At 47.6% G+C, this 140893-nt stretch overlaps 6 protein-coding genes, 1 long non-coding RNA gene and 1 pseudogene across 33 annotated transcripts; 3 read left to right on the top strand and 5 right to left on the bottom strand.

The window, feature by feature from the left end:
* Positions 1-9016: 9016 nt before the first annotated feature.
* On the bottom strand, positions 9017-15170 carry LOC101109657 (hypoxanthine-guanine phosphoribosyltransferase-like). 5 transcript variants are annotated; one of them, XR_009596620.1, is made up of 2 exons: positions 11563-15170; positions 9017-10157 (listed from the first exon to the last, which is right to left on the bottom strand). XR_009596620.1 is itself a non-coding variant. In XM_042246781.2 (2 exons), exon 2 carries the CDS (start codon positions 9935-9937, stop codon positions 9281-9283), a length of 657 nt encoding a protein of 218 aa, XP_042102715.1. In that variant the 5' UTR covers positions 9938-10157; positions 14893-15170; the 3' UTR covers positions 9017-9280. The 5 variants fall into 5 exon arrangements, 4 of the variants coding, with proteins under 4 accessions (XP_042102715.1, XP_042102713.1, XP_042102724.1 ...); XM_042246781.2 differs by having other exon boundaries at positions 14893-15170; XM_042246779.2 differs by having other exon boundaries at positions 14941-15170.
* On the top strand, positions 14957-18939 carry C1H1orf210 (chromosome 1 C1orf210 homolog). 17 transcript variants are annotated; one of them, XM_042246823.1, is made up of 5 exons: positions 14957-15187; positions 16472-16548; positions 17203-17377; positions 17716-17829; positions 17969-18939. In XM_042246823.1, exons 4-5 carry the CDS (start codon positions 17811-17813, stop codon positions 18283-18285), a joined length of 336 nt encoding a protein of 111 aa, XP_042102757.1. In that variant the 5' UTR covers positions 14957-15187; positions 16472-16548; positions 17203-17377; positions 17716-17810; the 3' UTR covers positions 18286-18939. The 17 variants fall into 17 exon arrangements, with proteins under 17 accessions (XP_042102757.1, XP_042102773.1, XP_042102771.1 ...); XM_042246839.1 differs by lacking the exon at positions 17203-17377 and adding an exon at positions 16716-16746; XM_042246837.1 differs by lacking the exon at positions 17203-17377 and adding an exon at positions 16651-16746.
* Positions 18940-28500: 9561 nt separating this feature from the next.
* Positions 28501-31705, bottom strand: TMEM125 (transmembrane protein 125). The gene is made up of 3 exons (XM_012116468.4): positions 31655-31705; positions 30204-30353; positions 28501-29961 (listed from the first exon to the last, which is right to left on the bottom strand). The coding sequence occupies exon 3, from the start codon at positions 29817-29819 to the stop codon at positions 29160-29162; it is 660 nt and encodes a 219-aa protein (XP_011971858.2). The 5' UTR covers positions 29820-29961; positions 30204-30353; positions 31655-31705; the 3' UTR covers positions 28501-29159.
* On the top strand, positions 31023-70830 carry LOC121819116 (uncharacterized). Of its 4 annotated transcripts, none has more exons than XR_006059319.2 (4): positions 31023-31101; positions 31299-31437; positions 34154-34211; positions 51859-53343. It is a non-coding gene; the product is annotated as an uncharacterized LOC121819116 (long non-coding RNA). The 4 variants fall into 4 exon arrangements; XR_009596707.1 differs by having other exon boundaries at positions 32603-34211; XR_009596701.1 differs by lacking the exon at positions 51859-53343 and adding an exon at positions 64923-70830 and having other exon boundaries at positions 31299-34211.
* On the bottom strand, positions 44227-111317 carry CFAP57 (cilia and flagella associated protein 57). 4 transcript variants are annotated; one of them, XM_004003513.5, is made up of 23 exons: positions 111203-111317; positions 110808-110979; positions 107548-107864; positions 105231-105517; positions 102852-103059; positions 99385-99537; positions 95329-95468; positions 93261-93426; positions 92425-92538; positions 86012-86224; positions 84264-84437; positions 81478-81639; positions 77306-77461; positions 76120-76213; positions 75325-75515; positions 71412-71585; positions 67719-67877; positions 64797-64940; positions 57680-57796; positions 56006-56140; positions 55780-55923; positions 49309-49438; positions 44227-44589 (listed from the first exon to the last, which is right to left on the bottom strand). In XM_004003513.5, exons 2-23 carry the CDS (start codon positions 110962-110964, stop codon positions 44378-44380), a joined length of 3747 nt encoding a protein of 1248 aa, XP_004003562.2. In that variant the 5' UTR covers positions 110965-110979; positions 111203-111317; the 3' UTR covers positions 44227-44377. The 4 variants fall into 4 exon arrangements, with proteins under 4 accessions (XP_004003562.2, XP_060255511.1, XP_011972224.2 ...); XM_060399528.1 differs by having other exon boundaries at positions 111288-111317; XM_012116834.4 differs by lacking the exon at positions 86012-86224.
* A 32-nt stretch (positions 111318-111349) lies between these two features.
* Positions 111350-118166, top strand: EBNA1BP2 (EBNA1 binding protein 2). Its single transcript, XM_027968652.3, has 9 exons — positions 111350-111596; positions 111680-111763; positions 111967-112136; positions 112735-112858; positions 114414-114503; positions 115480-115555; positions 115782-115875; positions 117689-117851; positions 117989-118166. Exons 1-9 carry the CDS (start codon positions 111531-111533, stop codon positions 118037-118039), a joined length of 918 nt encoding a protein of 305 aa, XP_027824453.1. The 5' UTR covers positions 111350-111530; the 3' UTR covers positions 118040-118166.
* Positions 118167-123832: 5666 nt separating this feature from the next.
* Positions 123833-132175, bottom strand: CFAP144 (cilia and flagella associated protein 144). The gene is made up of 4 exons (XM_004001870.6): positions 131980-132175; positions 129039-129098; positions 125220-125323; positions 123833-124024 (listed from the first exon to the last, which is right to left on the bottom strand). Exons 1-4 carry the CDS (start codon positions 132110-132112, stop codon positions 123914-123916), a joined length of 408 nt encoding a protein of 135 aa, XP_004001919.1. The 5' UTR covers positions 132113-132175; the 3' UTR covers positions 123833-123913.
* On the bottom strand, positions 127299-129029 carry LOC114114523 (high mobility group protein B3-like; annotated as a pseudogene).
* Positions 132176-140893: the final 8718 nt, after the last annotated feature.

Genomic DNA, 140893 nt, shown 5'->3' with positions numbered 1-140893 from the left:
ACTTTCATCAAGAGGCTTTTTAGTTCCTCTTCACTTTCTGCCATAAGGGTGACATCATCTGCATATCTGAGGTTATTGATGTTTCTCCTGGCAATCTTGATTCCAGCTTGTGTTTCTTCCAGTCCAGCGTTTCTCATGATGTACTCTACATACAAGTTAAATAAGCAGGGTGACAATATGTAGCCTTGACATACTCCTTTTCCTATTTGGAACAAGTCTGTTGTTCCATGTCCAGTTCTAACTGTTAACTAAGCTTTAAAAATCTGCAGACCTTAAAACATTAATCAAATTTACTAAATATAAAAGAACCTGAAAAGCAAAAGTAAGACAAATGTCAAAAATATTTTAAACTCATTATTACAGATTAGAAATCAATAAAGACATATAAAATATATAAATGGGCAGAGATTATGAAAAAGATAACATGTTAACACACAATTTCATGATTATGAAAGTTTATAGAGAAGTAAATACAAATGGCTTTTTAACTTATGAGGGCATGCTCAACCTCATTCATAGTAAGAGTAATACAAAATAAAACTCTCCCTAAATACTATTTTCTTCAGCACTCAGCTTTCTTTATGGCCCAACTCTCACATCCATACATAACTACTGGAAAAACCATAGCCTTGACTAGACGGACCTTAGTTGGCAAAGTAATGTCTCTGCTTTTGAATATACTATATAGGTTGGTCATAACTTTTCTTCCAAGGAGTAAGCATCTTTTAATTTCATGGCTTCAGTCACCATCTGCAGTGATTTTGGAGCCCCCCAAAATAAAGTCATCCACTGTTTCCCCATCTATTTGGCATGAAGTGATGGGACTGGATGCCATGATCTTCATTTTTCTGAATGTTGAGCTTTAAGCCACCTTTTTCACTCTCCTCTTTCACTTTCATCAAGAGGCTCTTTAGTTCCTCTTCATTTTCTGCCATGAGGGTGGTGTCATCAGCATATCTGAGGTTATTGATATTTCTCCTGGCAATCTTGATTCCAGCTTGTGCTTCATCCACCCCAGAGTTTCTCAAGATGTACTCTGCATATAAGTTAAATAAGCAGGGTGACAATATACACCCTTGACATACTCCTTTCCCTATTTGGAACCAGTCTGTTGTTCTACGTCCAGTTCTAACTGTTGCTTCCTGACCTGCATACAGGTTTCTCAAGAGGCAGGTCAGGTGGTCTGCTGTTCCCGTCTCTTTCAGAATTTTCCACAGTTTATTGTGATCCACACAGTCAAAGGCTTTGGCATAGTCAATAAAGCAGAAATAGATGTTTTTCTGGAACTCTCTTGCTTTTTCCATGATCCAGTGGATGTTGGCAATTTGATCTCTGGTTTCTCTGCCTTTTCTAAATCCAGCTTGAACATCTGGAAGTTCAGGGTTCACGTATTGTTGAAGCCTGGCTTGGAGAATTTTGAGCATTACTTTGTTAGTGTGACATGAATACAATTGTGCGGTAGTTTGAGCATTCTTTGGCATTGCCTTTCTTTGGGATTGGGCTGAAAACTGACCTTTTCCAGTCCTGTGGCCACTGCTGAGTTTTCCAAATTTGCTGGCATATTGAGTGCAGCATTTTCACAGCATCATCTTTCAGGATTTGGCATAGCTCAACTGGAATTCCATCACCTCCACTAGCTTTGTTTGTAGTGATGTTTCCTAAGGTCCACTTGACTTCACATTTCAGGATGTCTGGCTCTAGATGAGTGATGACACCATTGTGATTATCTTGGTCGCGAAGATCTTTTTTGTACAGTTCTTCTGTGTATTCTTGCCATGTCTTCTTAATATCTTCTGCTTCTGTTAGGTCCCTGCCATTTCTGTCCTTTATTGAGCCCTTTATCTTTGCATGAAATGTTCCCTTAGTATCTCTAATTTTCTTGAAGAGATCTCTAGTCTTTCCCATTCTATTGTTTTCCTCTATTTCTTTGCACTGATCACTGAGGAAGGCTTTCTTATCTCTCTTTGCTATTCTTTGGAACTCTGCATTCAGATGGGTATATCTTTCCTTTTCTCCTTTGCTTTTTGCTTCTCTTCTTTTCACAGCCATTTGTAAGGCCTCCTCAGACAGCCATTTTGCTTTTTCGCTTTTCTTTTTCTTGAGGATGGTCTTGATCCCTGTTTCCTGTACAATGTCCATAACTCATCGGGCACTCTATCAGATCTAATCCTTTAAATCTATTTGTCACTTCCACTGTATAATCATAGGGATTTGATTTAGGTCATACCTGAATGGTCTAGTGGTTTTCCTTACTTTCTTCGATTTAAGTCTGAATTTGGCAATAAGGACTTCATGATGCTTTTGAACTGTGGGGTTGGAGAAGACTCTTGAGAGTCCCTTGGACTGCAAGGAGATCCAACCAGAAAAAAGATCAGTCCTGGGTGTTCATTGGAAAGACTGATGTTGAAGCTGAAACTCCAGTACTTTGGCCACCTGATGCGAAGAGCTGACTCATTGGAAAAGACCCTGATGCTGGGAAAGATTGAAGGCAGGAGGAGAAGGGGACGACAGAGGATGAGATGGTTGGATAGCATCACCGACTCAATGGACATGAGTTTGGGTAAACTCTGGGAGTTGGTGATGGACAGGGAGGCCTGGTGTGCCACAGTCCATGGGGTTGCAAAGAGTTGGTCATGACTGAGTGACTGAAATGAACTGAACTACTATTTTCACCCATTATTTGGCAAAAAAAAAAAAAAATCCACAAATTGTACAACACACATTCTTGATGGAATTGTGGAGAAACAGGTATGCTCACATATAATGCATGTTAGTCTAACTCCCATGAAAGGCAATTTGGGAATATTTTCAAATTCACAAAAACATTTATTCTTTGACTCCCATTCTTGGGAATTTATCCTGTAGATAAACCTGCACAGCATAAAATGTTTCATTGCAGCGCTGTATCTTATGGTAGAAGATTGGAAATAACCCAAGTATCAATCAACACAGGACTGATTACATAAATTTTGATGTAACCACATAAGGGAATACTGTGCAGCTGTAAAAATGATTGGAGAAAATCTCTAAGTCTATATATTGATTTTAAAAAGCTCTTTAAGACACTCTCATTAATAAGTGAAAGAAGCATGATGCAAAACAGTACGCTGGCTTTTGCTTAAGAAAGGAGAAAGTAAGAATATATATTGTTAGCACTTGTATTTGTATAAAGAAACTAAAAAGATACAACAGGAATTCGTACAAGTATGTTATTACTTGGGGTGAGAAGAATAAGGCAGAAAGGAATGGGGCACTGAGAGTGAGAACTTTCACTGTATATCTTTTTTTCTGTTCTCTGACTCATACTCTCTCTTTGAGAATAAAATAAAATAAGTTTGAAATAATGGTAATTCAGCTCCTCATATTTATTTCCTTGGTTTAAAAAAGGCAAGTGAAGACTTCCCTGGTAGCCCAGTGGATAAGAATCCACCTGCCAGTGCAGGGGACATGGGTTCAGTCCCTGGTCCAGGAAGATTCCACAGGCCACGGAGCAACTGAGGCCGTGGGCCACAACTGCGGAGCCAGCCCTCTAGGGCCCATGTGCTGCAACTACAGAAGCCCGTTTGCCTGGAGCCTGTACTCCGCAACAAGAGAGGCTACTGCAGTGAGAAGCCTGTGCACTGCAACGAAGCGTAGGACCCCGCTTGCCACAACTAGAGAAAGCCCTCACAAAACAAGGAAGACCCAGTGCCGCCAAAAATAAAAGCAATTATTTTTTAAAGGCAAGGGATTTCCCAGTGGTTAAGAATCTGCCTTCCAATGCAGGGGACGCAGGTTTGTTCCCTGGTTGTGGATCTAAGATCCCACGTGCCAGTGGGAGGTAAGGCCATGCGTGGCAAAACTGAGCCTGAGCAATACTGCAACAAGAGAAACACCCCCCAACTTCCGCCCGCCCCTGCACTGCAGCAAAGCCCCAGCACAGTCAAAAAGAAAAAAAGGCAAAAAACATCCTACTACCCCTGAGAGAGGGCGTCCCAGGTTGCTCAGTGGGAAAGAATTCACCTGGCAATGCAAGAGATGCAAAGAGACTTGGGTTCAATCCCTGAGTCAGGAAGATCTCTTGGAGTAAGAAATGGCAACCCATCCCAGTACTCTTGACTGGAGAATTCCATGGACGGAGGAGCCAGGCGGGCTACAATCCATGGGGTCACCAAGAGTCAGACGCGACTGAGCATACACACCTCCGTGAGAGAACTCGGGAGCATGAATGTCTGGTTGTGGTATTAAGTACCGCTTTGGAGGGAGTACTCAGCTGCAAATCAGCCAAAACACCGTTTTCTTGATTGTTCTTTTGTTTTACGAAAGTTAAGTCCCGTTGTCTGTGGTCACCCTGCTGGGTCTGGGTTCACCTTTATCCAAGCGATCCTCGCATTTAGAGGAACAGAGAAACTAGACTGTCCAAGCTGCATCAGTCTTCCTTGACAAGCGGCTCAGATGGTGAACTGAGTTGTGCCCCTTCCATGGTCTTCCATGATCTCAGCTTGCAGGTAAATATTTGTGGAAACACTTGACAGGCTCTTTTGAAAATGCCCATGGATTTGATTTAATATTTTATGTAGACAAGTTCCACTGTCTTCTTGCAGAAATGGTGGCAGAGTTGAGACCCATCTGGGTGAAACTGTTATGTAAATGATGTACACACACACACACACACACACACACAATTGCTTGAGAAATTTAGGGATGGATCAACAGAGGGAAGAGAATGAATCTCTTCAGTTTGCCTCTCAAAATTGATTCTTTGCCATCTAAGCTACCAGGGAAACCCTTGTCAAAATACCAAGGTCATCTAAATAAGGGTGCTAAATTGGTACTTTTTTCTGAGTAACAGAGACAGACTTCTCCCAAGGAAACCTGTCAGACAAGGGAGGATAACCTGAGTGTCCCTGCAATTATTTTTCAAAATAAACAGAGCACTCCATCTTTGCTTCTTGGATTAAAGTCAAACTATTATATATAAACTGTGTCAAGTCAGTATGCGAGGCTGAATGCTGCTTTGTTTTCCTCATTGATTTGAAAGGAAATGGGTAGTTCCAATATGCGTCCCCCCCCCACATTCCTATGTTCTCTTAAAGCATGCCCTTGTGTCTTGGCTTCTAGAATATTCTGAAAAATATTTCAGATATTTCTTTGTTGTGTGCAACCCCGAATGCTGGTGTCTATCTATTCCATAAATGCTTTAACTCTCTCTTCTATTCATCACAATTGCTTTTTGAAGCAGCAAGTAAACTGGTGCCCAACCAACATTATGAAATTTCCTTTTTTTGAAATAAGTAACACATTAATCCAATTCCCAAGTCCTGTCTTTGCTTGAAAATGACTTACCAGTAAATCATTCTTCATGCTAATCAGTAAAGAAAAAAAAGAAAGTAATTATTGTAAGTTTTTTTTTTTTTAGGTAAATAATTGGTAACAATGGTAATTTCACTTAGCTTCTGCAGCAACTAAAGTCGTACTGTTAATTCAAAACCAGTTTTTGCTATTCTTCCAGGAAATAACTTTAGTGAGCGGAAGTTTGTCAGCAAATGCTTTTAGGACAGGCTGGGGCTAGGTTCCTGAAGTTAGCAAGTAAGGGAGCGTGTGTGTTTGCACTCTGGGCTGAAAAGACGTGCCAGGTGTTTGTGACAAGCTGTGCTGAGGACTGTAGATTACTTGGAATCCATTGTCTTCTTTTCCTTGTTGGGAAAAAGAAACCTTCTGAAAACAAGCCCTTATTTAAAGGAAGCCCCAGTTAATCCAACAGGCTTGAATGAAGCCCCTTTTATACAAACTGCTTGACAAAGGCCATTTGGCCCTGAGGAACCCTGGGAGAACAGAAGCTGGAATCAACACCCCATACAGGGTTCAAACAGTTCAAAGCTCAGGACCTTCTTAAAGCATATCTGACCTTGGTTAGAACAAAATTTATCTAGTACTGCAAGCAGAGGTCTTATGTAGAACAGCAACAAGCCTCCATTAGAGTGACAAATGATTATTGTATTATTTACAAGTGCCAGGAAAATACACTGACACCTCCCCATCAGCTCCTTACCTCTTGATGCTGCTGCTGCTGCTAAGTCGCTTCAGTCGTGTCTGACTCTGTGCGACCCCATAGATGGCAGCCCACCAGGCTCCCCCGTCCCTGGGATTCTCCAGGCGAGAACACTGGAGTGGGTTGCCATTTCCTTCTCCAATGCATGAAAGTGAAAAGTGAAAGTGAAGTCGCTCAGTCGTATCCGACCCTCAGTGACCCCATGGACTGCAGCCTACCAGGATCCTCCGTCCATGGGATTTTCCAGGCAAGAGTACTGGAGTGGGGTGCCATTGCCTTCTCCCCTTACCTCTTGAATCAGGTTTAATTATAATTACCCCCATTTAACAGGTGAAGAAACTGAGGCTTCCTAAGAGTGTCATGTGGTGGAGCTCAGCTCTGACCCCAGACAATTTGATCTAGAACCAGAGAGCTTAACTCTGGATCAGGTCTGCTAAATGGTCCCATCCAGATGGCAAGCACGGTAAAAGTAAGTCTCTGCCAGCATTTACAGGGAGGTGGCTACCATCTGCATGCATCATCCCCAAAGTCTTAAAAATGATCTTAAAAGTCAACCCTTATGTACTCAGAAGGGCCTCGTAGGTGGCGCTAGAGGTGAAGAACTTGACTGCACTGCAGGAGACACAAGAGATGCAGGTTCTATCCTCAGTCAGGAAGATCCTCTGGAGGAAGGCATGGCAACCCACTCCAGTATTCTTGCCTGGAGAATCCCATGGAATGAGGAGCCTGGCAGGCTATAGTCCATAGGGTCACAAAGGGTTGGACACAATTGAAATGACTTGGCACTCACACACGCATGTACTCAGAAAGCATTAGAGGTTTTACTCCAGAAAAATAATTTGTCTCCTCTGTGCTGTGTCACGATTGAGTAGGGGCCCTTTAAAAGGCAAGCGTGACCGGCAGAGCTGGGCAGGCACGAATTTTCAGGGCATCTTGCCTTTAAGGTACACCAGGTCCTTACTTCATCTCCACTCTGAAATCCTAGAACCACTGGCTTGGGACACAAATGACTCATTGTCCTTGGCCTCAAACAACAGCAAGGCTACTTAGAATACAGAGCACATTTCATGGGAGAAAGCTGCCACCACCGGCCACAGTCACACTTTCCTGCAGGATCCACAGCCTGGCTGAAGCATTCGGACAGCTTCCTGGCTGTTCAATCTCACTTCGAATGTTATTTGAGAATAAGGAGTAGTGACGACACAGCCCATTCATTCACCATGTCACAGGGACATCCCCTGCTCTTTTAAACCCTTTCCCCCTGAAGACATGTTGGTGCTCCATCCTTGCTCCCACCCTGAGGAAGGGACCCTTGTTCTGCTGTGAGTGCAACAGTAGGCAGGAGTGGGCTTCATGCCATCGTGGGAAGCATTGCCTTTCCCCAGGCATGAGTGCTGTCGACCACCAGAGGATTTCTCCTTGGGGATGCCCCAACAATCCCGGGGGCTCGGATAGGACCAGCTCTCCTCCTTTCCAGCCCCCAGGAGAAAGTGAGAATGTGGAAGAGATGACTATTCCTATTGCGAGGAGCCCACAGAGGCGGGGCTGGGAGGCGCAGCCTGTGGGGTCACTCTGTCCAGCTCTCCTGTCCCCTCTGGCCACTTGCCTGGATGTGTCATCCCTCAGGAGAGGGAATGGTCATCCTCTGGCAGGTCTACTGAGTTTTCTTCTTCCCAATCCAGTTACTTGAGAGACAGCTGATCACAGGGGACCCCAGACTCCTGCCTCAGTGTTCTGGACACCTGTGATGTCTAATTATAAATCCAGCCTGGCAAGGTGGAGCTGGTGGCTCGGGAAGAAGCTGTCCTGTGAACCTGGATGTTAGCTGTGGCAACCATCTGAGGCAATTACACTGGAGTTTCATGGTGGTGTGGTTGGGATAGAGGAGGTTTAGTAAGCTCTTGCTCTGGGCTTTGCAGAACACCATGGCCCCAGATAGGCTGGTCCGCCTTGAGGAAGTGGGGAAAGCCAAGAAGCTGTGATCTCCGAGTGTTGCTGGGATGCACCACTGGGGACACATCCTTTGACCTTACTTCACTGATGACTGGAGCAGAGAGCTCAGTCCCTGCTGGGACCACTTCAGGGACGCTCTGAATGCTGGGGCAAGTCCAGGAAGTCAGCCCTGGCTGAGCAGGAATGGGGAGGGGCCAGCCTCCAGGGAAGATGGGGGTTGAATGAAGGAGGAAGGGTGAAGAGAGGGGCCTCCACCCCCTCTGGGATGCTGGGTGTGACTGGGAGCAGGAAATGGGCAGTCACCCTCCAGAGGCTTACGAAGAAGAAGAGGTCCTCTGCCTAGTCAAAGGCGGTACCTGTTTATAATAGAATAGAGGTTCCTGCACGCTCTATGTTAATACCAGCCCTTCACCCCAAGAGAGCAAGTGAGCTCCCCGAATTCTGACCATTCGGTCATTTGACAAGTTTCTATTGAGCACTTCTTACCTGTCAGGCCTGTGAGCATATTTGTGACTGGGTGTGCCTATGCATTTTCTTGCTTTCATCATCCTCATCATCCTTTTATTTGTTAAAGAGACAGCTTCTAGTTTAAGGATTTTTATATTGAAGAATTCAAAAAGTGGTAGGTTTTTGGAACTTATTGATTTGTATTTAAAAGGAACTATTGGTTATTAACTGGCTATACTCCAATGCAAAAGAAAAAGTTTAAAATTTGGAAAAAAAAATAAAAGGAACTGTTGACAAAGATTCACTGGAAAGAATCTGAACAAGTGGGAAAATGCAGTTAGTACTACTAAAATAATTTCAGGATGTATGGTTTATCTGACATAATGATACCTCTCAGAGCTGTCACTGGTCTGAAACTGACTGCTTCTTACTTTTCTAAACACACAGTGGTACAATGAACAATGTTCTATCACTTCTGTTCTTTCCCAAACATGTAGAAGTTAAAATACCAATTCAAAAACTAATAAATTCTTTTCTTTAAATGTTTCTTACAGATACAACTTCAATATTTTCATTCCATAGTGGTACAGTTTAAGAGACTTTTTATTCATGAGTCAAACAACAAGTTACCCAAAGGGAAATGATAGTTTACAGGCTCCTAGTGCAAATAAAGAGTTCAGGAATGCAGTAACTAATAGTTCTAAAATACGAAATAGATAAAATTCTTAGACGATACATGCAATAATAAACTCTACTAAGCAGCTGGTCACAGAACTAGAACATTTGACAATTTTACTGGTGATATCAATGGGACACTAGCTGTTTCCAAATTCAACTTGAACTCTCATCTTAGGCTTTGTATTTTGCTTTTCCAGTTTCACTAATGACACAAACATGATTCAAATCCCTGAAGTGTTCATTGTAGTCAAGGGCATATCCCACAACAAACTTGTCTGGAATTTCAAACCCAACAAAGTCCGGCCTATAGCCAACACTTCGAGGGGTCCTTTTCACAAGCAAGCTGGCAACCTTGACCATCTTTGGATTATGCCGCCTGACCAGGGAAAGCAAGGCTTGCATTGTTTTACCAGTGTCAATGATATCTTCAACAATCAAGACATTCTTTCCAGTCAAAGTTGAGAGATCATCCCCACCAATCACTTTTATGTCGCCTGTTGACTGGTCATTACAGTAGCTCTTCATTCTGATAAAATCTACAGTCATAGGAATGGACCTGTCACTATTTCTGTTCAGTACTTTGATGTAATCCAGTAGGTCTGCAAAGAACTTATAGCCCCCCTTCAGCACACAGAGCGCCACGATGTGATGGCCTCCCATCACCTGCATCACATCTCGAGCAAGCCGTTCGGTTCTGTCCATAATTAGCCCATGAGGGATAAACACCTTTTCCAGATCCTCTGCATAATGACTAGGTATACAAAATAAATCCAGGTCATAACCTGGTTCATCATCATTAATCACGATGCTGGAGCTGCAGGTCGCCATGATGGAGCTGGTTGGTGTGCGGGCTGACAGCAATCTAGACTTTCATCGGTTTCTTAAAGGGGATGCAACTATCCCCAGGCTAAGAGTCCTGGGTCTGCCACAGAGAGGAGCTGGGTGAGATGGAGGAGGAAGTAGTTGTGGGCTGGGTACCAGGACACCAGGTTCTTTCACCTGCTCAGCATCCGTTCCCGGTTCTTCTAACAGCAGCACTTTGAGTCACCTTTGGAAAATATAAGAAAATCCTTGAAAAGCAGTGGCTGCTGACTGTCACTCCCAGTGACTATGAGAAATTGAACACCTTGATCATAAAGGTTACTCATAGGAGCGGTTGGGATGTATCTGGAAATGTGTTGGACCTAGAGGCAAAAGACCTAGGTTCAATCATGCCTCTGCCATTTACTCATTGAACTGTAGCACATAATCATTTGACCTCTGATTCAGGAGTTAATGACTTCCCTGGTGGCTCAGACGGTAAAGCGTCTGTCTACAATGTGGGAGACCCGGGTTCAAGCACTGGGTTGGGACGATCCCCTGGAGAAGGAAATGGCAATCCACTCCAGTACTATTGCCTGGAAAATCCCATGGACAGAGGAGCCTGGTAGGCTACAGTCTATGGGGTCACAGAGTCGGACATGACTGAGCGATGTCACTTTCACTTTTTAGGAGTTAATATGTAGGCAATAGTAAAACCACCATCAGTCTGTAGATCCTATCTCAGGACCACTCCATGGTTCATGTCCTAGGAGTTGTCGGTCTCAAGAACGGTAACTTCCACTTCCATATGCTATCATCTGCCCGCTACTTTCCATTTTTTCACCTTACTACTCTAGCCAGTAATCACTGCTAAAATCTATCAATTCTGCCGCTTTTTCAGAGTCCCTCCCACCTCCTCAACTCTGTCCACACTTCCCTTTTTACCTGGCCCCATCTCAGGCCTTGTCTACAGCTCAGTCCCCTTTATCAGACTTGCCTGGTGTATCTCCCAACTCTGATTAAGTTGCAGGCTCCATCTTCTTTCCACCTGCACTTTTGAGGGGCTAGAAAACAAAACACTCAGCCATCCTTACTGATCTCACTAGAAGTTCATGCTGCTCACTGCTGCCTGGCAAGCCTGCCACATGTAGTTCTCTCTCCAAAGCCCCAGGATGATAAACTCACGTCTTCTCTCCTCAAACCTCAGCACCCCTTCCCAACTCTCAGCTGAGGACACTGCTTCTTATTTCTCTGGAAAAGCAGAAGCCATGGGAAGAAAACCTCCTGACTCCCATCATTCACCTGACACTCCGCCTTCCTTTGCTCCTGCCCAAGGTCAGCCCTTTACCTGCCACTCAAGTCCCACACCCCTTGATTCTAGATGGATGTCCCCCCACCCACCGACTGTCTCTTCTCTCTTCCTTCTGCATCATCATTTTCCTCCCTCTCCTGGATTATTCTGACCAGCATACGCACATGGTCTAAAAGCTCCTAGCCGTGAAAAAAGTCTTGAAAAAATCCTTCCACACCTGCTCTCCTGTCTGCCCCATTTCTCTGCTCCTTTTATAGAAAATTCCTTGAAGGAGTTGTCCCTACGTCCTCTGTTCCCATGCCCAGGCATGGATCCAGCTGGGCATTTGTCCCTGACTTACCAGTGAAACTGTGCTTGTCAAGGTCACCAGTGCCTCCACACGGCCAAGTTCAATGTCAGTTTTCAGTTCACATTCATCTCAGTGGACCTATTCTCAGCATTTGCTGTAGCTGGTCGAGCTCTTTCTTGCCTTTGAAACACTTTCTTCTCTGACCTCCAGGACACCTCTCTCCCACCATGCTGGCCACTCCCCTGTCCCTTTGCCTACTTCTCTGCTCCTTCACCTCTGCTCCCTGAGGGCTCCAGGGCTCAGCCCTCAGCCCTCTTTTCACTCTGCACATCTCTAAGGGGTCTTACCTAGATGACCAGCTTTTTTAAAAAAGTCTGCTTTTTGCTGGTTCCCCAATTTATATTTCTAGCCCCTACCTTCTGCTGCCTTTAGGCTAGTTTATCTACTGCCTACTTAGTATGTTACTTGGATGAATCATGGGCATCTCACAAGTCACATCTTGAAAACTGAGGTCCAGATTGCCCTCCCAAATCTGTCTCCTCCAGAGTGTCCCCACAACTACAACCGTTGCTCAGGTCAACGGTTTGGAGCTATCCTTGCTCCCTTTCTTTTTCTCAACTCTCATATCCAATCAGCAAATTGTGTTGGCTTCACCCTCAAAATACATCCAGAATCTAGCACTCTTCTCCATTTCTATCTAACTACCTCAATGCCACATTCCCTTCTTCTGGGTGATAGCCACGGCTCTCTAACTGGCCTACCTACCTCTGCCTTGGCCTCCTCTCCTCCATTCTTCACATAGAAGCTGAAGAAAGTCAGTCCCTGGGTCCTCAAACTCTGATCATCAACGGCTCCCCATCTCCCAGAGGGAAGGACCTGGCGCAGCGTCACGGCTTCTCCCATCTCCCCTTACTTAATGGACTCCATTAGCCCGCCTTCTATCTGTTTCTTGAACAAGCTAGTCCTGCTTTTGCTTCGTTCTGGCTGTTCCCTTTTTCTGGAATGTTCTTCCCCCAGATATAGGCATGACTGCTGTCTCTCTCTTATACAGATCTCAGCTCAAACACCTCCCCTTCAGTCAACCTCCCTTTTCTGACCATCTAATATAAAATAGGAGCCCCTTCCACAGCTCCATCACTCGAAGCTATCTTACTTTCTTCATAGCACTAACCATTATCTGAAATGATCACATTCGTGTTCTTACTTGTGTATTGTCTATCTTCACTACCAGAATGAGCGCTGTATGGCAGCAGGAACCCTCCCCGGTAGCTAGCACAGAGCCGACCACACGGCTGCCAGGGCTGCCACGGAAGGTTGTAAAGGTTGTTCCCTGCACCAAAGCTTCTGGCTGAGAGGCTGGTAGGTGCTGATATCCAGCCGGCTCTCTGCTCTCCATGCTGTGGGGGCGTTTAGCAGGTTGCCTTCTGCTATTTTACAGTGCTTGCCTATGGGCTGGCTGTGGCTCTGTGCTGGGCATTTAGGAAATATTCATTGAATAAATGGCTGACTGATGGATGGGCAGACTTATTTGTTTTCTTCTGTGGGACTTCATGGAAATTACCTTCTTATGGCCTCATTTTATTCATCTGTTAAGAGGGTAATTAACATCAGTTTCATAGTACAGTCAGGAGGATTAAATAAAGCAGTTCATTAAAAAGCTGGCACTTTTAATGATTGCACTGGTAGGACATATCCAGGAGAGGCAGATCCATAGAGACAGAGAAGATCAGAGGTTGCTGGAAGCTAGGGATCGGGAAACGAAGTGTGATTATTTAACAAGCAGGGGGAATTCTCTTGGTGTGATGAAAAGGTTTTAGAACCACACTGAGTGATGGTTGCCCAACATTCTGAATGTACTAAAAGCCGCTGAATTGTGTGCTGAAATGGATGAATAGAGTGATGTTTGTTGTTGTTGTTATGTGAACTAAGTTATGCTATGTGAATACCTCAATGAAAACAACAACATCAAAACCATATGTACCATATGCTGGGGCAGTATCCAGCATGTGGTAGGTGTTCAATGAATATCTTTTGAATCCTATGAAATTTCCCTGCTTCAAAATCAACCAAAACTTCTGAACCCTCCTTGGATCTTCACTGCCTCATCCAGGATAATGTTCACTTTCCTCTCATTTGTTTATTTCAGGGGTACATACTGTTGTCATTTTAGATATTAGGGATTTGAAGGGGAACAAGACAGACACAGACCCTATCCTCAGAGTTTATAGACTCACAGGGGACTCTGCCAAGTAAAGAGAAAATCACAATACTGTGTGGTCAGGGCCCTGAGGGAGAAGGGTCAGGGTCCTCTAGGGGCACAGAGTGGGGAGGAGGAACCTAGGCTAGGGTACATCTAGATCAAGAGGATCTCACCTAGGACCTACATGATGGGAGGCCTGGGAGGAACAGTCAGCCAGGTGGGAGGTGGATATTTTGGGGGAGAGGATGAAGGCTGGAGGAAAGCAGGGGGTCCCAGGAACAGCACATGCAAAGCCTGGGAGATGAACACATGGTGAGTTACAGGAATGGAAAATAGTTCGGCATGACTGCAGCAGAGAACATGAGGTATGGGTGGGAGAGTGAGGAATGGGCCACTGGCAGTAGGACTTCAGACTCCGTGCCAGGATCTTCAACGTCCTGCACGAACTGGCCATCCGCTTTCCAGCCGCATTTCTAATCGTGCCCTATTCACAAACCCAGGCCACAGCCCTTGCTCCCTCTCTGCCCTGTGGGTCCCTTGAACTGCTATGCCCGCATCACTTAGCTCAGGGAACCCTTCCTCCCTTAGTTATTTACTGAGAGCCTGCCGTGTGTCAGGTGCTGGGAACCTAGAGACTGTCAAACTTGTTCCAACCTGGGAGAGCTCCCCAACTAGTCTAGTTGGGGAGGGAGCAGAGGAAGAAATGATTATGAAATAATGACGGAAATGCTCTGATAGACGGAGCTCTGGGCATAGAGGAGGCGGGGCTTTCCTGGTGGAGGCGGGGCCTGTCAAGGTAGGGGCGGGGCTTGCTAGGGTAGACTGGGAAGGTGACTCCCTGAGGGTCTGAAAGGACGAGGAGGTACACTAAGCCTGGGGAGCCTAGCTTTGTGGGGGTCACAGAACCCTTGAGATTCAGATAGAGGCTTGTACCCTCTGCCCAGGTAAACACGCAAACACAGGATAAACCCCCAGGGCACATCACATTCCCAAAAGGCCTCTAAACTCACACTCTCCATCGACTTCCACATCCGCCTCCACACACACACGCGCGCACACACACACACACACACGCACGCACAAACGCTTACATCTACTTTTGCAGGCAGTTTTGATTGTGCTTGGTCCCTCTGGCTTTGCCTGGAGAATGCCCACCCCTCTCCCCTTTGGTTCTGGCTCACCGCCTTCACAGGCCTGCAGAGCACCCTCTTCAACTCTGGACTTTGTACCTGTCACCGGAAATTCACTTGTTTATCAGGGCCGCCAGCTTGAGCGCCGCCGGCTGAAGACTGTCCCGTCTCTGGATCTCAGCTGCACCAACCCCCAACCCGCTCAGCACTGGGGGTAGGGGTGAGACCTGTGCCTGAAGGTTCTCCCCAAAAGCTTGGGAAGATGTAGAATTAGTCCTCCCTGTTGGCGGCGTTGCCCTCCACTCTCACCCGCGCCTCAGGCCCCGCCTGCCCGCAGCGTCCCCAGGTGAGTCATGCGACAGCTCGGGCCCGCCCACCTGGCCTGGTAACCGGAAGCTCCTCTGCGGACTGGGCACAGTTCCTACAGGTGGGGAGCAAATGGGAAGGCACTGGGGGGCCTGGACGGGGAAGTCACAGATCCCTGAAGGTTCCCGGGAGCAGGAGTGTGTGTTTGTCGGTGGAAGAAATGTGACCAGAAGGGGTGGGGTGATAGCCTGAGGGTGTGTGTGTGTGTGTGTGTGTGTGTGTGTGTGTGTGTGTGTGTGTGTGTGTCCCTGGGGACAGGGCAGGAAGGAAAGGAATAGGAGTAAAATCTTAGAAACATCAGATTGAATTTAACTCATTTCAGTTTTTTTTTTTTAATGTTTAATTGCAGGCTAATTCCTTTTCAGTGTTGTGCTGGTTTCTGCCATAATCAACATGAATTAGCCATATTTGTGCATATGTTCCCTCCCTCTTGAACAACTCATTTCAACTGAACAAGACATTTTTTTTTGAGAACCCAAGGCTTAGTATGGGGCCCAGATAGGCACACAGTGGACTTTTGCTGGTGAATGGATGAGTGAATGATTTACTTCTCCTTTCTAATGACTCCCCCACTCCACCCCCTATATCCACTCATCTCACAAACATGCAGTGAACCGCTGACTGCTGAGCTCTCTCTGCCTACGGCAGGGAGCGCATTTGCCAGCCTAGTCCCTGCCTAGGGAGCTGCCAGTGAATTCTGACTGGTGGCCGAGTGGGCAGGGCAGTGAGGGGGTGATGAGGCGGGTCTCGGTACAACCTCACAGGCAGGTATGGTCTGATTTGGCCTTGAGGGATGAGGGACTCGAAAAACTGAGGAGGGAGTGGCTGAGAAACAAGAGTGCAAGCAGGACGTGTGTGTGTGTGTGTGTGTGTGTGTGTGTATGTGTGTGTGTGTGTGTAGCATGGGGAGGGAATTGAGGGCCGTGTGCTTGAAGGATCTGCACGAAGCCCTAGGGGCCTAGGGAGCTCGCGCAGGACTTTTAAGGTGGAGGGTAATGGGGTCAGATTTGGTCCATAGGCCCATCACTGACGTGGATGAGAGGTAAGGAGAGATCTCAGTTAGGAGGTTATTGCGAGTTGAGGAACAAAATGAAGGTGGCTCGAACTGGGGCAGAGGAGGGGTGTCAGCATTCTAGGGCTACTGAGAGGAAGAACTCATGGGGCCCGGTGGCAGTGCGGTGGTGTTGAGGAGGAAGGCGTCGTTAAGGTATCGATACTAAAGACGATGGCCGAGTGCTCCCTAAACCAGGTGCTTCTCTCCTAGGTGCTTTTCTGCCTGGACACTCCTCCCAGGGCCTCTTCTGATTCAGATACCTCCAGCCCCAGCTCCTCGTCCTCCAGGTACTTCTCTAACCCAGATGCTCTTCCCCTAACTCCTCCCCTAGCTGCCCCCCCACCCCACCGACCCCAGACATTCCTTTGGCCCAGATGCTCTCTCTCCAGGTATCCTGAGCCTAGCTGATCTTGCTCCAGATAGTCCCTTACTTCAGATGCTCTTTCTCCTCTAGACCTTTCCCAGCCCTAGAGAGTCTCAGCCAGGTAATTTCCTGATCCAGTTGATTTACATTTGGCTACTCCTCCAAAACAACTCCCCGCCCCCTGGGGCAGAGGTGACTGAACAAGGAATGTGCCTGAGGGGCTGAGGGTAGAGGCCTGAGTGGGGACACAGGGCTCCTGACTCCAGAGCAGAGGCCAGGGCCGTTCTGGCAGTATCTGGAGCCTCCTATCCTGGATGGGGACCGGCACCATCCTCCGTTGTGGTCTCCGCTTTGCCCATTAGCTTCAAGGAATTGCTGTTGTCCATCCTCTAGAAGGTGAGACTGCTTCTGCCCCACCTCCCACCCTCAGCTTAGAGCAGGGGAGCCGCCTGGGCTCTGGGCCCTGGCATCTGAGACCTGGGTTCAAGCCCTGGGACTTTGGCTGAGTTAGTTCACCTTTCTGGGCTGCAGTGTCCTCACCTGTAGAGTGGGGATAATGTTTATACTCACATTACAGGGTGAATCATAAGTTGTGCTCAGTAAGTTCCACCACTGAGCTGTGTTTCCAGCCACTTCCTGGTGTTCCCTTACAAACAGCCCATGTGCATGGCTCAGCCTGTTTTGCTCCTGTGGATAGCTAGTTACGGCCAGTTGTCCAGTCTCCAGAGTCTGCGCAGTGCCCTCCTGTGGCTGTGAGTGTGGCCTGGAATGAGTGCCTGACTGGTGGCCGAATGGGCAGGGGAGTGAAGAGGGTGATGAGGGGGGTCCTGGGACAACCTCACAGGCAGGTATGGTCTGATTTGGCCTTGAGGGATGAGGGAGTCGAAAAACTGAGGAGGGAGTGGCTGGGAAACAAGAGTGCAAGGCAGGACGTGTGTGTGTGTGTGTGTGTGTGTGTGTGTGTGTGTGTGTAGCATGGGGGGTGGAATTGAGGGCCGTGTGCTGAATTGCAAAGCCTTGAAGGATCTGCACGAAGCCCTAGGGGCCTAGGGAGCCGTCCCTGACCCCCATCTGCGTGTGTATATTCCAGGACTCTGTCCCAGGGCTGCCTGGCGTCAGGGGTCTCCTTAGAACCAGGGCTCTTCTGGCAGAGGCTGAGGCTCACCAGTGTCTTCTGGCCCCGCCATGAGTGAGGCAAACCAAAGTGAGTGACAGTGGGAGGGAGACTGAGGAGGGGGTTGGGTTCTCCTTAGATTGTGGGGAGGACCTTGCACTCATGTCTCTCAGTTTCCCCTGGGAGCCGATCCTGGGCCCCAGCCATAACACTGTCCCTTTCTCTGCAGCCATCGCGGGGCCCTCCGAGGTCCCCACAGCATCTGCCCCTGAACTGGGCAGTGGGATCCGGGCATGGTTTGTGCTGGTAGGGGTCGTCCTGGGGGCCGTGGTCCTCTCTCTCCTCATCGCGCTTGCTGCCAAATGCCATCTCTGCCGCAAATACCGTGCCAGCTACCAGCACCGCCCACTGCCTGAAACAGGGAAGGGAGCTCACCCTGAGGTGGGCGAAGATGAGGATGATGATGGCTTCATTGAGGACAATTACATTCAGCCTGGGTTTGGTGGGCCGGAGACAGGGGCAAGCAGGGACCACTTCTCCCTCTGAGTCTTCATCTTTGGACTACCCCACCCCCCATCCCTACGCTTGACAGCTTAAGGAGAGCAGATATTTTATGGAAACCACAAGCCTCAGGGACTTGGTAGTTAGGGCTTAAGGGCTGACCAGGGGTGGAGTAATCCTCCCTTACTCAACTCTAGTCACAAAAGTGATCATGACCCTCTTTTACTCAATGACTCTCAATGGCTCCCTCCTGTTCTCAGAATAAAGCTTACCAAGGGTCTGACTTTGAAATCATGCCTCTGTTGGCCTTTGGTTACCCTTCTTGACTGTTCCTTCTTTACTTCCTGCTTAGCTAATTCTTTGTTATTCCTCCCTCTCCTACCGTGCTGTTTCTCCCTGGACCTTTGCTCACACTCCTCTTTTGCCTCGATGCCTTTCTTTTCTCCCAAGTCCTCTCTGACAGTGATGAAAATCACCGGCCAGTAGACCCCAGGTGGCCTGCCTACCTGCCAGCATTTAAGATGTGACCTGATGATGGCATTTTAGCAGGGGAAATTCAATGTGCCAAATTTCTTACTGAGATTTTTTTCCTATCAATAAAATGGAAATCTAAATAGCTCTATTATGTTTTTCACAGATATTAATACATCTGTTTTCATTTTAATTAAAAATAAAGTCTCTCATTTTTATTTTCCTGAACTGATGCTTGTGCATAAAAATGTCCCTTGTCACTGAAAGCTATTACAGTGCTCAGACATCCCCTCCTTTGGACACCTGAGAGTTGCTACCTCCCATAACACCTGTGAGTTTCTCTAGTGATCTCTTACCATGTTTAATTTTCATCTTTGTTACAGTTTGCACTTACCCTGACTGGGCCAGACTGTGTATTCTCTGAGGCCATAGTCTGCACCTCGTTCTGTGTACTCAGAGTCTCGTACATAGCAGATGCTCAATAAATATTTATTGACTTTGTTGAATTATCGTGAGCCTAGGGGTGAGTGGATGAGAGATGATGGAGTGGAGTTGAGTGTGGAACCTTGATGGAGAGGAGAAAGACAGGGTCATAATTGCTAGTGGGGAGTCTGGGGAAAGGGAGACAGTTTCAAGATAGCAGAGGCTGAGTTAAGTGTCTTTTGGTTGCAAGCAATGGAAAGGAGTTTGGGGGGTGAATTAAAGGGGGATAGCTAACTCAGAAGGGCAGGAAGCAGGTGGTCCCAGCTGCCTGAGGTCGGGCATGGGACCTCTAGTGCTCTGTCATTTATGGGCACTTATGAGGTTCTATTGGAGAAGGCGATGGCACCTCACTCCAGTACTCTTGCCTGGAAAACCCCATGGGTAGAGGAGCCTGGTAGGCTGTAGTCCATGCGGTCTCGAAGAGTTGGACACGACTGAGCGACTTCACCTTCACTTTTCACTTTCATGCATTGGAGAAGGAAATGGCAACCCACTCCAGTGTTCTTGCCTGGAGAATCCCAGGGATGGGGGAGCCTGTTGGGCTGCCCTCTATGGGGTCGCACAGAGTCGGATACAACTGAAGCGACTTAGCAGCAGCAGCAGCATGAGGTTCTATGCCTGGGACTCCCAAACTCTTGATTCTGGGTTTCAAGTACCCAGTTGATAGAATTTGATTGGCCCAGCTTGGGACAAGTATCTACTCCTGGTCTGATCAGCTCCGGTCAATGGGAGCAGGCTCCTGTAGTCCTCTTGTGATTTGAGAAGCCCACCCATTTGTTCCAATTCAGCCCCAGCCAAGCAGGGGGAAATTGGGAACCAGGCAGCTGCCCAGTTGTATCCACCACATGCAGTGTTAGCCTTTGAGGAAAGAGCCAGGGGAGGAAAAAGGTGAGGGCTGCCTAATGTGTGGGATGCTCAAGGAAAAGGCCAGATGTCAAGGATGGCTGCGGTGTAGGGTTGAGGGTGCCCATGCCAGGGGTGAAGCTGAAGAGGGGATGCTGTGCAGGGATGGACGGAAGGGGAGAGACCAAGATGTGACTGAAGTGTGGCACAGGGAACAGAGATCCCAGGGACGTTTTAGAACGGGGACGAGGCGGGGGGATCGGGACATGGTTGACAGGACTTTTGGCCACTGGACACGTGGAGTAGGGAGTCAGTGAAGCCGCCCTGGTTTCTGACGGACTGGCTGGGCACTTGAGGAAGAGCAGGTGTTCGGGGAGCAAGGATTCAATGCTGGACATGGGATTTCCAGCGGGTAGCTGCCCGGGGCAGCTGCATTCACGGAGTGAAGTCAGGTTGGTCTGTAGATGTGGCCTTGGGAATCCTGACAATAGGATCTCTGAGGCCCTCGGGGGTGAATCTGTTCACCAGGGCGGGGCTGGCATAGAGGAGGCCCTGAGGACAGAGCAGGGAAACCCTGACCTCTAAGGGTCTGTCTGCAGAGGAGGAGGAGACAGGAGAGATTGGGGAGGAGCCAGGGAGGAGGGGAGCCCACCCTATTCATTGTTCCTCAGCCCCCAGACCCTCGAAGGTGGGGAAGGCCCTGTGTGGGAGACAGAAACACCGGCTGCCCCAGCCTGAGACCCCGGAGAGGATGCTGAGTAGCAGAGCGTGTCCTGGCCTCCAGGGGAGGAGCCAGTTGGTCTCTCCTCTGCCCCTCATACATTCCCAGGGCCCACCCGGAGGGGCTGCCCTGGCTTGCACTTCTGGGCCAGGAAGCAGCTCAGTTTCTCAGGGCCTTGATTGAACCTCTGAGAAATGTGGGCAGAGGTGAGCACCCAACCCCAGATCAGAAGTTTGGAGAAGGCAATGGCAACCCATTCCAGTATTGTTGCCTGGAGAACCCCATGGACAGAGGAGCCTGACTGCTATAGTCCATGGGGTCACAAAGAGTTGGACACGACTGAAGTGACCTGACACACACATTTCTGAGCCTGGCACCAAGAAGGGTTGATAGGGGAGGCTTCCCCTCAGAACCTGCTGTTCAGTTCAGTTTAGTTCAGTTCAGTTGCTCAGTTGTGTCCGACTCTTTGCAACCCCCTGGACTGCAGCAAAACAGGCTTCCCTGTCCATCACCAACTCCCGGAGTTTACTCAAACTCATGTCCATGGAATTGGTGATGCCATCCAACCATCTCATCCTCTGTTGTCCCCTTCTCCTCCCACCTTCAATCTTTCCCAGCATCAGGGTCTTTTCAAATGAGTCAGCTCTTTGCATCAGGTGGCCAAATTTTTGGAGTTTCAGCTTCAACATCAGTCCTTCCAATGAACACCCAGGACTGATTTCCTTTAGAATGGACTGGTTGGATCTCCTTGCAGTCCAAGGGACTCTCAAGAGTCTTCTCCAACACCACAGTTCAAAGCATCAATTCTTTGGTGCTCAGCTTTCTTTATAGTCCAACTCTCACACCCATACATGACCACTGGAAAAACCACAAACTATCACACAATGGCACTCATCTCACACGCTAATAAAGTAATGCTCAAAAGTCTCCAAGCCAGGCTTCAACAGCACGTGAACCGTGAACTTCCAGATGTTCAAGCTGGATTTAGAAAAGGCAGAGGAACCAGAGGTCAAATTGCCAACATTTGTTGGATCATCGAAAAAGCAAAGGAGTTCCAGAACCTGCTGTGGGTGGTGGGAAATCTGGACCTAGAGAGCGGCCCTGCTGGATTTCCCGGAGGGATGGTTCCCAGCAGGCTTGCATGCCTGGCCCCAGGCATGAAGAGGAAACACCATTCTGTTCCACAGATTCAAGGGCACGGGGATGCGGGAACTGCTGGGAGGCCTGGGACTCAGCCAGGCTTCTCTCTGGTCTGCCCTCCTGTGGCTTCAGACCCCGATCCCAGCCCACCTCTGCCCTTCGCGTGCAACCTGTCCTCATCCCTCAGTAGCTGTCACTACCTTCTCTCCCCTGCGAGCGCCAACCCACACCTGACTGCAAAGGATAGCCCAACTTCTTGGCAGCTTCATCCTTCTGTCCCCAGAGCAAGGCCACAACCCTTGTCCTTGTGTGGAGGCCAAAAACAGGGGTCACACAAGCCAGGGATGTGAAGTTGAAGAAGGCTGGCAGAGCAACCAACTGAGTTGAGAGTACAGAGTGTGTGAGTCACTCAGTCGTGTCGGACTCTTTGCCACCCCAGGTTTGTAGCCCGACAGGCTTCTCTGTCCATGGAGTTCTCCAGGCAAGAATACTGGAGTGGATTGCCATTCCCTTCTCCAGGGGATCTTCCTGACCCAGGGACCGAACCCTGGTCTCCTACATCGCAGGCAGATTCTTTGCCATCTGAGCCACCAGGAAGACCTGGATTCAAGTCCCAGCTCTGCCGTTTACCTGCTGTGTGACCTTGGGCAAGTTACTTACCCCCTCAGTGCTCCAACTTCTTCTCAGTAAAATAGCGATCCTAGCAGCACTTGCCTCACATGGTTTTAGAAGGCTTAAATGAGTGACGTGTAAAGTAGAACAGAGCAAGCATCTGCAAGCATTAGCCGTATCTGTAGGGGCACCACCAGGGCAATCTATCCCCACGACAGATCATCGGTCTTAATTCTGAAGAAGGAGCTTGCCATGACTCCTTCCTCCTCACTCACTCTAGACTGGGATTTGAACATGTCTGTTTTCCAGGACTCAGGTCAGAAGATCCAGTTCAGAGCAGCGAAAGACTAGAAGTAGATGTTCTGATGCTCTCTCGGTAAATGTCACATTGCACTTAAAGATACACGGGTTGTTTTCAAATACCTTTTGCTATTGATTTCTGACATAATTCCACAGTGATAAAGAGAACAGACTCGGTACAATTTCAGTACCTTTAGACCATGAAATATTTGTGACTTGCTTTACATCCCTGGATATATTCCAGTGTCTCTTGGTTTATAGTCTATGGAAACCTGAATAGAATCTGTATCCTGCTGTTTTAATTGCATTGAATTGGTTCACAGTGCTTTTCATGCATCCTTCTACTTTTCTGTCCATTCATTCTATTAATTTTTGAGAGTTTGATATTGAAACTGCAACTAAACATCTTAATTTACCCACTTAAAAAATAATTCTAATATATAGTAGAACTGTATGTAATTTTGTTCTGTATTTTCTGTTTCCTGTAAATGTGTTATCACACTGTCATAATTAAAGGAGAAGGCAATGGCAACCCACTCCAGTACTCTTGCCTGGAAAGTCCCATGGATGGAGGAGCCTGGTGGGCTGCCATCCATGGGGTTGCACAGAGTTGGACACGACTGAAGTGACTTAGCAGCAGCAGCAGCATAATTAAAAGGAAAAAAAGGGGGTGAAAAGTTCTGATGCTGTAGGATATAATGATAGCAACAATAATAACACTGATGTGTAAGCACTTCCTTATAACAGCCCTGCTGGACAGGCAGCCCATTTGGTAGACTGAGAAACTGAGGCTCAAACAGGTTAACTACAACTTGCCTGCTTCACTGAGCAATAACACTATTATCTCACCTCTAAGTCATGATCAAACAGACCCAGAGAAAGAATCTCCTGATAGTTGAATTTGCCCCCATCCTTCCTGGGTTGGCACCCCTTGCCCATGTGAATCAGGGCCAAGAAGTTCCAGGTTTGGGAGAGCAGTCTGGGAGGGTAAAAATGGTGTGTCCCCTCCCTGACTGGGGAGGGGACCAGAGCAGGCCGTTCTCTGCTGTGCCCAGGGCAGGTCCTGCGCAACAGTCCAGGAGGCAGACTGGTCAGTTTGCAAACACTGAGCTTGTGTTGGTCCCCTGGTCCCTTGAGGAAGCTCCTCAAGGGGAGCCTGAGGTCTCCTGTGGGGTGTGACTGGATATGATGGAAGGACCACTTGAACTAGAACAGATTTGGAGTTTTCTGGAACATATTCTTCTAGGATCCAGGCATCCAGGAGACCCAGAAGGAACATGGGGCAAGCCTCTCTCTCTCTTCATCTTGCCTGCTTCCAGTGGGAGCTTTTAGGAGCTGACCACTCTATGCTGTCTTTATCAGCTCCCCTTGTCCCTGACACCTGTTTAGATTACAGGGTCTTTGTGTTAACCTCTCTCTTGCCAATGCCTGCCCCATCATGTCACCACTGCATACTCCAGGTGACACTCCAACCTGAGGCCTGCATCTTAACCTCTGCAAGCTGTTGAAGAACCTTCCCTCCCACCCCCTCACTGCCACCGGCACTGCCCAGTCCATGCTTCTGTTCCTGCCCGTTCTCCAGCTTCCCATGGGCTCTCAAAGCCTCCGTTTTCCAGCCTCCCTCAGGCTTTCAAAGTCTCCATTCTCCAACATTCTCCAGGCTCTCAAAGCCTCTGGCAACCTTGCTGTTTCCTTGTTCATTTTCCCTAAAAGTTCTTTAAAATGGCCTCAATCTGCCTGCGATGCAGGAGACCTGGGTTTGATTCCTGGGTTGGGAAGATCCCCTGGAGAAGGAAATGGCCACCCACTCCAGTATTCTTGCCTGGAGAATCCCATGGGCAGAGGAGTGTGGCAGGCTACAGGCCATGGGGTCACAAGAGTTGGACATGACTTAGCAACTAAACCACCATCATGACTGCCTCACAGAGAGAATGGGTGTTGGTCAGTTTCCAGTTATAAAATTCTCAAACTTACCTGTGTCCACATTCTTCCTTCACTCCTATCAAAATAGCATCGTGAGCCCAATCACTCCACTGTGGGCTCCAGTCACTCCACTGTGGGCTCTGATCCACTCTCCCCACCTTCCCGCTCAGGGACTTAAAGACCTACTTCTTCTCTATCAATGTGGACCCATCACATCTGTCTGGTCCTAAAGAAGCTCCTCCAGGTAGATAGTCAAAAAGACCTGTGAGTCCTACCTTCTGAGCATCCATAGAACCTATCCTATAAGACTGTCCCAGCAGACACCTCCTTGTCCAAGCCCCATCATCTGGAGATGGCATCAATCTACCACTGGAGTCTCGGCCTCCACCCAGCTGATACCATCCTTCCCATGTTATAGTTGGGTGTATAGATGATGACTTCCACTCCCTTTGGAACAAGTCCTCTGTGAGCAGAGGCAGAGGCTTTCTCTGCCTCCATTTTTGCCTCTTCCAATGAATTCTAAAATACAATTTCAGCCAGGCCATTGTTTTCCTTACAGTCCATCACTGATTTCCTCTTGACCTCAAGAAACTGTGCTACCTGCTAAGGAGACTCTAAAGCCAGGGAGGGGCTCAGGACTCCCCTCAGGTATGCCCTTGCCTCTTGCCCGCTAATGCTCCATGTTTCCATCATGCACAATCTCTGTGGTTCCTCAAAGGACCAGTTCTCTCATCTCTGGGTACTTCTGCCCTTTCTTCTTTCTGGGATTCTCTTCCCAACCTCCCTAGCTTGGCCAGCTGCTTCTCATCCCTCAGGAGCTAGCTGAGATGGCACTTCTGGGGCTGTTTAGTCATTTTTTCTTACTCTTTTTATCCTTAGACCAATCTGGGCTTCAGAGGGCAGCCAGGTGAGTCCCCAGTCCCATTCTGGTCAGGGTACCACCCTAATTAAAACCTTCCCAGGTTTCTCAGTGTCCTGAGGACAAAATCCAAATTCCTCAGCTTGGCTGACAAGACCATTTGACAGACAGGAGTTAAGAAGCAGCAGTTTCATGGGAGCAAGGTGGAGGTTTCCTGCCCCATGACTCTCATTTTCTCATGATGAGGGAGGCCGAGTTGTCTGCAGAGAGCAGTGTTGGGGGCTGCAAGGAGAATGACGCTGGGGTGTGAAGGGAGTGGCAGGAACTTGAGGGCCATGTGGGAGCAGGAGCTGGCCTGGGAAACAGGGTAATTTGTTTCAGACCAGGCTGGGATCAGTGATGGGGAATCACGGTGACACCGGGCTGCCTGGCTCTTCAGATTTCTCTAGTAGCCACTTGCTGTGAGTGTTCATCCACAGAGGGGATTTTTGCTGGGAGGGAGGGACCAAAGGTCAGGTAGCTAAGTTGTTGAGGAGTCTGTCAAGGAGTGGGTGAGAGGATGAGTCACAGAATCTTAACCAGATGGAACGAGAAGACAGAATGGACTGCTTTAAGAGAGAGGGAGAGAGCAGAGGTGGTCAGTGGAGAACTGGTGGTGATGGAAACCAAGATGCGGTTTAGTGAGATGCTCTGAGCACACAAGCTGGAAGCGGGAGGTTGTGGGGCTGGCTTTAGCGAATGAGTAAGGATCAGCATTTTCACCATGCCTGGGCCTCCGCCCAGCTGTTACCGTCCTTCCCGTGTTATAGTTGGGTGTATAGATGATAACTTCCACTGCCCTTTGAAATAGGTCCTCTGTGGGCAGGAACCATGCTCCTCGTGTAGCGTCCTTCCCAGGAGAGTCTGATGCGGCCTGACCTACAGGAACTGCTCATCCAGACACTTTCATATGTAACTCTCTCCCCTCCCAATTTTCTGTTTCTGTTTCCCTTTAGTTTCTTGAAAGTAAATTTGTGAAAGAATCTAATCTCGTCTCAGCTGAAAAAAACCCAGGATGTAACCCCCGTTTTACAGGATGGAGAGGCATTCGGTGGTTCTCTGATGGGCCAGGAGTTGGGTGAGAGTGAGAACTCCCTCTTGGGAGCCCTGGAAGAATGAGTTACCGGGGCAGATGGTGTGGGGCCTCAGGAGGGAAAGACTCAGGGCCAACAGCAGACAGTGGTATAACCTCCCACCCTTCCCAGTTCTAGGAGGGTCTCAGTGAGCTGAGCCTTTAGTCCACACATCCATACCCTACTACGTGCCGGGCCAGTGTGGGGGGCTAGGAACACATGGGTGAGCAGGACACAGACCCTGCCAGAAGGAGATCACTGTCTGGTTAAGGGGATGGATTCATAGAGAAAGAACTGCAGGCTGGTGTCTACAATGGAAGGTTTGGTCACAGCAAAGGGGTAATTTACTAGTGTAGGGGGAGAGGGTCAGGAAAGATTCCGCAAGAACATGGCTTCTTAGGGCACAAGGTCTTGAAAAGTGCCACAGCAGAGGAAGGGAGCCATGAAGCCTGGGAAAAGGGACAGAATATGTTGGGGTCACCCTGACGCTGCACCACGGCTGGCTCATGGGTGCGTTGAGGAGGGGGAGGCCAGTCCTGCTGGGGAGTCTGCACGTTAGCCTGCAAAACCAGGGGGGACCTTGGCACCTGAGGTCTTTAACTGGATGCTGGGTGAAGGGTGAGATCGGGAGTTAGTTCAAGGTAGAGAGGAGAGGGGCTCACATTTGAATATGTGGAGTCTGAGATGCCCACGGAATTCCTGGTGCTCCTCAACTTTCCTATTCTCTCTGCTCACGTTGTTCCCTGTCGTGGCTGGCAACACCCTTCCCCTCATCTATCAGCTCAGCGTTTTCTCCAGGAAACTGCCTTGATGTTGGCAGCTGAAAGTGATTTTCCTGTCAGAGCCTCTGTAGCTCCACATTTAACGCCTCTTAGGCAGCACATCTGGAAAAGGCAATGGCAACCCACTCCAGTACTCTTGCCTGGCAAATCCCATGGATGGAGGAGCCTGGTAGGCTGCAGTCCATGGGGTGGCTGAGTCGGACACGACTAAGCGACTTCATTCTCGCTTTTTCACTTTCCTGTGTTGGAGAAGGAAATGGCAACCCACTCCAGTGTTCTTGCCTGGAGAATCCCAGGGACGGGGGAGCCTTGTGGGCTGCTGTCTACGGGGTCACACAGAGTCAGACACGACTGAAGTGACTTAGCAGCAGCAACAGCAGCAGGCAGCATGTCTGCCCGGCTTCCCCGCCGCTCCTGGTTTCCTCAGTGGGGTATCCCACGCTCTTCACCTTGTGAAGCAGGAAGCGATGAAACAATAACTCACGCCACGAGTGTCCCTGCACCCACAGAGGGAGAGCCCTTTCAGGGCTGACCTTAAGCAGGAAGAGACTCTTATGCCCCAGTGGGCATCCAACACTCCTCCCATGCCTGGGAACCCAGAGGCAGGCCAGCCGTTGCTGCGATTACACAGACCAGGATGTTCTGGTTTCAGAGGTGGGGTTGGGAGCTGCAACCTCTGGAGAAACCAGCCAATAAAACCTAAATACTCAGGCTTCATGTGGAACCAGCACCTAAGCAGATGAGGACTCATCAGCCTCCCCACCCACATCGCCTTCTCCCTGGGACCAGAGGCCCACCACCTTCCTGAGGGCGAGCAGCCCCTCAGCCTTCCCCACTCCAGCTTCCTAGTACCTATGAGGAGAAGCCACAGGCCCAGCTGAGGACACCTTCAGGGTACCTCTGTTAGCCTCAGAGAGGCACACAGTGTTCCTTTTGGGAGGGATGGCTGTGCGGGATGGGGCAGGGCCAGGGGAAGGGACGGTCTCTAAGGGAGATGCTTGAAGACAATACTAGTAATAGCAGCCACCACTTTTATTGCACACCTGCCATGGGCCTGGCCCTTCCACACATCATGTCATTTGATCCTAACAATTGATGGCCATGACTGTTTCTCTTAAGAGACTGGGGCTCAGAGAGGTTAAGCCACTTGCCCAAGGCCTTCAGCTTGCGAGTGGTGGAGGGGGCACTGCCGCCCCGGCCTGTCATGCCAGAGCCCGTGTTCTGTCCACTTTGCGGCCAGTCTCCTTGATGAAGAGGGCTCACTTGGCAGTCTCTGGGGGTGGGCAGCAGCCTCTCCTGGGCAAACAGGTGATGGGTGTTACAGGCAGAGCTGGCTCTCAGAGGTGTTGGGAACAGGGGCCAAGAATCTTCAGGGATCTCAGACCCTTCTCTGCCGAGAGGCTCGGGACACCGACAGGCAGACCCCGACAACTCCATGAGCTCCAAGGAGAAGTAGCCCTCTCCTCGGGATGTGACGTGTGGGTGCATGCCGGCTCCTCATCACAGATCAGCCACACAGTCCCTCAGTGGGCTGGGCAGTCCTGGGGATACACCCGCTGTCACTATCCCCTCAGTATGCGTGTGCACACACGCTTGCACACACACTCACTCACGCTCAGGCACGGTTCTGTGGAGGCTGAGGGCAGTTCGGGGGACAGAGGGCCTGGGCTCGGTCAGATGAGGCTGGCGATACTGGACGTGGTCTCGTGACGCTGACCGGCGGACAGCTGTCCTGAGATGCTGAAGACGCTGCCATTGCCCCTGCGGTCACTGCGGGTGGTGGGGGCAGCCGTGCGGGTTGGGGGACAGTGTCCACTCACAGCCACTTGGTAGAGCAGCAGGCCCAGCAGCAGGAGCGCCCCAGAGGCAGCCAGGGTGATGCCCACGGACAGCATGGCAGCCAGCGGCCTGGCCGGGGCGGGGCCGGCAGCCAGGCCGGCCAGCGTCAGGCCGGTGACCAGCAGCACCAGGCCGCTGAGCAGTACCACCAGGGCGTCCGCACCTCCTCCGCTGCGCAGCAGGGCCACGTGGTGAGGCTGGCGGATGCAGTTCATGTCCTGCACGGCCGAGCTCATCAGCTGCTTAACCAGGACCAGCAGGGCCAGCAGGCAGAGCGCCGTGCCCACTGCCAGGCGCCACTCCCCCGAGCGGCTGCTGGTGGAGGACAGCAGGGCCACGCCGCCCGCCCCACAGCCCGCCACGAGGCCCACGGCCACGGCGAAGCAGAGCGCCGAGCGCCGCGGCTGCTGGGACCACCACAGCTCCACCTGCTCCGCCAGCACATCAGGGGGCAGCCCCCGGCCCCGCGGGGCCTGAGCCTCTCCTTCAGACATGGCTGATCTGGCACGAGTGAGGGCGGAGGGCAGCGTCAGGGGGCAGAGGTGCAGGTCATGGCCTGGAGCCTCCACCACCTGCGTGGCAGCTAGAGGCCCAGAGTCTCATTCCTCGCATGGTCCAGGGTCTGGTCACCATCACCTGCCAGGGAAGAATCACACTTGCTATCTCCCCAGCCCACCTTCCCCTCATGGTCTCTCCTGGGAGTCTTGGGGATGCTCCCGTGTCCCCTGGGAATCTTCCCGTGTCCCCTGCAATCCTCCCGGGCACCCAAGTCCCTCCCTAGCACTTTCCCTTGGGAATGCCTCTCCAGAAAGCCTAGGAGAGCTCCTCCACCCAAAGCACCCCCAGCCCTCTAGGGAACCCGCTGCCCAACCCCTGACCTCTCTGGCTCTTGCTGTCTCAGTTGCCTGTCCCATGCCGGCTGGCCGATGGAGCTGGTGTCACGGTGGATGATGGGACTGGATGAAGACTGGCAGATAAAGCCTCATTCAGGATCTGACTCACATGGCCTCAGCTGTCACCGCTGGCTCCTGGGGGGAGGGTTATGGGGAGGGAGGGGGCTTATGATTTAACCCTTCTGGAACCAGCAGCCTGATCCTGCATCTTCTCTATCGGGGCTGTGGCTCCTTCTCTGTGAGTTAGAATCTGACCCTGTAACCTCCTCCTTCCCCTTGAGGTCCCATCCAATCTCATAGCCACAGCTATTGGCTCCCGAATCCCACTCTCTGCCAAACCCAGATCTCCCTCCCAAGCTCCAGACCTGTAAGGTGGTAGTCACTTTGATGTCCCGTAGGCACCTCTGACACAGCAGGTCCCAACCCGAGCTCGTCATCTTACCCTGAGCCTGCTCCTCCTTTGCGCTCCCCCCCGGGTACATCCTGGGGTCGCCACCTCTGAACTTTTCCATCTCAGCCCTGCCCTCATCCCCCTGCTCCTGCACTTCAGCTTCTGTCCCCCCACAACGCCCTCACTGCTCTTCCTGCCTCCCCCACGCTTCTCCTCTCACCGCCCCCCACGCCACAATTTCTCTAACGTGGTACAAAGGGAACGCAGGCTCTGGCCTGGTCCCCCAGCTGCAGTCCCTCCACCATGGGTGTGTGGGCGAGGGATCTTGCAGTGGTTCCTCATCGAACACGTCCTCCAGAGGCCAGTCAGAGTGACTCCCACAGGGCAAAGTACAGCCTTCCAGGCCCTGCCACAAGGAGCCCCAGTTTACAGCAGGGGTGCTGCTGTGATGAGTGCTGGGCTGTGGGTTAGTCAGAGAGGGGCCTGCAGGAGGTAAGAGAAGCCCCCATGAGCTCACCTCTTGGAGCTCAGGCTCCTAATCTGAAAAGTGAGGCCAATAACCTTTATCTGGGGGGAGGGGGCATTAAAAATCTCCAGGTCAGAATTTCAGTGGGAATTCTAGGGCCTGTAAAGATGCCCAGAGTGTGCTTTCTGAATAAAAGAACCCAGCATTCTTTCATCCAATTCAGGATGAAGACTCCTGCTTTATGTGGAGGACGCAGGCCCTAGGTCATTCTGCAAACGTGACTTCATGACTGTACGTGGGTTATACCCCTGTTGAGGTATCTGTTGTCCCAATCCCTCAGCAGGGGCTACCTGGCACATGAGGTAGGAGGGGCAGCTGCAGATGCCCCCAAGGGAGGTGGGGGAGGGGCTGAGGAGGGGCCCTGGAATCAGTCCCAGCTTCCCCAGGTCTGTGACTTCACCGGGCTGAAACTGTTTGCACAGGTGTGCTGGGACTGCAGACCTGAGGTTGGGGGTTCTCAAGGGAAGAGCCAGTGGGAGAAGGTGGGCTGGCAGGGGTAGGGGATCATGGGGCACTCACAAGAAGCCTGGAGTTGTTGGATCCGATCCCGAGCGGTCAGGGCGGGCAGGTGGGGCGTTCCAGCTCCGTTTCCGGGGAGGCGCTTCACCTGCCTAACCTGCACCTAGGTGAGCTGAGGAGGGGGAGGGGGAGGAGGATCAACAGGTGTTTCCAAGGCAGAGCCTGAGCCGATTGGCTGACGTGGCACTGCTCCTTCTGCTGGGCTGAGGCATTCCAGGGAAGGGAGGGGCTTCTGTTTGCTGCTGTTAGGGCTCGAACACAATTCCTAGATCTGGACAGCAAGAGGAATGCTGTCCATCTGCCCCAGAGCCTGGACCTGAGCCCATCCCCCAGCTCCACCCTCTGTTTAGCTTTAACTCCAGCCTGCAACCCAACCCCAAAACCCAGCTGCAGTTTTAAACACTACCTAGAACTCCTAGATCTAACTGAGGCCCCTACCTCACATCTCAGCCCCAACTCTGAATCTCAAATCCCAATCCTAACCTCAGCCCCATTTCCAAATCCAATTCCAGTCCCAGCCCCAAATGCCAACCCCAGATCTGACTTGAAACCTCAGCTCCAAATTCTGGAATGAGGTCTTGGACTGCAACCTCATCCTCGGCCCCAAACTTGCCCCATTTCTGAATGTAACGCCCAAATTCTAACTCCAAACTCAAATCCTGCCTCTGCCCCAAATTCCAAAACCAGCTGTCCCACGAACCCAGCCCCACCACTTCCTTGTCACTTTCCCCTAGGCAGGAGCCCCCCAAGACCCTTGCCCACTTTCCTTCTAAGCCTCAAGGGCCTGACCAAGGTAGGTTTGCCCCACGTCTTGGTCTCACTGAGGAGGCAGGGTTTGAGTGGACAGGGAGACATGGGTAATGGCTCTTCAGGTAGAAAGCAAGGGTTCCCTTGCTTAAAACACTTGCAGAAAAAACACTTGGGGATAAATGCCTTTCTCCTTCACAGGCTCACAAAACCCATCAACACTGGCCAGTCATTTTCCTCTGGCCCCTGCCTTGCAGCCAGAATGACTTTCTTTCAGTTATGCATGCTCTGCATTGCTCTGCCCTTCTGCTTGGTTTTTGAACTCAAGAGTTCCCCCTCCCTGGGATATTTACAACATCCTCAACCTCACTCTGACCAACTTGAATTCTTCAGCTGAGATGTCACCTCCTCCAGGAAGCTCTCCTTGACCTCCAGGCAGGTTCAGGTGCCCCTCTGGGGTGCCCATGGTCCTGGGGCTTCCCCTACCACTGCTCTTACTAAATGTACCAAGAGTGCCCTTATTTACTAACCTGTCACCCCTCACTAGAAAAGATCCTGATGCTGGGAAAGACAGAAGGCAGGAGGAGAAGGGGATGACAGAGGGTGAGATGGCTGGATGGCATCACTGACTTAATGGACATGAGTTTGAGCAAGCCCTGAGAAATGGTGAAGGACAGGGAAGCCTGGCGTGCTGCAGTCCATGGGGTCACAGAGTCGGACACGCCTGAGTGACTGAACAACAGTAATACCCCTCAATAGACGAGAGGTTCCCAGCGCATAAGGGTTTAGTGCCTGTTTTGCTAACCATGGTGACCTCAGCAGCCAGCACTGTGCCTGGCATCTGGGAAGAAATCAATAAACACTTGCTGCGTGAATCAATGTGCGAACTGTCGGATGTGGGGTTTTTACGCAGGGAGCTTGTGAGATGAAGCTGGAAAGACAAGTCTGGCTCAGGTGGCACAGGGCCTTGAATGCCCTGGTGAGGCATTTGGACTTACTTGAGGTACTCAAGGCGGGTTCTGAAGTATAACAAGAACTTTGGCAGGGCTCTGCTTCTGATGGGCGAATCTGGCACCACACACCACACAATGGGTGAGGGGGGATGGTTGGAAGTGGCTCTAGACTGGATTGAACCCCCTGTAATACCTCCTGCTGTCTCTTCCTTCTGGTGTGTATGAAACACACAAGAAAGACAAAATCAACATTTTCTTTCCGTCATCAGCTCACAAAGTCATTATGCCGGACCCGTCCATTGCTTTGTCTGTAGAAATCATTGGGGCCTGGTCATAACTATAGAGCAGCATCGTCCAGTAGAAATATAACACAAGCCACATATGTGATTTAGAATTATCTAGTAACCACGTGAAAAAAGTAAAAAGAAACAGGTGAAATGAACACATTAAAAATTTTTATTGAAGCCCCAGATATTTTCATTTTACTATACAAGTGATTGAGCTATTCTGATCTTTTATTTTGTCTGTGTATTTTATACTTATAGTGCATCTCAGCTCAGACTAGTCATCTGTCTAAAGCTTTCCAGGTATGGCTTGCAGATATTTTACTGGATGGCTTCCCTTCAAGGAAAAAGGGGAAGAGGCAGGCTGGACCTTGGGACAAACATGTGGTTTTACTACTTTGCAAAACATTACGGAGTTTCCTGCCCTGGGGCAGGCATGGAGCAAGGGCCTGGCAGGGCTCAGTGGCTGTGTATTCCCCTTGTTCCTCCGACATTCCTTTTCTTCCTGGTTCCAGGGAGGGGCCAGTTCCAGCCAGACCCATGGTCCAGCTGTCCTGAATAGAGCTAGACAGGGTAAGTCACGAGATTCGCCCCCTGCCCAACGCACCCACCCCCCCTCGCCCTCGCCCCCGCTTCCTCTGGGGATTTGAAGGGAATTTTTCTGGGTGGAGGGAGCAAAGCCTAAAAGCTTCTTCAGTTTAAACATTGATCAGGTGACACTCTGTTCTCATTATGGGTCTATCGAATAACTTGGAGTTAAGGTGGATAGGCAGGCTCCTCGCAGGGCTGTTGAACTCTGTCCCCAAAGCAGAGGCCGCTGGGACAGCTCAGATGGGTGGTACTGCAGGCATGGGGAGGAGGCGACAGTGGGCAGAGAGGGCAAGGTGTAGATCCCAACTGATCCCTTAGCCGGTGGGAGGGCCCAGGAGAAGGGAGGGGCCCTGCAGCCCCGCCTCCCTGCTTGGGCCAAGTTCCCACCTCAGACTGTTCTCCACCCAGTAAGCTGCAGTGACACTGTTAGGGTTCGAGCAGATAATGTCACTGGTCCTCCTCCAATGTCACTCCTCCAATGGCCTATCTTACCCAGAGAAATAGCCAGAGTCCTTCCACCATCTCTAACGCCTTCTCTGACTTCATCCCCTGCTGTCTCTCTTCTGCTTGTGCTTGCTCAGAGCCTTTGCACTGACTGTTCCCTCTGCCTGGAACACTTTCCTCCTTTGGGCTCCCTCCCTCACCTTCCTTCAGGAAGGTGCCCAAATGCCCCTTCTCAGGGAGCTTTCCCCCGCTATCCTGTCTAACAGCACAGCCTTCCCACCTGGGGACTGTTGTACTCAGGGAAGCAAGAGAGAGAAGGAGAAATATTATATGACACCCTTTAAATGGGGAATCTAAAAAGAAGTGATACAAATAACTTATTTACAAAACAGATACAGACTCACAGACTTAGAGGAGGAACTTATGGTTGCCAGGGGAAAAAGATGGAGGGAAGGGATAGAGAGGGAGTTGTGAACCTTATGAACAGTTACATTTAAAGTGGATGGTCAACAAGGACCTACTATATAGCCCAGGGACCTCTGTTCAATGTCAGATGGCAGCCAGGATGGGAGGGGAGTTTGGGGGAGGATGGACACATGTACACGTTTGGTTGAGTCCCTTTGCCGTCCACTTGAAACTATCATAACATCATTAGTTGGCTACATTCCAATACAAAATTAAAAAGTAAAAAAAAAGAAAAGAAAATCACAGCCTTTCACATACTTCCTATCTCCCTGCCCTTAGTTCTCTGATTTCCTTTATTCTCTCACGTTTCTCCTTAGCTTTTTGCTGTCTAATATGCCATATATTCTTCTTATCTGTCTGGAATATTGTCTGTCTACCCCACTAGAAGATAAGTTTCACGAAGCGAGAGATTTGTGTAGAGAGATCCTGGCCCCTAGAACAGGCCTGGCACATAATAGGTGTTTAGGAAACACATGGACAGTAGAGAAAATTCTGGTTTCGAAATTAGATTGACCTTGAAGGTCCCAGTCCCAGCTCTAGCTGTGGAACCTTAGAAACACGGCTTAACCTCTGTGTGTCCCAGTCTCTTCATTTGCAAGACTGCAACGCGCGGACAAACGTTTGCTGTTTCCCTTCTCTGGATCAGGGATTGTGCAGGTGCCGGAGCCAGCAGTGAGCAGATGCAGTCCCGTCCCTGTGACCCTGAAAGGCGGCGGGGGGACAAAGGGCTTAAAGCACAGGTGCAGCAGTAGGCCTTCGATGGCTCCATCCCCTCCGCCCCTTCTCCAGATTCCATGCCTGACAGTTGCCCAGATAGACATTATTGGGGTATCTACCCTGCTCACAATGACCAACTTCACTCTGGGAATGAAGCCCAGTAACCAGGATTCCATTCTGTGACCCAGCACTATGGGCACAGTTGATTGGATAGAAGTGAACTCCAGACTCAAGCTGTGTGTGTGTGCTAAGTCGCTTCAGTTGTGTCCAGTTCTTTGTGACCCTATGGACATTTGCGACCCCATGGACTGTATCCTGCCAGGCTCCTCTGTCCATGGGATCCTCCAGGCAAGGACACTGGAGTGGGTTGCCAGTCCTCCTCCAGGGGATCTTCCCGGCCCAGGGACCGAACGCTAGTCTCTTGTGTCTCCTGCACTGGCAGGTGGGTTCTTCACCATTAGTGCCACCTGGGAAACCAAACAGTCTCCTTTGGCAATTTGAGGTCAGACTAGAGACTCCATGTCAGCCTCATGGCATGTACTCACGGGATGCTAAGGGTTCCCTTCTGCCAGCTGAACTGGCAATAGGAGGCTGGTCTGCAGAGAGCCGAGAATAAGAGAGGGGGTGATTTTAGCCAATAAGAGAGGGGGTGACTTGGCTAAAATCTAAGACTAAAGGTCTTAGTTTAAGTCCTTCTCAAGACCTGATTGTATCTCAGCCCTGAGATTCCATGACACACCCCCAGGGCTAGACAATAAAATCTCCTTTTTTGCTTAAACTGGCTAGAGTTGGTTTCTATTTTTTTGTGAACAAAGAAGTGCACCCAGAAGTTCTCTGTTCAGAACTATAATCTCGTGGTCCCAATTTTACTACGTTTAATACATTAGGGCATACATTTTAATACATTAGCAATACTAGTCTACACTTGCTACCCCTGCCAAATCCCACCATGTGACGTATACTAGATGAGCAATAAATACAGATTCCTTTACGCGACTGGTCATCATAGGTGATCAAGAATGCGAGCCCTTCCTACTGCCTGGGACACAGCACATTTCCTTCCTTGAGAATCTGCTCCCCAGTTTTGCTCAGCTGTGGGCAGTCTGATGGCATCTCAGACATGCCCTGAGCATAAGCAGGCCCCAGAACCTCCAAGGCCTAGGGAAGCTCACCCCAACAGAGCTCAGGGAGAATGAGCCCCAGAACCCTTGGGGTTCATTCATGTTCAACCCTGACATGCCTGCTCTCTCACCTCTCACTCCAGATCCTGAACAGTGAATGCTTGGGGTCCAAGCTGAACATGCAGATATTCCCAGGCTCCCCAGTCCCCCTTCCACACCTGCTGCGACCTGCTGGTTGGTAATGGCTTGTTACACTTTGTAAGAAACAGTGGAGAGTCTGTGCCTCCTCTCTTTGGATCTGAGTGGGTCTTTGGACACTGACCACTTTGATCAACAACACAGAAGAAGTTATAATATTGCCAGATTCCAAGCCCAGGACTAAAAAGAAATAAAATGTACATTTCTTAGGTGTTGAAACCAGCCTCCATTCTGAGAAGGTCAACACATTTCAGCGTAGAGGTCCTTGAGTTTCCCAAACGAGCATGGGGCTGATAGACAATATAGTAAGTCCGCTACATGCCAACCATCAAGTTGTAAACTTTCAAAGGTGCAAACGTGCATCTTGTTTCAGCAAGGAACCAGAACCTGTGCCATCAACGTCACACGTGAGTGAAAGTGCAGTTTGCCCTCTGTCTCCTGTTGCTGACCCTCCTTCAGCTTTACTATCACCCGCCTCCTCTCCCTCCTCCAGTCATAACTCTTCTTGCCTATTGACTCAGTGCCAGCCTCTGTATGCCAGCTGTACTACTGTACTTTTCAAGGTATTGTATTTTCAGTTCAGTTCAGTCACTCAGTCATGTCTGACTCTTTGCAACCCCATGTACTGCAGCATGTCAGGCCTCCCTATCCATTACCAACTCCCAGAGTTTACCCAAACTCATGTCCGCTGAGTCGGTGATGCCATCCAACCATCTCATCCTCTGTCGTTCCCTTCTCTCCCACCTCCAATCTTTCCCAGCATTGGGGTCTTTTCAAATGAGTCAGGTCTTCACATCAGGTAGCCAAAGTATTGGAGTTTCAGCTTCAACATCAGTCCTTCCAATGAACATTCAGGACTGATCTCCTTTAGGATGGACTGGTTGGATCTCCTTGTAGTCCAAGGGACTCTCAAGAGTCTTCTCCAACACCACAGTTCAAAAGCATCAATGCTTCGGCGCCCAGCCTTCTTCACAGTCCAACTCTCACATCTATACATGACCACTGGAAAAACCATAGCCTTGACTAGATGGACCTTTGTTGGCAAAGGAATGTCTCTGCTTTTTAATATGCTGTCTAGGTAGCTCATAGCTTTTCTTCCAAGGATCGAGCGTCTTTTAATTTCATGGCTGCAGTCACCATCTGCAGTGATTTTGGAGCCCCTAAAATGAAGTCAGCCACTGTTTCCACTGTTTCCCCATCTATTTGCCATGAAGTGATAGGACCGGATACCATGCTCTTAATTTTCTGAATGTTGAGCTTTAAGCCAACTTTTTCATTCTCCTCTTTCACTTTCATCAAGAGGCTCTTTCTTCTTCATTTTCTGCCATAAGGGTGGTCTGCATATCTGAGGTTATTGATATTTCTCCCAGCAATCTTGATTCCAGCTTGTGCTTCTTCCAGCCTAGCGTTTCTCATGATGTACTCTGCATATAAGTTAAATAAGCAGGGTGACAATATATAGCCTTGATGTACTCCTTTTCCTATTTGGAACCAGTCTGTTGTTCCATGTCCAGTTCTAACTGTTGCTTCCTGACCTGCATACAGATTTCTCAAGAGGCAGCTCAGGTGGTCTGGTATTCCCACCTCTTGAAGAATTTTCCACAGTTTATTGTGATCCACACAGTCAAAGGCTTTGGCATAGTCAATAAAGCAGAAATAGATGTTTTTCTGGAACTCTCTTGCTTTTTCCATGATCCAGCAGATGCTGGCAATTTGATCTCTGGTTCCTCTGCCTTTTCTAAAACCAGCTTGAACATCTGGAATTTCACAGTTCATGTATTGTTGAAGCCTGGCTTGGAGAATTTTGAGCATTACTTTGCTAGTGTGTGAGATGAGTGCAATTGTGTGGTAGTTTGTGCATTCTTTGGCATTGTCTTTCTTAGGGATTGGAATGAAAACTGAATTGTTCCAGTCCTGTGGCCACTGCTGAGTTTTCCAAATTTGGTGGCATATTGAGTGCAGCACTTTCACAGCATCGTCTTTTAGGATTTGAAATAGTTCAACTGGAATTCCATCACTTCCACTATTGTAGATTAAGAATGTTTATTTTTAATTTTTTTCTGTATTATTTGTGTGAAAACTATTATAAACCTATTAAAGTAGAGTACTAGGTAGTTGATTGTGTTAGTTGGATACCTAGGCTAACTTTGTAGGACTTACAAACAAATCGGACTTATGAACCCGCTCTCAGAATGGAACTTGTTAATATGTTGGGGACTTATTATACAAACTTGCCAGCCATGTAAGTGAGCCATCTTCCAGCCTTAGTCACCTTCCCTAGCTGATACCACTTAGAGCAGAGATAAGATATCAAGGGAAGTCCTTCTTGAACTTCTGACCCATAAAGTGATAAACAAAATAAAGCTGTTGCTTTAAGCAGCAAAGTTTTGGTGTAGCTTTAGATATAACAATAAATAACCAAAACAATTGATGATCCAGAATTTTCTAAATAAGGTGAGGGAATTTCATTCTCGCAAAGGAAGGGACCGTTGAAAAGAGGAAAAAAAAAAATCAGACTAGAAAACTATTTTGGCTTAAAACCAGTCACTACTCTCAAATACCTGCAAATATTTTATAGTACTTGCTATGAAATATTGATGATATTTATTAATAATTGATAGGCAATAATGATTATAAATATCTAATATAATGCAACTTTTATGATTTTGGGAGTAATAATTTTAGAATATTTAATCCTACATTATAAGAGACAAATACAAATAATTTAAATCTCATTCTTGTAAATCTGTTAAAAATTAAACACGGCAAGTAATAAACTGAAGCAATAAACTATGATTATTTGCATTACTAAGATGAATCTTAATAGAAAGGCAAAATAATAAATATTATCTTTGAGGGAAAGTGGGAGGTTAAATTCAGCAAATCCTCATATTTTCCTACAGAGAAACCTTTTAGAAAACAGGTTTTTAATCACCAAAAATAAATGTATTCCTTGAGTGGGAAATATGTAGGAGGTCAGCTATTCCTTAATCACATTGGTCTTTTAATTTTGAGAATAACAACAGGGATTCTGAGAAGCCCATCCTTTCCCTTTGTTCTAAAGCAACATTTAGTTTCTTTGATGACTCCATCCTTAATGGCAATCTTCCTCTCTCTGACTCTGGAAGAGTGACCCTCAGGTTTTTCCATTTTTCTCAAATATGTTTTTCTAGCAACTCCATGTTGCTGAAATATTTTTATGCCTCTAGGGTTGCATTTCCATTAATTGTCATATGTTTGTATGTCTTCTCACAAGACCAGGTTCAATGAATATAGAAGTTCCTATGAATGCTGCTGCGTGTCTCTTGCCCCATCCCCATGCTGCCTGAGACTCTAATAAAACCTAATGTTAACTTGCAAAACAAGCAAACAAAGCAGTAGGGAGAGGCAGACCCTGATGCACGCACTCCTACAGAGCAGTGTCTTCAGTGTTGGGAGAACAGGATGGCAAGGGTGTCTCGGCTGAGCAGCTCACCCTGTCTGGCCACCACTGATGCCAAGACTCCAGATGAAGGGGAAGAGAACCGAAGGATGTCTGGGATCCAGAAGAGGGTAGCCCCCAAAGGCACAGCTATCACACCAGCTTTGAGTGGATCCCCCATAGCCTGTAAGCAGAAGAACAAAGGCAGAGTCCATATGCTAATGCCTAGGCACGTGGGTGACCAGCAGAGGTGACTGCCAGGCCCATTCCACCAGTGAGAGGTCAACCGGCTCAAGGGAGCCTGTGAAGGAGAAGGTGGCACCAGCGGGGTGGGAACCTCCCCATGGAGTCAGCTTAGGCAAAGTGAAGGGAAGCCTCATCAGCAGCAGCCACTCAGCAATGCCACCTAACCAATGCCACCCAACAGTCTGGTAGAGAAACACGGAGGACAGAACATGGAGATGCTGGAAACAACGTCTGCCAACAGATGAAAGGATAAAGAAGATGTGGTGTGTATATACACACAACAGAATACTGCTCGGTCATAAAAAAGAATGGAATAATGCACTTTGCAGCAACACAGATGGAGCTAGAGGTTATCATACTAAGTGAAGTGTTTCAGGCAGAGAAAGACAAGAATCATATGATATCATTTATAGGTGGAATATCAAATAGGACACAAATGAACTCATTTACCAAATAGAAGTAGACTCACAGGCATAGAAAACAAACTTATGGTTACCAAAGGGGAAAGAGGATGGGGGAGGAATACATTAGGAGTTTGAGACTGGTTGATGTGAGCTGTAATGAGGTCCTACTGTATAGCACAGGAAACTATATTCAATACCCTGTAATAAACTATAACGGAAAAGAAGAAGAAGAAGAATATGTATATATATATATGGCTTCCCAGGTGGTGCTAGTGGTAAAGAACATACCTGCCAATGCAGGAGACTTAAGAGATGTGGGTTTGACCCCTGGGTCGGGAATATCCCCTGGAGGAGGGCATGGCAACCCACTCCAGTATTCTCGCCTGGAGAATCCCATGGACAGAGGAGCCTGGCGGGCTATGGTCCATGGGGTTGCAAAGAGTCGGACATGACTGAAGTGACTTGGTGTGCACACACACATGTACAGCTTAATCATTATGCTATACAGTGGAAACTAACACAACACTTTAAATCAACTATACGTCGATCAGAGAACAACACGGAGACGTAAACAAGATTGTCCCGTTGGTCCCAGATTTGCCAGCAGGAAGCTGTGCTCACCCCTGTGCAGCTGAGAAAGTGCCCTGCTGACTTGGTGGCTGAGGTGCCAGGCTCTGCCTGTGTGTGGGGCTTTCCCTCGGCCTGGGATTTCCTCACCTCGTCCTTCCCCAGTGGACCACAGCCAGCCATGGGCTTAGGTGAGTTTAGCGACAGAGTCACCAAGTTTAGCGACTTCTGCGTTAGATGCTGTGGGCCTCAAACTCTGTAACCTCCACCACCTGGCCCAGTGTTCCAGTCCCGGATTAAGAGCACAGGATGTGGATGCCACTGGGCAAACCAGGCTGTGATCCTGACCCCATGCCAGCTACTTTAGCCATCCTTGGTTTCTTCATCAGTAACATAAGACCCATCTTGTAGGTGAAATGTGACGTCTTCATTCTAAGCCATTTTTAAGGTGAAAAATTCCAGTGAATTTCCTTCTGGCCTTGAGAAGAGCCCCAGTTACCCCTGCAGGGCCCTTCTCCCTCCTGCTTTGCTTGGATAACTCCTTCTAGTTCTCAAGTCAAAAGCACTCTCTTCTCTGAATGTCCGTGGTCACGACCTTGGTCCCAGCGGCTGTCCCCTCGTGTGTGGTTGGCCACGGAGCCCTCCTAATGGCCCCTGCCACCGCAGATGGGTCCCTTAGCCAATGCTCTGCTCTGGAATGAACTCTGAAAACAGACAGCCCCTGCCTCATGAAATGGAGAGCCTGGGAAGAGGCAGCATCACACCGAAGGGATATGTCATCGGGAGGGCCAGGGGGCTTCCCTAGTGGCGCAGATGATCGAGAGTCTGTCCGCAATGCAGGAGACTGGGGTTGGATCCCTGGGACAGGAGGACCCCCTGGAGAAGCGCATGGCAACGCACTCCAGTATTCTTGCCTGGAGAATCCCATGGACAGAGGAGCCTGGCGGGCTACAGTCCAAGGGTTCACAAAGACGACACGACTGAGCGACTGACACTTTGCTCACTTTCACTAGCAGGGAGGACGATGAAGCGGGGGAGGAAGGGATCAGGGAAGGTGTTTCGCAGGTGGCGACATTTCAGCTATGACCTGATGATTGAGGAGAGGTTCACTGAGTGAGGGGTAGAGGCGACAGCGTATCAGCAGAGCAAACAGTATGTGGAAAGACCCAGAGGCAAGAAAGAGTTTGGCAGGAACTGAAAGGAGGCCTGTTTGGCAAAGCTTGGGAAGCAGTGGGGACTGACTCTCAGTGGCTCAGCAGCGGCCTCTGGATGGTCCCCTACCTGTAACGTGTCTTCATGTTCCCACACCATCTGGCCCTGCTGACCTCCCTAACCTCATTCTGAGTCAGTTTCTTCTGAAGAGGGTAAAGCTAGTTTGGGATGGAGAAGTCTGAGTTCCCAGAAGAGCTCATCTACTCGGCATGATAATGTTCTGGGCCTGGTCTCCCTGTGGGCAGGGGACATTGCTGGGTGAACCCTGGTCTGGAGGGAATAAGCTGGCCCCTGCAAAATGGTGTGGGCTGGGGCTGGGGGTGGGGAGTCGCTCAGGAGAGAGGGATCCACGTAGACTTTGCTTCGGGGCCTCTGCTCTGCACCTCCTTTTGTTGTTCTCAACCTTTGGGAGAGCCTCGGCAAGCTTCACAGCTCTGTCTCAGCTCTTACTTGGAAAACTAACTCAAGAGCAGTGCCCAGAGTTGGGGTAAAGCAGATTGGGAAAGATGGGGAGATGCTTTGGAGATGCCAGGTTTAAGACAACCAGTGGGGCAGCAGAGACTGGGGGCTTAATATTTGTTATTTGGGTATTAGAAGGGTGTCTGACCTCTGCAGGTGGGAGAAGACAGGACACCTGGGTTCTTAGCGCATAAAAACCCACCTTTCCTGGTGCGTGTGGCTGGACCAGCCAGTATAGGGTCTTGGGGGAAAGGCACCCCCTAGAAATGCAGGAGCCGGGCAGGGCCCTGCAGATTGAGGATGACAAGTGTAAAGAGGCATGGGGAGTAAGAGAAGGGAGGCCAGAGCTCTGCGTATAGTCCTACCACCAGGGTCTGCAGGTGCTGGAAGATGTTGGGGAGCGCTACCAACGGCGCCGTGTTCCTGAAGCTACTCTCACTTTCACACAGATGTGAAAATCCTCAGAAAAGCTCGCTGGGTTTCATAAGTGAGAAGAAAACGTAGGGTTTGTCTGACCCTGATGCAGCTGGCAGAGGAAAAAGCAGGTTAGAAGTAACAGATAGCCCTGCCCTTGAGGCCTGGTGCGGGGAGGGGCATGGGATCTCTGCAGGGGCGGGCAGCCAGGTGCCTGGACAGGGGTTGGCAGCGGCGGCTTTGGGTGAGCAGAAACCCCCTGGGCCTCAGGGTCCCTCCTTCCCTTCCCCGCTCCCCGGCTCCGCGGCTAAGCGGAGAGTTGGACGTGGTTGTGGGCCAACACCTTTATTCCGCCTGTGTCCCAGGTTCCCCAGGGCCTGGGGGAGAGGCTCGTGTGGTCTGGGTTGCAGCCCAGAGTCAGTCCAGGACAGGCGCATGGCGCACCTTCTGGAGAGGCCGGAGACGTCTCACCAGAGGGTGTCATTTGGTCTGGGCCTTTAAATCCGCTTCTCTGCTGAGGGATGGCAGCTGCATCCCGGCCAGGGGGTGGAAGCCGGGGACCTGCTCTTGCTCCTGGATCTGGTCTCTCAGGCGCTGGATCTCCAGGCGCTGCATCTCGATGATTCGCCCAGTTTCTTCCTGCACATTCAGCCTCACGGTGGGAGGGACACTGGGCAAGTCCTCGCCGGACACTGCAGGGGACAGGGCAGGGTTAGGATTGGGAGGTCTGTTCCCGGACTGCTGCCAAGGTTTTCGGAAGCGGCTTATCCTTCCTTCCCCCACCAGCCCCGACCCCCACTCCTGTACACGTTCATTGAGCACCTACTATGGGGTAGACACTCCATCCCAGACACTAGGAATAAAGAGAGGAGCCATTGCACCGTCTAGCAGTGGAGAAGTAAAGGGGCACGCTTTGGAGTGATACGGCAAATGCAGAGCCTGACCTCAGCCCGGCCCCTCTTCTGACCCCCCCAGTCTGCCTGCCCTGAGGTCCCTCCATGCACACTGTGCATACCCCCCCCCCCGCCCCGGAGAGAGGGTGCCGCTCTCCTTGTTGACGCAGCTTGGCCTGGAAGCTGCCTGTCCTCACGTAAACCTGCTCCTGGAGATGCCTCCTGCTGTGGTCTCTCACGCATGTTCCCTGAGGATGTCCCCGGAGACTCTCAGCCCTCCTCCTGCCTCTGTGCTGCCATCCTCCTGAGCAATGCGGGTGTCCATGGCTCATCCCACTGACGGCCTCACAAGGTCCAACTCTCGGCATTAATGTGCTTGGCCTGCCCACCAGCTTTGTACCTTCCCTTCCCTCGTCACGTCCAGGGTGTTTCACCCCAGTGCTCCACTCTCCTCTTCTTCGGCTGAATTTAGAGCTCACCTTCTTGGACAGCTCCATGTTTCACCCACCAAATGGCCTCCTCTTAGATTCACTCCCTTTTCTGTCCAGTTAGCCCCACGGTGAGTTTCTTCTGTCATCATGGCAGCAACTCCGGTATTCCAGATGCCTTGTTGCTCTGCTCCCAGGTACCCTGCCTAGCCCAACCCCGAGATAACCCGACCATCCAGGGTCTCCAAGTTCACACCTGGCCTGCTGCACACTACCAGTGAAAGTAACACATGAGATTCGAATTCTTGGTTTCCAGAAGACGGACTTTATGTACATCAGCAAACTCTCATACCCCACAGTGGCACTCAGGAACTTCAATCCCTACTCCAACTCCTTTCTCCCACTTAGAAAGAAAATTGTGATAAAGTCTATGCAACATCACATTTACCCTCTTAACCATTTTTAAGCGTACTGTTTAGTAGTATTAAGTACATCCAAACTGTTGTGCAACCAGTCTCCAAAATTCTTCTCATCTTGAAAAACTCAAACCTCATACCCATTATATAGCTCCGCGACTTCCTAGCCTGCAGCCTCGGCAGCCACCATTCTGCTTTCTGTCTTTCTGAATCTGACGACCCTAGGTACCTCAGATCAGTGGAATCTTATGGTACTTGTTCTTTAGTGTCTGGCTTAGCATAATGTCCTCAGCTTTATCTATGTTACATGTCAGAATTCCTTCCTTCTGAAGGCTGAATAATATTTCATTGCATTCTGTACCACATTTTAGGGCGTCCCCAGTGGCTTAGCAGTAAAGAATCTGCCTGCAGTGTAGGAGCCACAGGAGACTCTCGGGTTCGATCCCTGGGTTGGGAAGATCCCCTGGGGGAGGGCATGGCAACCCACTCCAGTATTCTTGCCTGGAGAATCCCATGGACAGAGGAGCCTGGTGGGCTACAGTCCAAAGTGTTGCACTGAGTCGGACACGACTGAAGCGACTTAGCATGCACCCACCACGTCTTATTTATCCATTCATCTACTGATGGAAACTTGCGCTGCTTCCACCTTTTGGCAGTGAATACCACCACTGTGAACATGACCCTGCTTTCACTTCTTTTGGGTATAAACCCAGAAGTGCAATTTCTGCTTCATATGGTAGTTCTATTTTTAATTTTCCGAGGAAAACACCGTATTATTTTCCATGCTGGCTGTACTGCTTTATGCTCAGATCAGGAGTACACCAGTGTTTCCATTTCTCTAGATCCTTGTCAATACTTCGTCTTTTCCAGGGTTTTTTGTTTGTTTTGTTCTTTCTTTTCGGTTTGGTTTGGTTGATAATAGCCATCCAAATGAGTGTGAGGCAGTATCTCACTGTGGCTTTGATTTCATTTCCCTAACTGTTAGTGATACTGAGCATTTTTCATGCGCTTGTTGGCCATCTGTGTATCTTGTTTGGGAAAAAAAAAAGTGTCTGTTTAAGTCCTTTGCCCATTTTTCAGTCAGGTGGTTTTCTTTTTTTGAGTTGTAGGAGTTCTTTATATATCCTGGACATTGACCCCTTATTAGCCTTATGGTTTGTAAATGTTTTCTCTCATGCCATAGGTTGCCTATTCACTCTGTTGACTGTGTCCTTTGATACCCAGGAGTTTTAAATTTTGACAGTCTCATTTATTATATTTTTTTCTTTTGTTGCCTGTGCTTTTGGCATCATATCCAAGAAATTATTGTCAAATCCACCCTCTCCTCTGCTCTTAATGAATGACTTTGCCACCTTCTTCACTGAGAAACTATGTCTCCAGCTCCCGTACCACAGTCAAGCTTCTCTCTCTCAGTGAGAGAGGGGTCTCTTTCCTATCCACTGCCGACCCCTTCCCTGGAGGAAAAGAACAGATGCTGACGGCCAAGGAAGAGAGAGATTGCTGACCAAAGAGGAAGTGGTCAGCAGTGGTCAGCAGTGGCCAGCGGGAAGCCTTGCCTTGGGCCTCTAAGTGGTCTGATGGGGCCAGCACTCAGCATTCATCCTTTCCAGGTGAAGTCGGGCTCCTTCTCTTTCTGCCTTTGCTCCTTCTGTCTTCTCTTCTGCTGCGGCTCCTAGGTTCTTGATCTTTCTAGGCTCTTGATTTCTTCTAGACTCTTGACCTTTTATCCCCCCTGTGTTACTCAGTGTTCCTGGTAACCATTTCCTCAGTCAAGCCCTGGAGCCCTGGGGAGAGTAGCAACCCTGGGAAGGTACCGCACACAAAGGCCTATCAGCCTATCCACCTTCTTGGGCCTGCATCACTTGCCTTTGCCTACTTTAAAACTATTAATAAATGAACTGGTTAATTTTAAACAGCTTGGGAATGTGTATTTGGGGCTAACTTGTTTTGGTGGCCCCGTGTTCAAAATCAGAAGCCAGCCTTCTTCCGTTCAAGGCAGACAATTGGTAATACCTGTCTTCAACTAGTAGAGATGAAATCTCCCTTGAGTAAAGCTCTATGAAACAAGTGACATGATGTTTGATTAAAGGGTGGAAGTAACTGGGTTGGGGCTGGAGAGACCCAGGAAGCAAAAGTGATAGGAGTTGATACTTGTTTGAGGTGGGGAATGGATTTGCAGAAATTTGTTAGACTTTTCTCTCAATTTCTGTCTATGTCTGACAGTTTCCACTGTATTGGGTTGGCCAAAATTTTGTTAAGACTTTTCTGAAGCGCTTGTGGAAAAACCTAAAAAAAACTTTTTGGCCAACCCAGCAGCAATGAGAAGAACCTGGCTGTATCATACAGCATCCTGAGGAGGTCTCAAGCGGTTATTTGCTAGACTGCTCGGGCATATTTGAAATATTTTTTAAAAGAGAAGTTTTGCAATTGTTCACAGACGCATCTATGCATCCCTTCTAAGGGATGGGTTCACCTCCAAGAAGTCAGGCTCTCAGCCATGTTGACACATGTGGTAGTCTCATGTCAGTTCTTCAGAGCTGATACTGTTCTTCTGGTTCTACTCACAGAGTCGACCCTCTCAACTTCTCTTCAACTTGAACAAAAATGGCATGTGAGACATGTCTATATATGTATCATACATACGGGCTTCCCTGGTGGCTCAGTGGTAAAGAATCTGCCTGCAATGCAGGAGCTGTGGGAGATGTAGGTTCGATCCCTGGGTAGGGAAGATTCCCCAGAGCAGGGCATGGCAACCCACTCCAGTATTTTTGTCTGGAGAATCCCATGGACAGAGGAGCCTGGCAGGCTACACAGTCCATAGGCTCACAAAGAGTCAGACACGACTGAAGTGACTTAGCATGCACACACGATTTTATATATATTATAAGGCTCATGTATTATATATAAGGCTTATGTATTATATATAAGGCTTATGTATTATATATAATACATAAGTTTCTCATAGAATTTAGTACCAGAGAAAAGTTTGCTTCTCCAGAAAAAATGTCCTTTCTCCATATAAGAGCTATATACACTATTGTATTTTTCCCCTTTTTGTCTTGGCTATCAGAAATTCAGAGGAACTTTATAACTGCAATAACTAACTTATTTAACATTTCTAGGGTCATTCTTCCCACTCTCCCTTTAAATAGTTTCTGGTCCTTCTTTTTGCCCGTATTTTTGTTGTACAGGTCCACAATCCCTTACCCACAATTGTAAAATGCTAAAAACTTAAACAATGGAAAGCATTTAAGACTCATGAACTTGAGTGTGAATATTCATATGTTTCTCTACAGAAAGACTAATATGTTTGATTTTTCAGGGCACTGCCCCAGACTCCTCTAGGGATGTTATGTGATGTATAGTACATATGTATAGTCTATAGTATAGTTATGTAACGTATAGTATATATAGTATATCCTGAATTCTGAAACCTTAGCTAACCCCAAGGATTTTGGATTTGCGAGTGTTTGAATGTGGTAGGGTCCTCACAAAGCCTTTGGGGAGCAGGCGTGTGGCATGGAGAGGTGCTCAGGAGGCTGTGGGGTGGGTGTGACCTGATGCAGGAGGAAGCTTGGGAGAGGCAGCTTTGGAAGCCAAGAGGAGACCTGTTTGTGGCTGCCTCTGTCCCCTGGATCCCAGTGCCTATCCTTCTTGGCCACTGGTGACATTACCTGTCTCTGAAACCTCTGGTCGAAGTTTCTTGGTCAGTTTCAGAGCTGCTTCAAGGTCATAGACTTGGGAGCGGGTGAACTTCAGCTCTCTGCGGAGTTCATTAATCTCCTTGATCAGGGAGACATTTTCCTATAGAAAAGGAGGAGGAGAGAGTGAGTATAGATGGATAAGTGATCAGTGGGCACAGGACTCCCCTGGCCTGGGGCTGAGGGTGTAGGGAGAAGGTCAGGGTTGGTCCTGGATCTAGATTACATCTCTGGTTCCTCTGGTGGCATGAGTCTTTATTCTGGCTCATGGATTGGTCTCTTGAGGTATCAGCTGACTCACCTTCAGGTGGACTCGGGCAATGTAAGATACAGACGGTATGCACCATTCCCATCCATCCAGGCTCTTCCCATCAGTAGCAACAACAATGATTTTCATGGATTTAACACACTGAAGTTTCATAATAACCCTCTGCATAGATTCTGTTACGACCACAGAATGCCGAAAAAACCGAGGTGATATAACTTACCCAAACTATACAGAGAGAGGTGATATAACTTACCCAAACTATACAGATAACGTGCGGCAGAGCCAGGATCCTGACCCAGTTTGGCCCCAGAGCTCAGAGCTCTTCGGTGCTGTACTCCACTTTGCTTTTTTCCATTCGTTACTTGAAGAGCTTGGGGTCTGGTGAGGGGTCTGGGCACACTTTAGTGAGGTGGCCACCTTGCTGGGATGGAGGAGTAGGACGCAGAGCAAAGGCATTTAGCACTGCCTGAGTGACCAGGATGGATTCCTAGGAACTGAGCTGAACTGACACAGCAAACACTAGCCAAATCGACCTGAGATGGACCAGTTCCAGAAACACGCTGTGCTTCAGCTTGGGATTCCATCTTCAGAGTGGCGAGTGGGGAGTCTGAGCCCAGAGGACAGGGTGATCCTGAGCCAGTGGGATAAGCCTTCTCTGTTAGGAGGATGTGAACTGCAGACACCCTGGCAGGCCTTCCCTCCAGCGCCTCTTCATCTAAGCAGGTCAGATCTGCCTTCAGAGTTATAGTATATCACTTAATTTCACTATTCCTCATTTAAAAAAAGAGTTCTCCCTCTTGGATGAAATGCCCAATTATTGCCACTCCTTTGTTCTCTCAGGCTCAGCTTTGTGCCTATTTTTTGATAAAGTCAGCAGGTTTTCTCCTCATTTTTAACCCCTTTAAACAGCCCAAACCTTGGAGATACATAGCCCACATTTTCTTTCCAGATACTCTGTTTCCTCCCTGCTGACTTTATATCATGACATAATGAATTAAATATGTATTCATTGGATTCTAAGACCTTGGACTCTGCCTGACCCGTAAGAGGTTCTTAATAAATGTTTGTGGAAGGGATAAGCAAATGAATAACTAATGCAAGATGCCAAGTTGAAAAAGATGAATGTTCCTAATGGGGAAATTAGAAATCAAGGGGTAAAGTCAGGGGAGACCAGATAGAAAGGAGTCTTCAGAGAGCCCCAGGGAACCCCTGGGGACACCAGCCTGCTCAGGGGCTCTCTCCACACTTCTTCTTAGTTGATGTCACTCAGTTTCACATCCTCTGCCTCATTCAATAAAGTAATAGTTGTCAGAATAAAGATCAGAGACTAACAGTGCCATTTCCACAGTTCTCTTCAGGAACATTTTAAGGTACTTCTTCCTAGGCAATCTCTATTCATCATGTCACTCAACCCTGTTGACTTTGCATCTGAACTGAATTTAGTGTTCATTCATCACCAGCTCTCAGCATCTCTCCTCTGCAACTGTGGTGGCCCCACGTGGAGCCCCTGCCATTCCCTCCACCCTGACAACCTTGTCGCCATGACTGGGACCTCTGGCTGCAACCTTTTGATATACGCATTTCTGACCCCACTGCCATCCCTGGACAGCTCTATGAGACTGGCCTCCTAGACGGGTCTCCAGAACATGGCTCGGTCCTCACTAGAGCATCACTGAGGCCCAGGACTCAGCGCAACCTGATTCCTCTGCTCTGTTCATTCATTCATAAAAATGGGAAGCCTATTAGGTGCTTATTATGCCAGACGAGGGGGTCCAGTGTGGATCCAGTGTAGAGAAGTGAGTGGGGGGGTCACCAGTGTAAGGAAGCCTCCTTGTGGAGGCAGAGGGCAGGGAAGAGTGTTTCAGGCCCAGAGCTAAGAGGGAGCAAGCACTGAGCCTCCCAATTCTTTATGAGCTGAGCCACGAGGGAAGCCCAAGAATACTGGAGTGGGTAGCATATCCCTTCTCCAGCGGATCTTCCTGACCCAGGAATCAGACTGGGGTCTCCTGCATTGCAGGTGGATTCTTTGCCAACTGAGTTATCAGGGAAGCCCTTGATGATGATAACAACAAGATAATAACTTCACGGCTGACTAGATTCCTGCACCATATCAGATACTTTGCATACACGACATCATTTGATCTATACAACCACCTTACGAGGAAGTTGTGATGAGATTCAGTTTCAGAAGAGGAATCCAAGGCTGTGCATGGAGGGCAGAGCTGGGATTCAGATTTGGTTGTGTCTGCCCACAGGTGCCTACCAGACTCTGCTTTCTCACCATTGATGTACATCACCTCCGGCCACACTTCACACAGGATGATGGCCAAGGAAGCTCGGAAAAGTACAAGTGGGGCTGCCTTAGATAAAAGTACCAGACGGCTTTCTGGGGTGGCCCATGCTCTGAGGAGTCCAGAGGTCACGCTGAGGTCAACTGTATATGCCTTGAATAGTTTTGTGAAATTACAACGTGAATGCAACAGATTTCCTGAGCCTTCTGTTCCGGATCCCTCCTTGGTCAGGATGGTCTACAAAAACTCTTCTAATCCTTCAGAGCTACCCCCCCTCCCCCACTGCCCACAGCTCCTCTGGCAGGGAAAATCTAACCCTGATCCCCTGAGCACCAGGACTTGGGCTATGTGAAAGAGACACACTCAGGGATGCCAAGGTCTGTTTAGATAGAAAGCCTTCTGAACGAAGAGGCTATGCCAAGCTGTCCAGGACTGCCTTCGGTTGAGGACAACGCCAGAAAGCTCCAGATGGGAATGACATTGAACTCCAGACTCCCAGGAAGAAGGGCATGGAGAGGAAATGCCTAGAGCACCCCCTACTGGCCTACCTTGGGTTGACATCTTTAAGAATACAGCAGCGTCTGGTTAGCGCGCAAAAAGTAGGCAACAGATTTATTCCAGAAACTTGGGAGCCCCGCGTCCAGCGGTGTCCTTCCTGAGCCCACAGCTGGTGGGGTCGCCAATTGCCTAAATGCACAAGTGAACCATCTCTTTGTTTCTCTTTCAGCCTTCCTCTCACATCCAGCCTGACATTTCTATGTATCATCTCTACTCTGAAATGTCTTCTGACATCACAACCTTCCCTCCCAAGGCCTGGCATCTCTCTTTAACATGAGAATCATCTTCTAACGGGTTTTCCTGCCACATGCCTTTCCCTACCGGTCTTTCCCTTCTGCCCATAGCGGTAACATTTCCAGAACAGATAACACCCCTACCTACTTAAGAAAACTTGGGTGGCACCAGCTTATAAGATAAACTGCATGCTTCTTGGTGTGACACAAAAAGCCCCTTCAATGTGACCCTAAGCTACCTACCATTCCAGCAGGCCCTTCCTCCTTGCCCCCATGCTCTGCGATAAAGTTAGGTCAGAGGATTCCAGGGTCCCCAAACACCCCAAAGGTCTCACTCTTCTCTGACTGTTTTCAGGTTGTATCCTTGGCCTGGAAGGTTCTTCCTCCGTTGCTCCTTGACCCCCTCTACTCACCATTCAAGGCCTAGCTCAAATGCCACGGCCCCTAGCTGAAGCCCGCCTCTCCAGTGCACTGGCCAGACTACATGCCTGGTGTGGAGGAGTGATTGCTTGTGTCGGCCTCCACTCCCCTAGGGGAGCCCCATGAGAGTAGGCAAGTCTTCACATTCATCTGGCAACCCTCCACGGTCAGCTTGTAGCTTGGCATGTGAGAAGCTCGCAAAATATGTATCCTGAATGAATAAAGTATGTGTCCTAGATATTTGTATTCTATTGCAAATCCTATTTTCATATCTGCAAGCATGCATGAGAATAAGTGACAAGCGCTCCTGTCTGAACATACAGATGAAACACTGACTTCATTCTCTGTGTCTTCTAACAAGTTTCTCTCAGATGCCATATCTGCCCCAGCCTTCCTCGGCTCTTTGAGACTTAAGTGCCAGGGCCTTGGTTCCTGTAGACGAGTTCCTTACAAATATGTATCAAGGCAGCGGGTGCCCCAGGCCACCAGCTGGGAGGTCTGGAATTGGCTGCCTCCAGCTCACAGGTACCCCCAGTCCATGCTGTGATGGACTTCTAGGCTCTCCTACTGGATTTTGCCTTGGTTTTGGAGTATGTCTTTTGCTCAGGAGAAGTGAAGGAAAACTGCCTTTTTAGAACCCCTGTTTTGTACTGGGCCAGTACCTGATGCTTTAGATTAGTTAGCTCATTCAATCCTCACAGTCACTGGCTGAGGGTGGCATCATCTCCTCTTTGTACAGATAGGAAGGTGGCTCCTGGAGAATTTGAAGAGTCGTCTCCCCTCCCCCGAACCTGCCAGCAAGAGTGGCTAGCAGGAGGATAAACTGGCTCTGAACTGAGACAGGCTATGCTTCACTACCCCAATACCTTGCCTGGCCCTTAAGATCAAAGAAGGAAACAATTTTTATCATCTAGAATAGAGGTTTTCAAAGTTTCTTTTACGTCTTCCAAACAAAATCCTACACAGAGCCCACTGAAATAAGCAAGGAGTCTTTCTGGTGGAGGGGATGGATCCAGAGCCCTGCATCCTGACCCCCCTCTTGCCCCCTCCGGTTGTCTGCGGCACTTTGATGCAGCATGCAGGTTTATGATGCTCTCCAGGGAGCTCCTTGTTGACGGCTTCTCTGCCTGCCATCAGAGTCCCCTGCTTGGGTCCCCTCTGCTTCTGCTCCCCAGACTCTCACCCTGGCTCAGCAGGGGTGGGCAGGCAGTCCCTGGGGAATGGGGGAGCCAAAGGGGGACCTTCTGCTAGCCCTGCGCAGCCTCCTGCTGATGCTCTTACTCTTATCTATCCTGTGGTCTCCGCCCTCTTTCCTTTTCCTTCTTCTCCTGGGATTGATACTTGCTTTGGGGGCCTGGTTGGCACAGAGAGAGGAACCTAGCCCCTGGTGGACCCCTTAGGCCTGTGCTCTGGCGGTAAATCACAGATGAGTTCAGCAGTGTCACGAGCTGACAACCTCTCCTGTAGTCACCCTGGTCCCCCTGCCCTGCATGCTGCATTGCGGCGTCCACGGGGGCTGTCCATGCTAGGGAACACTCAAGACCCCTAGCAACGGCTCCGTGTATCAGCTGCTGCGAAGAGTCCCATCCATTGGGTCCGCTCCCATCTCTGGGCCTCTGGCTGCTGTCAGGACTCAGGAGCTGGGCCATGGGCAGGGGCTGGTTGGAAGGTGGCATGAGGCCCAGCATGCCTGGGTCTGGCCTAGACTGCACTGTGCTCTTCCCAGCTGTGTTTGGAACTAATTTATTTTAGTCTAATTGCAGCTCATCCCCATTCCGGTACTTACATTACAGCATTAAAGAAATACACATGTTAAAAGATATGTGTCTTATAAACGTAATTCTGATGTTTTCTCTTACTATTAATTCACATTAACTGCCTCAGATGATACTGATACCCAGATAGAAACTGGCAGCAAATCCTGCCTGGCAGTCCTGATAGTGTACTTCAGTGGAAGCGGTAGTAATAGGGTAAGGCTCTCTGAAAAGCTCGAGGAAGGGTCCTGGGAGGCCTCATTAAATCAGGGGGAGGACAGCCCTTAGGGTTGGTGTGGTTGGCTCCGGACCCAAGAGAAGAGCTGGGACCTGAGGCATCAGAAAAGCCAGAGGAGGTGGGAGGCGACAGGCACGCTCCCGGGAGAGGACAAAAGATTTGGCCGTGCTCCCGGGAGAGGACTTGGCCAGCAGGGACATATGATATGGGTAGCAGACTAAAAACAGCCAAACAGAAGAAGGTGAAGCAAGAGCTGGAAACAGAAAAGAGGAGACGGAAGGGAGCGACTCGGAGAGCCAAAGTCACGTGGACGCAGGTCCAGAGGAAATGGGGGTCAAGGAGAGGCCTGAGGCAGGTGCAGGAGTGCTCTGCACGAAGACGAGGGGGTGGAAGAAAGAAACAGGTGCCTGGTGAAGAGAGATGGGGCAGAGACGAATGGGCCTTGAAGTGCAGGAGTGGGCACGGAAATGCTGAGAAAGCCTCCTTAGGTGGGGCTCTGGGCTATAGTCACCGCCAGGATGAGCTCTGGGAGGTCAGAGGAGACGAGTCAAAGAAGGAAGTTTGGAGAAAGCTAGTGGCTCCCTCGGACGTTGGGGGAGTCCTGAGGACAGTGGGCTTGGAGGGGCCCTTGGCAGACTTTTTCATCTCCGATGGCTTGGTCTCCAAGGGTGTGTGTGGGTACCTGCATGATGCGGACGTAATCTGCGCGGTGCAGCTCGCTCTCCTTGACCACCTTCTTCTTGAGAGTGGCCAGGTTCCTCTCCAGGTGTTCCCGCTGACGGGCGTACTCCTGCTGCAGGTCTGAGTTCAGCCCCGCGATCTCTACCTGGCAGGGCAGAAGGGGTGAGCCACGAGGGAGGGGAGAGCCCAGAGGACAGGGGCGAGCGGGAGTGGGAGGCAGAGCTCACCATATCTGCCCGCTGCACGTACTTCTCAAAGAGAGCGCGGACCTTCTCCTTCAGCTGCCGCGGTTCCTGGATGTAGGCCACGCAGTTGTGGAGGTCCGTCTTGAACCGTTTGACCAGCGCCTCCAAGTCCCGCTCCTGTGAGCAGAGGCATTTACTTCTGGCCCTGCAGGGACTCTCCAGGGACAGGGGCTGCAGCCTCGTGGCTGCCTAAAGGGACAAGAAACACCTCATCTGGGACTCATCACTGACTGCCAGGGGCCACATGGGGCCCAGAGATCAGGAGGGGCATACAGGCCCGCAGGGGAGGCACTGAACCTCCATGCCCCTGGCCTGAATAGTTTCGCATCTTTAAGACGCTGCACACACGGATTTCTTTATTGGCTCCGGATTTCTTCCAGGACCACAGGCCTTATAAGACTAAAGGAGATGCCACTGGCCACCTACTCCTTTCAGCGCCAGGATGGAGAGCACTGATTCCCTTTTGTGGATCCCAGGCGGGGGCCTCCTTGGCCCCCTGGGAGCTCATCCAGTGTTTCTCCTTCCTGAGGGCTGCTATGAATGAGTGGGTAGGGGAGATAATGACAAAATTGGGCAGAAAGGTTCATCTGTAAACTTGGGCTCTTCCACCACAGTCTCTCAGGTATCCACCCATCGTCCCCCACCCTTGACCTAGAGAGCCTCTTCTCTCTCTTTGCTCCTAACAGCCCATTTAATCATGCTCCACAATTTTCTACCTTGCACGGTTAATTATTATGCACGTATCATAAATCACCTGTTAACCTCTTCAGTTTGGAAAGGGCAAGATCTGTGTCAATTCACATTGATAGCTCTGCAGCTTCTAGTATTATTTAGTCCAGAGTCAAGGCTTGATGTGGGAGATGGAAAAGTTCAATCTGATTCTACCAACACTATGAGGTGCTCTATGCCAGGGGGTGAAAATGAAGTGAAAGTGAAGTTGCTCAGTCGTGTCCGACTCTTTGCGACCCTATGGACTGTAGTCTACCAGCTTCCACCGTCCATGGGATTTTCCAGGCAAGAATACTGGAATGGGTTGCCATTTCCTTCTCCAGGAGATCTTCCCGACCCAGGGATTGAACCCAGGTCTCCCGCATTGTAAGCAGACGCTTTACCGTCTGAGCCACCAGGGAGTGGGGGTGCAGCCAAGTCCTGGCCCAGGACCAGAAGACAGGGTTTCCAGCACTGGCTTCTATGTGCTAAATAGCTACGGGTTCTGGATGAAGTTTCTAATCTCATAATCTCTCTGACCTTGCTTTCCTTGTTTATTACATAGAGAGACCAGAACAGGTGACCTCTGAGGTCCCTTGAGCTTGCACTGTTTTGGTAGTCAAGCCTTAACCACCTACTACAGAGGACCTCTCTGAGCATGCTCCTTCCCAGGATGCACAAGCCAGTGTTGTAAGCATCCTTATAACACTGCCTTCCACCTCCTTGATTGCTCTACCCAAAGTCATTTTATAGTCTCAGATGGATTCAGTCACATAAATTTACATGAGCCTCAAATAGGCCAGGGTTGTGAGCAAGTAAAGAATGTGAGTTAAAATGGGAATGTATCTTAGCGATGGGCTGGCTCTGTCTCTTGGAAGCCAGCTGCCCATTGCAGACAGGTGCCAGCTCTTGCATCCAAGAGCTGCCAGACACTGAAAATCCTCATACCTTCTGTCTCTCTCTGCGCATCTCCTGATCAGTGGCTCTTAATTTCTGCCACAGTTCTGTGATGTTCAGCTCTAGTTGTGTGTTCTGTTTATGGAAACGCTCCAGTTCAGCTTCCATCTATAGACAGCAGTGGAGAAAGAGTCAAGAATAAGAAAGTAAGCCACAGAAGACATACAGATGGCCAACGAGCATGGGAAAAGATGTTCAACATCACTAATTGTTCAGTTCAGTTCAGTCGCTCAGTCGTGTCCAGCTCTTTGCGACTCCATGAATTGCAGCACGCCAGGCCTCCCTGTCCATCATCAACTCCCGGAGTTCACCCAAACTCTTGTCCTTCGAGTCAGTGATGCCATCCAGCCATCTCATCCTCTGTCGTCCCCTTCTCCTCCTGCCCCCAATCCCTCCCAGCATCAGAGTCTTTTCCAATGAGTCAACTCTTCGCATGAAGTGGCCAAAGTATTGGAGTTTCAGCTTTAGCATCAGTCCTTCCAAAGAACACCCAGAACTGATCACTAATTGTTAGGGAAATGCAAATCAAAACCACAATTAGATATCACCTCATGCCTGTTAGAATGCCTATTATCCAAAAGGCAAGAAACTATAAGGATTAACAAAGACATGGAGAAAAGGAACTTCTTATGCATTACTCATTGGAGTGTAAGTTGGTGCAGCCTCAATGCCACACAATATGGGGATCCCTCAAAAATTAAGAATAGAAGTATGGACAGAAGGCCCAGCTATCCTACTTCTGGGTACTCATCCAAAAAATACCAAAACAGCAATTAGAAAAGATATGCACGCCTATGTAGCATTATTTATAACAGCCAAGATATGGAAGCAATCTAAGTGTTCATCAACAGCTGAATGGATAAAGAAGATATATATATAATATATATATACACATACATACACACACATATATATATACACGCACACAATGGAATACTATTCAGCCATAAAAAGAATGAAAATTTGCCATTTACAATAACATGGATGGACCTTTAGGGTATTATGCTAAGTGAAATAAGTCTGACAGAGGAAGACAAATACTGTATGAGTTCATTCATCTTTGGAATATAAAAGACATGGACGCAACTTAAATGCCTATTGACAGATGAACGGATAAAGAAGTGGTACATATATATAACAGAGTATTAGCATAAAAAAGAATGAAATGATGTCATTTGCAGCAACATGGATGGACATAGAGATTATTATGTTAAGTGAAGTAAGTCAAATACAAATACCATATGGTATCGCTTATATGTGGAATCTAAAAAAAATGATGCAATGAACTCACTTATAAAACAGAAATAGACTCACAGACATAAACAACTTATGGTTACCAGAGGGGATATTAAGGGTTGGGGGGGATAAATTAGGAGTTTGGGCTTAACACATAAACACCACTATATATAAAGTAGGTAAACAAGTATGTATTGTGTAGCACAGGCAATTATACGCAGTATCTTATACTGTGCTGAGCTCAGTCATGGCCAATTCTTTGTGGCGCTATGGACTGTAGCCCACCAGGCTTCACTGGCCATGGGATCTTCCAGGCAAGAATACTGGAGTGGGTAGCCTATCCCTTCTCCAGAGGATCTTCCCAACTCAGGGATCGAACCCAGGTCTTCCACATGGCAGGCAGATTCTTTACCATCTGAGCCACCAGGGAAGCCTAAGAATACTGGAGTGGGTAGCCTATCCCTTCTCCAGAGGATTTTCCTGACCCAGGAATTGAACCAGGGTTTCTTGCATTGCAGGTAGATTACCAGCTGAGCTACCAGGAAAACCCATATATGTGTGTGTGTGTGTGTGTGTATACACACACACACACACACACACACACACATATATAGATACACACACACACACATATATATATCACTGAATGACTTAAGTATTCACTTGAAACTAATAGAACATTGTTAATTAACTATACTTCAATTGAAAAAAGCAAAAAACAAAGTAAATGGACACGCCAAGCACAAGATACAGAAAGCAGAGTAGTGGTTACCAGAGGGGGAAGGACAGGGGGAGGGCAACATGAATAAAGGGGAGCAACTGTGTGCTGATGGGTGGAAACCAACTCTGCGTGCTGTAGCGCATACTGAAGTAGAGACATAGTGTTGTAACATGAAACTTACATGCCATTACAAACCAATGGTGCCTCCACGAGGAAAGTAAGAGAATGAAAATTATGTTTGAGAACTGAAGTCTTTCAGTGGGAGTATTTCCCCTAATACCAGGGCACCTCCCTTCTAGTTCCCCCTTTGGAACAAACCTTTCCTTTTATTCCTGGCCATCCTCGAAGCCCCCGAGCCCCTTGGCTGATATGGTAGCCCAGATCACGTGTTTCTATAGCCAGGCCCTGAATTTTTTCCCCTTAGTGTCTCTGTTCCTTCAACCTTCTTTTCTTGAATTCCTCATAAATTGATGACTCCTGACTACTGGAACCTGGAGCCTGAGGCAAGGTTCTGTGGACAAGCCTCTTCCTTGTCTACTCTGTGAAGTTGTGTGAGTGAATCTTGACTCTTTGGGGCCACAAGTCAGCAGGGCCGACTGTAAAGCAGAAAGTTTTGACGGGACCAGCATGTAGGCGTCCCCAGTCTAAAGCATCAAACAGGAAAGAGGAGGCTGAGAAGGGACCTTTGCCTCATCATTCTGTTGAAAAGTTCTTGAAAAGTTCAACTCAAGACTGTCTTATTTTCAAAAGAAAAAGAAGCTATCCGCGTGCTTCTGAAAGACTATTCACTGTTGCGTTGCTATTAAGCAAAGACTGGTGAGTGACAATCAGACCTTCTAATTAGGAGGAGACCAGCTGTAGGTGAGCGCTTCACGGATTTAATTCCTGCCAAAAGCAAAGGAGTGCAGTCTGATTGACAGGCCAAATCTGGTGGACGTGAGCATTCCTGTCAGAGAAGGAAATGGCAACCCACTCCAGTATTCTTGCCTGGAGAATCCTGTGGACAGAGGAGCCTGGAGGGCTGCTGTCCATAGGGTTGCACAGAGTCGGACACGACTGAAGCAACTTAGCAGCAGCAGCAGCATTCCTGTTATTAGAGAGGTTTGCTGACTATTATTTTTGGAGGGGGGAGGTTGAGGGAGTTTACAGGGTCTTTTCATGACTGGATGGAGGAGCCCCTTTACTCTAACCCAGGCCCTTTGGTCAGATTTCAAGCTCCCCAGTCATGTTCTAGAGTACCAGCAAGCCCTAAGGAGCCACATCCTGGACAGGGAGGGGCAACGTTTAGAAGAATGTCAGCCTAATTACTGGAAGCATTTTGTATGGACAGAGGAGCCCTTTGACCCAATGCCTGGCATAAAGGTGGCACTCAGTAAATATTCATGTGAATGAATGAATGCATTGCAGATGTAGAAGGGCAAAGGGGAGCCAAGGGAGGGAGGCCTGAAACAACCTGCTTCTGGAAGAAGAATGATAAGATAAACATGCAATGTTTGCAGAGCTCTGTGGAGCCGCCTCGTAGAGGACACACAGCAAGTGTGGTTATTCGCACAGCTAACCAAAGAATGTATCTGTTAGAAAGGACTGGCCAGCTGTCAAAGGCATACGGACCTGATTGAGAGGCAGTTTCTGTCTTCAAGAAGCCCTGGGTCTAGGGCGATTAGCAGGAAGTCAATGAGAAGTTCAGGTGGAACAGGATAAACATCGTCCGCGGTGAGGATAGAAAGAGCCCTGTGCGTGCACAGCGGAGGGTTGGGGGTGGCCCCCAGGGAAGGGATGCTCAGTCGGGTTTTGTAGGAGGAATAGGGTTTAGAGGGCAAGTTGGGAAGGAGAATGTCAGGCAGGGAGAACAGCCGTGCACAGAAAGGACCAGAAGTGTGGGAGTCTGGTGCCTCTCTGTAGGCTGTGAGTGGTTCAGCCACCCTTGGACCTTGGAAGGGGTGCATGTGGGGAAGGGGGAGAGGGGGCTGGACAGATCAGCTGAGCTGGGTCATCCAGGACTCTAGGGCTGAGGCTCGAATGGTGAGAGGCTCAGACTCTATCTTGGCCAGAAGTTTAAATTGGTCAGAAGCGTGGCCTTTATCCTGAGAGTTCAGGGAGCCGCTGACAGGTCTCACCCAAGGTGTGGCATGAGCTGACGTGCACCTTAGAAGGTCTGATGGTGACAGCAAGACTGGAACCAGGCAGCCAGTCAGGAGGCCGCCACTGTGGCCCAGGCGAGAGGATGCTGCCCCAGACCAAGGAGATGGCCACTGCAGGAGCGAAAGGGGACACTTCCTGGTGGGCCAGTGGTTAAGAATCTGCCCTGCAATGCAAGGGACATGCGTTCAATCCCTAGTCAAGGAACTAAGATCCCACGTGCCTCGGGGCAACTAAGCCCATATGCTGCAACTACTGAGCCTACACCCTGCACCTGAGACCCGACGTAACTAAATAGGTAATACTTTTTAAAAAGAGAGAGAGAAAGGGGCTTCTCCAAGGTCTATCTGAATGCCTGTAGCTGGCTGTGCCTCTTTCTCTACAATCTTAAAGTCAGCAATGGCAGATTAGGTTAGAAAGGAAGTGATATGAGCAAAGCCTCAAACCACACTGAGAAAAAAAGAATCTAGTTCACAGAAAAATTGTGAAATATGTTAAATTTGAGTCACCGGCTGGACAGCCAGGAGACTAGCCGGTATAGCGGAGCAAGCGTCCTGCTCCTGGTGGGGGAATTTCCATCTCCTTGTCATGTGTTACTCATCCAGTTCAGAGATTCTCAATGGGGTGGGGCGCTGGGGAGAGGCAGCTTGCCTCTGCAGGGGACACGTGGCAAAACATCTAGAGACATTTTTGGTGTCACATTGCGGGGGGGGGGGGGGGTGGGTTGCTACTGGTATCTAGCTGCTAAATATCCTACAAGGCACAGGATAGCCCCCCTCCCCCCCCAACAAAGACTTATCCACCCCAGAGTGTAAAAAAAACCCTGCACTAGATGAAGAGATAAAAACGTATGAAGGAAAATAAGGTTCTGGAAACTCCTGCCCTAGGAAGGAGATAGTCATGACTCATCAAAGAGAAGCTGGAAAAGCATTTGGGGTGGAGAGGGGCTAGTATTCCCCTTCCATGCACAGGTCTCACCTCTACAAAGGCACCAAGGACTTGCAGCTTCCTTCTTGTAGGGAAAGGAACTTCCAGGGAGGGATGCAGCAGGTGGGCCAAAGGTGTCTGACCCCCAGATGGAAGCCCCTGGGTCATGGGCCCCTGGGGAAGGAACTGGGCCCAGACAGCAGCCCTGGCTGAGACTGGCACCTGCAGTGGGGCTGGAGGGGTCCTGTTTGACTCATTCCCAAAGTGAGGGGGGCATATTACCTGCTGAGGATCAAAGTCATGGTTGGTCCAGGTACTGAAGGGAAAGTGAATAATCTTTCAGGTGTGTGGCAGTGGAAGACGACAACCTGAAATGCACTTAGCAAATGTCAGATGAAGTGGGGGGAGAAGGGAGGCAGTGATGGTCTGGGGCCTGCGGCACATTGACCTTCCAGGCAGGTGGGGCCCCTGCTCCTTCTTATCCGCTCAGGCTGCCATTCTTGGGCCCTGAGGTCATCCAAGAGTGGCAGGAGGCCACCAGGAAGCTGCTCTGTGGCCAGCTGGGAACACTCTTCCTTATCCCAGAGGCCAGGGAGAAAGTCATCACCACAAGGACAAGTCCTCTGCGGATGCATCTGCCCTGGACCGATCGCACCATCTGGCCTCTTTTCTGGACCTCCTGGAGAAAAGGCTTTGCTTTCCTCCACAACAGCTATTGTGGAGCCAGTTCTAATGGGGCTGTCGGTACATCCTATACCTTTTACGTTTAGCTTTGCTCAGCACAGTTAGAGAAGATGGAGGGGGAGAAGGAGGCTGTTTTGGATAGGATGGTCAGGGAAGGCCTCCTTGAAGAGGGGACACAGGAGCTCAGATGTGAAAAAACTCAAAGCAGCCAGTTAGGTGATGGTCATTCTGAGAGCCTTCCGGGCAGGGGGAACAGACCTGCAAAGGTCCCAGATGGGGAAAGCATGGCTCGTCCGCGGAACCACCAGAAAGCCTGCAGGCTAGAGCTGGAGAAGGAGCCTGGAGATACGGCTGGAGGGGCAGGTAGAGAGGGAATCACACGGGGCCTCGGGGCCTCGGCAGAGTCTGAATTTTATTCTAGGTGGGTCGGGATACCACTGGGAGTTTGCTGTGGCCTTGATGCAGGGACCAGACTGGAGGCTGGGGTCAAGTCCGGAAGAGAGAGGAAGGAGGTGTGGACTGGAGTGGTGGGTGGCAGCAGAGGGCAAGCAGGGTTGGATCTGAAATATCATTTGGAGATCAATCAGACAGGCATCAGTGATTTGGATATGGGGGTTAACAAGGGAAGACCTTAGAAAGTGCCCAGACCTTAAGCACCTCGGTGTGGGTCTTGGTGCCACTGACTGAGAAATGGGGGAACTGGACAAGGGGGATGTTGGGAGTTTAGTTTCAGATCAACCATGGACCCCAGTCAGCTGCTCTCTGCCCAGCACAGGCAGGCTTCCGGGGAAACCCCGCCTTAATAAGGAAAGGCAGCGGGCCGAAGGGGAGCACTTGTACCCCACTGGACTCTCAGAAGCCCTCTCTTTTCTCTGCCTTCATCCTGTTTGTTTCCCAGAACACACACTTCATTTTGCCATTCTCTTGCTCAAGAGGCTCTGAGGATTTCCTGCTCCTTATCAGATGAAGTCCAAACACTGCCGCCTCACGTAGGGCCCCCACCAACACGTTTAGTCCAAGAAAAAAATGTCGAATCCAGAGGGATGTACTTTCTGGTGGACAAGCTGGTGGCTGAGTAGACATCGCCCCCTGGTGGCTGAAGCCTCAACGGCTGCGGTTTCCCTTTGAGGGCCGAGAACGTGGGCGCAGCCAGGAGTCGGGGGAGGAGCAGGGTTAAATCCCACCCAAGGGGCCGGGGGAAGCCAAATCTCAAAGCATTTTGCTTCTGCACCACTGGACCCCTCCTCAGGCCTTCCCTTTGACTTCCTGTGCGGAGTGGAGGCTGGTGTGGACCTTGGGAGCAGAGACAGGCTGTGAGGAGAGCTTGCTTTCACCCCCGCAACCCCCACCCCAGCCAGGAATGGTCGGGACAAAGGCCAGGGTGTCCAGATGGCCTCTCACCTCTTGAATCTGTTCCTTCATCACCTTGATCTCATTCTCTCGAGGTTCTATTTGCTTCTTCAGCTCCTTTATTTTGTAGTCGAGCACAAACTTGAATTTCTCTAGTTCCTGATTTTTCTTTTTCAGATCATAGATTCGCTTCTCCTGTGGGTGAGAGCAGGGAGGCGTGAAACAGCCATCCGGAGGCCCTGGTATGGAATCCCTTTAGGCACAGCACACAGATCCCGTGATCTCCTGAGGGGACACAAATGGGGGCTCCCCCACCAGGGGCACCGCCGACTCCCCAGCTTCTGTGCCAGACTTCAGTCATTCACTCACCCATCCGGACAGGTTGCGGCCGACTGCGTGGAAGAAAGCCCACCTGGACAGCACCTCTCAGCCCAGACCTTCTTCTACAATACGACCTTACGCTGCTACATCAGGAGGCAGGGTCTAATCCCTTCCCTCTGCATCTGGCTAATTTGTGGTCTGCTTGTAACCCAAAGAACGCAGCTCGAGTGATGCAGTGTGGCTTCCCAGGCTATCTCGGAGGAGACCAAGTGGGCTTCCACCTGGTTCTCTTGAAACACGTGCTCTGGGGGAGGCCACCTGTTATTGCCAAAAGTCCCACCACTCTGAGACCTGTAGGCTGGAGAGCTGCTCTGTCAACAGTCCCAGTTAAGCCCAGCATTCCAGCCATGCTGGCCAAGCGGCTGGAGAGGGGGCTGAAGAAGCCACACTGGCTGTTGGTCTTCAAGCCCACCGCTGCTGGAGTCACCCAACTGAGGTCCCACTAGGACCCAGACATCGAGGACAAGGCAAGCCATCCCATGGTACCCTGTCCAGATTCTAGAGCTACCAAGTCTGCAAGCATAATAAAACAGTGGTTTTTCACCACTGAGTCTTGGGGCAAGGCAATGACACCTGGAGTGTAGACCTATCTGTTATTTATTGAACAGAGATCTTTTGCCAAGGTTACAAGTTCCAAATAGAAACATGCCATAGTCCCCACCCTTAACAGGGAACGCACTAGCTGGGAAAGCAGATGTGCCAACAAGTATAAACCCACACGGTGACAGGTGTCGTAGGAGAGGCTGGCACACAGAAGGCATGGTGTGTACCGAGGGTGCCGAGAACTTGCATGAGTTAGGGTGGTGGTAGATGGGGGCAGTGAGAAATGGGGCTGGAGGGGAAGCGGGGAGGAAGGCAAGGGTCTAAATAGTTGAGAATTTATCCAGGAGGCCAGGAGCTGGTTAGCTATAGCCCTCAGGTCAAACCTGACCTTCTGCCTATTTTCATAAAGTTTTATTGGAACATAGCCAAGCCCATTCATTGATGTCTTGTCTATGACTGATTTTATGCTACTGGAGCGGAACTGAGCAACTGTGGCAGAGAGACCACACTGCCAGCAAAGTCAAAAATATTTACTACCTTGCCCTTCACAGGAAACAAAAAGGTTGCTGACCCTTGCTGCATGCAGTTGAGAGCTGCGAAAGAATTTAAAGTGGGAGACTGAAATGATTACAGAGTGTGGACGCAGGGAGCCTGGATGGGAAGTAGGGTGGAAGGCTGTTAGACCCGTTAGGCTGGTGCCGTTTTCTAGAGGTCTTAACCTCTTTCTTGTCAAACCCCTCAAGTGGGGGGGGGCACAAAAAATCAGTAGATTGGGGTTAATAGAGACACCCTACTCTATGTAAAATAGCTAACTAACAACTGAGCGAGCTCACTTTCACTTTTCACTTTCATGCATTGGAGAAGGAAATGGCAACCCACTCCAGTGTTCTTGCCTGGAGAATCCCAGGGACGGAGGAGCCTGGGGGGCTGCTGACTATGGGGTCGCACAGAGTCGGACACGACTGAAGCGACTTAGCAGCAGCAGCAGCAGCAAGGACCTACTTACAGCACAGGGAACTTTACTCAATACTCTGTAATGACCTGTATGTGAAAAGACTCTAAAAAGGAGTGGATACGCGCATATGGATAACTGATTCACTTTGCTGCGCACATGGAACTAACACAACGTTGTACATCAACTATACACCAACAAAAATGAATTAAAAACACTCTAAGAATCTGCAGAGAGCTTTGGCTCCTACCTAAAAAAATGCCCAGATATAAACGCAAATGCTCACTTGCAGAAATGACATGCAGGCACTGTCTCATTTTGTCTTTGTCAGACCCCCTGAGCACCCCATTCACAGGTGAGAAAACAAGCCTTGGGTCAGTTGCCTGAAGCTGCCATGTGGCCAGTGGAAAAGGCTGCCCGGGAACCTAGCTCACTAGGCAGAAACCCAGGTTCTCAACCACCCAGGAGTTGCATCCAAATAAGGCAACAAGGGCAGAGGGGATGAGAGGAGGGTGAGGAGCCTGGATTTGCTCAGGAGGAGGAGATGAGATGTTGGATATGGAGGTGGTGTACCTCACAACAGGTGAGGTGTCTGTCTTACTGTTTTGTGAGAAAGTTATTCAGAAAAGTGATTTCACTTTCTGCGGTCCCCAGTGGTTCAGGGCTCGCCGCAGGGGAGTTCCCTTCTGATTAGGGGGACCACACGGGCAATGTGGTAGGTGAGCTGTCCCCAGTCCATGGGATGGTCACCCTGGGATGCCTGGCACAGAGGCGAGCCGGGGCCTGGCAGTCAGCACTCAGGTTCTTACCGCAGGTCTGTCACCTATAAACTGTTGCGACCCTGGGTGAGACCCTTAGCCCTGGGAACCAGTTTCCTGAGCTATATAACTGGGTTGCTCACGGTCCCTGGCGTTTTGGGGGGAACTGAATGGGATGAATTGACAGCACTTAGCCCCGTGCCACGCACACAGTAGGCACTTCACTGACAGCTCATCCCCCATTGAGGTCAAAACGCAAGGAGTCTGTCTAGAGCTTTGTCCTCATGGCCTGGGTCCAGCTAGGATGGAGCTGAGGGGGGACGGAGGATGCGCCTTTACCTTATCTTGAATCGTCTCGTCTCTCTCCTGGATCTCCCGCTTGAGGCCCATGATGTCCTTCTCCAGGGACTTGATGACTCCTTGCAGCTTCACCTGCTCCCCCTTCAGGAGCTCGATGTCGTTGGTTCGCTCTTCAATCTCCTTCTGCAGGCTGCTGAACTAGGGGAACAAACGGCAACCGCAGAGAACACCGGAGCCTGTGAACTCACCTCCATCCCTCCCCGCTGCCTGTAGACTTTCAGGAGCTCCTCATCGGAATGTGGGACTGTCAGGAATTTCCCAGGCCAAGGGGCAATGCGGCCTTCTGTGCAAGTAGATCCAGTCCCATCCCTTATGCAAGGGAGGAATATCTGCCGTTAGAGCCTCAGAGACCAGCTCCCCCAGTGGATCCAGAGTTTCCCATGACTGCACTGGTCGGGCTCCATGCTCCATCAAGGTCACCAATGAGTGACCTAAGTGATGAGCCATCTTAGTCATGTCCAGGAAGGGAAGGCATGACTGCCCCTGGATTGACTAGTAGTGTGATTTCTAATAGGAAAGAATGTGAACTGGCTTTGCATTTGGCTCCTTTCGAACTGTGGTGCTGGAGAAGACTTTTGAGAGTCCCTTGGACTGCGAGGAGATCAAAGTAGTCAATCCTAAAGAAAGTCAACTGTGAATATTCATTGGAAGGATTGATGCTGAAGCTGAAGCTCCAACACTTTGGCCACCCGATGCAAAGAGCTGACTCACTGCAAAAGACCCTGATGATGGGAAAGACTGAGGGCAGAAGAAGGGGATGACAGAGGATGAGATGGTTGGATGGCATCACTGACTCAATGGAGATGAGTTTGAGCAAACTCTGGGAGATAGTGAAGGACAGGGAGGCCTGGCATGCTGCAGTCCATGGGGTCTAAAAGAGTCAGACATGATTGAGCAACTGAACAACAACAAAGGCCAAATGTTTAGGGGGAGGAATTGGCAATTCTATTGTGATCCACACAGTCAAAGGCTTTGGCATAGTCAATAAAGCAGAAATAGATGTTCTTCTGGAACTCTCTTGCTTTTTTGATGATCCAGCGAGTGTTGGCAATTTGATCTCTGGTTCCTCTGCCTTTTCTAAATCCAGCTTGAACATCTGGAAGTTCACGGTTCATGTATTGCTGAAGCCTGGCTTGGAGAATTTTGAGCATTACCTTACTAGCCTGTGGGATGAGTGCAACTGTGCAGTAACTTGAGCATTCTTTGGCACTGCTTTTGTTTGGGATTGGAATGAAAACTGACTTTTTCCAGTCCTGTGGCCACTGCTGAGTTTTCCAAATTTGCTGGCATATTGAGTGCAGCACTTTCACAGCATCATCTTTTAGGATTTGACATAGCTCAACTGGAATTCCATCACCTTCACTAGCTTTGTTTGTAGTGATGCTTTCTAAGGCCCACTTGACTTCACTTTCCAGGATGCCTGGCTCTAGGTGAGTGATCATACCATCATAATTATCTTGGTCGTGAAGATCTCTTTTGTACAGTTCCTCTGTGTATTCTTGCTACCTCTTCTTAATATCTTCTGCTTCTGTTAGGTCCATACCATTTCTGTCCTTTATTAAGCCCATCTTTGCATGAAATGTTCCCTTTGTATCTCTAATTTTCTTGAAGAGATCTCTAGTCTTCCCCATTCTGTTCTTTTCCTCTATTTCTTTGCACTGATCGCTGAGGAAGGCTTTCTTATCTCTTCTTGCTATTCTTTGGAACTCTGCATTCAGATGCTTATATGTTTCTTTTTCTCCTTTGCTTTTTACTTATCTTCTTTTCACAGCTATTTGTAAGGCCTCCTCAGACAGCCATTTTGCTTTTTTGCATTTCTTTTCCATGGGGATGGTCTTGATCCCTGTCTCCTGTACAATGTCATGAACCTCAGTCCATACTTCATCAGGTACTCTATCTATCAGATCTAGACCCTTAAATCTATTTCTCACTTCCACTGTATAATCATAAGGGATTTGATTTAGGTCATACCTGAATGGTCTAGCGGTTTTCCCTACTTTCTTCAATTTAAGTCCGTGGAAAATTTTTCAAGAGATGGGAATACCAGACCACTTGACCTGCCTCTTGAGAAATCTGTATGCAGGTCAGGAAGCAACAGTTAGAACTGGACATGGAACAACAGATTGGTTCCAAATAGGAAAAGGAGTATGTCAAGGCTGTATATTGTCACCCTGCTTATTTAACTTCTATGCAGAGTACATCATGAGAAACGCTGGGCTGGAAGAAGCACAAGCTGGAATAAAGATTGCCGGGAGAAACATAATAACCTCAGCTATGCAGATGACGTCACCCTTATGGCAGAAAGTGAAGAGGAACTAAAAAGCCTCTTGATGAAAGTGAAAGAGGAGAGTGAAAAAGTTGGCTTAAAGCTTAACATTCAGAAAAGAAAGATCATGGCATCTGGTCCCATCACTTCATGGCAAATAGATCGGGAAACAGTGGAAACAGTGTCAGACTTTATTTTTTTGGGCTCCAAAATCACTGCAGAAGGTGACTGCAGCCATGAAATTAAAAGATACTTACTCCTTGGAAGAAAAGTTATGACCAACCTAGATAGCATATTAAAAAGCAGAGACAATCCTTTGCCAACTAAGGTCCATCTAGTCAAGGCTATGGTTTTCCAGTGGTCATGTATGGATGTGAGAGTTGGACTGTGAAGAAAGCTGAGTGCCAAAGAATTGATGCTTTTGAACTGTGGTGTTGTAGAAGATTCCTGAGAGTCCCTTGGACTGCAAGAAGATCCAACCAGTCCATTCTAAAGGAGATCAGCCCTGGATGTTCATTGGAAGGAATGATGCTAAAGCTGAAACTCGAGTACTTTGGCCACCTCATGTGAAGAGCTGACTCATTGGAAAAGACTCTGATGCTGGGAGGGATTGGGGGCAGGAGGAGAAAGGGACGACAGAGGATGAGATGGCTGGATGGCATCACTAACTCTATGGATGTTGAGTCTGAGTGAACTGCGGGAGTTGGTGATGGACAGGGAGGCCTGGTGTGCTGCGATTCATGGGGTCGCAAAGAGTCGGACACGACTGAGCGGCTGAACTGAACTGAACTGAACTGGCAATTCTATAAAGATCTGTGAACTGAATGCCTCCTTGCCTGGCCGTCAGTGACTACAAACCTCTCCCCCGCCTTGTAAACTAAGTACCCTCTACTCCCAATCCTTCTCCCACCCACAGTGTCTGACCAGGAGCACCCCTGACTCCCTATGCTGAGGGCCTGAGGATACCTCCAGGAACAGACTTTATCTATCTCACCTCCAAAGACCTCATTTCCACTTTAAGCATTTAACTCTGAAAACTCTAAATCCCACTTGCCAATAAAGGAAAGCCCAAAGGGTTCCCCAGAGCCATGGTGAACCTCCCTGTCTCCTGTAAACAGGAGGGAGGAGGACGAGCCCCAGTGGTTACCCCATTGGAGGGTGTGGTAAGGATCTGTCTGCCTGTCTGTGCAGGGGGAACCTTCTCACTGGCCGGCGCTGCTTTCCAAACCCACTTGCTGGAGCTGAGGACATTCAGGTGGGAATTCTGCCAGTGCCCGCCACCCCACCGGCCCCTACCCTGGGCAGAGCCACTGTTAGCTGACTCCGTGTCCGTCCACCCATCCCATGCTTTCTCTGCAGTGCAGTCCAGGCCTGCCCCCCATGCCTCTCAGAGACCAGCCCGGTACCTTCTTCCTCATGATGCCTGTTTCTCCTTTGAGTCTCAGGTTTGATTCCTTTTCATCCCGAAGCTTCTTCTCATATTTGGTCTTGATGTCTTGGATCTCACGGTCTTCATCTTCTTCAATCTGCTTCTTGGTCTCTTCAAACTCCCGCAGCTGCTGCCTGACATCCTCCTGTGCCTGGCATGGAGAGAAGAAGAGTGTGAGCCTGGGGAGGTGGGGACAGGTGGCACCTTGGAGCTCAGAGGGCCCAGGGCAAGGTGAGCATCGAAGGCTATCATGGGGATGAAAGACCGAGTGTTAGCACAGACATGGAAAACAAGGCCATGGGTCCACTGGCCCTTCCACTTTCTTCCTGTCCTGTCTGTCCCTCTCTCCCTACCAGACCAGGCCTCACGCTCCGTCACTTTGATCCCTGTCCCATCAGAACACCCACCATTCCACCTCTGGCTTTCTTCACACTGACACCAGCACCTCCCTCTATCTTCCTTTCACTAAACCTGTGATACTTACAACTTTATATTTATTTCTGGAATTACTTGATTGTCTCTCCCGTTAGATGTAAGTTCCCTGCGGGTAAAAACCTAGCCTATCAGGCCCACCATGAGTTCCCAGTGTACAATGCACACCGGCACACAGTAGGCACGCAATAAATATTGAGTGAATGAGTGGTTTTTTAATTTCTCCCCCTTCCCTAATCCAATCAGTACCGCCCTTTCCACCTCTTGAATCCATCCACCTCTCTATGCCTCTGCCACTGCCCAGGCCCCCGCTATCTCGTGCCTGGACTGTTTTCAGCCTCCCAGCGGGCCTCCCGCCTCTGGTCATGCTTCCCTCCAGTCTGATCTCATCCTCTAGTCGAGGGGAGCTTTCGAAACCACACACCTGGTCATGCCGCCCCTAACTTGAAAGCCTTCTCTGCCTCACCCTTGTCTACCTCAGGGTAGAGTCTGGACTCTTGAACCCGGTCCACAGACTCTCAGGAGGCAGCCTGGCTCACCTCTCCAGCCTCAGCCATCACTGCCGCCCTGAGCTCCTACCAGTGTGAACTAACTGCAGCTCCCCCAGTGTGCACGGTCCTCAGCGACAGGACCTTGGTACTCGCCGTACCTCTGGTTCCAGCCTCTTCCCGCGGCTTTCTCTGACATTTCCTCCAGCTCTTGGTTGAGGTATCATTTCCTGTGTGAAGCCTGTATATCCCCCATCACGTAATAAATGCCTGTTTGACATGGAGGCTCCACGATGGCAGGGCCACATCTCTGTCCACCGCAGTGAATACCCAGCACAGTATACGGTATAGAGTTGGTGCTGAATCAGTAAAGGCCTAGAGCTCAGATGCTGGGAGAACAAGCTCTGCCTAGTGGAGTGTGGGGAGTGACTGGGGCAGGAGCCCTCCTTGCTCACTGCTGCCTGGAGGGGGACATTGTAGAACTCAGCAGAATCAGTGGCTTTCTTCTGATTCTGACCCTGGCATTCTCCCAGGTTGCACATACCATCCCTTGACCGAGTGTTTTGCAGAGTGAGAGAGGCAGGTGGTTTTAAAACTGAGCTCAATGACCTCCTGACAAAGGCTTCTCTTGGCCAGACTCTTGCTGGATGGAAGTCTGGCCAGTGGACTCCGTCTGTAACCTAGAGGGGCCCACCAGCCCCTGCTCCTGATCTGCTAAAAAGTAGAAGAATCCCAGTCAGTTTAGTAAGATGACATTTGGGAGGCATCTCTCTGGGAAAGTTCTGAGTTGAAATCCTGCTGACTCAAAAGAGAAAAAGCCTTGTTATCACTGTGAGAGGTCTGGGGAGGAAGGCTGGTCTCTCACTACTCTGGGAGGATCCATTCACCCTAAAAGCAGAGCCCAGTAGACTGAGATGTTGTTGTATAAGCCACATGGACAAAAGGGGTCTGGGGGCCTTGAGAACACAGAGGGATGCCTAGCCCTGTAAAAGGGGAAGGAGGAGGGTGAGGGGTTAGGGGAAATTGTCAAGGAGTTGGCTCTTGTCCTGAGTCCCTGAGGGTGCACACCAGCAGCCAAGTGAAAAAGCATCATCCTGAGCAGGGGCTCAGAGGTTGGTGTAGAAGAATTCCGGAGGCTCCACATCATTGGATGTGGGAAGCTGGATGGGGCAACCGGAAATGGGGCTGGGCAGGTAGGCAGGGCAGCTAGGCAGCATTCCTCACACTGTAGAACTGGAATCAGGTGGGCTGCGGTGGGGGTGGAATTCTCTTGGCTCTCTCTCTGCTATCTGAGCTCAGCCTCTGCCAAGTCTCTGGGGCCTCCACCCTCTACTTCCTACTGAGTCCACCTCCACCGCCTGGGCAGTGTCCCAGTTCACCGAGGACGTCTGGATGCCAACTCAGCAGCTTCCCTGCCATCATCAGGGTGGTTACAGAGGACCCTAGGATGTCTCCTGGTGCTGTGACCCTATCTTCCTGCACCCACTCTCAGGCCCACCCCCTGGACACGGTGCCACCTCTGAGCCTTAAAATACAGGCCCTGTTCTCTGAGCACAGGTGACTTCTCTGTTGGATCTCAGGTATGCCACCCTGGCTCTCAACCTCACCACGTTCCCTGGCCCAGTCTTGATTCATCCACTGTCTCTTGGTTCCTTACTGACTCTGGCCTGGACCCAGTGGCTGGTTCCCAGCAGACCATTATTTTCACCACTTGGTGAAGCCCCGGCTCTGGGTCAGGGCTGCCCTGTGCCTTCCTTGCTCACACGTTTACGCTCAGAGCCCTGCTGTGGAAAAGCACACAGGCTGGGGGGTGACTGCAGCCAGAATTAGTCCCAGGCAGCTAGGCCTTGAGCTACAGACCTGCTCATCCTCTTCCTGATCATTCCCTTCAGAAATCACTCCATACGGGGACTTCCCTGGTGGTCCAGTGGTTAACAATGTGCCTTCCAAAGTGGGTTCAGTTTCTGGCTGGGGAACTAAGATCCCACATGCCATGAGGCAACTAAGACCATGCACCGTAACAAAGACCCAGAGCAGCCAAAAAAACACACCAAAGAACCCCCAAATCACTCCACACCTTCATGACTCTCCTGCCCCCTCACTCTCAGAACACCATCTGCCAGAATTTTGTGTCAAAAAGGAGACCATCTGGCCTCTCTATTTTCTCTTCATCTCAGGAAATGAGATGTTGCGGCAACCCCATCTGCTGGAACATTCGATGACTTTGCTCTGCCTGGACGCTCTCTCTTAACCTCCTGCATTTCCCTGTCTCCTGGTTAATCCCAGCTTCCATGCCTCCAGGATCTCAGTAGCTCCTACCAGCCTTTTCTGACCTTGCAGGCCAGCGGCAGGGGATGTGGGGGGTGGGTGGAGGGTTAGGAGGTGGAGAGGGGAGGTGCTCTGTGTCTGCGTTCCCGACTGTCCCGTCTACATTTTGAGGAACATTAGTCTGCGTGACCGCCTCTCTCACCCAACCGAGAACCTGGCCCCACATTTCACTTTGCTTGACCAGCCAGCACTTATGCTGGTAAACCTGTAACACAGGTCTGTTTGTTGAGTCCGTGAAGGAATGATTTTATCTTGTGAGACATAAGGAGCTACAAAGGGTTTCAGGCAACCACCTTCCCCATGGCTCAGGTACCTTGTCCGTCTCCAGGTTCTACAGGCTTCTGCTAGAAAGCTCTCCCCGGTGAAGATACAGTTAGAAGAGAACAATGGGGATGAACTTAGTCTAGCCAAGGAGCTGCGGTCTGAAAGGCTGAGCACCTCCCCACTCAGGGAGGCCCCTAGCTGCCAGGAACACAAACACAGACACAGCACAAAACAAGGCCACGAAGCACACTCAGGAAGGAAGGTGGGGAAGGAAAAGGAGGTCAAGCGAGGCTCCCCATGGCTCTCAGCGCTGTTCCCGGGCAAGGGCTGTGGGATGGCACTGTGAACAGGAGGCACAGCTCGGCTTCCTGTGAGTACCTCTTCCAGGAGGGTGGTTTTCTCCTGCAGTTTGGCCTCGTAAAACTCAGTCAGCTCCTCCAGGGCCTGGCTCTTGGTCTCATCGTTATCCCGAAGCTGCTTCTCGTACTCCTCTTGCATCCTCTGGGACTTGAGCTGCAACTCCTGGTACTTCTCATATTCCAGAAGCAACTTTTGGTTGTTGCAACATTCTGGAGAGAAGCAAGGAAGGTTACTTCAGGAGGGATGGTAGCGCTAGCCCCGGGGACACTCAGGAGCCTTGGCTGCTTTTCCGTTCCCTTCCAGCACCAGCTAGAGCTTCTGCTTCGACAGGCCAGATTCAAATGCACACCCATCTTCCTTACAGGGTCCCCACGCTATCGTCTTATAAAGCAACCTGATTCCCTCCCTTCGATGTTAGGCAGAAAGGTTTCCAGGAAAGTGCAGAGGGATGTTGGGGGGTTCAGGGCCAAGAAAAATGTCCTGAGTATGTAAAACAGGTATCAGTGCCCCCATCTTTTGGAAGAGTAAACTGAGGCTGGGGTAGGTTAGGTGACTCCCTAGAGCACCCAGTAAGTCAGGGTGAGTCTGGGACCCAGTGCAGCCTATTAGGTTCCAAACCCACACTTTTTTGTATCTCCTACTGGCACGCAGTAGGTATTTAACCTGTGTTTAAAGAATGAGTAAATACACCGGAATAAAAACCACAGTGAGCTCCAGGGGATAAAGGCAGGCTGTTTACAGACTGGGGTTGAATCCAGAGGGCTGCCGGACTTTGCCCCCAACCAACCGCCCTCTGCCCAGGGGTGGCCTCACCCAGGTCTTGCAATTCCCGGCTCTGTTTGTCCAGGAGGTCGTCCATGCGTTCACGATGGAGTACATCCTGCTTTTCTTTTTCAGTTTTTAAAACCTAAGACACAGAGTCAAATATCCTCATTTCTACACGTCTGCGGAAAGCACCACTGTGAGAAGCACCAATTGTATAAGTAATAGCCTCCTTCACTCACAAACATTTCCCAAGCCCTTACGTTGTTCTATGAACGACATTCAAGCTATCATTTTCATCTGTATTATAGTCTGCTCTGAAAGTTCTATATTCTCTCTATACCGATCCCTTCTGTGAAATGGATCTTGTCAATCATGAGTTCAGTTTTGGACAGGCACCAAATGGATTTTTGGGTGGAAAAGGTAAGGATTGATTTGACTCCTCTGTTGTTAGCACATTGCTCTCAAAGGAAATCCTTGGATATGTAAATGTGTCAGCTTCTAAGAAAGTGTTTTCTTTAATGGAGCAGGAAAGCTCCTTGCAGACAGAGAAGGGACCTAACTTTGTATTCTGTGTACACAGGGCACCGATGTTTGTTGATTAAATGAATGAAATACTAAAGTTAACTGCCAGGGTATTTTTAGACCCATAGAGATAACATAAAAGAACCAAATACCACTTGAGCAAAAAATTGGCAGCGTTGGAAGAAGGGCCAGGCAGGTTTGTACAGAAGAGAGAAATCATTCCAGGAGAATCTTGGACCAATGTTAATGACAAGAAGGCCATTTAGACTAATGTTACTTAACTTACTGACAATCTGGAGATCAATATTCTGTAAGCTTTCTCTTTCCATACTTTATTTTTCTTGTTACTTTTCATTTTGCTATTAAGTAAGTCTCTCTTTATCAGAAAGGTAATATATTCTCCTGGAGGAGAATTTGGAAATTATAGAAAAGCATAAAGAACTAAATTCAAACTATCCACAATCTCAACTTCCAGAGATGGTCATATCTTTATCTATTTTCTTAAAAATCGCTCTAGGTGTATCTATTTTACCTCGTTAGTAGCATTCACCATAAGGAGTTTTTTATATTCTGCTTTTTTCTCTTTTTCCACTTAGCACTTTGCTCTAAGCATTTCTGATGTTATCAACATTATCATATGTCTTATTGTTTGAGAGAGTGCTAGTTGTCGTGAATGTGAAATTTCTTATTTGAGGCTGTTGATTCAACAGACCTGGTTTTTTGTTTTCAAGGACTCCATTTCCTGGAGAAACTTGTCTGTTAGCTCCTTAATCTTCTCAGAATAGTTCATATCCTTTAGTCGAAGCTGATACTCATTCTCCATTTTTAATTCTTCCACACGAGTCTTCAGCTCCAACATAACCTGAGCCTTTGGGAGGAGGACACAGAATCAAGAACATTCACAGCGCGGCTGAATCGGACTATTTAAACCTGTGGCCTTGAGCTCCCTGGGACCTGCAGCTCTGCTCAGAGCATGCGTCATCTTTCCACATAAGACACAGATCAGACACTTGGAGACATATGAGCTTCTTCCTCTGTCTCCAAAACACCTATTCAGTGCGGAGCTCCATTGAGTGACAGGCATTATGCTAATAACGCACATCTCTCCTGCAAATATGCTTAAATGTCACCTGCTCAGTCAGGTCTACATGGACCTGATTTAATCCTGCTTCCTTCCCCTTGCTATTCCCATTCCCAGCACTGACTCCCCACCCCTTACCCTGCTCTACTTTTCATTATCCCCTTAGATCTTGGCATTTTTAAATGTTATGTATTATTTTGCTTATTGCCTTTTGTCTTCATCCCCCACTAGAATTCAATCTCCAAGAAGGCTGAGATCTTTGCTGGTTTTATATACTGATGTATTCAGGTACCTAGATGGTGCTGAACACACAGTAGGCACTCAAAAAGTATTTGTTGAATCAGGGCTCCTGCCTCCTTGGAACTTACCGGTTACTGAATCAGCCAGGTAGACATATCATTACCAATTGTGAGAAGTGCCCAAAGCCAGGCAGTGTGTCTCCAGGCTGGGCTAGAGAAGGACTGAGGGCAGACGCATTAGTTGAGGGGCCCTGCACAGTCCTGGTGCGCAATGGTAAGGGCCTGGCCAGAGGTCGGGGAGCAGATCAGAGTGGAAAGATTCTGGAGAGGTTTTAGGGAATGGTACCTGATGTGGTGCAGATGAGTGAGAGGACTATGGGTGAAGTTCACCTCCCTTGACCGGACCATTCCCTGAGGGTTGCCCTGGCCTGGCTTGCTTCCCTGCTTTATCCTGGGAGCCCAGCACAGGACCAGCAACAGGGTCAGCACAAAATGAACACTTTTCAGATGAACATGTGGCCCTGGGGGGTCTTCCGGGGATGAGTGGGATACATTTATTGGCCGGAACCACAGGTTCTGACACGCCGCACTGGAAGCACTTGCTCATCCTCCTGCCTCTGTCCTTCTCCACGTGGCTGCTGCCAAGAAGTCTCTCCAGATGAAAGTCTATCAAGTCGTTGCCTAACTCAGATCATCAATGGGGCCTTATGAACCATCTCCAAAGTCTAAAACCTGCTATAAAAGCCCCCTCACCTCCTCTCTCTGCTTCAGCTCCAACCTTTCTCTGCAGCACCCCCTCCACTCCAGCCCCACTAGCTAGGGGCATCCTCCTCAGAGCACTCTCCCTCACCCATCTGCATACGTCCATGTCCTGGAGGCTCTGTTCAAGGCTCGCTTCCTCAGACACCAGTCTGCTTGGGTCAGGGCCCCTTGTTGGTGCTCTCACAGCACCGTTTCCTTCCTAACACTCACTACACATCTGATTCCCCCGGCTGTCTAGTGACTAGGACTCCATGCTTTCACTGCCAAAGGTGTGGGTGCAATTGCTGGCTGAAGAACTAAGTTCCTGCAAGCCATGTGGCAGGGCCAAAATAAATAAATGAATAAAATTTTACCCACACCTTCTCCCGTGATATAAGCTCCAGGACTGTCTATGTCTTTCATTCCTGTAATCCCAGATCTAGCACAGTGTCTGGCACATGGCAGATCCCTCTGCAAGTACTAGTTGGATGCATGAATAAATGAGTGACTAATGACTAATTCAGCCTGGGTGAATCACAAAGTTACACAGAATGTCAGAAAGAGGATAAAGAAAAAGTGAGAGCTGGGAATTCTGGGCAAGGTGACTTTTAAGGCCAGGTGAAGGAAGGGCCAGGCAGGCTGCTGGGGAGGAACAGTCAGTGGCTTTACAGGCAATGATGAGCGTGGGCGCATGGAGCCTGAGAAACAAGGGAATTTCAAGAAGTGAGGGGAACACACACTGGTCACTTCCGGTTGGCAGCAGCGCTGTCAGGCCTAGCTGGGGGCGGGGTCAGGAGGGCCCAGACTCCTCAGGCTTTGGTGCAGCCTGGTGTGTCCTGTTTGGTGTCTTCTTCTCCCCTCTGGGAAGAAGAGAGAAAAGGGAGAAGGAGGAGGAGACACACGTGCCTGCCTGCAGGAGCTTAGACCCCAACTGTCACAGGCTCTCCCTCAGCCTTTCCTCCCACTTCCCTTTCCTGCAGAAAGTTCCAGGGAGCTCCCAGAGTGATCTCCGGGAGTCCCCAGGGGACTATCATCCTACGATGGGGCCCTTTTGGCATTGCGGTCCTGCTGCTTCCACTTGTCGCTGTCCCTTGCATGAGTGTGAGTTTCCTGATCACAGGGCCCGGCTTGCCTTTCCACATGTGCAACCCCAGTGACCAGCAAACATCAGGTACTCAGTGAATGCACATTAAACTCTGCATGAACGGCAGTGAGTGCACAGCTATGCACGCTCTGTACGCCCTGAGAGAATACCACTCACTGGGCTTCTTCCTCGGGGAGCACAGGGCTCAGAGCACTCCAAACACATGTGACTGGACTGTTGGCTGGATCAACAGGAGGAAAGGTGCTCTGAGGCCATGATGATGGAAGTGGGCTGTGGATGAAGTCTGGATTGGTGCTCTGCGTCTACTCCTAACTGTAATAGCTCTGTGTGTAGTAGCACCATGGACATGCCACTCAGCCTCTCCAAAAGTATGTCCTGAAACATAGGGGAAAACAATAGTATCTTCTCCAGTTGTGAGATTTAAATGAGAAAATACTTATAAAGTAATTAGTACAGTGTTTGATTTGTGGCAAACCTAAGAAAAAGGTTTGCTGTTTTTAGTCGTTAAGTCGTGTCCAGCTCCTTTGCAGTTCCATGGACTGTAGCACAAGAGGCTCCTCTGTCCACTGAATTCCTCCAAGGCAAGAATACTGGAGTGGGTGCCATTTCCTCCTCCAGGGGATCTTCCTGACCCAGGGACCAGACCTGTGTCTCCTGTGCTGGCAATTAGCACAGTGTCTGGTTTGTGGCAAACCTAAATAAAGGGTGTGTTGTTTGGTCACTCAGTTGTATCCAACTCTTTTTTGTTGTGACCCCAAGGACTGTAGCCCACCAGGCTCCTCTGTCCATGGGATTCTCCCAGCAAGAATACTGGAGTAGGTTGCCATTTCCTCCTCCAGGGGATCTTCCTGACCCAGGGATCGAACTTGTGATTCCCGCATTGGTAGGCGGCTTCTCTACCACTGGGCCACCAGGGAAGCTCCCCCTCAAAAGGTTGGTTACTGGATATTATTACTTTTATTGTCTTACTATTGAAAGCAGTGGATTTCAGGACTGTTTTATAAATACCTTTTTTTTTTTTTTTAAAAAAAAAAGGTTCCAGATACCAGCTGTTATTTAAGTTTCACAGATACAACTGGAATATTCAGTGTGCCACGTTAATTTTGTAAGTATTTATCGACTGTCTCCCACATGCTTGGCATGTGCTGGAAACTGTTGGTCATTAAAGTGAATTACGTCACAGTCCCTGCTTTCAAGGAGAAGGCAATGGCACCCCACTCCAGTACTCTTGCCTGGAAACTCCCATGGACGGAGGAGCCTGGTGGGGGGCAGTCCATGGGGTCGCGAAGAGTCGGACACAACTGAGAGACTTCACTTTCACTTTTCACTTTCATGCCTTGGAGAAGGAAATGGCAACCCACTCCAGTATTCTTGCCTGGAGAATCCCAGGGACAGGGGAGCCTGGTGGGCTGCCATCTATGGGATCACACAGAGTCGGACACAACTGAAGCGACTCAGCAGCAGCAGCACCTGCTTGCAAAGAGTAGGAGAGGAGAGCTAGGTCACAGGCTGAGAGCACAGCTCAGTATAAGTCAGAGTGGCCACATGGCAGAGGCATAGGCGGGTGGGAAGGACACAGGGTGGTGGTGGTGGTGGGGGTGGTCTGCACTGGGCATGGGTGAAGCCAGGCCAGGGAGGGGCTCTACGCCAGTCCCAGGACACTGGACGCAGTCTGGCAGGCAATTCCCCTGTTGCTCTTCGTCAGATCCAGTTCTTACCTTCTCTTCCATGTCTGTCTTGGTAACGAGCACCTCTTCAGCAAAGCCCACCTCCCTCTCTCGCTTGATTCCCCGACCATCCTTATCGAAGACCTTCCAGGTGAACAGGCAGCCATCCTCGGCAACGCTCAGCAGGAACTGGTCGTCAAAGGTGAGCGACATCTGAGGAGAACGAGCATGGTGAGGAGGCTTTCCCAGGCCGTGCGGACCAGGGAAGAGTCAGTGGTTGTGCAAGATACCCACCCCATGCAGGCCCGGGCACAGCCTCCCAGGGAGGAAGATTCTATCTCAGAAAAGAGTGAGACAGGAACCCTCAAGGGCTTCTGGGAATGAATGAATGAATGGATTTGGAATCTTTAGAGTCAATTATTAGGTACACGAAAGAATCAACCGTTAAAAAAAAACAAACCAATAATCCAATTAGGAAGTGGGCAAAAGATACAAAGACATCTCAATAGAGAAGTAACACAGACGGCAAATAAGCACATGAAAAGATATTCAACATTATTAGTCATTAAGGAAATGCAAATGAAGACTATGATGAAATGTCACTATATTCCTATCAGCACAGCTAAAATTAAAAAAAAGTGATAATACTAAATGCTGGCAATGATGCAGAGAAACTGGATCTTTTGTGTATTGCTGAAAGGAATAGGAAACAGCTCGGCAGTTTCTTGAAAAACTAAATAAACATACTTGCAATATATGATTCAGCAACAGTATTCCTGAGCATTTACCCCAGAGAAATGAGCTTATGTTAAATAAAAGCCAGTATGGAATTGTTCATAGCAATTTTATTTGTAGCAGCCCAAGACCTATGGGGAAAAATCAAATATCTTACAAGGGGTAGACAGTTAAATCACGGCACACCCTTACCATGGAATTCTACTCAGAGAAAACAGAATAAAGTATTGATATATGAAATAACTGACATGGAGATCAAAGGTATTATGCTGAGTGAAAAACAGCTCCTCTCAAACGGTCATATACTGTATGATTGTGTGTTAGTTGCTTAGTCGTGTCTGACCCTTTGCGACCCCTGGACTGTAGCCTGTCAGGCTCCTCTGTCCATGGAATTCTCCAGGCAAGAATACTGGAGTGGGTCGCCATTCCCTTCTCCAGGTACTGTATGATTATTTTCCATTTCTATAATGTTGACATCTTGATAATTTCATATATATACTGTATGATTATTTACATAAAATGATCAAGGTGTCAACGTTATAGAAATGGAAACTGAATTAGCGGTTGCTGAGGACTAGGCATGGCGGTGGGACTATGATGGGGGCAGGACGGAGCTCTTCGTGGTGCCGGAATAGTTCTGTGTCTTGTGTATGGTGGTGGTTGCACACGTCTATGCGTGAGAAACAATGACACGGGACCCCACCTTGTGTACCACGTCAGTTTTCTGGTTTGACGCTGTGCATCAGATGTAACTATTGGGGGAAGCTGGGTGAGGAGCACCAGGACCTTGATGCTATCTTTTAGATTTCTTGTGAATCTATAGTTACTTTAAAATAGAAAATGAAAACTGAAGTTATCAACTACGGAAACTCTCTTCTCATAATCACCAAAATGTGTCAAGAACTTTAAAAATGGCCATTCTCTTTCCCTCAGGATTCACTCTCTGTCTAGACATTTAGTCTTAGGAAATAATCAGAGATGCTCATAGGAATCTACGGACTAGGATATTCATGAGCTCATGGGATAATTTAAATGCCCAGTTGTAAGAGATGAGTTAAATAAGTTATGATCCATCATTGTGATAGGATATTTGAATAGCTGCTAAAATCATGCTTTTGAGGAATATTTAATTGTACAAAAAAATGCCCACAACAGCACACATTTTAAAAAAGCACCCAACAAAAGAGGACATACAGTATGATCTTAATTTATTTAAAGCATATGCACAAAAATGCAGAAGAAAATGCATCAGTATATTAATGATGATGCCATTAGGATTTTTATTCCTAAAATAAACATGTCTTGCTTTTATAATCAGGAAAGTAAGCATCCACAGGATTTAGTGGTTCTAAAGCAAAGTGGGGAGATATGTGCTAGCAATTTACTCTGGACCCAAGACTCAGGTTCAGTACAGGAATGTTCTAGTTTATAATGAAAAAATCCTTTCCTAATAAGGATGTGTCTGCAGGCAAGTCAATTTAAAGTTTGGGACTTAATGAAAAACCTCAGGGGCTGGTATTGTTCAATTGGAGTCAAGAGAGGGAGGCGAGAGAGAGAACACATTTCCCAGAGCCTGTTCTTCAGGATCCCATTGTAAACATGGACACTGCTTTTTTTACAAGGGGGGATGGAAGGACAATTTACAAATGTGTGCTCATGTTATTGCCCCTGGGGACGGATGGGGGCTCATCTCCTGGGCTATGTCTCCTTTCAGTCCAGAACAACTCTGTGGAGAAGGATAGCTGCGAGCCATTAGCAGCTGGGACATGAGGGTGCTGGCCTGTAGAGGACAGCTGAGCAGGGCCCTACAGCATCTCTCAAATGGCCCATATTATTATGCAAAATAATATGATGAACAATCTTGTACATAAATCTTCAGGGGCACCTCTGACCACTTCCTAGGACAAATTTCTGGGGGTAGTTCAAACAGAGTATTAAGAGCCAGTAAGTGTTTACTGAAAACTTGGCTGGATTAATAAATAAGGGGAGAGAAAAGATGCTGGGAGGGAGAAGGGATAAAGCAGGTACACAGCAGACAGGACCAGGTGGATCTCTGGAGAGCTGAATCTGGGACTGAACCCCAGGGAAATGGTCCCCCTCACCTTGGTCACAGGACCTGCGTGGGCCTGGTACTCATTGAATTCTTTCTGCAGAGGGAGCGGGTACTTCATGGCACGGATGGTTCCCACCGAGGTGCCCACAAACATCATGCGTCCGGAGTGGGAGATGACGATGGCTGTGTAGGTGACGTCAAATGCTGACATCTCTCGAATTACCTGAAACACAGCCAGCTCTGTTCAGGGCGAGGGGCTGACCCGTGTCCCCAGTGTCCTCAGGTCATTCTCCTCCTTGCTTTTAATACCATCATTAGGGCAACCTCTGGATTTTAAAATGTGTGTTTTCCAACCTTTTTAGCATCTGGCATAGTGTCTAGCACATAAAAGGGCACAAACTAAATATTTCTTGGCAGCTTGACTGATCAGTAAACAGTTCTAGGAGTTAGGAATAACACTAAGGAAACTTTCATAAGATACCCAGCAGCGTTCTACTGCTTTTACAGGTTGTAACTCATTTAACCCTCACAAAAACCCTTTCAGGCAGTTACCGTCATCCCTATTTTAAAGATGATTAAACAGAGCCACAGAGACACAGAGATGCTAGGTAAGTTACCTCAACTCACCCACCTACACTCAGGCTCCAGAGAGTATGCTCTCGACTGCTATTCTATCATGTATCTCAAACTAATAATGGGATGTGGATCATAAATTTATTCAGCAAATAGTTATTAATGTCCATTATGGGAACAAAACTACACTGTCAGGGAATTAACTTATTTCTTCACTCTTTAATTCACTCATCCACCCATCCATCCACCTATCTGTAGCCTACCAGGCTCCTCAGTCCGTGGGATTTTCCAGGCAGAAATACTGGAGTGAGTTGCCATTTCCTTCTCCAGGGGATCTTCCTGACCCAGGGATCAAAGCCAGGTCTCCCGCATTGTAGGCAGACACTTTATTGTCTGAGCTACAGAGCTCTAAGGTCTTATAGGAACAAAACTACACTCTCAGGGAATTAATTAATTAATTCACTAATTCATTAACTCACTCTTTAATCCACCCATCCATCCACCTATCTGTCCATCCACCCTATTGTCCATCAACCCACCCATCCACCCAGCCATCAATTATTTACTGGGTGTTTTCTGTGGGCCATGCATCGCGCTACCTAGCAGGGATACCAAGAGATGGGAACCATGGCCCTCCCCTTAAGAAGCTTTGCTCTGGTGCAGCGCCGTGGAAACCACCACACTGGGGGCTACCTGGGGGCATACTGGAGAGATACCCTCCCCTGGGTTGGGCTCGTGGAGGACACTGCTCCTTTTCCAGGAAGTGTCCTTGCCAAGCTCTTCTTTCCTCCCTTAACTATTTGGGAGCCAAGGTGCATAATTTTAAAATTTCAGAGTTTGGGGATTTCCAAACAATTATGGAGGCAAGCTTAGGTGACAGCAATAACTACGGTTCTGTTTTTAGCCCATGGAAGTAGGTGCAAATCAAGGGTTAGAGCGTTTAGAGATGCTGCTGACCTCCTTCCCTGGAGGGTGAGAGAGAAGTTACAGTCAGCAAGCAAAGGAGGAATGAAAAAGGGCCCACAACTTAAGTGAGTCAGGCGGGCGCTGGGCAGGAAATTCCAGAAGTAACAATTACTGAGCTGATCCTCTAGGGATGAGGAGGCAGGTGTTCTCCCAAGAAGAAGGGCCCTGTTCTCAGAAACCCCTTTCTGCTGTAAACATAGGAAGCTGTCTTCGGCAGATCAAGGCAGCAGCCCAGAGAAGGGACGGGGGCAGACTCACTGAGGAATCTGCAATCTCCTTCAGAGTCTGGTCTGACCCAACAGCAAAGATGATTTTGCCGTCAGGAGAGATGGTGACGCAGTTGTAGCTGCAGGACTTGAGCACACATTCTGTCTCTCTCTTTCCTGTGGACAGACTCCATTCGTACACAGCACCATCTGTGCCACAGGAAATCAGCTTGCTGTCATCTGTATTCCACGCAACTGAACGAATCTACAGGGGATGAAGACATGCCCAGCTGGGAGTGCGCATGTACTCTCTCTCTCTCTCTCTCTCTCTCTCTCTCACACACACACACACACACACACACACCCCTCTCAAGGAGAGAAGGAGACCCCCTTACGTGATTCACTATGCTGAGGCAGAGTATCCTTTCCTGGTACATACCCTTCAGTAAACACAAACCATAGCTTTGTAGGAAAGTTAGCATTCTATTTCCTCAGACGTTTGCAAAATACGGAAGATTAAATATTCTCATTTCTGTTTCACTTTATGAATGTAAAGACTGAATCATAATAATTCCGATAATGCTGTAATCAATCATTGCTATGTTTTACAAAAGTTTTTATTTTGAAATAATTATACAGACATATATTCAAAGGGAGTTGCAAAAATTGCATAGAGAGGGTACTTCCAAATGGCAGAGTAAGAACCTCAGCTGGCCTATCCCTTACATAATAGTAACTTAGAAATCACAAAAACAGTTATTTAGGGACTTCCCTGGTAAGAATCCCCTAAGAATCCACTCTTTCACTGCAGGGGGTACAGGTTTGATCCTTGGTTGGGGAACTAAGATCCAGCACGCCTCGTGGTGTGGCCAAAAAGTTTATAAAAACAGTTATTTAGAGTCTCTGGCAATTGTCTTCAGGGCATATGGAAAATGCAGAAACATTCACTCAGGAAAATGTACTCAATCTCAGGAGGAACAGAGACTGCAGGATATAAGTGCTAATCTGCTCCTTTACCCTCCTCATCCTCAAACACTTTATTCCAGTGTCCTCTGGGCAGCTGTAGCCAAAAGGTGGGGCTCCCTCTCTCCCCCAGAGCTTAGCCATTGGCTATGGTTTCATCCTGGGAAACCTGCTGGCATTTCTCATTCCCACCCAGAAGCTCTATTCCAGGCAAGTGTGGCCAAGAGGACCTCATCTCCCTTCCCCTAGCCAGTCCCACCTGCTGGTGGAAACTACTCCAAGCGCAGAAGCGTGAGGATACTGGTACCCCAGCTGCCCCTGCCCCAGTTAACTCAATGCGTGGGGGGTTCTACACCATGAGGCGAGAGCCGAAGAGATGAGGGATCCCACCCCCTTTCCACCCGTGAGCGCCACGCACAGAGTAGGCAGGTCTCTCTTGGGAAATAAAGTCGCTACTCCTCCCCCTCCGCTCTGGTGCAGTGGAGCAGAACTTCTTCCCAGGGGGACGTTTGGTCATAAGACAATGAGCTCCACAGCTCTGCTGGAGGAGACTGACTTATTTGGAGCAGAGCATGGAGAATTTCATCCTACGGGCATCATCTAAATCGGTGGAGATCTAGGTGGAGGGCGGTTAAGAGAAGGCTGGAAACTCCCTGATAGAAGTAAAATGGCAGAGCAGTAACAGAATTACAGCAGGAAGAAGAAGGGAAGGAGACAGTCGAGAGAGCCCTTCCGGGATGAGAGACAACTGTGGGGATCAGGAAGGCTGATGTATGTGCTATGCTGCACACACTCAGGAGAAATCAGGGCAGGATACAGGGACACTTGAAAGCATCTCCCATGCTGCACAAAAACCCACTGACACAGGATGGAAGCCTCACAGGCACGAAGGGTTTAAACACAACATCTGACCAACACTAACTGAGTAATAAGCTTCTGAGCCAGGGGCATCTCCCAGGAAGTCAGGCTTAGAAATAACATCATGCTTCTGCCTGGCAGCCTGGAAGGCGGGGTGCATGGCTGAGGCTGTACCCTCTCAGGTATAGTCAGAGAGGGAACCTCGAAACTACTAGTTTCTGGCTAAACATGGAGCAAAAGCATAAACTCCATGAACTGTGACAGGAAAATCACATTTTTCTGTTTTCTAAACAAAAATCCAACAGTAAAAATATAACTGGGGAAGGGGCCTTAAAGCATAATCTATGACTAATTAAGTGGCTTAGGTCAACCCAGGGACAAGCCCTAGGTAACCAGGCTAAAAGATCAAGAAAGAAAAACATCTGTGCAGAGACATCTGAGGCTGCCCACTGCAGGAGAAAAAAAGACTTCTCAGAATGAGTTTACCAAGTCACTGAGCAAAACTGCCAAATAAAAACAACATTCTAACTTTTTCCCTTTTCCATATTCGCAACTCCCCTCTCTCACAGAGCGACTGGCTTCCATAGTCTCCAATACATTAATATCTCCAACACATTTTCTCAATCTCCTTCTAAGTAGCCAACCTCCTGACCAACTAGACACCTTTTTGGGTGTCCTTTTTAAATTACATTTTTTGATTGTTTGTCACTATTATGTAAAAATGGACTTAAATATAATCATTTCCAACAATATTCCCAGATTCACGAAGTTTAATAGTTTATCTGCAAATTCTCTAAATTTTCTACAAACTCAGTTATGCTGTCTGTGGTCACAGCTTTCTCCCTTCCTTTCCTACCCTCATGCCTCTTATTTTGCTATGGTCTGAATATTTCTGTCTCTCATCAGCCCCACCTCAATTCATATGTTGAAATCCGGACATCCCAGGGTAATGGTATTAGGAAGTGGTGCCTTTGGGACGTGATTAGGTCCTGAGTTCTCCCCCTCATGAATGGGGTGAGTGCTCTTAGGAAAGGCTCCTTCCACCATGTGAGGCTATAGAAGTCTGAAACCAGGAAGAGGGCCCTCTTCTGATCGTTTGATTTCAGACTCCCTACCCTCCAAACTGTGAGGAAAAATTTCTGCAGTCTGGGCTATTTTGTTATGACAGCCCCATGGACTAATGTTGCACTTCCCTGGCGTCTCAGATGGTAAAGAATCTGCCTGTAACGTGGGAGACCTGGGTTCGATCTCTGGGTTGGGAAGATCCTCTGGAGGAGGGCATGGCAACCCACTCCAGTATTCTTGCCTGGAGAATCCCCATGGGCAGATGAGCCTGGTGGGCTACAAGAGGTTGCAAAGAGCTGGACACGACTGAGCAGTGGACTAAGCACGGCACAGGGACTAATGTATATTTCCGTTTTGTCCCTTATCGCACTGGATAGAACCCAGTACAAGGCTAACAGAAGGCATCATGTTTTGTTCTCTGAATTTCACAGTTTCATAATCAAGTGTGCTGGTTGTTGTAGGTTTTTAAAATAAATGTCCTATATAAGACTTTTTATAATAAAGTACATTCCCCATTATTTTAAGTGCTTTTTAAATCTGTTATGTTATTGATACACTGTTAATGTTATTGATTTATTATATTTGGATTTATAGAGGTAAGCATACGCTTTTTAATCCTTACTATATTAATGTGGTATACACTAATGATTTCAAAATCTAAAACAATGTTGTATTCCTAGAATGAATCAACATGGTCATGTTGCATTATCCTTTTAACATATTGCTGGATTGGTTTGATGATAATTTATTTGGGACATCTTTATGTTCACAGAAAAGACTGGCTTACCATTTTCCTTTCTTGTGATGTCTTTTATAGGTTTTGGTATCAAAACTATGCTGGCCTCCTAGAACAATGTTGGAAGTATTTACTTAAAAAAAAAAATTTGCTAAAAGAGGTTTCCCCCCACCCTAAGATTACTGTCATGCTTTCCTTAAAATTCGATATACTTCTCCAGTGATAGTTTTCCTCGTCACGTTTTAAATTACAGATTCAATTTTTCAAGGAATTTGTCAGTTCATCTATTTATTCAAATTTATTTACATAAAGTTGTTCATAATACTCTCTTGTAATCTTTTAAAATGTCTATCAGATCTGTAGTGATAACTCCTTTTTGTTACTCATGCTGGTTATTTGTATCTTCTCTCTCTCTCTTTTTTCCCTTAAACAATTTTGCTAAAGGTTTGCCCATTTTGAGCTTTCAAAAAACAAAGTCTGGCTTTGATGATCTATTGTGTAAATGTTCTCTGTTCCGTCTTGCTCTTATCCTTATGATGTCCTTCCATTTGTTTTCCTTGAATTAATTTACTGTTCTACTTATCTTTTTCCATGGACGGTTGTATCACTGATTTCATCTTTGCCATTTTTCTAATACGTTTAATGTTAAAGATTTCCCTGTATGCATGGTTTTAGCTGCATGCTCCATCTATATTTTTTGTTTGTTTTTTTAAATTTTCTTTTAATAGCACACCTGTAAACCTAACATATATCCCTGATTAGAGACAAGTGTTATAAATTCTGGTAAAGGGATGGAACAAATGGCTGTTCCCCTGGGTTGGTGAGGTAGGGCTTCCTATGGGGATGTGCCTGGTTCGAGAAAGAGCATCACACTCACCTGGTGTGTGCTTTCCTCTACATCTCTGCAATCACACTGTTGGAGCGGAGGAAGCTCAGTAGCTCCCAATACACTTGTGCTTAATGGCGCTTACACTTACGACCTGTTAGTTGCTGAAGTCAATGGTCACTGACTTCGTTATCTGTCTGGAAACTAGTTCCCTGGCTTCTTTGATACAATCCCTTGATTCCAGGTTCTCTCTGTACCTTCATTTGCAGTCTCTCTCTTCTTTACCAGTCCCTTACATGTTGCTCACCTGTCTCCTGACCAAGATCTCAGATTCTGCACGAGCGCTTAGGGATCTAATCTATGCCTCTGACTTCCAATAACTACCACCTAATTCCCTGAATTGGAATTTTTAGCCCAGACTTCTTTCTGACATCTACTCTCACATACCACACTCCTGGACACAGCAAACATAACACATCCTAAATGGAGCTTAATGGCTTTCTTCTCTCTGTCCGCACTATGAAAGCCATGGTTTAGTTCCTAGCTCCTCTCTCACCCTCACTTTCTAGCTGACGTCTTTCACTCCAGCTTCCCTTCCCTCTAAACCATTTTCAATACTGTCTGGAAAATTATCTTTCTGATCCCATTACTTGTTTTCTTAAATCCTTCCAGTTATTTCTCATCACCTACAGACCAATGTCCAATTCCTTGGCATGGCACACACACACTCCATGAGGCACCGAACTTCTCCAGCTCCTCTCTGTATCACTTCTCAGATGTGCTCAGTGTTCCAGCCCATAAGCCACAAACCACCGTCCTGTTCCATACTCCCACGCCCTCACCTGTAACACGCCCTGCTGCTGAGAATGCTTTTCTTTTCCCACTGCTTTTTCTATCTAAATTCACCTGCTGACTTCTTACCCTTTCAGTCTTTGGCGTCTCCCCTTTCTTCATGCTCCATACCAAGTTTACCTTCAGGTACTACTGGTTTAACTTCCTAAATATCTTTTGAATGCACACATTTCTTTCCTATTGCTACCAGCTCCAACCTGCTCCAAAATACTACCATCATGTAGACGACAATCTCCTTACCCCTTTACCCTCATCCCTTTCAATACAACCTTTACTCTGCAGCCAAAGTAATCTTGTAAAACGCAAATATGGTCATATCATTTCTTGGCCTGAGAGTCTTCAGTGATTTCAAGGGAAAAGGAGGATAAAGTATGTGCTGCGCTTAGTCGTTCAGTGGTGTCTGACTCTGCAATCCCACTGATTGTTACCTGCCAGGCTCCTTGGTCCATGGGGATTCTCCAGGCAAGAATACTGGAATGGGTTGCCATGCCCTCCTCTAGGGGATCTTCTCAACCCAGGGATCCTACATTGCAGGTGGATTCTTTACTGACTTAGCCACCAGGGAAGCCCAAGAATACTGGAGGTGGGTAACCTATCCCTTCTCCAGGGGATCTTCCCAACCCAGGAATGGAACTAGGGTCTCCTGCATTGCAGGTGGATTCTTTACCAGCTAAGCTACCAGCGCCTATAAGATTCCATGAACAAGATTTCAAGAACTCAGGTCCTGCTAACCTCACCAATCTTAGCTCACGCCAAGTTTCATTCCTGATACCTATGTTTCAGTACCACAGATAGTTCCTCCTCTACGCCTAGCAATCTCCATCTCAGGGTCTTTGGATCCATATCAGCAATTATTTGACCCATTAGGTCTGTCTGGTTAATTCTGACTCACTCCTTAGGACCATGCCTTTGTGAACATACCAATCTCCATCATGTCAACTCCTCATCACTTCCTCTTCTAACAACCCATATTTTTCTTTCATTGAGTTTTCTACAGTTAGTACTTAAATCTGAATGTGCATTTGTTTTATTGTCTTTTCCCTCAACTAGACAGGGACCTCTGAGAAGAAAAGAATCACTTCTCTTTTGTTCTCTTATATCCCATTGGCCAACATGATGTTTGACTCTGTGCCCTTGTTTCCCTGGGCCCTGCTCACTCACTTACCTTCCCTGTGTGTCCTTTCAGGTTTGAGATATTCTCTAGGCTTGTGGTGGAAAAAATGTGAATCACGTTCCCATTGACTGCAGCAAACAGGTGACCTCCATTGCTAAAGGAACACTGCAAAGAAATACAGGGAGAGCCCAAGAGTGAAAGAAAGAGCGGTTTACCTGGAGGTTGTAGTTGAGAGCTTCTTTTCCCAGAGTTCATGCTGACACCATGTGCAGGACTGGGAATTGGGGGAAGGTGTAAATAGGACTCAGAATTGGCCTATTTGATGTCACTATTCCTATAGCTCATACTGGCCAAGACGCTGACACTACCATGTGCATGAATCATGAAGCTGTTTGGATCAGAGAGTGGAATACTCATTCATTTTGCCTGTAGAAGAAGTTTCAGAGTGGGAAAGTGATTCTTTACAGCTCTGTCTTGTTTCTGTACGTCATCTTCGGGATGGGGATGGGGGAAATCAGATGGGCTGCTACTGTCTTTCACTGTTGCTCATTTTCCCTGATCCCTCCCAACTGCCAACCCTGTCCTCCCAGTTGTGACTCTGAATGTGTGATAACTTTCTTTTCAATGCTTAAAAGACATTACTTCACAGTCCCAGAGAGGACAGATTGCACGTGGGATCTCACACGGTTTGGTTCAAAGATGTACTCTGGTGGGCAAAAAAGAAAACGGATAGGACCAATATACTCAGTAACTTTGGTAGAAAAATTGGATTTTTCTTAAGCCACTAAAATTCTCTAAGACATTCTTTGGTCTACCTCTTCAGCTGTGTTAGTTCGTGATATTTCAGTTCTTGACTTTCCAAGATACTTACCTCCAGAAGTTCTTACCTCTTTGCACCCTCTGACGGAGTATTCCTTGAAAGAACGTATATCATCAATAAGTAGATTCATAATGCGTAGTTTGTCAGCAAACCCTACTACAATGTAGTGTCCAGATGGGTGAAGGCTGATTGTATAAGCTTCTTCTTGGTATTCCTTAAATAGTTCCAAAGAACTGTGAAAAAGATACATTACTGAATAAAAGTCTAGCCGACTTAAGTCCCTTGAGCATTCCATTGTATCTGGTATGTATTTTTATAATGGCATTTGAGATACTTTATTACTTGTAATTATTGGTGCCTCTTTTTCTAGATTTTGGTTACTTGAGGATAGTGTTCAGCAATGAGTATGGCATGTGAAGGGACTGATCAAGGGGTGTTTAGGGATGTTGAAGACACAGCTCCATTCAGATCTCCAACTCAGAAGTATTGCATAGTTTTTCCCCTAGAAGCCCCAGCAGCTATATGTAAAAGCAAAGAAGTTATATTCTGGGGCCAATCTAGGCTGGAGATTCTCAGGGAAGCTGTGCCCGGAGGATAAAATCGCTGGAAGCTGAGGGTTGTTGGGGCAATGATCAGGACTGAAAGGAGGAAACAATGATCTGGAGAGCTCCATGAAACAAAGAACCCATCCAGTGGTGGGGGAGGGGACAGGGCAGTGGCAAGGGGACAGGAAAGGTCAAAGGACACAGGAGGATATGGAAGGAGGTGAGATATTGGTTTCTTTATGTCCCCAGGGCCAAGAATAGTGTACGGGACATAGTAAACACTTAATAAAGTACAAAGTGATTTTCTAGCTCATCAGTTCAGTTCAGTTCAGTTCAGTCGCTCAGTCGTGTCCGACTCTTTCCGACCCCATGAATCGCAGCACGCCAGGCCTCCCTGTCCATCACCATCTCCCGGAGTTCATTCAGACTCACATCTGTTGAGTCCATGATGCCATCCAACCATCTCATCCTCTGTCATCCCCTTCTCCTCCTGCCCCCAATCCCTCCCAGCATCAGAGTCTTTTCCAATATATCAACACTTCTCATGAGGTGGCCAAAGTACTGGAGCTTCAGCTTTAGCATCATTTCTTCCAAAGAAATCCCAGGGCTGATCTCCTTCAGAATGGACTGGTTGGATCTCCTTGCAGCCCAAGGGACTCTCAAGAGTCTTCTCCAACACCACAGTTCAAAAGCACTAATTCTTCGGCGCTCAGCCTTATTCACAGTCCAGCTCTCACATCCATACATGACCACAGGAAAAACCATAGCCTTGACTAGATGGACCTTAGTAGGCAAAGTAATGTCTCTGCTTTTGAATATACTATCTATGTTGGTCATAACTTTTCTTCCAGGGAGTAAGCGTCTTTTAATTTCATGGCTGCAATCACCATCTGCAGTGATTTTAGAGTGCCAAAAAATAAAGTCTGACACTGTTTCTACTGTTTCCCCATCTATTTTCCATGAAGTGATGGGACCAGATGCCATGATCTTTGTTTTCTGAATGTTGAGCTTTAAGCCAACTTTTTCACTTTCTTCTTTCACTTTCATCAAGAGGCTTTTAGCTTCTCTTCACTTTCTGCCATAAGGGTAGTGTCATCTGCATATCTGAGGTGATTGATATTTCTCCCGGCAATCCTGATTCCAGCTTGTGTTTCTTCCAGTCCAGCATTTCTCATAAGGTACTCTGCATATAAGTTAAATAAGCAGGGTGACAATATACAGCCTTGACGTACTCCTTTTCCTATTTGCAACCAGTCTGTTGTTCCATGTCCAGTTCTAACTGTTGCTTCCTGGCCTGCATACAGATTTCTCAAGAGGCAGGTCAGGTGGTCTGGTATTCCCATCTCTTTCAGAATTTTCCACAGTTTATTGTGATCCACAAAGTCAAAGGCTTTGGCATAGTCAATAAAGCAGCTCATGCAAGAGTGAAAAGAGAAAAAGGAAGTCTGACGGACTTGATTTTTTTATAAATGGTTTCCAGCTGAAAGCTTCTAAGTAATTAAAATTGAAAACTCTCTAAAATAATTTGCATGGAAAAATTTAACAACCAAAATCTTGCATACCCCAGTAGCAAAGCCTTTCATTTCTTACTTTGATTCGTAATTCCAGAGGCGGACTGACCGATCCACAGAGCAGGTGGCAATGAGGGGCTTGCGGATGCAAGTATCTAGACCAGTGATGGATGCCGAGTGTAATGGGTACATCAGATACTCAAAGTGGGCAGGCTCCCCCTGGAGAAATCACACAGAATCAGACTGAGCAGAGGAAGCAAAAGACTGGCCAGGCACTCCAGCTCTCATTACTGCTTATGGATGTTAATTAGCCCAGATGCACAGAAATCAGACTGTGGGCCATATTTTCCCATGCTATTATTATTTTAAAACATTTTAATGGACATAAAATACTTTATTCTATAAATATAATAGGATTTAATTTATCCATTCTTCTACTGTGGGAATGTTTAGGTGGTCTCCAAATTTTTGCTATCAAGGGGGTAACATGGACTAAATATTCTTGCAAGTAAGTCTGTGTATCTCCCTGATTACTTCTTTAGATATTGTAGAGTAAGTGCCTGACAGTAAGTTTTTGAGTCTCAAGGCATCTATTTCAAAGGACCTCCAGCTTGAATAAACATATTGCAGTTATATGACACAGTTACCAGCAAAACAACCAGCTAAAGAATTGTTGCTTCCACCCTTGAAGATCCCTTTTGTAGAAAGCCCTGGATACTTAAATAACTGACTTCTTGAATGATTCCACTCTTCCTGTACCAATTCCCACACTCGTGGCTAAATAGCATTAAATAGTGAACTCTTGAAACCCTGACACTCCATCCTCGAACCCTGATAAAAGCAGAGCCCCCGGCCCGCCTCTCTCTTTACCCATGGCCTCACTGCATATGGCCCTTTGGCATGCTGTGTGCCCTCCAGGACCTGTGAGTAAGAAATCTTGTTCCTCAGAGTTCCTTGATGGATTTTGCTCAAGTGCATCCTTCAATTGTAATAAGAACCAAAAGGGCCTGTCTGGCCCCAGCACTGGCCCTGGTGAGGGAAGTGTGTGTGCGGCTTGCTGGGAGAGATGCAGCCGTGGGTGAGTGCCTCCAGCATTCCTAGCTGATGGCTTCACTACCAACAGGTTGGGCCCCACACAACAGATACATTTCTAGAAAGAGAATACAGGGCAAAATGGTCTGGATGGTGTTAAGGACCTTAATGAATACTCCCAAATTTCTCTGCAGAGAGACTGTATGAGTCCATCAGCTGCAGCTAGGAGAACTGGGTGAATGATTTTAAGTTAATATGTATCATATTGCACCAGTCTGCATGTTACATGTAGATTTCAGGTGTTTGTTATCAGAAGCATTATACCTGGGACTTCTGCATGAGAAGTGATGATTGGGAAACTCAATGAGGTGTCTATACTTTGCTCACAAGCCAAGACATAGGCTGAACTGGCAAATCCCTCAAATTCAGACCCTTCCCCACTTAGAAACTACCTGCATCTATTCTACCCCCCTCTGCTATATCAGAAAGAGGTGCTGGGCTGTCAGAAAGAGGGGGTGAAAAGTGAAACTGAAAGTCACTCAGTTGTGTCCAACTCTCTGCGATCCCCATGGACTATATCCTGACAGGTTCCTCTGTCCATGGGATTTCCCAGGCAAGAATACTGGAGTGGGTAGCCATTTCCTTCTCCAGGGGAATCTTCTCGACCCAGGGATTGAACCTAGGTCTCCCACATAGCAGGCAGATTCTTTACCGTCTGAGCCAACAGGGGGTAGGCACAGACTATGCCCATTCTCCACCTGGTTCCCATACTTTCTCTAATATCTTCAACCTCCCTGTCTCTACTAGCACATTCCTAGTAGCTTTCTTCCCCCTTGAAGGCTGAGCAAGAACTAACAAGAACTAATGTGGGGAAGAGGAGAGTGTGAGTGCCCCATGCAGAGGCAGGAACGCTGATGCCTTTGGCAGAAGGAACATGCAGAGTCCTAGTGATCAAAGGGCCCTTTCTATCAGGTGGAGTGATGGGATGAGGCTGCAGAGCGCAGCCCAGGCCAGACATCACCCAGCCCCGTGCTCCTAGCCCAGTTCTTCTCAGAGCACCGGAAGGTCACCGAGGGGCTGAGGCTGTGACGACGTTGGAGGTGGTGGAACGTGTGAATCTTGTGACACCCACATCTGGGCTTTGAAAAGATCACTCTGGCAGCCGAACAGAGTATCATTCGGGGGCCTAAGGGTGGAGTGTACATGTGGAGACAGGCAGGAGACTTACACATCCTGGAAGTGAGAGTGAAAACACTCCACTCTACGGAAGATCCCGCCCTCTGGTCTGGTTCTCTTCTTTCCAGGCAACCTTCCCTCTGAGAGGCACGCCTAACAGCAGGGAGAGAAGCTCTATGCAGTGAGCTCACCCCTCTCCATGGAGAAAGCAGACAGACTGAAGATCCAGCCATCAAATCAATCCTTTCTGAGTCTTTGTGAATGAGGTCCCCCCACGTGGAAATGATAAAAATGTCTTAGTCTGGGGTATATGACAGAATAAGTTACATATTAGCCTACAAGCTTTTAAATACACTCAAATCTCCCTTGTGTTGAAACAAAAGCAACTCTCTCTTTTCCACCTTATCTCTGCACCTCATTCTGTGAGGTCAGTATTACCCCAATACCAAATGCAGACAAAGGCATCACAAGAAAACCACAGACCAACGGCTGTTATGAATGTAAATTAAACATCAGATAAGAATAAGTGCTGACAAAAATACAGAGAGATTAGAACACTCATACATAGCTGATGGGAATATAAAACAGTTCAGCACTTTGGGAAAACTATCTGGCTGTTCCTTAAGTGGTTAAATATGGAGTTCCTGCTTGACTCAGGAATTCCACTCCTAGATATATACCCAAGAAGAATAAAAATGTATTTCCACAGAAAAACTTGTACATAGATGTTTATAGCAGCAGTATTTGTAATATCCAAAAGGTGGAAGGAAACCAAATATTCATTAACTGATGATTAGACCAACAAAAATGGTATATCCATGCAATGGACTATTATTTGGTTATGAAAAGGAATGGAGTACTGATACACGCTCGCACATGAATGAAACTTGAAAACACTGTGCTTACTGAAGGAAGCCAGTCACAAGAGTCTACATATTGCTATGAAACATTCAGAAAAGGCAAACCCATAGAGACACAAGACGCTGGTGACTGGCTAGAGCTGGGGGGAGGCAGATGGGATGATAGGAGCATAATAGCTAAAGGGCATTTTTTTTTTTTTGAGTGAAGAAATGTTCTAAAATTGATGGTGGTAATGGCTGCATAACTCTATGAATATACTAAAAACCATTGAATCATAGACTTTAAGTAGGTGAATTGTATAGTATATGAGTAACTCAATAGTGTTATTATTTTAAAAACCATCATTGCTGAGAAAGATATATTAAAACCTCCTGTGATTGTAGGTGGTTTATTTTCCTTGTTGTTCTGCCAAAGTCTGCAGGCTATATTTTGAGTCCATGCTATTATCTGCATACAAATTTAAAACTGTATGTCTGCTTGATAAAATGAACCTTTTATAAGTACAAAGTGCTTCTTTTTTATCCTTTTTGCTGCAATATCGACAGTGTATTCATACTGGCTTCACTTATTATTTAAAAACAAAAGCAATGATAAATCTTTACACATAAATGTCTCTGTGCACAGGAGCAGGTACTGTAGTACATTAAATACCTGAAGTACACTTGCTTGCTGAGGAAAAGATAGGTACAATTTAAATCTGAGAGGGACCTCCAAGGTGTTCTCCAAAGAGCCTCAGTTCAGTCACTCTGTCATGTCTGACTCTTTGCAACCCCATGGACTGCAGCACGCCAGGCTTCCCTGTCCATCACCAACTCCTGGAGCTTGCTCAAACTCATGTCCATCAAGTTGGTGATGCCATTCAAAGAGACTACAACAATCAGATTCTGGCGTCCCCCACCCTGGCCCCCTGCGGGTGTTGGAGTGCTCCTCCAAGGACATATTGAAATTAGAGTTTCTTTTGCTTTGTTATGAGGGGATGAATGGGCTTATGCTCAGGAATTGGATTAAAATTTGCCCAGTGGTGGCCCGTCCCCAGGCTGGCAGGAAGCGCTGCTGCGAGACTCACCTTGCTGATCTCCGTCAGGGACATGGTGATGCTGTAGAGCTGGCTCTTGCTGGTGCTGGCGATCAGCGTCTCCTCGGAGGGGCTGAAGCACATGCAGAGCACGTCCTGTTTGTCCGACTGACTCGGGTCGTTGCTCTGTGGATCCACAGGAATCTGCCCGAGACACAGGATGGCGGTCAGCAGGCCTCTGCATTGTCGGGTGTCCTTGGACTTTAAGATGCTCTCAGATACTCGCAGCTTCCAGACTCCTATCAGCCTGCTTCCTGGGTGCTCCTCAGATGCGGAGAAGGCGGGGTTTGAGGTGTCTCAGTTTCTGTGGGTTTCCTACTCACCTTTAAGTGACTAGTGGCTGAATAATGAGCAGCGGCACAGGTGAAACTGATCCATCTGCACATCTGGGATCCCCCCTCAGAACAAGTGTTAGTCTAGCCCCACGCTCGCCCAGCGGGTGGGAGCTCAGAGCAGGCTCCTATCTGCACCAGGTATGCAGGGCGCTTTGGGCAGCGGAGCGGAAGGTTGAGGCCTTTTTATCACATGGGTGGGTGACAGGGCAGAGAGAAGAGAAGGGGCCCCGCAGCTCCTGCAGCCGTCTCGGGGGCCTGGAGTTCCCAGTGGACATTATTAAACGAGGTTTCCTTCTCCCTGTTTTTCCTCTCCTCCCACGAACAACCAAACTTACTGAAATCTGGTCTGCACATACCCCCTTTGCATCCTCACTACCCACTCAGCTCTTAATTCCTTATAACGTGGCTTCCACTGCCTCATTTACTGAAACTGTCCTCCTGAACATCAGAAATTTCCTTATCACCAAAGCCCGACGCCCTGCTCAGCCCTCATCTTCTGGGCTTTCCTAGAGCCTGCAGCAGTCACCTGGGCACCTTCCTCCCCTTAACGCCCTGGACTCTTGTGCTGCCCTCCCTCTGCGTGGAGTTGTCTTGCTCGGCACCTCCTAGCCCGTCCTCATGAAGTCTACTCCCTCTGCTCTCTCTGGACAGCGAGGGCCCTGGGAAGCCTTCCCTGACCGCCCTGGGCTGCGTGGGCCCTGACAGTCCCTCACTGTGCCCACAGCACCCAGGAGTTCCCTCTCTTGTCCCATGTGTCACACTGCATAGAGTGGAATAGGGGCCTGTGGACCAGGGACCTTGTCTGTTCCCTCTGTGTCCTCTGCTGCTTGGAGCAGGGCCTGGCACATGGCAGGTGCTCAGTGACTGCACGGTGTGGCCTCACACCCTCCCCCACAGTGAGGTCCGTGCGGGAAGCACCACATCCAATGTGCCCACCGCAGGCCCCACCCTGGAGCCTGGCCCCTGACAGGCGACCAACAGACGTTTGTTGACTGAATGAGTGAATGACCTCGCCTTCTCAGTGTCCTGCTGGGCTCTCATCCTGTCTCAGTCTTGAAATTGGGAAACGCTAAGTAGTCATGTATGGATGTGAGAGTTGGAGTATAAAGAAAGCTGAGCGCTGAAGAACTGATGCTTTTGAACTGTAGTGTTGGAGAAGACTCTTGAGAGTCCCTTGGACAGCAAGGAGATCCAACCAGTCCTTCCTAAAGGAAGTCAGTCCTGGATATTCATTGGAAGGACTGATGCTGAAGTTGTAACTCTAATACTTTGGCCACCTGATGTGAAGAGCTGACTCATTGGAAAAGACCCTGATGCTGGGAAAGATTGAAGGTGGGAGGAAAAGGGGACAACAGAGGATGGGAGGGTTGGATGCCATCACCAACGTGATAGACATGAGTTTGAGTAAACTCCGGGAGTTGGTGATGGACAGGGAAGCCTGGCATGCTGCAGTCCATGGGGTTGCAATGAGTTGGACACAACTGAGCGACTAAACTGAACTGAACTGCATCCAGTGATCACACAGATGTTTAATCCTTTCGATAACCACCAGGGTGAGCTGTTTCCTTAACGAAGAGACACAGGTTTGCTACATTCAGCAACTCATGTGAAGTCACTCAGCCAGGAAAACGAGTCAAGTCTCAATCACTCAATGTGTGTTTACCACTCCATATCCAATGCCTTCAAATCGCCCACATTATGTATTAATATCACAGGCAGATCACTCTTCTCAAGCATAGTGCTTCTCCACTGAAAACAGTATGCCTTGCCCGTTTACACACTCACTCCTCAGGCTGGCGTTTGCCATCTTTTCACCAGCCTTAGTCCTCTCGTTCCCTTCAAGTGACTTAAGGCCCCTCCGCTGGGGAACAGATATCTCCCAAACACACCACTGCTCCCTGTCAGGGGCACCTTTGCTTAATTTGTTCCCTTTACCTGGACTTCCTGATCTGTTTTTTCCTGTCTAATGTTACCCATCCTCTACAACCCTTCTTCAGTGATGACCTTCAAACACTTTGAAACCTTCCTGGTTCTTCCCCGACCACGTGAAATCTCTCTCCACAGAAGTCTGTATCATTTCTTCCCCAAATATTTACTGAATGCCTGCCGCATGCCAGGTGAAAGTGAAAGTGAAGTTGCTCAGTTGTGTCAGACTCTTTGCGACCCCATGGACTGTAGCCTACCAGACTTCTCTGTCCATGGGATTTTCCAGGCAAGAGTGCTGGAGTGGGTTGTCTTTTCCTTCTCCAGGGGATCTTCCTGACCCAGGCATCGAACCCAGGTCTCTCGCATTGCAGGCAGACACTTTAACCTCGGAGCCACCAGGGAAACCCAGGTAGTTTTCTTTTCTTTTCTTTTTTTAAAAAAGATATTTATTTACTTATTTGGCTGTGCCAGGTCTTAGTTGTGGCCCACGAGATCTTAGCTGTAGCGTGCAAACTCTTAGCTGTGGCAAGTGGGATCTAGTTCCCTGACCAAGGATCTAGGAGCCAGGTCCCCTGAACTGGAAGTGCTGCTGCTGCTGCTGCGTCGATTCAGTCGGGGCCAACTCTGTGTGACCCTATAGATGGCAGCCCACCAGGCTCCCCCGTCCCTGGGACTCTTCGGGCAAGAACACTGGAGTGGGTTGCCATTTCCTTCTCCAATGCATGAAAGTGAAAAGTGAAAGTGAAGTCACTCAGTCGTGTCCAATTCTTCCCGACCCCATGGACTGCAGCCCACCAGGCTCCTCTGTCCATGGGATTCTCCAGGCAAGAGGACTGGAGTCGGGTGCCACTGCCTTCTCCATTGGAAGTGCAGAGCCTAGCGACTGGACCACCAGAGAAGTCCCATATCAGGTGGTGTTCTTGACGGTAAAATATCCATATACATTACGGGAACACTGAACTTGAAGAGAAAACAATTTGCCCAGGTTCTCCCCCAGGATTCAGATCCAGAGCTCCCTATTTCTATTCCGCAACTCTGTCCAGTCCATCCTAAAACTGCCCTCAGGACAAATGGCTCGAGTCCCTTTGTGCTCTGCCCTCAGCCTCCTTTCCGTGCGTCAAACGCTGCATCAGTGCTCTGCTCCTGGAGGGCAGACACCAGCTGGACCCCAGCATTGCTGCTTCCTCCCCTCCTTACCCGGATCTCCCTGCTCTCACGGTAAAACTCCTTGTCTTCCATCTTCTCAAACAGCAGAACTCTCCCTGGCCCAGCAGAACAGGCAAATCCCTTTGAATAGGCTGCGATGGCAAACACCTGGGGCAGCGACAGCTGGCTGTGGCTGCTGGTCATCATGACCTGCTCGTAGGAAGGGACCGGGGAAGTGACTGCTGGAAATTCAATCAGGCTGGAAAAGAAAAGAGCACACACAGATAGCAGAGACGATTCCAAGGAGACGAACTGTGCCAGTGAGGAGAAGGACTGTCCTTGGGTGTGGGAGTGTGGCTCAGATGGTAAAGAACCTGCCTGCAATGCGGGAGACCCAGGTTACATCCCTGGGTCAGGAGGATCCCCTGGAGAAGGGCATGGCAACCCACTCCGGTATTCTTGTCCAGAGAATCTAATGCACAGAGGAGCCTGGCAGGCTACAGTCATTGGTGTCGCCAAGAGTTGGACACAACTGAAGCGACTTAGCATGCATGCAGATGGGAGAAACCACTCAGCGTGAGCCCCCTTCCCATGGCCTAAATGTGCCCCTTTGGCTGGGAGTGCTACTGGGGCTCCATGGGAGATGGAAGGTTATACACTTATATGAAAATCTTGCAATCCTCTGTGGTCACTGTTTTTAGTATCATACTCATTTTGTTGTTTAGAGAAAAGTGGCTCAGAGGGGTCATTTCCAAGATCACACAATTAGTAAGGGGAAGAGCTGAGATTTAAATCCAGGTTTTGGCTTCCTTCCCTCCCTTCCCTCCCTTTCCCTTTCTTTCCTTCCTTCCTTCCCTTCTTCCTCCCCTTTCCCCTCCCTTCCTTTCTTTCTTTCATTCATTTATGCATATTTGCATTCCCTCATTCATTCATATAACATTTACCAGAGTTATGTTAATGACTCTGTGAAACAATGATAAATAAGTTGACCCAGTTCCTAAGCTGATGGTTTAGGGGGCGTATGATAAGGACTGTCAGGGCCTGCTGAGTAGGATGGCAGTGGCCGGTTATCAGCTAACAAGAAAACCTAAGGACAGATATAGAAGAACAGCTGTCTGAGATGAGCAGAGGCTGAGGGCTCCCAGCTGAGACCGGAAGGACAAAGAGGGATGTGGCAGTGTCCAGAGGAGTGGGGTCGGTGTAGGGGCAGACTGAGCCCAGAAGTAGGAGAGTGCATGAGGGATATGCGGTAGACAGAGGCAAGCGCTGATGCTGCAGATAATAGAGAAGTGTCAGAGCAGCAGGGACATGTGGGCCAAGGTCAAGAGTGAGCTTTATCCTTGGAGTCCTGGACTCACTCAAAGATGGAGAACACAGCAAACTGGAGGGAAATGGCCTTATTAGGAAGTTCTCAACATAATCATGACAAAAAGGAAATGTCATTGGCGTGGGAGTGGTACAAATGGGTGAACCCAAAGACACTGAAGAAGAGAAATCTACAGGGTGCTGTTTTGATTGCAGGTTTGGGTACTGGGATCAGACATCTGGCTTTGAATCCTGGCCTGTTACTTAACAGTGCTGTGATCCTGGATGAGGCATTTAACCTCTTGGAGTCTACGATATGGGTGTGATAATAATACGTACTATGTAGGGTGGGTAAGGCTCAAACGAGGTTACACACAGAGTATCTAGGGCAGTGTCTAGACCACACAATGGTGCTGTCCAACATGAGTGAGAGATGACTATGATCGGCTGCAGCAGAGTTGGAATTGGCAGCTTCATCCTGAGCCCCTTCTCTGGTCCATACACTTCTGTCACATCGACTGACATTTCCTGGTATTTCCTTATTAGTCTGCTGCTTCCTATCAAATTATAAGGTCCTAAGGATGGTGTCCCCAGCATTTAGCAAGATGCCTTGCACATTGCAAAGGCTTGATGGATATTTATTTAATTGATTTAGTAAACTGGGAAGCCAGTAGAAAACATATTTTCAAAGATAGGTAGTTTTGAAGACTAAGTCATACCAGCCTGTGAAACTGTTAGTTGTTCAATTGTGTCTGACTTTTTGTGACCCTCACGGACTCTAGCCCACCAGGCTCCTCTGTCCGTGGAATTCTCTAGGCAAGGATACTGGAGTAGGCAGTCATTCCCTTCTCCAGGGGATCTGCCCAGCTCAGGATTGTCTCCTGCATTGCAGATGGATTCTTTACCATCTGAGCCACCAGGGAAACACTTATAAAATGAGGTTAGGTATAAAAATAAAAATAGTTGTACCTAGGTTATGGTTATAAACATCAAATTTGACCCTGAATATGGATGAACACTAGAAAAGATAAAGGAATGATTTTTAAAGAGTGCTGTTTTAGGGGTGTTGCTATTGGCAAGATAAGTGTGCTTTTCTAAAAGCTCCAGCCCAGAGGGCATTGTTACCTCTCTGATTCCTGGATCACCCCCAGGTTCTTTGTCTCACTGGTGGGCTCCTTGACCACGATACTTGTCTCCCAGCGTTGATCTCCAGATTCAAAGAGGAAGAGTCTGCCTGTATCAGTGCCAGCAATAATCTTGTCATCAGACACCCAGGTGTGGGCGAGATAATTTTGGGGTTCTCCCCTCTGAAAATTAGTTTGCTTCAGGGTTCCCTCGGCAAAACGGAGAAGCTTAAACATCCCATTTCCAGTGATACAAATCTGAGTGTTATCCTGGGGATTGAAGCTCACCTGTAAAACATGAAAGAATGAAAGAAAAAGAGACATGAACCTAAACTTGATGGAATTATTTCCCATTTAACTAATTATTAGTTAGTCCAAGTAGTTCTCAGGATCCTTTCAGTTTAGTTCAGTCGCTCAGTCATGTCCGACTCTTTGCAACCCCATGAATTGCAGCACGCCAGGCCTCCCTGTCCATCATCAACTCCCGCAGTTCACTCAAACCCATGTTCATCGAGTCAGTGATGCCATCCAGCCATCTCATCCTCTGTCGTCCTCTTTTCCTCCTGCCCCTAATCCCTCCCAGCATCAGAGTCTTTTCCAATGAATCAACTCTTCGCATGAGGTGGCCAAAGTAGCGGAGTTTCAGCTTTAGCATCAGTCCTTCCAAAGAACACCCAGGACTGATCTCCTTTAGAATGGACTGGTTGGAGCTCCTTGCAGTCCAAGGGACTCTCAAGAGTCTTCTCCAACACCACAGTTCAAAAGCATCAATTCTTTGGCACTCAGCTTTCTTCACAGTCCAACTCTCACATCCATACATGACTACTGGAAAAACCATAGCCTTGATTAGACGGACCTTTGTTGACAAAGTAATGTCTCTGCTTTTGAATATGCTGTCTAGGTTGGTCATAACTTCCTTTAAACATCACTAAATCGTATAATTTTAAGACATATTTGATAAGAGGACAGATCTATGTCCACTATATTTATACGGTCCATGAGTCAAATTAGGAAACCTTCAAAAGTCATCTGATGAAGACCAAAAGGCAGGATGAGCAGGTCCTGACAGTCACCATACTCTGTGTTAGCAAAACAGAACGAAAGCTCAGCTAAAACAGACAAATGAGGGTCAGGCAGGTTTCTATGGCCTGTCCAGGGAGAAGGAGCCACATGTCAGGGACTAGGCCTCCTTTACCTTTGCCCTCATCCCCATTTGCAGTCACAGTCAATCTGTCCTCCACACTGGATGGTGAGCACCTGTAGAGGCTGTGCCTTTTTTGTCTCTGTATCCCCACTGGCAGGTTCAGAGCAGGCATCCAGTGAATGTTTCCTGAATCTGTTTGAGACAAGGTGCTCCCTGCTCTGACTAGGATGCTGTAGCATGCCTTACTTGGAGAAGGAAATGGCAACCCACTCCAGTATTCTCGCCTGGAGAATCCCAGGGATGGTGGAGCCTGGTGGGCTGTCGTCTATGGGGTCGCACAGAGTCGCACACGACTGAAGCGACTTAGCAGCAGCAGCAGCATGCCTTACTATGACCTGGATGAAATAATCTTCAGGCTCTACTTGTCTTTGCTCTGATTCTGTTATCACCAAGCAACCTGTTGATTAACAGTTTCACTTCTCAAGGGAGGAAACACACTGGATCGATGATATGTGTTCTGGTTGTGACATGCTGGTTCACACACTAGCCTCTTGTGAGAATAACAGAGTCTGTGCCCAAGAAGCTGATTAGTCAGTATCTCTGAACCTGAACAGAATTGTGCGTGGACCCATACAACTGAGCACTAGATCTCAGACCAGGTTGACTGCTCCAAGCAAAGCCTCCTTGGGACCCAACCAGCCTCCTGACACATCCTCTGCATTTTACCCTCACAGCACAATAAAAACTTCTGCTCCTCACATAACTGCAATTTCATGGATAGCTTCCTAAACATTTACGATCTCACACCACTTTCCTAAAGTCTTCCCACTGCCCAGAAATGCTTCCCAGTAGAGGCTAGGTCTGGGGAGAGAGAGCAAATTGATCAAATTGCCTCTGAACCTGACTTGTGACTAGTACGCAGTTCTGGGCCAAAATAAAGAACGTAGACCCTAGGGTCAGGGAGTCCTGGTTCTGCTAAATTGTTGGAGCCTCAGTTCCTTCATCTTTAAAACGGAGACAATAATTATGTATACTTTATATAGGGTTGTTTGGCAAACTTCCAAATGCATTTTAAGAAATCAGCACTATTCCTGGCACATAGAAAGCATTCAATGAGAGACAGCTTGTACTATTTTCAAATAATTTGCATAATATTTGTTATTCTGGGAAGTACCTGATAGACAGCATTGTTCTGAGTGTCGATTCTAACAATGGCCATGACTTTCTGTTTTTCCCACAGCCAATAGACAAGGTTTGATTCTGGAGGTGAAGTCTGAGTCAAGAGGTATTTGGAGTCTGGAGAAAAAGCCATGCAAATGAACTTCTGAACTGGGAAGTCGAAACTATTAAGGATTTTGCGCTTCCGGCAGGGGATGGCTGACAGTTCGTAAATGGTGATGACAGGTTTATCTTGCACCGTCTCCGAGACAGCGAGGTAGCGCCGATTGGGACTGATAGCCAAGGCCAACATGCCCTGACTCTTGTCTGAGCCTGCAAACAGAGGAGAGGGGCTGATGAGGGGCGACCATGCATTCACTGAGATTCAGCACAAACCAGGCACCGTGGTGGGTGCTGCCGAGGCAACAGGAGAAAAGTGCAGAAACAGGTAACCGTTGATCCCTGTATCCTTCAGTACAACTGTGCCTTGGCTATTTTGAAAATAACTAGGATGGGCCCCTCACTGAGGCCGTGGTGGGAGAAGTCAGGGAAGGATTCCTAAAAGAGGACAAAGTGAGAACAGGATGGGGGTGGGCAGGTCAGGAGGGGCAAAGGTGTGGACGTGAGAAAGGGTGTAGATGGTGGGGGAACTACACACAGTGGGCGATGGCTGAGCATCCTCTGTGAGCCACGGATGACCTAGATGGGTCTGGAAGGTGCAGCAGGGTCAGATAACAGGCCTTTATGCCCTAAACAGCCAGCACTCCATATTCTTCCTCCACTTTTCGCTCAGTCATGTCTGACTCTTTGCTACCCCATGGACTGTAGCCTGCGAGGCTCTTCTGTCCATGGAACTCTCCAGGTAAGAACTGACATCAAAGTGCTCACTTAAGATCCTATTTGCATATCTAGCAGGCATCTCAGTCTTCCCATGTCAAACACTTAACATTCCACACAAAACCTGCTCCTTCTGCAGTCTTTCCTGTCTCTATTAGCAGCAACTCCATCTTTACAGTTGCTCAGGCAACTGAAAGCAACTCAGTTGTTTCTTCCTTTTCTCTCCCAACTACATCAGGTCGATGAGGAAAACTGTCACCCCCACTTTCAAAATAGAGCCAGGCTTTGATATCTTTTCACCATCCCTGTTACCTGCTACCTGCTCCAAGCCACTATGTTCTCCCACCTGGATTACAGCAATGGTCCTTCAGCTGGTCTCCTATTTCCTCTCTTGCCCTTCCTTAAATCTATTCTCTGAACAGTAGCCAGAAGGAACCTTTTGAAACATAAGTCAGATCATGTTGCTCTGCTCAGAGTCCTCCATCCCAGCTTCTCATTTTACTCAGAGTAGGAGCCCTTGATCTCAAAGCCCATGTGATGTTGCTCTGCTTACTTCTCTGCTTCACCTTTCACTCCTCCTCCTCTATTCACTCTGCTCCAGGCATACTGGGTTCTTCACTATTCCCCTAACGCACTCAGCACCCTCCTAACCCAGAGCCGAAAAGATGAAAGGTAAATGTGGAGTGTATCAAAGAGATAATATAGGAGAATACATTAATAAGTTTGAGTAAGGTTGATAAATTTGATTTCATTAAAACCAAGAATTTCTGTCCATCAAGATACCATAAGGAGGAAGAAAACACAAGCCCCAAACTGGGAGAAATTTGTAGTATTTATACATCTGACAGAGGCTTAACATACAGAAAATATAGAGGGACCACAAATCAGTAAGAAAATTACCCCCAAAAACATAGAAAATGGATAAAAGATTTAAACAAGACATTGCACAGAAGATTAAACAGGAGCAGCCCCTTAATCATGTGAAAAGATACTCATCCTCATTAGTAGTAGGTAAATGCACAAAGCATTAGAAGTAGAACAATAGCAAGAGGTGGTGAGGTTGTGGGGTAACAGCAGTGTGAACTAGTACTGCCACACTACTGTTTTGGTGTGTGCCCTGGAGAATCTCTGCACAAGTAGATGAGACCACTTGAATGCAAGAATGCTTACAGCAGCATGCTTTGAAATAGCAAAAAAAATGAAAGTGAAAGTCACTCAGTTGTGTCTGACTCTTTGCAACCCCATGGACTGTGGCCTGCCAGGCTCCTCTGTCCATGGAGTTCTCCAGGCCAGAACACTGGATTGGGTAGTTGTTCCTTTCTCCAGGGGATCCTCCCAACCCAGGGGTCAAACACAGGTCGAACCCCATGTGATCTAACCCTCATTGCAGGTGGATTCTTTACCATCTGAGCCACCAGAGAAGCAAAAAAAAAAAAAAAAAAAAAAAAAGGTTCTCAAATATTCATCAACACTAGAATGGATAAATATACTTGAGACATTAGAGTCATATGAGGGAATCCTGCATAGTAATAAAAAGAACTCAGTTAGCATGTACAAAAGGCATGAATCTCACAGTATGTTGTTAAACAAGAGAAGCAAGTCACAGAATACATACACTACCATTACATTTATATGAAGTTGGAAAGTAGCACAAACAAAAACAATATCTTACATAAGGCCAGACAGATAAATATGTGGTAAAACTATACAGAGAAATCAGGGAATAATGACAAATTCCAGGATGGAGTGAGAGTGGGCACATGGGAGATAAATGAAGTCAGGGAGAAACACTGGGACTGGTAATGTACTATTTGCTCTCCTTTTGGTAGATTTTCAAAGCTTCATTTTACTATAGTTCTTTAAATACTACACATATGTAGTATACAGTCTTTTGTATGCATGTCACAATAAAAGAGGTTGAGCGCAGAAAACAGTGGAAAAGAGTGGCGAAGGTATGGAAATCATGTATATCATTAGCAGGACCAATGTGAACAAACCCAAATGTTACAGTATACAAATGGTTATTTCTGACCTGGGGTAAAATCTCTAGTGTTTTCATCATAAATGGATTCAAAAGGTCTGTAATGAAAGTGGTATACTCTAGAAAACTGTTAGAGAAGTCAAAAAGCAGCCCTGGTGATGGCAAGGAGAGTGATAATGAAGATGCATGAAACTCTTCAAAAGAATTTTTTTCCATTAGATCACAGTGAAAAAAAAGTACCTTTAAATTAACAGGATTTTACATGTGACTTTATGGATGATTCATTAATCTATACATTAAAATAAGGCAAGTAGACATGTATTTCTTCTACATCTATAAAACTATATGTATATTCAAATTGTCCAAAAAAAGTTTTCTTTCAATCATCCTATTGGGATTATGGTGTTATATTTGGTTCACACGGTTACCTAGGTGTCAGATTGGAAACACAGTTTTACCTGGAATGAATTTTTGCCATTTCTGATCCACATTGTACTTCACACAGTGATTTCCTGAAGGAAATATAATGATCTGTTCATCGAAGAAGAAGACATTGTTGGACACGTGGGATCGAAGACCAAAAACATGCAGCGACTGAGCTACCACAGTGGACATGGTCGGGTAGTTCCGCTAAAGATGCAACGCAGCTAGTGAGCACGGACACGCGCGAAACCGCGCCCACCCGGCCGCACCCGCCCCGCGACAAGCCCGTGGCTCCGCCTCCGAACTGCTCCTCCGCCCCCTCCCCTTAGCAATCTCCGCGGGTGCCCCAGACCCGGCTCCTGCGTCTGCTCGTTCCTCTCGCCCTCGCGGCTTCCTGCTCCTCTGGACAACCCCCAGGGATCTCTCCCACCTGTAAGCTTCTGCTCTCTGGATAACCAGACCACGCGTGTGTCCCGTGTACTACCCCTACGAATCCGAAGCAACCCGGCACTCACCGACGCCGGAGCGGTTCCTATAGCAACGGCAAGCCGGAAGTATGTCAGCACCCGGAAGCGGAAGTCTTTTGCTCAGAGAGCTCAGGAGCAGCTGTTTGCTCCCGTGCGGTTCGAGTCCACGTGGGTCCGCTGCAGGAGGGCAGGGGGCTGCAAAGCGGCAGCGGCGAGGGGCGCCCTTTTCCAGGCGCGGGGGGCTCGGGCTACTCCGCGTCCTCCGGTAGGTGTGGACTCGCGCGCGGTGAGATGGACACCCCCCCGCTCTCAGGTTCGGACTCCGATTCTGATGACTCTCTTGTCACAGACAGAGAGGTAGGTATCATCCGAGCTCGCGCGGCTGCGCGAGGAAGAGGGTTCCTCACTCTCCCATTCTCACCGGAGAACGTGCCCTCTAGTTGCAGGAGGCGTTTTCCCGAGGGCTTCTGAAGCCAGGCCTCAACGTGGTGCTAGAGGGGCCGAAGAAGGCCGTGAACGACGTGGTGAGTTCGGGCGCCCGGTCGGAGGATGCTAGACTTGGGATGCGCGCGAGGTACTGTTGTGCTCCAGAGACTGCGTTCTAGTTCTAGGAAAGACACACCCTGCGCATTGCCAAGAGTGTCAACTACCTGTCGGGGTCTTGGAGGTTGGCACTTCATTTGTTGGCCTGTTACCTTTTTGTGAGCTTGGTGTCTGAATTTCCTAGAATGGCCTGAAGCAGTGTTTGGCTGAATTCAAGCGGGATCTGGAATGGGTTGAAAGGCTTGATGTGACTCTGGGTCCGGTACCAGAAATCGGTGGATCTCAGTCAACATCTCAGAACCAGGATCCGAAAGCTGTTGATCCAGAAGATGACTTTAAGCGTGAGATGAGCTTGTATGTATGCTTTCAAGTGTGGGAAAGGTTGTGGGTCCCTGCGCTAGAGAGTGGGGAGAGGGTGGAAGCCGTGAGCATGTGTTCCTTCGAGGTGTCCTAAGCCTGGGAGTAGGGAGGAAAGCTTCTTTGGACTAAGGAGTAGGAGATGCTCCGTGGTTGAGAGAAAGGCCCCATGGTCCAGCAGTCACAATTTAAAGTCCAGTTTATTTTCAAATACTAAGTTTTAAATTTTTTTGTGCAGTTGATTATGAGAACAAAACGTTGCTTATGTGGGATCCTTATATAGACTTTTTTTTTAGTGACTAAATAAGAATGTGTAATTGGCATTTGTAAGTTAGTGAGCACTTCTAAAGTGGTCATTCTGTTAAACTACTAATTCATTTTAAGCAATACTCCCCACCCCTTTTAAAAGAGTGTACATCTAAATTTCTCCTGAGTTAATGAGGTTTTATTACCATTTTTGTTTGTGTGTGTGTTCTTGCTGGTGGAGGTCAGGTGTTGCGGGCTCTTCCGACCTTGGATGCCTTATGAGAGGCAGTCAGAAGGATGTAAGACCTCTCTGCCTTAGCTTATTTCACACTTTGTCCTACATCTGCAGCTACCGTCAAGCCCAGGCAGCGGTGCTTGCAGTATTGCCCCGCCTCCATCAGCTCAAAGTGCCTACCAAGCGGCCTACGGATTATTTTGCAGAGATGGCCAAGTCTGATCAGCAGATGCAGAAGGTAAGAAATGGAAGAGGTTTTCTCTGGAAGACTGAAGCTTTGTACTTAAGTCTATACAGCTGGCTTGTCTCCCTTAATGTTCAAACAAACAAAGGCATAACCACATTGATAGGGAGCCAGTTGTCAGAGGAAAATTATTATCTCAGTTACCTATGTCAGATTCATGCTAATCAACACCAGTTGGACAAATGTAAGGTTGACTTTTTCCTAATAAAGACAGTTAAGGGAGGAAGATAATGTAAGAAGTGTGGTCCCTAAGATGATCTTTATGCATCTCCTAGCTGGCATGGTCATGGCATGGTGTTTGGAAGAGACAACAGTTCTTTCCTGCCGTTGCCGGGGCAGCATTATAACTTGTAGACAGTTACCTTTCTCTGAGCCTTAGTTTTTCTTTGCTCTAGAATGAAGGATTAATATATGGCTTAGATTTGGCATAATTTACAGTTAGGTAAGTTAAGTTAAGGCTAGTTAAGGCTATGGTTTTTCCAGTAGTCATGGATGGATGTGAGAGTTGGATTACAAAGAAAGCGGAGTGCTGAAGAATTGATGCTTTTGAACTGTGGTGTTGGAGAAGACTCTTGAGAGTCCCTCGGACTGCAGGAAGATCCAACCAGTCCGTCCTAAAGGAAATCAGTCCTGAATATTCATTGGAAGGACTGATGCTGAAGCTGAAACTCCAATCCTTTGGTCACCTGATGTGAAGAGCTGACTCATTGGAAAAGACCCTGATGCTGGGAAAGATGAGGGCAGGAGGAGAAGGGGACGACAGAGGATGAGATGGTTGGATGGCATCACCGACTCAGTGGATATGAGTTTGAGTAAACTCTGGGAGTTGGCAATGGACAGGGAGGCCTGGCGTGCTGCAGTTCATGGGGTTGCAAAGAGTTGGACACAACTGAGTGATTGAACTGAACTGAACTGAACAGTTAGGTAGAATTTGGTCCTTATTCAACTTTGAGAGGCAGAGAATTACCAATGTCTAATCCAAGATATATCTGAATAGTTCCCTTGGGTCTCAAACTGGATTTTCTTGTCTCAGTGGTACTCAAAGAAGCTAATCTAGAGACGAACCCAGACCCATTTCTGCACATTCAAATTCATAACTGTTCATTCTTTAACTGAAATGTATATGTTTAATGCAAACGGCTAGGTACCTGATATCTGAGTTTTTATAGTACAGATGATATACTGGAGAAGGAGGCTAAAGCTGCATACTGGTTTCACCACAGTCTGCAGACGGTATGGATGGAGAGAAGTTAGTCTTTTCTCCTGATTCAGAGGCAAGCAAGCTGTTTTGTTTAACAGAGCAAACAGCACACTGGGAATAAGAAGGTCACCTTGATGTTGTGGTTCCAAGGCTGAGACTTTTGGTGTCTTGAATAAAGGTGTTAGCCTTTGGGCCTTTTTGTCCTTGTGTGTGAAACACAGGGCTTGGAGTAGATGATTCACAAGGTTCCTTTGAACTCCACAGTGTGTCTGCTCCCTGCTGCATGCACCCTAAGCAGCTTCCGTGCCATTTTCAATTAACATAAGCTGACAACATTTTGTGTTTTAGATTCGACAGAAACTGCAGGCTAAACAGGCCGCCATGGAGAAGTCGGAAAAGGCTAAGCAGCTGCGAGCGCTTAGAAAATATGGAAAGAAGGTGGGAAGGACAACAGACAGGGATGGGGCCAAGGGTGTTTGTCCATAGATTGCCTGGTCTGAGTTGGTTCTGTGCCTGGTGTGTGTTCCATTGTATGTTTACTATCTCATAGCAGCGTGGGTTGCTAGTGTCCACAAACACAATCCCTCCTGGACACCTCTGTGTCACCAGAAGTAATATGGTCACTATAAGTGAGTCAGGCACTTCTCTGGGCTGTACTTTACATACTTGTACTGTGAAGAGCTAGGTCCAGATCAGTGGTTTCCAAACCTGACCTCCCAGCACAGTCTGATGGGGGATAATTTTGTTTGACCAGGGAACATTGGGCAATGTCTGGAGGCATTTTTGGTGGTCAACACCTTGGTGGGGAGTGTGCAGTTGGCAGCTTGTGGGTGGAGAGCAGGGAGGCTTCTAAACATCCTGCAATGCATAGGACAGGCCATGCTTCCCCCTGACAAAGAATGATCCTGTCCAAACTGTCATAGTGTTGGGATGGATAAATCCCGCCTTAGAGTTTAAGCATCTCTTTTTATCCTTAAAGTGTTTTTTGGTTTGTTTTTGGGGGAGATTGTTTTCTCTGTTGGTATTTTCATGCCTAGCAACAGTGGTTTAGGTATTTAATCTGCCCAGATATAATTAGGGTGAGAATTGGATGTTGACGTAAACATGATTTGTGCAGTTTTGTAGCAGGTTGTGTCATGGGTAGGAATGCAGACTGCCTGGGTGTGAATCTCAGCTCCACACCTGCTGTGTGACTTAGGCAAGTTATAGTGTCTCTCTGTGGTTCGTTGTGGGCTCATAAGAATTTCTGCTTCACCGGGTTGTTGGGATGAGAAATTGAGACTCTACTTAGAGCCTTAACGTGGTTGTGGCACACAGTCAGTGCTCAGCGGTGGCACAGCCTGGTCACTGAGAGACTGTAGACGTTTGGAGTGCTGGTTTGGAGTGGGTGTAACAGTCCTGTATCCACATCCAGGTGCAAACAGAGGTTCTTCAGAAGCGGCAGAAGGAGAAATCACACATGATGAGTGCCATTAAGAAATATCAGAAAGGTGAGTGTCTTCTCTCATAGGGCTACAGGGGAGCAGGGGTACCTGCTGATTCTATCAAACACATCTGAAGGCTTGATTGATTTGGAACTATTGGACCTCACATTTGGGAATGGTGTGGGGAGCAAGATGTGCCTCTTAATGCCAATTCCATAAGTAACATCCTTCTTTTGAAGTTGAATCTTTTTTTTAAAACACTGTGGTGCTGATCAAAGTACCTCACTCCCAGGTTTCTCTGATAAACTGGACTTCCTTGAGGGAGATCAGAAGCCTGTTGCACGGAGCACGAAAGAAGGAGCCAAAGGCCAGCAAATGAAGAAGGGGTGAGTGCTGCATTCTGTTTTGGTGGCGGTGCGTGCAGGGCCGCAGTTCCTGGTGTGGCTACAGTTCCTGGTGTGGCTACAGTTCCTGGTGTGGCTACAGTTCCTGGTGTGGCTACAGTTCCTGGTGTGGCCTCAGTGCACGGAGTGTGGCTGTGCCTGCGGCCAGACCTCTGGGCCCTGTGATGGGCCCGTTCAGCCACATCAGTTCTTGAAGGTTCAAGTGAGGTGATTTCAGTGAATGTGCAGTAGAAGTTGATTCCTCATGTGTGAGGGTTGTGTGCAGACCTAGTGTTCTGATCTGGGTTCTGTCTCTCATTAGGGTAGTTTTGAGCAAGTTACTTTACCTTCCTAAATGTTAATTTCCTCATCTGTGAAAATGAAAAAAAAAATTGTAAATACCTCTTATATTAGAAAGATTAAAAGCGATAATGTTGGATATTATTATTGGTTCTTTTTGTTCACCTTTATGCATTCCTGGACACCCATCCTGAGGAGAATGATCGTATCTGTATAATATAGTCCATGCTGTGATAGAGGCATTGAGGGAGAAGTCTGGAAATCCATTTTAGAAATATGTGACATGGTCCAGGGGTCAGAGTCTGGGGATGGCTTCCTGGAGAAGGGTTCACCGGAGCTTAGTCTAAAAGATGAGTAGGAATTAACCAGGAGAACAGGAGAGACATGGGTTTGGGGAAGATGGAAGAACATGAATGAGCAGAAGTGTAGAGACGAGAACAGCAGGTTTGTGTGTGAGGAACAGCCAGCATTTGGTGTCATGGGGGTTACCGTGAGGCAGGGAGTGGTGAGGTGTAGCTGGTAGGACCTGGGCTGATTGCAGGGCAGTGTTGTGAGGAGCCTGGGATATTTCCAGCAGTCAGGGAGGTGCTCATGGGCTTTACTCAAAGTGGTGAGCAGGTCATGTTCATGTTTTCAATATTACAGTGGTACTTGTGTAAGTGAGAGAGGCAGGGAAATTGATCAGGGGACCGTTAAAAAGTCCAGAGAACAAGGATAATGACCTGAAAGTGGTAATAGGGGTAGAGAAGAGAAAATTGGTTGAAGAAATACTCAAGAGGTCAAATTAGCAGCACTCAGTAATTGAGCTGGGTGCAGAGAATGAAAGAAGGAATTATAATCCAGTCTAGGTTATAGTGTGGGCAGCTGAGTATATGGTAGAACCACCAACCTCAAGTTAGGCTGTAGATACAGGAGGTGAAACCAGTCTAGGAGGGAGGTGACTATGACTTCGGATATGGTGAATTGAGATTCCTGTGGGATGATCAGTTTTGACATGTAATACACTCGAACATTAACTGCATTTAATATCCTTGGGAGGACTAGGAACAACTGAGGGTGATTTAATAAGACTTAGTTTAAAAATGGGGCTTCCCAGGCTGCTCAAATGGTAAAGAATCTGCCTGAAATGCAGAAGACCTCGGTTTGATCCCTGAGTGTGGAAGATCCCTTGGAGAAGGGAATGGCAACCTACTCCAGTATTCTTGCCTGGAAAATTCCATGGACAGAGAAGCCTGGTGGGCTACAGTCCATGGGCTCTGAAGATAAATGATGAACCACATGATAGATCTTTTCCTGATTCTTGCTTTGTTTTCCTGCTTTGATGGTTAAGGCTGTAGGTAGATGATCTTGTCTGGGGAGTTTATAGAGTAGAAATACTGGGTCAAGGATGAGATTTTGGGTACAGTAGTATCTACAGGCTTCGTTTACAGAGAGGAAACTGAGGGTATGGTTGGATTGTAATATTTGTCAGGATTTGCAGTGTTGGGGGTAACCTATAAGACTGCTTTTTCCGCAGGCCTAATGCCAAGAGACGCTATAAAAACGAGAAGTTTGGTTATGGTGGGAAGAAGAAAGGCTCCAAGTGGAACACTCGTGAGAGCTATGATGATGTATCCAGCTTCCGGGCCAAGATAGCTCATGGCAGGGGCCTCAAGAGGCCTGGAAAGAAAGGACCAAATGTGAGTATGGAGTGAGGGGGCTGGAGCAGCCTCCACTCCCGCCCCTCCCTTCCCCCTCCCTTTCTTTCCTTGTGTCCAGACCCTGGGGCAGAAGGCCAACTGCTGTGTGAACACACGTGGTATTTCCTTTTCTGCAGAAAAGACCTGGAAAACGGACAAGAGAGAAAATGAAGAGCAGAAGACACTGAACAAGCCGCATCTTTGTATTACAACCACCAAGAAAAAGAGATAGGGACTTGGGATTTCACAAGGCAATTGGATCCCTTCTGTTAGCTTCTTTTTGTAAAAATTCTTTCAATAAACTAAAGAAAAATTTTCAGAGAAATATATATTATTGGTTAAAAACCCAGGACTGAAAGATTTAGAGGTTACTTTTACATATTAAATAATATTGCCATTTAATGATAATAAATAAACGAGCCCTGTGGAGGTTAAAAGCATGGACTCTGGGGCCAGACTGCCAGGTTTGACACCTGGCTCTGCTGTGTGCTTGCTGTTTGACCCTGGGCAAGTTGATTTTTCTGTGCTCTGTCATCTCTATATAGACATGATAATAGAATCTACCAAAGAGGGTTTCTGTCAGCAGTGAGTTAATATGTGCAAAATGCTTAGCACACTGCCTGCTGTATAATGAAGAGTACATACCCTCGTGGGATTATTTTGCTGGGTGGGGTGGTTCTCCATAATGTCTGCTGAGCCATGTGGTATGTGTTTATTTGAAGTACTCCAGTGCCGGCTTGGAGCTGTGTGCAGGTTGAACGTTGTGAGCAGGCCATGTTTCATGTTGGGATTTTCTCTGTCTTGAGAGGTAGGAAGGGAAGACAGCTTCCCACCCCTCACCACACCCCGCCCTTGCCCCCATTCCAGTTTAGACATTTTGAGGCTACAAATATCTGAGAACTCTAGATGCTTAAGCAGAAAAAACAACTCATTTTTGCATGGTCTTCTTGTAGCATCATTGGTACCTAAAAGATCTCTCTGGTCTCCTATGATACTGTTTCTAGAACAAAAAGAATGAGTTTAGTTTTTGTAAACTAAGTGAACAAAAGTCTAAGCACATAGGTCGTATTCTCAGAAGACCACAGTGTTTTACCCCAGCCTGTTTTGACAGTTTGTACAATAGTAGTGAATAGGGTAACAAATAGTAATTCCAGTTAGGAGCCTTAGCGTAAGAAACTTTGAATTATGAGTGGAACATAGGAGAGTTTTAAGATTGGCAGAGTTTACACTAGTAGGGACAAAAGTAAATTACTGATTTGAATACTTCTATAGGGTTTGGATGATGTACCTTCTTTCCTTTTTTCTTTCTTTTTATAGCAAATGGAATCACTTAATTTCAGAGATATACTTTATAGAGCTTATTTATATCACTTTATCATTCCAACTCTTAAAGTATAATTAGGCTACATTCAGTATTAGCTCTCACATTGCTTTCAAATGTAATTCCATGCATGGAAGGATGGGTAGGATGCTAGTAGTTGCCATGACCAAGACCAGGCTGTTCTTGCTTTGTACCAATATGTGTGGACTTCAGCTGTCAGGGTGCCGTATCAATAGCAGTTCCTGGACAACACTGTTCACCTTTCAGTTACCAAAATATTGTTAACCGAGTAACTGTGGAAAGTAGAGATTTTGCTGCTGGCTCTTCAGTCCATGAAACCACTGCCTAAAAGATACACAATGGTTAGTGACCCCAAATTGCTTCTGTCAAAGTCTGTGGGTGATGGGTCACTGCACGTGTTACTCAGTGCACGCACAGGTGGCAAAGAGAGCAGTTGTGTTGCCTCCTCATCTTCAGCAATAAACCCACATGGCATTTCATAAAAGTAAGTAACTGGAAGGGGGAATTGACCAAAGAAATGGAAAGTGACAAAGTTGGAAGTAAAATTGAATAGGACGCAAATGGAGTTATGGGAGGAATATGTTGCCAGGGAATGGAGACATGGCTGCTGTTCCAGGACTAAGAAGAGATGGGGCGAGAGAGCTAGTGGATGTGAGCTGAAACAGAATGAGGGAAATGGTGGAGAGGACGGTGCCCCAGAGGAAGTCACCCTGGCAGAAAACTTCACACTAAAGGGGCTCTTGGAGGTATTTTGTGACATTGAAAGTACAAATGATACAATGTTGAAAGCGAATCTGATAGGGATAGAGTAGGATAATTAGTTTACAAATCCCACTAGAGGATTAAAAATAGGTAATTTTAAAGGAGTTTGGGAGATTTGTAAGTTAATGACCACTCAAGAAAATCCAGTGATCTAGCAACAATCTGTCCTTTATTGTGCCCATCTTTGCATGAAATGCAATAAAGGACAGAAATGGATGGACCTAACAGAAGCAGAAGATACTAAGAAGAGGTGGGAAAAATACACAGAAGAACTGTACGAAAAAGATCTTCATGACCCAGATAACCATGATGCTGTGATCACTCACCTAGAGCCAGACATCCTGGGATGCCTTAGTCAAGTGGGCCTTATGAAGCATCACTAAGAACAAAGCTAGTGGAGGTGATGGAATTCCAGTTGAGCTATTTCAAACCTGTGAAATTGCTGTGAAAGTGCTGCACTCAATATGCCAGCAAATTTGGAAAACTCAGCAGTGGCCACAGAACTGGAAAGGTCAGTTTTCATTGCAATCCCAAAGAAGGGCAATGCCAAAGAATGTTCAAACTTGCACTTATTTCAGATGCTAGCAAGAAAATGCTAAAAATTCTCCAAGCCAGGCTTTAATAGTACGCGAACCATGAACTTCCAGATGTTCAAGCTGGATTTAGAAAAGGCAGAGGAACCAGAGATCAAATTGCCAGCATCCGTTGGATCATCAAAAAAGCAAGAGAATTCCAGAAAAACATCTGCTTTATTGATTACGCCAAAGCCTCTGACTGTGTAGATCACAACAACCTGTGAAAAATTCAAGAGATGGGAAATCCAGATCACCTTACCTGCCACCTGAGAAATCTGTATGCAGGTCAAGAAGCAACAGTTAGAACCAGACATGAAACAAAAGACTGGTTCCAAATAGGGAAAAGAGTACATCAAGGCTGTATATTGTCACCCTGCTTACTTAATTTATATGCAGAGCACATCATGTGAAATGCTGGGTTGGATGAAGCACAAGCTGGAATCAAGATAGCTGGGAGAAATATCAATAACCTCGGATATGCAGATGATACCACCTTTATGGCAGAAAGTGAAGAGGAACTAAGAGTCTCTTGATGAAAGTGAAAGAGGAGAGTGAAAAAGTTGGCTTAAAACTCAACATTCAGAAAACGAAGATCACGGCAAATAGAAGGGGAAACAATGGAAACAGTGACAGACTTTATTTTCTCGGGCTCCAGAATCACTGCAGATGGTGACTGTAGCCATGAAATTAAAAGACGCTTGCTTCTTGGAAGAAAAGCTATGACCAACCTAGACAGCATATTAAAAAGCAGAGATACTACTTTGCCAACAAAGGCCCATCTAGTTAAAGCTATAGTTTTTCAGTAGTCATGTATGGGTGTGAGAGTTGGACTACAAAGAAAGCTGAGCATCGAAGAATTGATTCTTTTGAACTGTGGCACTGGAGAAGACTCCTGAGAGTCCCTTGACTGCAAGATCAAACCAGTCAATCCTAAAGGAAATCAGTCCTGAATATTCATTGGAAGGGCTGATGCTGAAGCTGAAGCTCCAATCTTTTGGCCACCTGATGCAAAGAGCTGACTCATCAGAAAAGACCCTGATGCTGGGAAAGATTGAAGGCGGGAGAAGGGGGCAACAGAGGATGAAATGGTTGGATGGCATCAGCAACTCGATGGACATGAGTTTGAGCAAGCTCTGGGAATTTGTAATGAACAGGAAAGCCTGACGTGCTGTAGTCCATGGAGTCACAAAGAATCGGACACGACTGAGTGACTAAATGGAGCTGAGCAACAATCTACACTACCTTGAAGGAAGACCAGGTGCATCCAAGTGCCAGGCACACTCAAGCCACAAGTCCTGCTAGTTAAATTTCTGCCCCTTCCCCCCACCAGTGCCTTAATGTGTACCTATCTGGAAGCTCTCTAAACCTCATGACCAACCTAGATAGCGTATTAAAAAGCAGAGGCATTACTTTGCCAACAAAGATCCATCTAGTCAAGGCTATGGTTTTTCCAGTGGTCATGTATGGATGTGAGGGTTGGGCTGTGAAGAAAGCTGAGTGACGAAGAATTGATGCTTTTGAACTGTGGTGTTGGAGAAGACTCTTGAGAGTCCCTTGGACTGCAAGGAGATCCAACCAGTCCATCCTAAAGGAGATCAGTCCTGGGCGTTCATTGGAAGGACTGATGCTAAAGCTGAAACTCCAATACTTTGGCCATCTCATACGAAGAGCTGACTCATTTGAAAAGACCCTGATGATGGGAGGAATTGGGGGCAGGAGGAGAAGGGGACGACAGAGGATGAGATGGTTGGATGGCATCACCGACTCGATGGACATGAGTTTGAGTAAACTCCAGGAGTTGGTGATGGACAGGGAGGCCTGTGCTGCGGTTCATGGGGTCGCAAAGAGTCGGACACGACTGTGCGACTGAACAGAACTGAACCTGGGAGCTCCCTAAACCCTGCAGTCTAGGGGCTTTATGGAGATTTCACTTTGTGGGCATTATTGATGAAATCATGGGCCATCAGTGATTAGTTCAATCTTGAGCTCCTCCTCGCTCCCCAGATTTTGGGTGATGGGGCTGGAAGTTTTAAGTTTCTAAGCAAGGTTTAGTCTTCCTGGGGAGCAGCCCCAATCCTGAAACTATCAAGAAGCTGCCAAGACTCGCCTCATTAGAACAAAAGACCCTCCTACTGCCTCTATCACTTAAATTACAAAGGATTTAGGAGTTCTGTGTCAGGAACCATGACAAAGATCAAATCTCTTTCTATGATATCACAAGTCACTGCCTGGTCATTGACCACGGATTCCTTATAGCAGACGCACTGTAACAGTCATGAGATACTGCACACTTCTAGATCTCCACGTAGTCACTAATAACTGATCTGGCCCATCCTTGGATGAAAATGTCCGTCAGGGTGGGGCCACTCAGGATTGCAGCTTCCATTCAGTCTTGGCAATTTCAAAAACAGGACTGACCTCAGCAGTATATGGCTTCACTCTTCAAGGTATAAGTCAGCAACAGCCAGATGGAAGATACACGGAGAACAAGGTATTGGGCAGGTGTGGGGGAAGTGATAAGTGGGGTGCACAGAATGTCCGTGCAGTCCTTGGGTGAGTAACTCTCCCAGCACTTCTGTGTGTTCAGCTGCCTGGATGGTCCCTGGTTCTTTCTTCCCAGAACCTTCAAATGGTACCATGTGAGGGTCTTTAGGGGCCAGTTCTTTAGAGCTGGCTCATTTTCCCAAAAAGGAGCCCTCTAGCTTCAAACCCAGGGTAAAAATGCAGCCTGGTGGGTGAGGGGGTTCATCCCTCCTTTCACAGATGTTCACTGATTGTTTTCAGGCTCACACTTACTCCTAGCCCACGTCTTAGTGTCTCCGAGCCCTGGCCTTTGCCCATTCCTCCAAGAGTAAACCTCCAGTGTGGGAGCTGTTAAGCATCTGGCGCTGGGGTGTGCGATGGGACTCCCAGCAGACTCCCTCCCTCCTTCAGTTCCTTGCCTCACACCCATTCTGTCCAGAATCCTGACCCCTCTTCAGAGATCTGGGGGGATAGGACTCTGTGCTCAGAGGTGCCCCACTCAGCTCGCATTTTGTGGTTTCCTCCACCCTCTTCCACCAGCTTTCCATCTTCTAAGCACTGGCTTCCGTTTTCTTGGTTGCTAACGTTTCTCGTTTATCTTTTAAAAATCAATTTATTGCTCTTTATCGGGGTCTAGAAGGCAGAGGAGATATTGTATACACTTAGTTTGCCATCTTTAACTGGAATTCTCTCCCTGGTTTATAAGATTAAGGATGTGGACTGGTGAACTTGGGCAGAAGGGAGAAATGTGAGATTCTGGACACAGAAATAGTCAGACCAAGGCTAAAAAGTGTCTTTATTTACCTGGGCAGCACACACTTTGGGCATTAATGACAAGGATTGCCAGCGCTGAGGGAATACTACTTGTGGCGATCATCTTCTCCCAAGCTCCACATTTTAGCCTTGTACAGAGTGATGTCTTTGTAGACCTTGAAGTGGTTCAGCCTGCGGTCTTCACGTTGCGGGTTGACCTAGAGAGGAGGAGGCAGATGTCAGAAAGAAACCTGTGGGGAAGGGGGAAGACCTGGTCTTGTAGGGACCTGGACTTGACTCGGGTCCCAGTCTCCTGATGTGTGGCCCCTGATGCTTTTTCTTGCTAAACCCTGTTTGTGAAATGAAGGTGACATAATCAGAATTGAAAGACAAGTGCGACAGGAAGTTCGTCAGGTTCTTCAAGTCTCTTCACAATCCTGTGTTTCTTTCTTAGGAACAGGAGCCCTATATCGTTTAGGGAGATCATACTTTGCCAACAAAGGTCCGTCTAGTCAAGGCTATGGTTTTCCAGTAGTCATGTATGGATGTGAGAGTTGGGCTGTGAAGAAAGCTGAGTGACGAAGAATTGATGCTTTTAAACTGTGGTGTTGGACAAGACTCTTGAGAGTCCCTTGGACTGCAAGGAGATCCAACCAGTCCATCCTAAAGGAGATCAGTCCTGGGTGTTCACTGGAAGGACTGAGGTTGAAGCTGAAACTCCAATACTTTGGCCACCTCATACGAAAAGCTGACTCATTTGAAAAGACCCTGATGCTGGGAAAGATTGAGGGCAGGAGGAGAAGGGGATGACAGAGGATGAGATGGTTGGATGGCATCACCGACTCGATGGACATGAGTTTGGGTGAACTCCGGGAGTTGGTAATGGACAGGGAGGCCTGCGCTGTGGTTCATGGGGTCACAAAGAGTCGGACATGACTGAGCGACTGAACTGAACTGATGCTAAAGACTGCATTTCCCAGGCTCCTTGCACTTAGTGGTGTTTTTCCAATCAATGACACAAATATGTTACTAGCATTCACATTTTCCAGAGAAGGGGACAGAATTTAGAGATGTAGGTGACATGCCCGAGACCACTCTACTAACAGCTGGGAGAGCACTCAGGCCATCTGACATCAGCAAGCTTTGTTTAATCCACACTTAGCAGTATTCACTTTGTACCAGACACTGTGTTCTAAGCACTGTCTCATCTAATCCTCAGAACAATTTCATGAGAGACACGCTGGATTATCTCCATTGTACTAGGAGGAAGCTTAGTCACAAAAGAGCTTAGTCACTTCCCAGGGTCACACAGGGACCAGCCAGAGTTCGAGTCCAGGCAGCTGGCTCCATACTCTGTTTCCTTAACCACTGCTGGATTACCCCTGACCTTTCAAGTAAAGGAGACCCACTTACCAAAGGCTCAGAATCCCATCCAATCTCTTGACCTTCAGTCTGTGTCTCTGGGTATTTCTTTCTTGGTCCCTGGGCAGCATGGTGGATAAGATTTAGAAACCTGGCTGGGAGATGAGGCAGGGGTTACAAAGGAGTCAGGTTTGGAGACCAACAAGAGATGCTGTGCCCTTGACTCTGGCACATCCTCCTGACAGGCAGAGCATCAGCCTCCAAGGCTTGCCTAGACTTCAAGACACAGGCATCTGGTTCTTCCACGCATCTCTCAACAAACATCTGTTGAGAACAAACTCTGTGCCAGGCACTGTTTGGGCCCTGGAGGCAGAGCAGAGTGAGGTAGACATGGTTTCTGGTCTCCTGGTAATATAGACTGGGTGAGAGGTCAGGGGATACAATACACAAGTATAAAACCCGACATGTACTCCCTGCTGTATTTAAAGTGGGTAACCAACAAGGACCTGCTGTATAGCACAGGGAACTCTGCTTAATGTCAGGTGACAGCCTGGGTGGGAGGGGAGTTTGGGGGATAATGGATACATGTGTATGTGTGGCTGAGTTGCTCTGCTGTGCACCTGAAACTACCACATTATTAATTGGTTATGCTCCAATATAAAATGGAAAGTTAAAAATAAAAAGAAAAACAAGCCGCATAGAGGCAGGCAGTGACGCACACTGTGAAGATGGGCATAGGCCTGGGGGCAGGGGGAGGCAGGGCTGGCTACTTAGGATGACGAGGGGAGGCCTCTCCGGATGCCTTGCCAGTGCCAGCCCTGAGAGAGGCAGAGGAGGAGCACACCACAGGCAGCAAGAACAAAGGCCCTGGGGCAGGAGCAAGTCTGGGCAATGAAGCTGCCGAAGAGACGGTGAGGAGCTGGACGATAAGAAGTGAGGTCAGATCCTTGTGGATTGAAACCAGCATGGCTCTCAACACCAGGTATGTTTCTAGCTCTACACCTGAAGGACTTAAGTAGATTTCATTTTCAATCTACGCTATCCAGTCTCAGTTTGAGGGAGGTAGTCTGATAAGGGGAAGAAGCTGGCTTGTAGTCAGACATTCCTGGCCCTTCTACTACTAGCTTGACAGGTGGTTTAACTTCTCTGGGCCTCACTTTGCTCATCTGTAAAATTGGAGGAAGATATCTACCTCAGCAAGATGTTTGAGAATGGAATTAAAAAATAAAGGACTTGGCCCTGGGCCTATCTTATCCTGAATAAACGCGGCTTGTAATGAAGTCCTTACCACCTGCTATTTTCCTTATTGCTATAAGTCCCCAGCTGCTATCCTTTGCTCTAGCCAGGCTGGTGTCTCCCCTACAGATAGAAACCTCACTTCCTTGTTCTCTGTCAGCCTATTTCCTTGTCTGTCTCCACGATGCTGTGAAATCCTCCCTCCTCCTGCCCACCTGCACTTCCCACCCTCTCTCCTACAAAAATCACACATCCTGCCTCAATCAAACTCCACCCTAAGAAGGTAGAGGGGAAGGAGAAAAGCTTGTCAGAAGAGTCAGGCTTCCTATCAAGTATCTTCTTCCCTTATTCTTAAATGTGGCCCCACTTACCCGTATTATCACAGCCATGCCAAACTACTCCCAGTTCTTGGCCATGCTGCTGTCTCATTTCTGTGCTTTCCCATGTAACCAGAATGTCCTGCATTCTTCTACACCTAACATACCCCACCTCACCTTCTCCAGGAGGACTTTCCAGAACTTCACTGTCTGCAGTGGGCACCTGTTTCCTATGCTGCTGCCATCCCAGTCTAGCTCTCTGTTTACCTGGGTATTTACATGTCTGTCTCTTTGCCTATGGTATGACATTCCCAGCCCCATTCTAGTGACTATCACAGGGTAATAATGAAAATAATATTAATAGCATGTCCTGATCACCATGTACCAGATACTTTTTTTTTAACATAATACTGTTTATTTAACTTCAAAAACATTTCAGCATTCTAAACATACAAAAACAAAACAAAACAAAACAAAAAACCCAGAACATTGCAGTTCATGTTTAGTATAGAAGGTTCTTGAACTTTCACTGGTGCTGTGGCTCTTGGCTTTGCTGACAATGAAGAGTTCTACGGTTTGTTTTTAAAAAAGAAAACAAACAGTTTAAAACTATGGCACTTCAACTAAAAAGGATCCAAAACACTTCTCATGCCAGCTGACCCCTGCCCCTTTTCCACAGCTAAGAATGGCAGTAAGATGCTGTGTCACTATATACAAAAACAAGACAACCTGAAGCTAAAGGGATGCCCACTGCGGTGTTCACAGGTCCAGCCCCACAGTGCACGCCCTGAGCTATGCCCTCTCCGGAAGGCATCGCCCCCACAGCCTCCACACCAAGCAAGGAGCTTGACGTCAAGAGTGTGTCTTGGTTGCTTTGTTCTTTGTACAAACTATAGATATGTACAGCTGAAAACTCGGAAGTTCTAGCCAATGACCATAGGATTAACACACCACCTTACAGATTTTTTAAAAAGTGCCAGAAACATCTTTAAGCCTTGTCACACCAACAGCAAAGTGCACAGAGTGAGAAGACGAGAGCCTTTTTGTTTTAAAAATATTTGGAAATATGCACAACTTTGATACAGTTTCCGGGTGCTCCAGATACCCATGGCCACTTCCTGTAAACCACTGACAATGCTAGAGCACTTGGAGAGGCTACGATGTGATCATGATCCAATCGGGTAGTTAAACCTAATGAGGGCAACAGACCCGTCTTGGACGAGAGGTGTGTCAATCACAGTGCTCCCTGCTCTAAGGTATTCACAAGGAGAAGATGCAACTCCTCCTCCCCTTCTTCCTTCTTCTCCTCTTTGTCTTCCTCCTCCACTTTTTTTCTGGGCAACTTTATCAGGAGCTTTGGCGCCATCAACTTCCATTTAGACCTAGTCTGCGGCATCCTTCTCACACTTCTCCTTCAGCTTCGCTGCCTTGTTGGTGTATGGCTGCTTCTCCCGGTCACATAAGTTACTCCACATCTCGCCCAGCTTCCTTGCCACATCTCCAATAGAGATGCCAGGGTTTATAGACTTGATCTTGGGGCGGAATTCAGAGCAGAATAGGAAAAATCCAGATGGTGGTCTCTTGGAGGCATTAGGGTCCCTCTTCTTCTTGCCTCCCTTAGCTGGTCCGTAATCCTTCATTTACCGATCACAGGGCACTTTATCCGCCTCTGCCATTTCATTGAATTTAGACTTCTCTTTCCCAGACATAGTCTTCCACCTCTCAGAGCATTTCTTGGAAAATTCAGCAAAATTGACAGGGACCTCTGGGTTTTTCTTCTTATGTTCCTCTCTGGACATCTGCACAAAGAAGGCATAAGCAGTCATCTTGCCCTTTGATCTCTTGGGATCACCTTTAGCCATCTTGACTGTACTGTTTGCTAGTCTGGGCAGCGCGGGGCCCTAGATACTGTTTTAAACACTTGCAATACATTGTTTGATTCTCACAACACCTCTAAGAGATAGGTTCAGAAATGTTAAGAAAAACTTGCCCAAAGTCACACAGTTAATGAATGGCAGAACCAGGATTTGAACTCAGTTAGTAGAACTCCAGAACCTGTGCTTGTTATCAGCTAAGTATTGGATGGATGAACAGACGCAATGTCAGGGCCATGAGGAACATGGTTTTTGGCTTGACAGTTAATAAACTGGCAGTTTTGAAAATGTTGGTTTCTCGTGAGTTTTGTCGGTATGAGTTCAGCTTTCAGATGATCAGACAGAGGACTAAGGCCTGCCCTAAGGAACCACTCCCCAGAGATTCTCCCAGCCAGGTGCCTCTCTGTCTCTGTCTCAATGTCATTCTCAAATCCTGGACTTACCGTCTGCAGGTTCTTCCAGGTTATCATGCCAAGACATGGGCTTTCTGGTGATTGTATGAACTAGAGAAAAACAGCATCATAGGTTCAAGTTAAAAAAATTTCTTCCTGGCCTTTCTAAGACCCTCCCTATGCTGGATACCCATTTAGCATTTTGTCAGTGTCTGTCCAGTGTCAGATATTATGCTGGGCACTAGGGCATAGGATCTTCAAGGACCTCACAATCTGAGAGGCACTGTCCTGATGATGGCCACCAGCCATGTGTGGCGACTTGAATTTGAGTAATTTAAATTTAATACAATTGAAAATCAGTCCCACAGCTGCATTTCAAGTGATCAACAGCCACATATGGCTACTGGCTGCCATTCAGGGCAGCACAGACAGAGAACATTTCCATTATTTTGGAATGTTCTCTTGGACAGACTGGCCTATGGAGATATAGATGTATCAGGCAGCCAGAGACAGTGATATATCCCCAGGAGGCCGTGTGGTACCAGGTCGAGGATCCACAGACATCTATTCAACTCATGATTACTGATGCAGTGGAGGTAGGGCTGCGAACAAGACAGAGAAGGTCCCTGCTCTCCCGGAGCTTTCACGCTACTTGCGGTGACACTCAGTAAACAGATATACAATATCAGGCAAATATAAGTAAGATGCACAACTGCATAGAGCACGTTATATGGATAAACCCATGTTGATGGTGGGCACAGTGTGGGTGATATGTCTCTAAAGACAGACAGAGGAGCAGAGTCCTGAATAAACTTGCTGTGTGAGATACATGGGGAAGATCCAAGAGTGAGTTTGGTGAGTTAGAGAAATATCAAGGAGCAGAGTAATTCTGGTGGAGGGAGCTAGGTGGATGGAGGTAGTAAGTGAGCAGAGGCCAGAAGGAACCAGTGGTCTCCACGTGTTTTATCCCTATCTCCTACCAGTAAAAAAGACAAAAACTTCCACATGTGTATGTTGATACAGTCTCTATGCTCTATTGTCATATATTAACAAAGCATCATTTCTTTCTTTATACATAAGTATAATGATAGGTATAAATTCTAATATTTCCTCACTTAACCCCAATGGATCATATTAATCATGTGCCCAATGATTGTGAGCTGAGAGACCAAGCACTTTTCATAGGAAACCTGGACACTGCTGGAGGGGATTATGAAATGGGCCAAGCTTAAACAGAATTGGATGTTAAGTGGTTTTCTTGAAATTAGTAGTTGGGGGCTCCAGAGGAAAACCAGGTTATCATAAGCAAAATGAAGATATACATTTTCTGTACTCTCATCCCCCACTCCCAGCCCCCAAAGGTAAGTTATGTGAGGAGGTGGTTATGCTTAAATAAATGACTGTCCTAATTATTTCACTGCATAAATGTATATTTAAATGTCAATGGTATACCTTAACTATATGCAAATCTTATTTTAAAATAATGACAATCCATTTCTTCTACGCAGCTGGGCTGCAGTGGACTACAGTTAATCAGGTCCAGGACTGGGGGGCCTTTTCCCATTGGAAGAGACCCTGATGCTAGGAAAGATTGAAGGCAGGAAGAGAAGGGGATGACAGAGGATAAGATGGTTGGATGGCATCCCTGACTCCATGGACATGAGTTTGAGCAAGCTCCAGGAGTTGGTGAAGGACAAGGAAGTCTGGTGTCGCAAAGAGTCGGACATGACTGAGTGACGAACAACAAGGGCTAGAGGAGAATTCAGAAAGAAGAGAAAGTGAAGAGGTGGGGAATAGCATGGTGATTTAGGAAATCCACGCATTCAGATATGGTGGGACAGAAAAGAGCCTGTGGATGCTGCAGAATAGACACTAAAATGTTTATTAAAGGAACAGGGTGCAGGTAAAGGGGAGCTGGGATAAAGCTGGGTGGGCAGCAGAACCACATCCGCAGGGGCCTTACGTTCTGATCAGGGTAAACCTCAGCTCAGAAGCTGCGGGGCCTCTGAGACTGGATGATCGAATCCCCTTTAGCACAGCTCTCGCCAATTATGGTATAGGGGAGGGTTGGAGGGCTGGGCCTGGAGGGAGAAAGAGAGTTAGGAGAGCATCAGATCAATGCAGGCAGGAGTGAGGAGGGTCCCGCTGAGGCTTCAGAGGCCGGATGGAGAGAGGGCCCAGCTAAGTGAGGACTGGCAGTCTTGCATGATGGTGTCTCCCACTGAGGCAGGAATGTGGGAACCCGTCCTGTGAGAGAAACGCTAAGGAAAGAAACAGTACGGTGCCTGCTGAGCTGTGTGGAGAGAGAGACTGAGGATGACTCCCAGGCTTCTAACTAGGGAGAGAGAATGGCTGTGGTGCCTTGTGCTTAAAACAAGATCTTCTGGAGCAGCCACAGGTGGGAGAGGGGTGCGGGATGAACCAGGGAAAGGGAGCTGGGAGGTGGTTGTGGACGTGGGTCTGGGTCTCCATTTGAGACTCGGTGGCCTTTAGAGGGAGCTGATGTTACAGGACCAGATGAAATTGGCCCAGGAATGTGCAAAGTGAGAAGAGTTGGAGTGGGGCCATCTAATTAGGGGGCATGTTGGGTCTTGAGCCTGTGCCGCTTAAATTTTCTGAAGGTCTTCAGACAATATAAGAAGATGGAAAGAAATGCTTTAACATATTAACAACAAACCAAAACATACGCAAAACAAAACACAAAACCCTGCAAAATATTTCAAAAGCAAATTTATAAAGAACCTTTCAAATTTGTTACAATAAAATATTTAATCAGGATGTGGATGCATTTTAACACATCTGTTTGATGGGATGGGGAATGAGACCCCCTCCCCAACCCCAAAGTCATAGTTCTGGAATGTTGAGACTAGGGGCGAGGTCAGAGGAGGCGTCTCCTACTGGGCTCCGCCCCGCACCCCCTGCTCTGCACCCCTGCCGGCTCCTTCCCGCGGGGCGCCCTCTTTCCCTTCCTCCGTCCGGTAGTGCCCCTCACCCTTGCGGAGTGGATTCACGTGATACTGCGTGTAGAGTTTCTGGGTTCGTAGCTCTTTGAGGTACAGTTCCCGCAGGATCTGGTTCTGGTGGACCTCATCTACGATCGCTTTCTCCTTCTGGTGTCCAGCCATGGCTTGGCTCTGCTGTGTTCAGTCAGTACAGCACCCCCTCACCTCGCCAGACGCTCACCAAGTGCCAGGCCAAAGGCTGTCTCCAGGCAACAGAGTCCCAAGCCGTCTCCAGGCAACCGGTCCTAGCTCACCCGCCTCCCTCAGACCTCGCTCCTGCTCGCCCATCCCCCACCCCCAAATCTTAGAACGCCCTCTTTAGGCGCTCAACCCACCTCCCCCAGCTTCTCAGGACATATCTAGCCTGGTTACAGAACGGCTGTCCGACGCTCCCAGAAAACAGACTCGCCATGAAGTGATCAGTCAATCCTAGAGGAAATCAGTCCTGAATGTTCATTGGAAGGACTGATTCTGAAGCTGAAACTCCAATCCTTTGGCCACCTGATGCGAGGAACTGACTCACTGGAAAAAACCCGGATGCTGGGAAAGATTGAAAGCAGGAGGAGAAGGGGATGACAGAGGATGAGATGGTTGGATGGCATCACCGACTCAATAGACTTGAGTTTGAGGAAGCTCCGGGAGTTGATGACGGACAAGGAAGCCTGGCTGCTGCAGTCATGGGGCTGCAAACAGTTGCACACAATGAGCAACTGAACTGACTGATGAAGTGACAGATCCAAGATGTAAGGGGCTTAGGGGTCAGCCTCACCTTGACTAGTCATTTCCTAAAAAATATTTTGGAAGGAGCAACAAACCTCTCTACATTAAAGCACATGTCCAAAATTGAGAGCCTCTATGTTTATCTCTGCATGTAAGTTAAATAAGCAGGGTGACAATATACAGCCTTGACGTACTCCTTTTCCTATTTGGAACCAGTCTGTTGTTCCGTGTCCAGTTCTAACTGTTGCTTCCTGACCTGCATATAGGTTTCTCAAAAGGCAGGTCAGATGGTCTGGTATTCCCTTCTCTTTCAGAATTTTCCAGTTTACTGTGATCCACACCATCAAAGACTTTGGCATAGTCAATAAAGCAGAAATAGAAGTTTTTCTGGAACTCTCTTGCTTTTTCGATGATTCCGTGGATGTTGGCAATTTGATCTCTGGGTCCTCTGCCTTTTCTAAAACCAGCTTGAACATCTGGAAGTTCACAGTTCATGTATTGCTGAAGCCTGGCTTGGAGAATTTTGAGCATTACTTTACTAGCATTTGAGATGAGTGCAACTGTGTGGTAGTTTGAGCATTCTTTGGCATTACCTTTCTTTGGGATTGGAATGAATGGCCTTTTCCAGTCCTGTGGCCACTGCTGAGTTTCCCAAATTTGCTGGCATATTGAGTGTAGCACTTTCACAGCATCATCTTTCAGGATTTGAAATAGCTCAACTAGAATTCCATCACCTTCACTAGCTTTGTTCGTAGTGATGCTTTCTAAGGCCCACTTGACTTCACATTCCAGGATGTCTGGCTCTAGGTGAGTGATCACACCATCGTGATTATCTGGGTCATGAAGATCTTTTTTGTACAGTTCTTCTGTGTATTCTTGCCACCTCTTCTTAATATCTTCTGCTTCTGCTAGATCCCTGCCATTTCTGTCCTTTATTGAGCCCATCTTTGCATGAAATGTTCCCTTGGTATCTCTAATTTTCTTGAAGAGATCTCTAGTCTTTCCCATTCTGTTGTTTTCCTCTATTTCTTTGCATTAATTGCTAAGGAAGGCCTTCTTATCTCTTCTTGCTATTCTTTGGAACTCTGCACTCAGATGCTTATATTTTTCCTTTTCTCCTTTGCTTTTTGCTTCTCTTCTTTTCACAGCTATTTGTAAGGCCTCCCCAGACGGCCATTTTGCTTTTTTGCATTTCTTTTCCATGGGGATGGTCTTGATCCCTGTCTCCTGTACAATGTCACGAACCTCCGTCCATAGTTCATCAGGCACTCTATCTATCAGATCTAGTCCCTTAAATCTATTTCTCACTTCCACTGTATAATCATAAGGGATTTGATTTAGATCATACCTGAATGGTCTAGTGGTTTCCCCTACTTTCTTCAATTTCAGTCTGAATTTGGCAGTAAGGAGTACATGATCTGAGCCACAGTCAGCTACTGGTCAGACACGACTGAGTGACTGAACTAAACTGAACTGATGTTTATCTCAGAAACATGGCGAGGTTTCCCATGCATAAAGACATTCCTCCCCATATCACCCATATGATAAATAATATAGACAAGATAACCTTTTCTTAACCCTAAAAGAAACTTAGGAACTTTACAGTTTATTTATTTAAAATTTTAAAGTTGTGGTAATACACATAGTATTTGCCATTTGAACCACTTTTAAGTATTGTAGTTCAGCACTGTGAGGTACAGTCACACTATATGAATTTGTGAAACTCATCTCCAGAAAGTTTTTATATCCATTAAACAGCTCCCCATTGCCTTTTCCCCTTAGCCCTTGGCGGCCACCATTTTACTTTTGCTATGAATTTTACTCCTCTAGATACCTAATTTAATACAGTTTATATAAAAAAAATAAAACTAAAAGTAGTCCTAGAATAAAGAAAGGAGCCACCCCTGGTTTAGGGAGCACCTAAATGCTGACTCCAGGGCCTGTTGTCTTCTCCCCAAGTACACTCCATCTATCCACCCATCCATCCCTCCATCCAGAACAGTGTGTTCCCAGTGAGTTTAGGTTTGGAGACACAGTGCTGAACACGACAGATGGGTGGACATGTCTGCAGTTTCCTGAGCCTGGCAAGCAACATCATGATCCTTGCTTTAGCTCCTGCTGCTCCATCTCCTTGGCCTGGAAGGCTCTTTTCCCTGTTGTCTGTCTGGGGAACAATCACCTAAGGTTTATAATGAGCTCACATGTAATTGTCTTTCAAAAACCTTTCCAGACTGTATAGCCCCTTGTCCAATTTTTCTTCGTGCCATGCTCAACCTCAACTCTGCAGTTCTAGAATAGTAAACTTATTTTATAAAACTAAGTTACTTGAGGACAAGAAATGTATCTCGCCATCTCTGAATTACCAGTACCTGGCACAGTATGTACGGATGCAGGCTTTTGGCAAATGTTTGCTGGCTCACTGGATGTCCAACCAGATGGCACTGTGATTTTCTTCTGTTTACACTATTATATAAACCTTTACATCATGCTGAAATGCAAACAGATTTCATCATACCTGGCTGAGTTGGAGAAGAACCTCTGTTACTTGTCACTGTGATTCATGCCTTGGGCCCTTTTTCTATCGAGTCTGACAACTTCCCGTGGTCTTCAGTTCAGTTCAGTTAAGTCACTCAGTCGTGTCTGACTCTTTGCGACCCAATGGACTGCAGCACACCAGGCTTCCTTGTTCATCACCAACTCCCAGAGCTTGCTCAAACTCATGTCCTCTGAGTCAGTGATGCCATCTAACCACCTCATCCTCAGTCATCCCCTTCTCCTCCTGCTTTCAATCTTTCCCAGCATCAGGCTCTTTTTCAGTGAGTCAGCTCTTCACATCAAGTGGCCAAAGGATTGGAGTTTCAGCTTCAGCATCAGCCCTTCCAATGAATATTCAGGGTTGATTTCCTTTAGTACTGACTGGTTTGATCTTGTAGTCCAAGGGACTCTCAAGAGTCTTCTCCAACACCACAGTTCAAAAGCATCAGTTCTTTGGCACTCAGCTTTCACTACAGTCCAACTCTCACATCCATATGTGACTACTGGAAAAACCAGAGCTTTGACTAGATGGACCTTTGTTGGCAAAATAATGTCTCTGTTTTTTAATATGCTGTCTAGGTTGGTCATAGCTTTTCTTCCAAGGAGCAAGGGTCTTTTAATTTCATGGCTACAGTCACCATATGCAGTGATTTTGGAGCTCAAAAAAATAAAGTCTGTCACTGTTTCCATTGTTTCCTCATCTATTTGTTATGAAGTGATAGGACCGGATGCCATAATCTTAGTTTTCTTAATGTTGAGTTTTAAGCCAGCTTTTTCACTCTCTTCTTTCACTTTCATCAAGAGACTCTTTAGTTCCTCTTCACTTTCTGCTATAACGGTGGTATCATCTGTGTATCTGATGTTATTGATATTTATCCCGGCAATCATGATTCTAGCTTGTGCTTTATCCAACCTGGCATTTAGTGTGATGTACTATGAATATAAGTTAAATAAGCAGGGTGACGATATACACCCTTGACATACTCCTTTCCCAATTTGGAACCAGTCTGTTTTTGTTAGGATTTTTATTGGTGTCTGAAGAGGATTGATAAAATTACGATGAAGGCAAAACACAGATAATAGTAAGGTAACCAGAGTCTGCTCATGGCTAAAAACATCATCATAGAAAAGGACTCCTGCAAAGAACTGAACTTACTTTCAAGCTGAATATTGTTTGTCCATCATCTTGAATTCACTAGATCCACCAGGTAAGCCTTCTGGGAATCCACAATCCTGGCAATTCTGAACTGTACCAGGTCTATCCCGGTAGTAGAGAAATCATCTCTCCAGGGTAAGATCTGTGAATCAGCAGGTCTGGTTGGGATTGGCTGGAGCGTTGGTGAGGACCAGAGTCCAAGGAACTAAAAGAAAGGGCAGTAGGGGGAGTAGGGGCACAGATAAAGGAGTAACAGGAAAGGGGAACAAGATGACCAGTGGTAAGCAGTTGATATGGAAGAGACAGGGAAAGAGCTGGACATGGATGTCATTAAGTGAGGGTGGCAGGAAGGGGTGATACTAGTCAGAGGAGGGAGATGGGTAGGCCTGAAGTGTGAAGGAGGTGGATGGGGCTGCGGAGTAGGCTGAGGGCTAAAAGACTGAGGAGGCAGGGAGGAAGGAGCTTTGGGTAATGAGAGCAAGAAGGAACAGAAAGAGGAGGTGGAAGCTGGGCGTGAGATGGGGAAACTGGAGGTAGCTTTCTTGTCATTGTTTCAAATGGCATATTTCTAGTTACTCACCTTGTGAAAGTAAACTGGCAGAAGCTCACACCTGCTCCAGAAGCTATCTGATACACTACCACTGGCACCACCCCATGTTGGAATGCCCATTATGAAGCGTACATACTCCTCCCTTTGGAGTCAGTAAGGAGAGTCCACCAACCAGAGCAATGGTCTCAGTTTCTAGGTTGAAGAGTGGTTATGGGAAATGGCAAAGAGGATAAATGGAGTTATAATAGTAGCCCCTATTTCTTGGGATAACATACAGTTTTTCCCCTCAGTAGGCAGAGATTGCTCCAAGGGCTAGGATAGAGTTGGGAGTTGGGACCTAGGAGAATGGATCTAAAGCAGAAATGGTCAAAGTGGGGGAGAAGTCAATGCCCCTATATATTTAACTTACTACATTTTACAAAGCCTTCTCACATCATTTATATCACTCCATGAAAATGAGGTAATCAGAGTAGGTGACAAAGCAGGTATAAACTAGAATATGGGTCAAACGTCAGGAAGTAGGGGGCATGCAGGAGGGAGCACAGGATGACACAGAATACCGACAGTCAGTATGACCCCTTCCCATGTTCCAGAACAGAATCTTGTAGGGGTGCTTTCAAGCAGAACTTTAAAATATAGCTTTCCTCTTGATCCTTGTGGTCCCTTGGTGTTTTGCCTGACCCTCATATGGAATCAGAGACACAGGGTCAAAGCTGACAGGATGACTGCCCAGTCCTGAGTGTCTAATAACTAGGTTTGGACTTTCCTGTTCACTACCCAAGGCACCTAACTCCATGTCAGGTGATTTAGGAGGCTACGGCAACTCCCATAAATCCCATCTGTCTGATTTAGCAGCTCTCTCTGCTTAGCAGTCCTGGTTTCTCTGATCACTGTCCAGATCATAATTCCATTTGGTCACCTATTCTCTTTTATAACATTATATTCTGATTGTTCTCTCTGACCCAGTATCCTTGCCTCCCATGTTTCACACAACTTTTCATTGTCCTCTCTGGAAATCTAGCTACAGGACTGGGAAACTTGCCTGTTTTCTTAGACTGTTTCTTCATTGTTTGCATCTGCCGGCTTTAACTGTCACCTGCATCTCCCTCGAGGACATTGTTTCCCTTGTACATCTCTTAAGTTGAGATGGCTCATTTTCTCAAACTCTTAAGATGCTTCAGGGTGAGAATGAGGTGTATTCTCCTTGTTCCTTTTGACTCCTTCTAAACCATTATTCCTCTCTTCCAATTAGAACATCCCTTGCTCTTTAGAAGCTGGTGCTACCCACCAGCATTTCCCTGGTACTTTCACCTTCAGATCTCCTGGATACTCTTTTTCTATGAAAATTTTGTACTTGTTGTAAAATCAGTTTTGAGTCCATCATCCTTAAGGACTCTAGTGTTTGTGTAGATGACCCCACTCAACGCTCTGGCCTCTCTTTTCTTTGATTTCTTTATCACTAAAGTTCATAACCAACACTCTACTTTCAGCCACCCGTGGTCATACCTGATCTTTTCCACTACTCAAGAATTATCTGGGGATTCTCCTGGTGGTCCAGTGGTTAAGAATCCACCTTCCAATGCAGGAGACATGAGTTTGATTCCTGGTAGGGAACTGAGATCCCACATGCTGCAGGACAACTAAGCCTGTGCTCTGCAAGTACTGAGGAGGTGTGCCCCAGCTACAGAGGCCACGTGCTCTGGAGCCTGGCTGCCACAAGAGAAAAGCCTGCACATCTCAACGAAGGCCCCCCATGTTGCAACTAAGACCCAACACAGCCAAAAATAAATAAATATTTTTTTAAAAAAGTAAAAATTACCCCACTTTTGAAATCACTTGTTTGGACATTGTATTCTCTGACCACACTACCTGCTTGTACATTGTAATCACTCCATTTTTCTCACTTCCCTGGGGCCACTGATTCACTGACTCTTACTGTGTTTTAATCTGCGAACTCTGATTTCCCTGACTTTATTTCTCTCCTTATCCACTTCAGAATCTATGATTCAAAATGTCAATGACTTTCTTACCCTAGTTCTAAACTTTCCTGCCAGAATATCTTTTTATTGCATTTTCTTAGTGGGGTACCCCTACCTGAGTGATTCCAACTATTTGACTTCCTTGTATTGCTGAATGCTACTGGAAAAAATTTTTATATAACCTGGAATATTGGTACTAAATTAATAGTCTGATTTCAACTGTATGTTAAACAATATCCACAAAAACCAATACCCATGAGAATGTTCATGTTGAGAATGTTTACTTATTACAGTAAACAAATGGAAAACAGCATATAAAATTATAAATAAGGATTTAAATAAATTATACCACAGTCACACCATGGAATATGAAAAGGAAATATCCAGATGCAAAAAATAAAGAGATGTAAATATTTAGGTGTTAGTATGGCAGTCTAGAATGGAGTGGGTGGTGGAATAGTGAATTTTGAGAAGTACTAGGTAGGGGCTTGCAAAGAGTTGACTCATTGGAAAATACCCTAATGCTGGGAAGGATTGGGGGCTGGAGGAGAAGGGGACAACAGAGGATGAGATGGCTGGATGGCACCACCGACTCAATGGACATGAGTTTGAATGAACTCCGGGAGCTGGTGATGGACAGGGAGGCCTGGCGTGCTGTGATTCATGGGGTCACAAAGAGTAGGACACGGTTGAGCACCTGAACTGAATTGAACTGAAGGGGCTTGGTAATGCCTCTCTGGGTGGAACTAAAATTTTATTTACATCACAGGGAAATGATAAGGTGTCTGACTGGGATCTTAGTATTAAAAAGTTTCTCTTGAGATGTTAAAATCCCATGTCTACCTCTTGTACTGGTTTTGAGTCCAGAATTTAAACTACATTATGTAGAAACCTATAGCCAATGATTACATTAGTGGCAGCTCAATATTACCTCCAAGGTATTGGAAGCTGCAAAGCTTTTCACTCTGTAGGAACACTACAGGCCACTGTAGTGCAGTCTATAACTCATGCCGCAAGTTCTCCCAATAGGAAAATTCCTCTGAAGATGAGTTCACAATCCAAAATTACAAGACACATGAGTAAGCAGTTCATGTGAGCAATAGCAGATACAACAAAGAGAATATTTATACATACTTCACAAGAAACTTGTACTTAAAATCATAAAATAAGGACTTGAACTTCTAAAAAAAGAATAAGATACTAAAGAGCAGATGACAGAAAAAAAAATCAAGAATGGAAAGACTCAATGGATAGGATAAACTTTAGATGGCACGCCACTCTCTAACACCAGAATGAAAGCTATGGTGATTGAAACAATAATAAGAAAATCTCAGTGAATAGGATAAATTTGACACTGACATTAGATGTCACTGGAGAGCAAAAGAGGGGATAAATGTGGAGGAATGTGTACATTCTGCCTGTTTGTATGATGCTTTGAAACTTGACTTGGTACTTTGGTCTCTGCCCTTGTGAATATTATACTCTGAGGGAGAGGAAGACAGAATAAGAGTTATACAAATAAATATAAATCCCAATTGTTAGAAGTACTAAACTGGAGAGATGCGTGGTGTTACAAGGGCATTAATAGGTACATTTAGTCTAGTTGGGTCTGGGAAGGTTTCCTTCTGGAAGTGAAGTGTGAGATCCTAAATTAGGAGTTAACCGGGTCAGGAAGATCTCCTGGAGGGGGTCATGGCAACCCACTCCAGTATTCTTGCCTGGAGAATCCAGTGGTCAGAGGAGCCTAGTGGGCTACGGTCTATGGAGTCACAAAGAATTGGACATGACTGAAGTGATTTAGTAGGTAGAGGAAATTAATGGGAGGAGGGAATAATATAACAAGTTCCTTCAGTCAAAAGGAGCATGGCATGTACAAGGAACAGGAAGGTCAGTTGGGCAGAAAGCAAAGGAGAAGCATGTGGAGAATTAACTGAGTCAAATCACAGGCTTTGGAGGCCACCTTA

This window comes from Ovis aries, chromosome 1, assembly GCF_016772045.2.
Source record: "Ovis aries strain OAR_USU_Benz2616 breed Rambouillet chromosome 1, ARS-UI_Ramb_v3.0, whole genome shotgun sequence".
Lineage (NCBI taxonomy): Eukaryota > Metazoa > Chordata > Mammalia > Artiodactyla > Bovidae > Ovis > Ovis aries.
Note: the sequence above shows the minus strand (reverse complement) of the source record. Positions and strands in the feature narration are given on the sequence as shown.

Excerpts from the sequence above, each read along its gene's own strand:
- CFAP57 (XM_004003513.5), bottom strand. The coding sequence starts at position 110,964 with ATGTCCACTGTGGTAGCTCAGTCGCTGCATGTTTTTGGTCTTCGATCC. Across the intron at positions 95,469-99,384 it reads CCCTGACGGAGATCAGCAAG|GGGGAGCCTGCCCACTTTGA; the intron begins GTGAGTCTCGCA and ends TGATTTCTCCAG. Across the intron at positions 71,586-75,324 it reads AAACCACCCTCCTGGAAGAG|GCACAGGAGGATGTCAGGCA; the intron begins GTACTCACAGGA and ends TCTCCATGCCAG.
- EBNA1BP2 (XM_027968652.3), top strand. The coding sequence starts at position 111,531 with ATGGACACCCCCCCGCTCTCAGGTTCGGACTCCGATTCTGATGACTCT. Across the intron at positions 111,764-111,966 it reads AGAAGGCCGTGAACGACGTG|AATGGCCTGAAGCAGTGTTT; the intron begins GTGAGTTCGGGC and ends TGAATTTCCTAG. Across the intron at positions 112,859-114,413 it reads CTGATCAGCAGATGCAGAAG|ATTCGACAGAAACTGCAGGC; the intron begins GTAAGAAATGGA and ends TTTGTGTTTTAG.
- LOC101109657 (XM_042246781.2), bottom strand. The coding sequence starts at position 9,937 with ATGGCGACCTGCAGCTCCAGCATCGTGATTAATGATGATGAACCAGGT.
- CFAP144 (XM_004001870.6), bottom strand. The coding sequence starts at position 132,112 with ATGGCTGGACACCAGAAGGAGAAAGCGATCGTAGATGAGGTCCACCAG. Across the intron at positions 125,324-129,038 it reads CCTGGAAGAACCTGCAGACG|CCAGGTTTCTAAATCTTATC; the intron begins GTAAGTCCAGGA and ends CTCATCTCCCAG. Across the intron at positions 124,025-125,219 it reads GATGGGATTCTGAGCCTTTG|GTCAACCCGCAACGTGAAGA; the intron begins GTAAGTGGGTCT and ends CCTCCTCTCTAG.
- TMEM125 (XM_012116468.4), bottom strand. The coding sequence starts at position 29,819 with ATGTCTGAAGGAGAGGCTCAGGCCCCGCGGGGCCGGGGGCTGCCCCCT.